The sequence below is a fragment of the Heterodontus francisci genome, chromosome 8 (genome assembly GCF_036365525.1).
Source record: "Heterodontus francisci isolate sHetFra1 chromosome 8, sHetFra1.hap1, whole genome shotgun sequence".
NCBI lineage: Eukaryota > Metazoa > Chordata > Chondrichthyes > Heterodontiformes > Heterodontidae > Heterodontus > Heterodontus francisci.
The window spans coordinates 120,101,670-120,245,848 of NC_090378.1; the positions used below are offsets into that span (position 1 = coordinate 120,101,670).

Sequence of the window (144,179 nt, forward strand, 5' to 3'; positions counted from 1 at the left end):
CAGATGGAAATGCCCTGGGACAGAACACAATGTCCAGATGGAGCTGTCCTGGGACAGAACACAATGTCCAGATGGAGCTGCCCTGGGACAGAACACAATGTCAAGATGAAGCTGCCCTGGGGGAGAACACAATGTCCAGATGGAAATGCCCTGGGACAGAACACAATGTCCAGATGGAGCTGTCCTGGGACAGAACACAATGTCCAGATGGAGCTGTCCTGGGACAGAACACAATGTCCAGATGGAGCTGTCCTGGGACAGAACACAATGTCCAGATGGAGCTGCCCTGGGACAGAACACAATGTCCAGATGGAGCTGCCCTGGGGGAGAACAAAATGTCCAGATGGAGCTGCCCTGGGGGAGAACACAATGTCCAGATGGAGCTGCCCTGGGACAGAACACAATGTCCAGATGGAGCTGCACTGGGGGAGAACACAATGTCAAGATGAAGCTGCCCTGGGGGAGAACACAACGTCCAGATGGAGCTGCCCTGGGACGGAACACAATGTCCAGATGGAGCTGCCCTGGGGGTGAACACAATGTCCAGATGGAGCTGCTATGGGACAGAACACAATGTCCAGATGGAGCTGCCCTCGGACAGAACACAATGTCCAGATGGAGCTGCCCTGGGGGAGAACACAATGTCCAGATGGAGCTGCCCTGGGACAGAACACAATGTCCAGATGGAGCTGCACTGGGGGAGAACACAACGTCCAGATGGAGCTGCCCTGGGACGGAACACAATGTCCAGATGGAGCTGCTATGGGACAGAACACAATGTCCAGATGGAGCTGCCCTCGGACAGAACACAATGTCCAGATGGAGCTGCCCTGGGACAGAACACAATGTCCAGATGGAGCTGCCCTGGGGGTGAACACAATGTCCAGATGGAGCTGCCCTGGGGGTGAACACAATGTCCAGATGGAGCTGCCCTGGGACGGAACACAATGTCCAGATGGAGCTGTCCTGGGGGAGAACACAATGTCCAAATGGAGCTGCCCTGGGGAAGAACACAATGTCCAGATGGAGCTGTCCTGGGGAAGAACACAATGTCCAGTTGGAGCTGCCCTGGGGGTGAACACAATGTCCAGATGGAGCTGCCCTGGGGGTGAACACAATGTCCAGATGGAGCTGCCCTGGGGGTGAACACAATGTCCAGATGGAGCTGCCCTGGGACGGAACACAATGTCCAGATGGAGCTGTCCTGGGGGAGAACACAATGTCCAAATGGAGCTGCCCTGGGGAAGAACACAATGTCCAGATGGAGCTGTCCTGGGGAAGAACACAATGTCCAGATGGAGCTGCCCTGGGGGAGAACACAATGTCCAGATGGAGCTGCCCTGGGGGTGAACACAATGTCCAGATGGAGCTGCCATGGGGGTGAACACAATGTCCAGATGGAGCTGCCCTGGGACAGAACACAATGTCCAGATGGAGCTGCCCTGGGACGGAACACAATGTCCAGATGGAGCTGTCCTGGGGGAGAACACAATGTCCAGATGGAGCTGCCCTGGGGAAGAACACAATGTCCAGATGGAGCTGCCCTGGGGAAGAACACAATGTCCAGTTGGAGCTGCCCTGGGGGTGAACAGAATGTCCAGATGGAGCTGCCCTGGGGGTGAACACAATGTCCAGATGGAGCTGCCCTGGGACGGAACACAATGTCCAGATGGAGCTGCCCTGGGACAGAACACAATGTCCAGATGGAGCTGCCCTGGGGGTGAACACAATGTCCAGATGGAGCTGCCCTGGGGAAGAACACAATGTCCAGATGGAGCTGCCCTGGGACAGAACACAATGTCCAGATGGAGCTGCCCTGGGGGTGAACACAATGTCCAGATGGAGCTGCCCTGGGGGTGAACACAATGTCCAGATGGAGCTGCCCTGGGGAAGAACACAATGTCCAGATGGAGCTGCCCTGGGGGAGAACACAATGTCCAGATGGAGCTGCCCTGGGACGGAACACAATGTCCAGATGGACCCGGCCCAGTGGCAGGTGTACAAAGAGAAGAAGGGCGCGCTGAGGGACCTGCAGCTCGTAGAGTCCGAGGCGTGTACATGAGGTCGTGGATCCAGATACTGGAAGATTTGGACCACGCATGACCCTTCTTCTACTCGCTGGAAAAATGGCAGGGCGTCATTAAGCAGCTCGTTGAGCTGCTGTCTGATGACGGATCTTCCATCACGAATCCGGAGGGAATGGGCCTCCTGGTCCGCACCTATTACAGTGTGTTATTCTCTCCGGATCCATCCAACGACGATGCAAGCAGAGTTTTGTGGGAGGACCTGCCGCAGGTCAGCCCGGACGGTGCCAAAGGATTGGAGACCCCTCTCACGTTGGTGCCCTGCACCAGCTCGCGAAGGGCAACTCCCTGGGGCTGGATGGGCTGACCGTGGAGTTCCTCAGGATGTTCTGGGACATCCTGGGGGACGATTATGCATGGGTTCTGGGGGACGATTACGTGTGGGTGTTGGTGGAAATGCAGGCGACCGGCGAGATGCCCCTCTCGTGGTGCAGGTCGGTCATCGTCCTGCTGCTGAAGAGGCGCAATCTCCACTTGCTTAAAGTCCGGTCTCCGTCCTCAGTACCAGCCTGGGCTCTGTGCTGGCCCACATGATCCACCCCGACCAGTTCTACAATATTCCGGGCCGGTCCATCCAGGACAACATCCTCCTCGTCCGAGACCTGATCCAGCTTTTCCAGAGGATTGCTCTGTTGATCGCCTTTCTCTCCCTTGATCAGGAGAAGGCGTTCGACAGGGTGGATCAAGAATACCTTTTCAGGACTCTGCACGCATTCAGATTTGGGCCGCATTTTGTGGCCCGGGTACGACTTTTATACGTCGCTGCAGAGTGTCTAGTCAAAGTTAACTGGTCCTTGACGGCGCCCCTTCGCTTTGGGAGAGGAGTGCGCCAGGGATGCCTCATTTCCAGCCAATTGTACACCATCTGTGTGGAGCCATTCCTTTGCTTGCTTCACAGGAGGTTGAAGGGCTGGCCATGCGGGTTGTCCTCTTGGCTTACGCCGATGACGTGCTCCTCACGATCATAGGTCCCATTGACTTGCGGAGGATGCGTGACTGCCGGCAGACCTTTCCCACGTCCTCCCCAAGGATCAGTTGGGAGAAATATTCCAGATTCCTGGTGGGTCAGTGGCAGGTCGACTCACTGCCGGAGGAGTTGACACCTTTTGCGTGGAGCACCATGCACCTCCTCTATCTGGGACTCCAACTTAGCCCCGCTGAGGAAGCCTGGCCGGCAAAGTGGCAGGAATTGGAGGCGAAAGTCACCAGTTGGCTGGGGCGCTGGACAGGACTGCTCCGAGTGCTTTCCGACAGGGGCCGTGCGCTGGTCATAAACCAACTGGTGGCCTTGATGCTGTGGTATGGTTGGCCATTTTGGCTCCGCCCCCTGCATTTGCCACCAAGATCCAGAAGAAGCTTGTCGATTTCTTCTGGGGCAAGAGGAAACACTGGGTCTCTGCTGCGGTCCTGAGTCTCCCAATTGAGGAGGGCGGCCAGTCGCTGGCGTGCTTCCGGACCCAGGCTGTGAAGCTCCACCTTCAAACCCTGTACGCGGAGCTGCCTCCCAGATGGGGTGTGCTGCCAAGGGCACTGCCTTCAAGACAACACGCAGCTCCCAGTGGAGAACGTTAGCTGTGCCTCTCTGAGGGAGTTGCCTGTCTTTTACCGGGATCTATTCAGAGTCTGGAACATGGTCGCCTCCAGTCAGCGCGTTCCCTCGTTGGCGGAGGAGAACGCCTCGGCTGTCCTGGTGGCCAGCTCCGGCGACGGACCAATGGGTGAAGGAATAGCTGAAGCCTCTGGGACACCCCTCATTGCAGGTTGCGAGGGGACACGGGAGAGCGAAGCGTTCCCAGCAGAACTGAGCCCCATTCGGCGGAACTGCTCATCGGACCCAGGCCCCAAAACCATCCTCGGGAGCCGGTCGCGCACAAACCAAGCCGCTTCTTGGAAATGCCCTCTGTGCCATTCCAATCGGCATGGAGGTGTTTCCTGTACAGGCTATTCCTGCACACTCTCTACTTCCTTGCCCTCGTCAGCGGGCCGGACACGGCCTGGCAGTCCGTGTTGACATCTGGCAGCGAGGGGAAACCACAGTGGGGGTCTCTCTAAGCAGGAGTCTTCCCCATTTACATTGGGGACCTGGGGTGGAGGGTGCTGCACAGGGCAGTCCCATGCACTAGTCTTTTAAGTAGGTTCACGGACCCCCAGGCCGCCTGTAATTTCTGCAGCCTGGACAAGTTTGTGTTCCATGTTTATATGGAATGTGCGAGGTTGCTGCCCCTCTTTGAGTATTTGAAGGGGCTGCTCCTCAAGTTTTGGCTGCACTTCAGTCCCACGCTCCTGATCTTTGGCCACCCGGGGCGGAGGGGCGTGGCCGGGGGAAGGATTTCCTCATCGGTCTGCTCCTGGGCCTGGCCAAGGTGGCAATTCACAGGTCCAGGCTGCGGACCGTCAGGGGGTCCATCCGCCCTGATTGCCTGCTCCTCTTCCCAGGTTATGTTCTCGCCTGGGTGTCCCTGCAGAAGGAGCATGCGGTGTCCGCGGGTTCGATCGAGGCCTTCTGCGACCCGTGGTCACCGCAGGGGCTGGAGTGCATCATCAATGCTGAGAATGGCATTTTAATCAGATTTCTGTTCTATTTATCTGTTTTTAATAAAGTTATTTTATAAAATGCATTTTAAAGGGGACCTGAGGAATAAAGGCCCCCTCAGCAAAATAAAAGGGGCCTGGGGTATAAAGGCTTCCTTCCAAATAAACAAGATGCACTGCAGCAACGCACCAAGTCTCCTTAGACAGAACCTTCCAAACCCACGACCTCTACCACCAAGAAGGACAAGGGCAGCAAATACATGGGAACAGCACCACCTGTAATTTCCCCTCCAATCCACACACCATCCTGACCTGGAAGTATATCGCTGTTCCTTCACTGTCACTGGGTCAAAATCCTGGAACTCCCTTCCTAACAGCTCTGTGGGTTCACCTACACCACACGGACTGCAGCAGTTCAAGAAGGCAGCTCACCACCACCTTCTCACGGGCAATTAGGGATGGGCAATAAATGCTGGCCTGGCCAGCGGCACCCACATCCCAAGAAAGAATTTTAAAAATGTAGATCAAAGCAGATTCCAACAACAGGCCCGAGGGGCTGAATGGCCTCCTTCAGTGTTGTGTGATTCTCGGATTCGATGGTAAAAGCTGATGACATTAATGGAAAGTAGTGACAGAAAAATTACAACATCGATCAGGTAAATATTCCTGACTCAGAGGGGAATATGTTTGGAATAATAAGGAAAACAAGGAAACAGAGGGAAAACCGTTGGAATTATTCAGATTACAGTTTGGAGCCATGATGAGAGAGATAAAGTAGCCAAGGGAAAGCTTCACTGGGAGAGTTCAGGTATCAGAGGTTCGGGCTCTCCACAGGTAATGACCCCCTCGCTCTCAAAATCATCATCATCACCATCTCCTCAAAAAATCCACACTCAACCAATGTGTCCTTGTAAACTACCCCATCACTAATCTCCCTTTCCTCTCCAAAGTGTGAATGTATTTTTGCCTCATTACTCTGTGCCCATTTTCCCCAGACTTCCCTCTTTAAATCTCTCCAATCAGGTGGATAGGGCTGGAATTTCATATCGGGGGCAGGAAATGGACGTCGGGACTGTTTCCGGGTCCCAAACCCGTCCCTGGGGGGGAAACAGAAATGAGTTCCGGGTTTCACAGTGGTGACCAGTTAATTAATGCAGGAACGGGGGTTTTGGGGGCAGCTCAAGTGTGAGTCCAATTTAAACTCACCACGGCAGCCATTCCTGTGGCCGCTGTTTGAGTGCTCATACTGCAGAGTGGGAGAACACAGAGCACTTGATTTACATAATGGTCCAGCAAAGCCAGAGGCCTGGCTGCCTTCCCGCTGGTCACATGGCCACCCAATTGTCCGTGGCAGCCTCGCCCCCTGTTCTTCTGCCCTCACGATGCCAAGAGGGTGACGATCCTCTCCACTGCCCAATCACTCACAGCCCACTCCAGCCCAATGGAGAGTGATGTCCTCAGGACTTAGTGAGGTTTAGCCGAGTTTAGGATGAGATATGTGAGACTGAGACTGCAGGCTGTTAAACACAAAGGCTTCTTCTTTATTCTGTTTTATTTCCACTTTCCCTTTGCTAGCCTGTGTGTTCTACAGTGGCTTCAAGTTAACAAAATGTACAATGCAATTTCAAAACACTGCAACACGACATTCCTCCCCTTCTCAGTAAGTGAGAGATGTTGTATGTGTCAATGGTTTGTTTCCAAAAATGTAAAGTATAAACTTACACATAAATAGTTCACTTCGTTATTTAGTCACCGATGTATGATGGGCATTTTCTCTCACAAGTAGGATATTGTCTGACATCAGGTGAAGTCTCATTTAACTCATGTTCTTCATCGGAGGTGTCGATGCTGAAATTGGATTCAATGTTTACGAGAGGTGTTTTCAGTGTTTGAAGAATGACACGTTTCTTGTGATAATTTGTGAATCGTGCTCAGCAGTGATCATTGATCCTTTTGTGTTGGTCACAACAAATGGTTGGATGTTATAAGGGGTTGTTTGTTTTCCAACATGACCATCACGTTTCACAAGTACTTTATCTCCTGGCTTTAATGGTGTAGCTCGAAGTTTCATGTTTCGTTCTGCATTTACCTTCAATCTATCCTTCTGATCTCGATCGTGTTGGTGTATATGTTGATCATTATCTCCGTAGGGTAATTGAGGAAGACGTGTGCACAGAGGATGTGTAAAGATGAGAGTGACTGGAGGTTTTCCAGTTGTTGAGTTTGGAGTCACTCTGTAATTATGATGAAAGTGATATAAATCTTGCTCCCATGACTTGTTCACAGCTGTAGCTGTACGTATCACTATTTTCAAGGTTCACATAAATGTCTCGACTTCTTCATTAGCTCTTGGCCAATGGGGTGTGATTTCCCTATGAGTGAACACTAGGTAGTTTGTGAATTTACTGAACTCATTGCTGTTGAATGGGGGTTCATTGTCACTTCTTACTGTTTGAGGGATTCCAAACAAGGTAAAGATCTGGTCAAGCTTTGGAATCACTGCTTTTGTTGGAGTTGACTTAACTAATTCCACGATTGGGAATCTGCTGTAGTCGTCAGTGACAACAAGCAGGTGTTCACCTGTGGGTAAATCTGTGAAATCAACACTGACACAATCCCTGGTCCTGGAGGTAGTTCAGACATCACGAGAGGATCATGAAGATTTGACATTGTGGGTAGTTGACATGGTAAACACTGATTGATTTTATCTCTACCATGCAGTTCATTCCTGGAAGCCAAACCATTTGCCTAAGGAGTTGTTTGCTATTGACTATTCCCTGGTGTCCTTTATTAACAACACATTCTCTTAATGAGTGTGGAATGACCATACAGTTGTTGTGTAATATGAGATCAGATGTCGTTGTAACAGTGAGCTCATTTCGAACATTGGTGTGAAGATCTTGTAGTGTGTCAGAATTAATCTGTAGACATTTCTCGATCACGTCTTTCCAGTTTCGTGATTTGATAGCAGGGATGTCCAACCTTTTCGTGTCAGGGGCCAGATTACAATTTTTACCCTCCAGTAGGGGGCCAGTGAGAACATTTCGGATGATAAAGGCATTAAAAATGTATCCTTGTATGAAAACTATAACAAATGTGCATTTTTATGAAGAAGCTTTAAATGAGAAGTAATTTATTGACTTACTTTCTCATTACTATGTTGAACATTGATTTAGTGACCTACCTGACATTGTTTTTGCTTGCATTAATACTCAATCTCTGCCCACACACTTGACGTAGCGATGCAGTGTATTCCAGAATGATGTCCATGTGTCAGAGAGATATTGATCTTTCTTCCTCTCTCCTCTTGCTCTCTGTATCTCTCTGTCTCTCTTTCCCCCCTCCATCTCTCTCTCCCCCTCTCAGTCCCACCCTCTCCCCTACCTCTGTCTCCCCACTCTCTCTATCAGTCTCCCTCTGTCTGTCCCACTATCCCCTCTCTCTGTCTCTCTCTCTCCCTCTCTCGCTGCCCCTTCTTTCTCTTACTCCCTGCTCTCTTTCTCTGTTTGTCTCTCACTCCCTCCTCCTCACTGCCTGCTCCCCAGTCCCTGATCCCTGCTCCCCACCCTCCACTTCCCACTCTCCACTGCCCACTCTCCACTGCCCACTCTCCTCTCCCCACTACCCACACTCCACTCCCCACTCCACGCTCTCCACTCCCCACTGTCCGTTCTCCAATCCCCACTCCACGCTCCACTCCACGCTTTCCACTCCCCGCTCTCCAATCCCGGCTCCCCTGTCTCTGCTGCCCATTCCCCATCTGTTCATTCTCCATCAATGTGGATTCCAGAGACAGGATGTGAATGACACTCTCCCGCTGGGCACAGCCACGTTGTGTGGGTCGGGGATCCTCACAAAAATAGAGCTGCCCACCGAAGTGCTTTGCAGGGCTGAAGTCTGGCCCATGGGCCGTATGCTGGAGAACCATATTCTAATTCTTCACCTCCAAGTGTCAAAGTGAGGCCTTTTTCCTTGTGACGTCTGTGATAGTGAAACGTGCCATTGCATCTTCAAAACGTAGCAGCCACACCTACAGACAGTACTGGGTAACACACTCAAACTCAGAGACACACACCTACAGACAGTACTGGGTAACACACTCACACTCAGAGACACACACCTACAGACAGGACTTGGTAACACACCCAAACTCAGAGACACACACCTACAGACAGTACTGGGTAACACACTCAAACTCAGAGACACACACCTACAGACAGTACTGGGTAACACACTCAATCTCAGAGACACACACCTACAGACAGTACTGGGTAACACACTCAATCTCAGAGACACACACCTACGGACAGTACTGGGTAACACACTCAAACTCAGAGACACACACCTACAGACAGTACTGGGTAACACACTCAAACTCAGAGACACACACCTACAGACAGTACTGGGTAACACACTCAAACTCAGAGACACACACCTACAGACAGTACTGGGTAACACACTCAAACTCAGAGACACACACCTACAGACAGTATTGGGTAACACACTCAAAATCAGAGACACCCACCTACAGACAGTACTGGGTAACACACTCAAACTCAGAGACACACACCTACAGACAGTACTGGGTAACACACTCAAACTCAGAGACACACACCTACAGACAGTACTGGGTAACATACTCAAACTCAGAGACACACACCTACAGACAGTACTGGGTAACACACTCAAACTCAGAGATACACACCTACAGACAGTACTGGGTAACACACTCAAACTCAGAGACACACACCTACAGACAGTACTGGGTAACACACTCAAACTCAGAGACACACAGCTACAGACAGTACTGGGTAACACACTCAAACTCAGAGATACACACCTACAGACAGTACTGGGTAACACACTCAAACTCAGAGACACACACCTACAGACAGTACTGGGTAACATACTCAAACTCAGAGACACACACCTACAGACAGTACTGGGTAACACACTCAAACTCAGAGATACACACCTACAGGCAGTACTGGGTAACACACTCAAACTCAGAGATACACACCTACAGACAGTACTGGGTAACACACTCAAACTCAGAGACACACACCTACAGACAGTACTGGGTAACACACTCAAACTCAGAGACACACACCTACAGACAGTACTGGGTAACACACTCAAACTCAGAGATACACACCTACAGACAGTACTGGGTAACACACTCAAACTCAGAGATACACACCTACAGACAGTACTGGGTAACACACTCAAACTCAGAGACACACACCTACAGACAGTACTGGGTAACACACTCAAACTCAGAGACACACACCTACAGACAGTACTGGGTAACAGACTCAAACTCAGAGACACACACCTACAGACAGTACTGGGTAACACACTCAAACTCAGAGACACACACCTACAGACAGTGCTGGGTAACACACTCACACTCAGAGACACACACCTACAGACAGTACTGGGTAACACACTCAAACTCAGAGACACACACCTACAGACAGTACTGGGTAACACACTCACACTCAGAGACACACACCTACAGACAGTACTGGGTAACACACTCACACTCAGAGACACACACCTACAGACAGTACAGGGTAACACACTCACACTCAGAGACACACACCTACAGACAGTACTGGGTAACACACTCAAACTCAGAGACACACACCTACAGACAGTACTGGGTAACACACCCACACTCAGAGATACACACCTCCAGACAGAACTGGGTAGCACACCCACACTCAGAGATACACACCTACCGACAGAACTGGGTAACTCACCCACAATCAGAGATACACACCTGCAGACAGTACTGGGTAACACACTCAAACTCAGAGACACACACCTACAGACAGTACTGGGTAACACACTCAAACTCAGAGACACACACCTACAGACAGTACTGGGTAACAGACCCATACTCAGAGACACACACCTGCAGACAGTACTGTTTAACACACCCACACTCAGAGACACACACCTGCAGACAGTACTGGGTAAGACACATACTCAGAGACACGCACCTACAGACAGTACTGGGTAACACACCCACACTCAGAGACACACACCTGCAGACAGTACTGGGTAAGACACATACTCAGAGACACGCACCTACAGACAGTACTGGGTAACACACCTTCACTCAGAGACACAAACCTACAGACAGTACTGGGTAACACACCCACACTCAGAGACACACACCTGCAGACAGTACTGGGTAAGACACACAGTCAGAGACACACACCTACAGACAGTACTGGGTAACAGACCCATACTCAGAGGAACCCACCAAATGACTGCACTGTGTAATACACACATACTTAGACGTACACACCTACTGAGAGTACTGGATAGCTATGAAGAGAGACTGGATAGGCTAGGGTTCTTTTCCTTCGAGCAGAGAAGGCTGATGGATGACCTGATTGAGGTATATAAAATTATGAGGTGCATTGATAGGATAGATAGGAAGAAACCTTTTGCCTTAGTGGAGGGGTCAATAACCAGTGTGCATAGATTGAAGCTAAGAGGCAGGAGGCTTAGAGGAAAAGAATTTTCACCCAGAGGGTGGTGCGAATCTGGAACGCACTGCCTGAAGACTTGGTAGAGGCAGGAACCCTCACAACATTTAAGATGTATTTAGATGAGCACTTGAAATGCCATAGCATACAAGGCTACGGGCCAAGTGCCAGAAAATGTGATTAGAATAAATCGGTGCTTGATGGTTGGCAAAGACACGATGGGCTGAAGGGCCTGGTTCTGTGCTGTATAACTCTATGATTCTATAACACACCCACACTCAGAATCACACACCTACAGACAGTACTGGGTAACCCACACACACTCAGAGACACAAACCTACAGACAGGACAGGGTAACCCACACACACTCAGACACACACACCTACAGACAGGACAGGGTAACCCACACACACTCAGACACGCACACTTACAGACAGTATAGGGTAACCCACACACACTCAGACACACACACCTACAGACAGTACTGGGTGACCCACACACACTCAGACACACACATCTACAGACAGTACAGGGTAACCCACACACACTCAGATACACACACCTACAGACAGTACAGGGTAACCCACACACACTCAGACACACATACCTACAGACAGTACTGGGTAACCCACACACACTCAGACACACACACTGACATACAGTCCTGGGTAACCCACACACACTCAGACACACACACCTCCAGACAATACAGGGTAACCCACACACACTCAGACACACACACCTACAGACAGTACAGGGTAACCCACACACACTCAGACACACACACCTACAGACAGTACAGGGTAACCCACACACACACAGACACACACACCTACAGACAGTACTGTGTAACCCACACACACTCAGACACACACACCGACATACAGTACTGGGTAACCCACACACACTCAGACACACACACCTCCAGACAATACAGGGTAACCCACAAACACTCAGACACACACACCTACAGACAGTACAGGGTAACCCACACACACTCAGACACACACACCTACAGACAGTACAGGGTAACCCACACACACACAGACACACACACCTACAGACAGTACTGTGTAACCCACACACACTCAGACACACACACCGACAGACAGTACAGGGTAACCCACACACACACAGACACACACACCTACAGACAGTACTGTGTAACCCACACACACTCAGACACACACAGCAACATACAGTACTGGGTAACCCACACATACTCAGACACACACACCTACAGACAGTACAGGGTAACCCACACACACTCAGACACACACACCTACAGACAGTACAGGGTAACCCACACACACGCAGACACACACACCTACAGACAGTATTGGGTAACCCACACACACTCCGAAACACACACCTACAGGATGTAAATGTGTTGGAATCAGTTCAGAGAAGGTTTATTAGACTAATACTTGGAATGTGCAGGTTTTCCTCTGAGGAAAGGTTGGACAGGTTAGGTTTATATCCACTGGAGTTTAGAAGAGTAAGAGGTGACTTGATGGAGACATATAAGATTCCTGAGGGGTTTTGACAGGGTGGATGTGGAAAGGTTGTTTCTTCTTGTTGAAGAAACTAGAACTTGGGGTCACTATTTAAAAATAAGGTGTCACCCATTTAATACAGAGTTGAGAATTCTTTTATTTCCAAGGGTCGTGACTCTTTGGAACTCTCTTTCTCAAAAGGCGATGGAAGCAGAGTCTATAAATATTTTTAAGGCAGAGGTGGATAGATTCTTGATAAGCAAGGGGGTGAAAGGTTATCATGGGTAGGAGGGAATGTGGTGTTGAGATTACAATCAGATCAGCCATGATCTTATTGAATGGTGGAGCAGGTTCGAGGGGCCGAGTGGCCTACTCCTGCTCCTAATTCATATGTTTGTATTTATGTTTGTAATCAAATCTTATGCTAATGTGCTATTGATTGAGAGTTCAACCAGCCAATCATTAGAATCACTTGCTGAAATACAGCCAATCAACTGACAGGAATGTGGGACATTTCCAAAGTACTCCCGAGACATTTACTGAATATTCTTAATGTTTATTACCTTTTACAGATTTACATTTACAGTAAAAAGACTTGAATAAACAGCTCAGTGAGAGGAAGCTGGAGAAATTCACAGGGAGAATGAAGGTTTATTAAAACAGTTGTGGAGACTTTCTCAATAACATGAGAATCCTGTCGCTTTAAACAGAGACTAAACTTTAAATTGTAACTGCAGGGTGAGCAGGAAGGAGGTCTGGTTTACTGAAGCAGCGACTTCTGAGGTTCACATTATTTTAGCTCAGCTGACAGTCTTCAGCATCTTAGAGAGGTTTTACTTGGCATCACGAGTCTACATTGTCCAATCAAACACTCCCAGGGCAGGTACAGTACGGGTTAGATACAGAGTAAAGCCCCCTCTACACTGTCCCAATTTAGTGCCTTAACCCCTGATCCTCAGAGGTGTCTCAGACCCAGTCACGAGAAGGAAGAGAGTTGAAATTCCGTGCTGACAATGACCTTTATCCTCCCAGCTCACCCCTGTTATATTTAAAGTTGTGTCTCCTCTGCGGACTGTCTCTAACATTCTACACACATTCTGATCTGCTCACACTCTTACTGAGGGGAGAGGACAGGGTCTCGTGGGTGAGGGCACAGGAGAAGCGGGCGTTGGACTCCCAGTCAGAGCCAGAGAGGGTCAGCAGGCTGCTGACACTGTAGGTGCTGTCCGAAGCTCGCAGGTAATTGCTGGTCTGAACTCCGGCCGAAATGGCTGCACCGTCCTTCTTCCACTCCACCCCCACTTCATCGGGATAGAAGTGATCGGCAAGGCACACCAGGGTGGCAGTGCCCTTGGCCTTGACCTCCTCCGGCGAGGGGGGCATCAGGGTCAGTGTGGGTTGAGACTTCTCTCGGCCTGAAAGAGAAGAGAAAAACTGTTAATCACTGCATGTTTGTGTATTTCTGTGTTCTATTTGTATATTTTTTGCTCTCTGTATATATTTGTGTGTTTTATGTATATATTTGTGTCTTTTGTCGGTATATTTGTGTGTCCTCTGTATATATTTGTGTGTTTTATGTATTTATTTGTGTGTTCTGTCTGTACATTTGTGTATTCTCTGTGTATATTTGTGTGTTCTATGTGTATATTTATGTGTATGTTTCTGTGGGTGTTTCTGTGTTTGGATATGTCACATCAGATAACAGACAGCTGAGTTAATGAACTACGGCTGGTGTTGAATCGTTAGAAATGAGCACCATCACTTCTTAATTTGCCTCGCTTGCTAGGTTTAGTCTAAAATACAAAGACAGTGGATGGTTTGATGTTCAACTGGTTAAATTGTGTTCGACTGCTCTTGGAAGTATGATATGGTAGTTTTTTTTATTCATTCATGGGATGTGGGCGTCGCTGGCCAGGCCAGCATTTATTGCCCATCACTAATAGCCCTTGAGAAGGTGGTGGTGAGCTGCCTTCTTGAACTGCTGCAGTCCATGTGGGGTAGGTACACCCACAGTGCTGTTAGGCAGGGAGTTCCAGGATTTTGACCCAGTGACAGTGAAGGAACGGCGATATAGTTCCAAGTCAGGATGGTGTGTGGCTTGGAGGAGAACTTGCAGGTGGTGGTGTTCCCATGCAACTGCTGGCCTTTCCTCCTAGGTGGCCAGCCTTTGACCTGCTCTTGTAGCCACAGTATTTACAGGGCTACTGCAGTTCAGGTTCTGGTCAATGGTAACCCTCAGGATGTTGATAGTGGGGGATTCAGCGATCGTAATGCCATTGAATGTCAAGGGGAGATGGTTAGATTCTTTCTTATTTGAGATAGTCATTGCCTTTCACTTGTGTGACGCGAATGTTACTTGTTACTTATCAGCCCAAGCGTGGACAGTGTCCAGGTTTTGCTGCATTTCTAGATAGTCTGTTTCCGTTTCTGTGGATTCGCGAATGGTGCTGAAGGTTGTGCAATCATCAGCGAACATCCGCTCTTCTGACCTTATGGTGGAGGGAAGGTCATTGATGAAGCAACTGAAGATGGTTGGGCCTAGGACACTATGCTGAGGAACTCCTGCAGTGACGTCCTGGAGCTGAGATGATTGACCTCCAACAACCACAGCTATCTTCCTTTGTGCTAGGTATGACTCCAAACAGTCGAGAGATTTCCCCCTGATTCACACTGACTCTAGTTTTGCTCGGGCTCCTTGATTCCAGACTCAAATGCTGCCTTGATGACAGTTATTACTGAAATGAGTCTGAAAGAAGGGCAGGAATGGCAGCTCAATATTCCTGATACTGAGTTTCCCAACGGGATAGAGAGGGAGAGAAAAAAGGAGAAGGGTTTCACAATATTAGTCAAAAGAAAAAATCGCAGCTGTGAGGAGGGATGATATTCAAGCAGGATCATCGAATGAGGACATCTGAATGAACGTAGGAACAAAAAAGGGGCAATCACATTGCTGCACTATATATAGACCAGGGGTCGGTAACCTTTATTACCTGAAGAGACTGTTTTCAAAAATATTACCTAAAATAAAAACTACTGGCAGTGTCAAGACCAAAATTCAGCATTTCTAAACCAAATACCTTCTAAATTGCCAAGTGTCTCTGGTAGAATGCACACTTTGTATATATAATAAATAAAATACATGTATTGAATTTATGTATCAATAGAAAAAAAGTCAAAATCAGAATAGGTTTCACTCTGAATTATTGCATTTTTTTGACTTGTTTTTGTATAATTTTGTCAGTAAAGTCAAAATTTTAAAAAAAAATTTAAATTCAGATGTGCAGAATTAAGACAATTTTTTCAGCTATTGATTCTCGTAATAAAAAAGAAGTTTCTAATAGCAGAATAATTTATCATCTCAGTGATATTAGAAACAATAATGGTCACAAACATAAAAGCTGTTCCTCCAATGGAAGCTGTACCACTCAAACAAGTTCATTTAGACAATGATGATGCTTTTCATTTAAATAATCATTTGAAACTATAAAGTACAACATAATGATTAGCCTTTTATCCCCACAATAAAAACACAGTTTACTTTCCTTGACTGAATTTTTTCGGCCTTTTTCATGTTAATGTGATCCAACTGGAAAAGGTTGGCAGCTGTAAATGAGCTGTTAAAGAGTCACATGTGGCTCCGGAGCCGCAGGTTCCAGACTCCTGCTATAGACCCTCAAACAGTCAGAGGGAGAGAGAAGAGCAAATGTGTCGGCAAATTACTGAAAAGTGCAGAAACAACAGGCCAGTAATAGGAGGGGATTTCAACTTTCCAAATATTAACTGGGATAAATTCAGTATAAAAGGTACAGAGGGCGCAGAATTCCTAAAATACATTCGGGAGAACTTTTCTCATCAGTGGAAAGACCAACAAGAGAAGATACAGTTCTGGACTTAGTTTTCAGGAATGAATCTGGGCAGGTGGAAGGGGATCAATGTGAGAGTGTTTTAGTGGCAGTGATTATAATTCAGTTAGATTTAGAGCAGTTATAGAAAAGGATAAAGATGGACCAAGAGTAAATGTTTTAAACTGGGGAAAGGCCAATTTTACTAAGCTGAGATGTGATTTGTCAGAATTAGACTGGAAACAGCTACTTGAAGGTAAATCAGTGTCAGAGCAGTGGGAGGCATTCAAGGAGGAGATAGTGAGGGCTCAGAACAAACATGTTCCCACAAAGAAAAAGGGTGAGACTCCCAAATCTCCATTTACCGCAGATGGCAAAGAGCATACACAGTAGGATAAGGTACAAAAGGGAAACTTATATCGGATACTGAGATCTTGATACTGCAGAAAACCTGGAGAAGTGTAGAGAGTTCAGGGGTGAAATTGAAAAGGAAATTAGGGAAACAAAGAGAGGACATGAAAAAATATTAGCTAGTAAAATCAAGGAAAACCCAAAGATGTTTAATAAATACATAAAGAGCCGGAGAGTCACTAAGAAAAGAGCGGGGTAAATTGGAGTCCAAAAACCTAACCTGTGTGTGGAGGCGGAGGATGTGGACATGTTTCTGAATGAATACTTTGTGCCTTTTTTCACAGAGAGTGACAAAGCAGACATTGTCGTGAAGGAGGAGGAGTGTGAAATCTTGGATGGGATAAACTTAGTGAGGGAGGAAATATTAAGGTGTTTCACATCCTTGAAAATGGATAAATCACCAGGCCCAGGTGAAATGTATCCCAGGCTGCAAAGGAAGCAATGGGAGAAATAGCGGAGGCTCTGATCCTCATTTTCCAATTCTCTCTGGTTAAAGGCATGGTGCCTGAGGACTGGAGGACTGCTAATGTTGTACTGTTGTTTAAAAAGGAAAGAATGGATGGACCAAGTAATTACAGATCAGTCAGCATAACCTCGGCAGTGGGAAAATTATTGGAAAAAGTTCTGAGAGACAGTAAAAACCATCATTTAGAGAAACACGGGATTAATTCAGGACAGTCAGCATGGATTTGTTAAGGGAAGTTTGTGTCTGACTAACGATTACATTTCATGAGGAGGTTACAAGGAGTGTCAAAGTGGGCGTCATGTTTGAAAGAGTCTACATGGATTTTAGCAAGGCCTTTGATAAGATCCCACATGGCAGACTGGTCAGAAAATTAAAAGCCCATGGGATCCAAGGAAAAGTGGGAAATTGGATCAAAAATTGAGTCAGTGACAGGAAGCAAAGTTTTATTGTCGGTGGGTGTTTTTGTGAGTGGAAAGCTGTTTTCAGTGGGGTTCTGCAGGGCTCAGTACTGGGTCCACTGCTGATTATAGTGTCTTTCAATGATTTAGATTTAAATGGAAGGGGTATTAAGAAGTTTGTAGATGATACAAAAATAGGCCTTGCGGTTGATAATGAGGAACAAGGCTGCAGACTGCAGGAAGATATCAATGGACTGGTCAGGTGGGCAGAAAAATAGCAAATGGAATTCAGTCCAGAGAAATGTGAGGTAATGCATTTGGGGAGGACAAACGAGGCAAAGGAATATCCAATAAATGGGATGATACTGAGAAGTGTAGAGGAACTGAGGGACCTTGGAGTTCATGTCCACAGATCCCTGAAGGTAGCAGGACAGCTAGATAAGGTGGTTAAGAAGGCTTACGGGATGCTTGCCCTTATTCGCTGAGGCCTGGAGTATAAGGTTAAGGAGGTTATGCCAGAACTGTAGAAAACACTAGTTAGACCACAGCTAGAAAACTGTGTACAGTTCTGGTCACCACATTACAGGAAGGATGTGATCAAACAAGAGGGGGTACAGAGGAGATTTACGAGGATGTTACCAGGAATGGAGAATTTTACCTATGAGGAAAGATAGGATCGGCTGGGATTGTTATCTCTGGAACAGAGGAGACTGAGGGGAGATTTAATTGAGGTGTATAAAATTATGAGGGGCCTAGATAGAGTGGATAGGAAGGACCTACTTCCCGCAGCAGAGAGGTCAATAACCCAGCGGCATAGATTTAAATTAATTGGTGGAAGGATGAGAGGTGAATTGAGGAGTAATTTTTTCACCCAGAGGGTGTTGGGGGTCTGGAATTCACTGCCTGAAAGGGTGGTAGAGGCAGAAACTCTCATCACATTGAAAAAACACTTGGATATGCACTTGAGGTGCCGAAACCTACAGGGATATGGGAATAAGAGCTGGAAAGTGGAATTAGGTTTGTTAACTCATTTTCAGCTGGCATGGAAACCATGGGCCGAATGGCCTCATCTGCATTGTAAATCTTTCTATGTTTCTCTGTTTAAACGTCTCGAATGAAGGTTTGTCACCAATTCAGCACTGAAATGGTTAATAGTAAGAGTGTTTAAAGACTCAGTGTCCCTTTAAGACACTGTTAACCTGACAGGAAGCTCGAACTGTAGATCAGTCTATCTGGAGGAAACAGGCTCAGTGTTAACAAATCTCAGATCACACACACATCCGGAGAACTTTCTCCGAGAACACTGGAGCAGACTTGTATCAACACATGTCAGAAAGGATTCATGTTGGGTGTCGGTGTGGAAGGTTTTCGATTTCATTTAAAACCTTCTTGTCCAACACTGGGGTGAGGTCAAGGGTGAGGTTATAATCAGTCTCAGTGTACTGGGGTCAGGCAGGGTCACTGCTCCAAATGATCCCATGACCCCTGGAAGGTGAGAGTGTGCGCGAGGGTCAGGATCAGGAGCCTCCAAACTCAAAGAAAGACTTGCATTTCTATAGTGCCTGTCACCACCTCAGGATGTCCCAAAGTGTTTTATGGCCAATTGTGCACAGCAAGATCCCAGACAGCTGAGTGATAATGAGCAGATAATCTGATTTTCAGTGCTGTTGGTTGAGTGATAAACATTGTCCAGAACACCGAGGAGAACTCCCCTGCTCTTCTAATAGCGCAGTGGGATCCTTTACATTCAACTGAGAGGGCAGACGTCAGTTTGTCTCAACTGAAAGACAGCACCTCTGACAATGCAGCACTCCCTCAATACTGCACTGCAGTGTCAGCCTGGATTATGTGCTCCAGTCTCTGGAGTGGGACCTGAAGCCACGACATTCTGACTCAGAGGTGAGAGTGTTACCCACTGAGGCAACACTAACACCTCACAGTCGAATAGCCTGCCATTCTCAACCTCCCGGCTCACACTTGGAGGAATGAGGCCACTTGGGGAGGGTGGAGCTGTGCCCCAGCCAGAGATAGTGCCTTCAGGAGAGAGATGGAGAGCAGATTGTGGGAGACCTGTAGTCTAGAGGGGTGACATTTAACCAGTCGATGGCAGGTGCTGAGCCCTTTCCCCGTAAGTATTATGTAAGTCGATGGGGAAAGTGGGAGGGGCACTAGAGTAACACCTTTGTTGCTGCTGAAACTCTTGCTATCTGCTCGGACATGTCTAATAAACACACAGACAAATCAGACAAACATTAGTCAGTTTTCTGTGGATTTTCTGCTGGGTTCAGCTTTAATTAACTGGGGTATTGTGGGAGCTCCCGGTTAATAAAAAGAGAAGAAAGACTTGTATTTATATCGAGTATTTCACACCTCAGGACCTCCCAAAGTCATTTACAGACAATGAAGGACTTGTTTAAAGAGCAGTCACTGTTGGAATGTAGGAAATGTGGCAGACAATTTGTGCACAGCAAGATCCCACAAACAGCAATGAGGTAAATGAACATTTTTAGTGACGTCGGTTCAGAGATAAATATCAGTGTCATGCAGGCCCCCACCTGCCAAGAATGAGGCACATTAATTTCGCCATATGAACACTGCTTTTTAATCTGTTGCTGGAGTAAAGAAAGAACTTGTTTTTAAAAAACAGCACCACGCCCTTGACTGGAAAGACATTGGCATAATAACAGACAGTACTTGGAAGGGACAAAAGACCATTTCCTGACAAATTCAATCCACAATGGACTTTTGATTACCAGACATTGAGGGTGGAGGAGCTCCCATTCCAGCTTGACTGCTAAGATGGCCGACTACACCATCGGACATGGTCAGACCAGTTTAGTCACATGACTAACTGGCTGTTGTAGTTTTTTGAATTTGAACTTGCCACAGAGAATTTGAACTCAGAAAGCTGTTTGCTCCTGGACTGAAAAGACTTTTCAAGGCTGGCTTGCCACTGTCTCTCTCCCGTCGGCTTTCATCTCTCTCACCAGCTTCAGAAATCATTGAAGACATATGAACCGCAAGAGGGAAAAGTCTCCCACAGTGAACAAAGTTTAAGAAGAATACTGGGCCCCAATGAAAAGCAAGATCTACCGACAAGCAAGGACTACAGTGAGCTCGAAGCACAGTAACAAAAACTCTCTTCAGAGATTGCCTCAAACCTCTGCACTTTATTTTTCTTCTGCTCTTTTCTGTCTCTATTTGCATGTGTGTATCGCATATGCATGCTAGCATGGGGCATGGCGTGTATCCGTACGCGTTAACTGAATTAGAGTTTTAGTTTAAGTTTTAATAAATTTCACCTTTCTTCTTTAAACCTAAGAAAACCTGTTTGTGCTCATTTCTTTGCCTCACAATTGGAAAGCGGTGAACAAGGATTCACCGAGAAGGAGCTCAAAACACAGTGTGTTTCAAATTAAATCTTGTTACAGTAAGACCAGGTGAAGGCTGTGAAAGACCCCGAGAGACTTTCATCACCTGGTCAGAACAATCGACCTGAACTCGACCCAAAGACAAAGCAACTGAGAGTTTCCCCAAAACCCTGGAACACTGAAGCCACTGGATTGGGAGCCCTGCTGTCACTGTTTGTCATCAGAACTTTGACAAGAGATAAGCAGGGAGTGGACAGAACAGAGTTAAAGCTGGGGAAGGGGGGACCTTGGTGTCTCACTGTGCTGGTGCTGAGATCAGTTATATCAGAGACTGTGACAGAGACCCAGAGCTCACACTGAGACTGGCAGGAATCTAGTGAGGGATTTCACTCCATGGAGCAGGAATGTGACCACAGTCTGCAAACGTCCAGATCTCCTCTACACACTCGGTAAATGTTGGTTACTTATATCTTGCTGGTTAAAGGGGGAATGTAACTAAAGAAATACAGCTGGGCACCCTGTTATACACAGTGCTCTTCAATGAACCATTTCATTGACTGCAGCTCCTTTCTAGCACCTTCCACTATTCAGCATTTGTGTTTTAGAATGTTTCAGTATTTAAAGGATTAATAACGGAGGATTGAGGTTTACTTACTCAGTCTGAGCTTGGTTCCTTTACCGAACGTTAACCATACTGACAGCTTCCAGTGCAGGGGCTGTACAATATCCTCTGCTCTCTGTTTCACTCACTCACTCTCACCCTCTCTCTGTCTTTCACTGTCACTGTGTCTTTCTCTCTGTCACTCTTTGCCTGTGTGTATGTGTGTCTCTGTCTCTCACACTCTCTCTATATATATCTATTTGTCTCTGTCTCTATGTGTGCTTCTGTCTGTCTCTGTCTGTGTGTGTCGTTCACAGAGTGTTGCACTCTGTCTCTGCTACTTTGGGTTTCTCTCACATTCTGTCTCTCTCTCATTGTTTTCTCTCACTCTGTCTCTTTCACTCTCTCATTATGTCCCTCTCTCTCACTCCCTGTTACTCTGTCTCTGTCACACGCTCTCTCTCTCTCACACTCTCTCTCAATCTGTCTCTCTCTTTCTCTCACTCACTGTCTCTCTTTCTCACTCTCTCTCACTCTCTCTCTCTTTCTCACTCTCACTATCTCATTCAGTCTCACTCTGTCTCTATTTTTCTCCCTCTCGCTGTCTTTCTCTTTCTCTCTCTCTCACTCTCACACTTTGTCTCTCTTTCTCACTCTGTCTCTCTTTTTCTCCCTCTCACTCTCTCTCTCTTTCTCTCTCTCTCACTTTCTCTCTCTCTGTCTCTCACAGACTGGGATGAATTCTCCCGGTGCCATGGAGACGGGGATCTCATTTGGAGGTTGGGCAGGACTGGGAAAAATACGACGAGCCGTGTCAACATGGCTCCCTGACACATTCCCGCCTCCGGGTTACTTTCCCATGGGTGTACTGGGAACCGGTCATCTGCTGGCTCCATGGAGATGGGCAGACAATTAGAGCAATGAAGTTCACATTTAGGGGCCATTTTTGAGCCGGTGCTGGTATTTTACCAACGTCGGAGCGGCCTCCCCACCCCCGAGTGTGGAGGCCGCCAGTTCAATGGAGGAGCCCTCCCGGCAGCAGGCCAGGGGACCATCGGAGACGGAGACTCTATGTCCCAATGACAGAGCTACAGGGATGAAAAGCTGCAGTCCCGCCTGTGAATAATCCTGTGGAGGAGTTTCCTAACCCTAACCCTCTTCAACCTGATGGCCCAACTGGCTTCAGCCCTTTGTATTTTACTATTCCTCTGCAGGCAGCCGAGGGCATCTCCATGTTGAGGGGCCCTCACTCTCGCCTGCCTGTTTCAGCAGGGCCCACCTCTCCCGGTGGAGCTGCCAGCCTGACATCACTGTGGGCCCTCTGATTGGGCCTGCAGGCTCGGGAGCCTGACCGCCATCATTAATAGGACAGTGAGTGTGGAGGTGACCAATTAGGAGGCTGCCTCCCAGAAAGTTGCTCCGGCGAGTGCTGATGACATGGGCAGGCTCGGGACCCTCATACAGGCCAGACGTCAGAGTCCCAATGTCCACTGGGCCAACCAGCCATCTCTCTCTCTCACGCTGTCCCTCTTGTGCTCTTTCCCTCTGTCTATCGCAGTATCTCCCTCTCTCTCTCTCTCTCCCTCTCTCTATCTCACTCTCTTTCTCTCACTCTTTCTCTCTCTCTATCTGTCTCTCTCTAGCACTTTCTCTCTCTCTATCTCTCTCTCTCTCTCTCACTGTCTCTCTTTATCTCACTCTCTCCCCCAATATCTCTCTTTCTGTCATTCTCTCTCTCCCACTGTCTCTGTTTCTCTCTCTCTCCTACTGTCTCTGCTTCACTCTCTCTCTCTGTTTGAATTCCATGCCGCCGTGCTTGGGAAAGTTGGGAATTCTACTTGTCGATGATAAATCTTCCAGCTGCTCTTCCCACCACATCAGATGGAAAAACCTGGAGCCACTCAATTCCTGGAAAATGAAAATCTCCCAGCAAACCGAGCTCACCTGCCTGTGCCCTGGAAAAAAGGGGAGGGGTGTTTCTGTAAATGTGATGTTTCTGTTGCTGACTCTGCTCTTCCTCATGGACCATTTGAAAACAGTGAGTTTCAGAGTCGGTGGATCATGTCTACATGGAGTGGGAGAGGTTGTGGCCCCTGTTCCATTATTTGAAGGGGCTGCTCCTCATCCTCTGGTTCTAATTCAGGCCCACACTCCTGATCTTTGGCCACCCAGTGCAGAGGAGACTGGGCAGGTTGGAGGCCCCTCCTCGTGGGTCTGCTCCTGGGCCTGGCCAAGGTGTCCATCCACAGGCCCGAGTTGGATGGGACCTGTGGGGGTGGTGGCACTGGCTGACAGTCTCTCTACCACAGCTTTGTCCCCACCCGGGTGGCCCTGGAGAAGGAGCAGGGGGTGTCTGCTGGGTCACTTGAGGCCTTCAGGCTGCAGTGGGCACCACAGGGACAGGAGTGTGTAGTGGATAGTGAAAATAACATCAGGCTTTAATTTGTTCAGTTTGCTTTCTATTTATGATTTCAGTTTTATTCATTTCGACACTTTTCTAAATTGGATTTTGATTGGTGAAAATTGTGTCAAGCAGATAGTCCAATCAGATGAGAAGAAACCTGTTTCCATAGTAACTGACCTGGGGTGTCTGACCAGGGGTGGGGGGTCAATAATAATGATCAATAATTAGTCTGTGCTCATGAAGCGACTCCACCAGAACCCAGAGAGAATCGAATGAAGCAAAATGTCAAATCTCCAGAGCTGTGAGATTCTCACTGATGAAGACAGCAGCTCCTCGTCCTCTCTAAACTCCTCCATCCTTTCCCAATTCCTCACACCGTTCAGGGGAATGTTTCTGTCAACACTCTCATCGACACATGTGGCAGCACTGCACAAAACAGGAAATATTTCCCAGATATATAAGACAGGAGATTGAAGCAACTGTTTTAATACACCGTCTGCTTATTAGATAATAAATATAACTGTGGGATGTGTCAGTACAGGAGGTGGGACTGTGTGTCCATTATTATATATTATATATAACTGTGGGATGTGTCAGTGCGGGTGGTGGGACTGTTTGTCCATTATTATATATTATATATAACTGTGGGATGTGTCAGTGCAGGAGGTGGGACTGTGTGTCCATTATTATATACTATATATAACTGTGGGATGTGTCAGTACAGGAGGTGGGACTGTGTGTCCATTATTATATATTATATATAACTGTGGGATGTGTCAGTGCGGGTGGTGGGACTGTTTGTCCATTATTATATATTATATATAACTGTGGGATGTGTCAGTGCAGGAGGTGGGACTGTGTGTCCATTATTATATACTATATATAACTGTGGGATGTGTCAGTACAGGAGGTGGGACTGTGTGTCCATTATTATATATTATATATGACTGTGGGATGTGTCAATACAGGAGGTGGGACTGTGTGTCCATTATTATATATTATATATAACTGTGGGATGTGTCAGTACAGGAGGTGGGACTGTGTGTCCATTATTATATAATAAATATAACTGTGGGATGTGTCAGTACAGGAGGCGGGACTGTGTGTCCATTATTATATATTATATATAACTGTGGGATGTGTCAGTACAGGAGGTGGGACTGTGTGCCCATTATTATATATTATATATAACTGTGGGATGTGTCAGTACAGGAGTTGGGACTGTGTGTCCATTATTATATAATAAATATAACTGTGGGATGTGTCAGTGCGGGAGGTGGGACTGTGTGTCCATTATTATATATTATATATAACTGTGGGATGTGTCAGTGCGGGAGGTGGGACTGTGTGTCCATTATTATACATTATCGAAAACTGTGGGATGTGTCAGTGCGAGAGGTGGGACTGTGCGTCCCTTATTATATATTATATATAACAGTGGAACGTGTCAGTCGAGGAGGTGGGACTGTGCGTCCCTTATTATATATTATATCTCACTGTGGAACGTGTCAGTCGAGGAGGTGGGACTGTGCGTCCCTTATTATATATTATATATAACTGTGGAACGTGTCAGTCGAGGAGGTGGGACTGTGTGTCCATTATTATATATTATATATAACTGTGGGATGTGTCAGTGCGGGAGGTGGGACTGTGTGTCCATTATTATATATTATATATAACTGTGGAACGTGTCAGTCGAGGAGGTGGGACTGTGCGTCCATTATTATATATTATATATAACTGTGGGATGTGTCAGTGCGGGAGGTGGGACTGTGTGTCCATTATTATATATTATATATAACTGTGGAACGTGTCAGTCGAGGAGGTGGGACTGTGTGTCCATTATTATATATTATATATAACTGTGGGACGTGTCAGTGCGGGAGGTGGGACTGTGTGTCCATTATTATATATTATATATAACTGTGGGATGTGTCAGTGCGGGAGGTGGGACTGTGTGTCCATTATTATATATTATCTATAACTGTGGGATGTGTCAGTGCGGGAGGTGGGACTGTGTGTCCATTATTATATATTATATATAACTGTGGGTTGTGTCAGTACAGGAGGTGGGACTGTGTGTCCATTATTATATATTATATATAACTGTGGAACGTGTCAGTCGAGGAGGTGGGACTGTTCGTCCCTTATTATATACAATATATAACTGTGGGATGTTTCAGTGCGGGAGGTGGGACTGTGTTTCCATTATTATATATTATACATAACTGTGGGATGTGTCATAATGGGAGGTGGGACTGTGTTTCCAATATTATATATTATATATAACTGTGGAACGTGTCAGTCGAGGAGGTGGGACTGTGCGTCCATTATTATATATTATATATAACTGTGGGATGTGTCAGTGCGGGAGGTGGGACTGTGTGTCCATTACTATATATTATATATAACTGTGGAACGTGTCAGTCGAGGAGGTGGGACTGTGCGTCCATTATTATATATTATATATAACTGTGGGATGTGTCAGTGCGGGAGGTGGGACTGTGTGTCCATTACTATATATTATATATAACTGTGGAACGTGTAGATCAAGGAGGTGGGACTGTGGGTCCATTATTATATATTATATATAACTGTGGAACGTGTCAGTCGAGGATGTGGGACTGTGCGTCCAATATTATATATTATATATAACTGTGGGATGTGTCAGTGCGGGAGGTGGGACTGTGTATCCATTATTATATATCGCATATAAATGTGGGATGTGTCAGTGCGGGAGGTGGGACTGTGTGTCCATGAACATATATTATATATAACTGTGGGATGTGTCAGTACAGGACGTGGGACTGTGAGCCCATTATTATATATTCTAGATAACAGTGGGATCTGTCAGGACAGGAGGTGGGGCTGTGTGTCCAATATTATATATTATATATAACTGTCGGATGTGTCAGTACAGGAGGTGGGACTGTGTGTCCATTATTATATATTATATATAACTGTGGGATGTGTTAGTGCAGGAGGTGGGATTGTGTGTCCATTATGATATATTATATATAAATGTGGAATGTGTCAGTGCAGGAGGTGGGACTGTATGTCCATTATTATATATTATATATAACTGTCGGATGTGTCAGTACAGGAGGTGGGACTGTGTGTACATTATTATATATAATATATAACTGAGGGATGTGTCAGGACAGGAGGTGGGACTGTGTGTCCATTATTATATATTATATATAACTGTGGGATGTGTCAGTACAGGAGGTGGGACTGTGTGTCGATTATAATATATTATATACAACTGTGGGATGTGTCAGTACAGGAGGTGGGACTGTGTGTCGATTATAATACATTATGTACAACTGTGGGATGTGTCAGTGCAGGAGGTGGGACTGTGTGTCGATTATTATATATTATATATAACTGTGGGATGTGTCAGTGCGGGAGGTGGGACTGTGTGTCCAATATGATACATAATATATAACTGAGGGATGTGTCAGTACAGGAGGTGGGACTGTGTGTCCATTATAATATATTATATATAACTGTGGGATGTGTCAGTGCGGGAGGTGGGACTGTGTGTCCAATATTATATATTATATATAACTGTGGGATGTGTCAGTACAGGAGGTGGGACTGTGTGTCCATTATTATATATTATATATAACTGTGGGATGTGTCAGTGCGGGAGGTGGGACTGTGTGTCCAATATTACATATTATATATAACTGTGGGATGTGTCAGTGCGGGAGGTGGGACTTTGTGTCCATTATTATATATAATATATAACTGTGGGTTGTGTCAGTACAGGAGGTGGGACTGTGTGTCCATTATTATATATTATATATAACTGTGGGATGTGTCAGTACAGGAGGTGGGACTGTTGTCCATTATTATATTTTTATATATAACTGTGGGATGTGTCAGTACAGGAGCTGGGACTGTGTGTCCATTATTATATATTATACATAACTGTGGGATGTGTCAGTACAGGAGGTGGGACTGTTGTCCATTATTATATTTTTATATATAACTGTGGGATGTGTCAGTACAGGAGGTGGGACTGTTGTCCATTATTATATTTTTATATATAACTGTGGGATGTGTCAGTCCAGGAGGTGGGACTGTGCGTCCATTATTATATTTTGTATATAACAGTGGGATGTTTCAGTGCAGGAGGTGGGACTGTGTGTCCATTATTATATAATATATATAACTGTCGGTTGTGTCAGTACAGGAGGTGGGAATGTGTGTTTATTATTACATATTATATGTAACTGTGGGATGTGTCAGGACAGGAGATGTGACTGTGTGTCCATTATTATATATTATATATAACTGTGGGATGTGTCAGTACAGGAGGTGGGACTGTGTGTCCATTATTGTGTATGATATATAACTGTGAGATGTGTCAGTACAGAAGGTGGGACTGTGTGTCCATTATTATATATTATATATAATTGTGGGATATGTCAGTACAGGAGGTGGGACTGTGTGTCCATTATTGTAGATTATATATAACTGTGAGATGTTTCAGTACAGGAGGTGGGACTCTGTGTCCATTATTATATATTATATATAACTGTGGGATGTGTCAGTACAGGAGGTGGGACTGTGTGTCCATTATAAGATTATATATAACTGTGGGATGTGTCAGTGCAGGAGGTGCGACTCTGTGTCCATTCTTATATATTATATATAACTGTGGGATTTGTCAGTATAGGAGGTGGGACTGTGTGTCCATTATTGTATATTATATATAACTGTGGGATATGTCAGTACAGGAGGTGGGATTGTGTGTCCATAATTATATATTATATATAACTGTGGGATATGTCAGTGCAGGAGGTGGGACTGTGTGTCCATAATTATATATTATATATAACTGTGTGACGTGTCAGTACAGGAGGTGGGATTGTGTATCCATTATTATATATTATATATAACTGTGGGATATGTCAGTGCAGGAGGTGGGACTGTGTGTCCATAATTATATATTATATATAACTGTGGGATATGTCAGTAAACGAGGTGGGACTGTGTGTCCATTATTATATATTATATATAACTGTGGGATATGTCAGTAAACGAGGTGGGACTGTGTGTCCATTATTATATATTATATATAACTGTGGGATGTGTCAGTACAGGAGGTGGGACTGTGTGTCGATTATAATATATTATATACAACTGTGGGATGTGTCAGTACAGGAGGTGGGACTGTGTGTCGATTATAATATATTATATACAACTGTGGGATGTGTCAGTACAGGAGGTGGGACTGTGTGTCGATTATTATATATTATATATAACTGTGGGATGTGTCAGTGCGGGAGGTGGGACTGTGTGTCGATTATAATATATTATATACAACTGTGGGATGTGTCAGTACAGGAGGTGGGACTGTGTGTCGATTATTATATATTATATATAACTGTGGGATGTGTCAGTGCGGGAGGTGGGACTGTGTGTCCATTATTATATATTATATATAACTGTGGGATGTGTCAGTGCAGGAGGTGGGACTGTGTGTCGATTATTATATATTATATATAACTGTGGGATGTGTCAGTGCAGGAGGTGGGACTGTGTGTCGATTATTATATATTATATATAACTGTGGGATGTGTCAGTGCAGGAGGTGGGACTGTGTGTCGAGTATTATATATTATATATAACTGTGGGATGTGTCAGTGCAGGAGGTGGGACTGTGTGTCCAATATGATACATAATATATAACTGAGGGATGTGTCAGTACAGGAGGTGGGACTGTGTGTCCATTATAATATATTATATATAACTGTGGGATGTGTCAGTGCGGGAGGTGGGACTGTGTGTCCAATATTATATATTATATATAACTGTGGGATGTGTCAGTACAGGAGGTGGGACTGTGTGTCCATTATTATATATTATATATAACTGTGGGATGTGTCAGTGCGGGAGGTGGGACTGTGTGTCCAATATTACATATTATATATAACTGTGGGATGTGTCAGTGCAGGAGGTGGGACTGTGTGTCGATTATTATATATTATATATAACTGTGGGATATGTCAGTAAACGAGGTGGGACTGTGTGTCCATTATTATATATTATATATAACTGTGGGATGTGTCAGTACAGGAGGTGGGACTGTGTGTCGATTATAATATATTATATACAACTGTGGGATGTGTCAGTACAGGAGGTGGGACTGTGTGTCGATTATAATACATTATGTACAACTGTGGGATGTGTCAGTGCAGGAGGTGGGACTGTGTGTCGATTATTATATATTATATATAACTGTGGGATGTGTCAGTGCGGGAGGTGGGACTGTGTGTCCATTATTATATATTATATATAACTGTGGGATGTGTCAGTGCAGGAGGTGGGACTGTGTGTCGATTATTATATATTATATATAACTGTGGGATGTGTCAGTGCAGGAGGTGGGACTGTGTGTCGAGTATTATATATTATATATAACTGTGGGATGTGTCAGTGCAGGAGGTGGGACTGTGTGTCCAATATGATACATAATATATAACTGAGGGATGTGTCAGTACAGGAGGTGGGACTGTGTGTCCATTATAATATATTATATATAACTGTGGGATGTGTCAGTGCAGGAGGTGGGACTGTGTGTCGATTATTATATATTATATATAACTGTGGGATGTGTCAGTGCAGGAGGTGGGACTGTGTGTCGAGTATTATATATTATATATAACTGTGGGATGTGTCAGTGCAGGAGGTGGGACTGTGTGTCCAATATGATACATAATATATAACTGAGGGATGTGTCAGTACAGGAGGTGGGACTGTGTGTCCATTATAATATATTATATATAACTGTGGGATGTGTCAGTACAGGAGGTGGGACTGTGTGTCCATTATTATATATTATATATAACTGTGGGATGTGTCAGTGCGGGAGGTGGGACTGTGTGTCCAATATTATATATTATATATAACTGTGGGATGTGTCAGTACAGGAGGTGGGACTGTGTGTCCATTATTATATATTATATATAACTGTGGGATGTGTCAGTGCGGGAGGTGGGACTGTGTGTCCAATATTACATATTATATATAACTGTGGGATGTGTCAGTGCAGGAGGTGGGACTGTGTGTCGATTATTATATATTATATATAACTGTGAGATGTGTCAGTGCAGGAGGTGGGACTGTGTGTCGATTATTATATATTATATATAACTGTGGGATGTGTCAGTGCAGGAGGTGGGACTGTGTGTCGATTATTATATATTATATATAACTGTGGGATGTGTCAGTGCAGGAGGTGGGACTGTGTGTCCAATATGATACATAATATATAACTGAGGGATGTGTCAGTACAGGAGGTGGGACTGTGTGTCCATTATAATACATTATGTACAACTGTGGGATGTGTCAGTGCAGGAGGTGGGACTGTGTGTCCAATATTATATATTATATATAACTGTGGGATGTGTCAGTGCGGGAGGTGGGACTGTGTGTCCAATATTATATATTATATATAACTGTGGGATGTGTCAGTACAGGAGGTGGGACTGTGTGTCCATTATTATATATTATATATAACTGTGGGATGTGTCAGTGCGGGAGGTGGGACTGTGTGTCCAATATTACATATTATATATAACTGTGGGATGTGTCAGTGCGGGAGGTGGGACTTTGTGTCCATTATTATATATAATATATAACTGTGGGTTGTGTCAGTACAGGAGGTGGGACTGTGTGTCCATTATTATATATTATATATAACTGTGGGATGTGTCAGTACAGGAGGTGGGACTGTTGTCCATTATTATATTTTTATATATAACTGTGGGATGTGTCAGTACAGGAGCTGGGACTGTGTGTCCATTATTATATATTATACATAACTGTGGGATGTGTCAGTACAGGAGGTGGGACTGTTGTCCATTATTATATTTTTATATATAACTGTGGGATGTGTCAGTACAGGAGGTGGGACTGTTGTCCATTATTATATTTTTATATATAACTGTGGGATGTGTCAGTCCAGGAGGTGGGACTGTGCGTCCATTATTATATTTTGTATATAACAGTGGGATGTTTCAGTGCAGGAGGTGGGACTGTGTGTCCATTATTATATAATATATATAACTGTCGGTTGTGTCAGTACAGGAGGTGGGAATGTGTGTTTATTATTACATATTATATGTAACTGTGGGATGTGTCAGGACAGGAGATGTGACTGTGTGTCCATTATTATATATTATATATAACTGTGGGATGTGTCAGTACAGGAGGTGGGACTGTGTGTCCATTATTGTGTATGATATATAACTGTGAGATGTGTCAGTACAGAAGGTGGGACTGTGTGTCCATTATTATATATTATATATAATTGTGGGATATGTCAGTACAGGAGGTGGGACTGTGTGTCCATTATTGTAGATTATATATAACTGTGAGATGTTTCAGTACAGGAGGTGGGACTCTGTGTCCATTATTATATATTATATATAACTGTGGGATGTGTCAGTACAGGAGGTGGGACTGTGTGTCCATTCTTATATATTATATATAACTGTGGGATTTGTCAGTATAGGAGGTGGGACTGTGTGTCCATTATTGTATATTATATATAACTGTGGGATATGTCAGTACAGGAGGTGGGATTGTGTGTCCATAATTATATATTATATATAACTGTGGGATATGTCAGTGCAGGAGGTGGGACTGTGTGTCCATAATTATATATTATATATAACTGTGTGACGTGTCAGTACAGGAGGTGGGATTGTGTATCCATTATTATATATTATATATAACTGTGGGATATGTCAGTGCAGGAGGTGGGACTGTGTGTCCATAATTATATATTATATATAACTGTGGGATATGTCAGTAAACGAGGTGGGACTGTGTGTCCATTATTATATATTATATATAACTGTGGGATATGTCAGTAAACGAGGTGGGACTGTGTGTCCATTATTATATATTATATATAACTGTGGGATGTGTCAGTACAGGAGGTGGGACTGTGTGTCGATTATAATATATTATATACAACTGTGGGATGTGTCAGTACAGGAGGTGGGACTGTGTGTCGATTATAATATATTATATACAACTGTGGGATGTGTCAGTACAGGAGGTGGGACTGTGTGTCGATTATTATATATTATATATAACTGTGGGATGTGTCAGTGCGGGAGGTGGGACTGTGTGTCGATTATAATATATTATATACAACTGTGGGATGTGTCAGTACAGGAGGTGGGACTGTGTGTCGATTATTATATATTATATATAACTGTGGGATGTGTCAGTGCGGGAGGTGGGACTGTGTGTCCATTATTATATATTATATATAACTGTGGGATGTGTCAGTGCAGGAGGTGGGACTGTGTGTCGATTATTATATATTATATATAACTGTGGGATGTGTCAGTGCAGGAGGTGGGACTGTGTGTCGATTATTATATATTATATATAACTGTGGGATGTGTCAGTGCAGGAGGTGGGACTGTGTGTCGAGTATTATATATTATATATAACTGTGGGATGTGTCAGTGCAGGAGGTGGGACTGTGTGTCCAATATGATACATAATATATAACTGAGGGATGTGTCAGTACAGGAGGTGGGACTGTGTGTCCATTATAATATATTATATATAACTGTGGGATGTGTCAGTGCGGGAGGTGGGACTGTGTGTCCATTATTATATATTATATATAACTGTGGGATGTGTCAGTACAGGAGGTGGGACTGTGTGTCCATTATTATATATTATATATAACTGTGGGATGTGTCAGTGCGGGAGGTGGGACTGTGTGTCCAATATTACATATTATATATAACTGTGGGATGTGTCAGTGCAGGAGGTGGGACTGTGTGTCGATTATTATATATTATATATAACTGTGGGATATGTCAGTAAACGAGGTGGGACTGTGTGTCCATTATTATATATTATATATAACTGTGGGATGTGTCAGTACAGGAGGTGGGACTGTGTGTCGATTATAATATATTATATACAACTGTGGGATGTGTCAGTACAGGAGGTGGGACTGTGTGTCGATTATAATACATTATGTACAACTGTGGGATGTGTCAGTGCAGGAGGTGGGACTGTGTGTCGATTATTATATATTATATATAACTGTGGGATGTGTCAGTGCGGGAGGTGGGACTGTGTGTCCATTATTATATATTATATATAACTGTGGGATGTGTCAGTGCAGGAGGTGGGACTGTGTGTCGATTATTATATATTATATATAACTGTGGGATGTGTCAGTGCAGGAGGTGGGACTGTGTGTCGATTATTATATATTATATATAACTGTGGGATGTGTCAGTGCAGGAGGTGGGACTGTGTGTCGAGTATTATATATTATATATAACTGTGGGATGTGTCAGTGCAGGAGGTGGGACTGTGTGTCCAATATGATACATAATATATAACTGAGGGATGTGTCAGTACAGGAGGTGGGACTGTGTGTCCATTATAATATATTATATATAACTGTGGGATGTGTCAGTGCGGGAGGTGGGACTGTGTGTCCAATATTATATATTATATATAACTGTGGGATGTGTCAGTACAGGAGGTGGGACTGTGTGTCCATTATTATATATTATATATAACTGTGGGATGTGTCAGTGCGGGAGGTGGGACTGTGTGTCCAATATTACATATTATATATAACTGTGGGATGTGTCAGTGCAGGAGGTGGGACTGTGTGTCCATTATTATATATTATATATAACTGTGAGATGTGTCAGTGCAGGAGGTGGGACTGTGTGTCGATTATTATATATTATATATAACTGTGGGATGTGTCAGTGCAGGAGGTGGGACTGTGTGTCCATTATTATATATTATATATAACTGTGGGATGTGTCAGTGCAGGAGGTGGGACTGTGTGTCCATTATAATACATTATGTACAACTGTGGGATGTGTCAGTGCAGGAGGTGGGACTGTGTGTCCATTATTATATATTATATATAACTGTGGGATGTGTCAGTGCAGGAGGTGGGACTGTGTGTCGATTATTATATATTATATATAACTGTGGGATGTGTCAGTGCAGGAGGTGGGACTGTGTGTCCAATATGATACATAATATATAACTGAGGGATGTGTCAGTACAGGAGGTGGGACTGTGTGTCCATTATAATATATTATATATAACTGTGGGATGTGTCAGTGCGGGAGGTGGGACTGTGTGTCCAATATTATATATTATATATAACTGTGGGATGTGTCAGTACAGGAGGTGGGACTGTGTGTCCATTATTATATATTATATATAACTGTGGGATGTGTCAGTGCGGGAGGTGGGACTGTGTGTCCAATATTACATATTATATATAACTGTGGGATGTGTCAGTGCGGGAGGTGGGACTTTGTGTCCATTATTATATATAATATATAACTGTGGGTTGTGTCAGTACAGGAGGTGGGACTGTGTGTCCATTATTATATATTATATATAACTGTGGGATGTGTCAGTACAGGAGGTGGGACTGTTGTCCATTATTATATTTTTATATATAACTGTGGGATGTGTCAGTACAGGAGCTGGGACTGTGTGTCCATTATTATATATTATATATAACTGTGGGATGTGTCAGTACAGGAGGTGGGACTGTTGTCCATTATTATATTTTTATATATAACTGTGGGATGTGTCAGTACAGGAGGTGGGACTGTTGTCCATTATTATATTTTTATATATAACTGTGGGATGTGTCAGTACAGGAGGTGGGACTGTGCGTCCATTATTATAATTTGTATATAACAGTGGGATGTTTCAGTGCAGGAGGTGGGACTGTGTGTCCATTATTATATAATATATATAACTGTCGGTTGTGTCAGTACAGGAGGTGGGACTGTGTGTCCATTATTATATATTATATATAACTGTGGGACGTGTCAGTACAGGAGGTGGGACTGTGTGTCCATTATTGTGTATGATATATAACTGTGAGATGTGTCAGTACAGAAGGTGGGACTGTGTGTCCATTATTATATATTATATATAATTGTGGGATATGTCAGTACAGGAGGTGGGACTGTGTGTCCATTATTGTAGATTATATATAACTGTGAGATGTTTCAGTACAGGAGGTGGGACTCTGTGTCCATTATTATATATTATATATAACTGTGGGATGTGTCAGTACAGGAGGTGGGACTGTGTGTCCATTATAAGATTATATATAACTGTGGGATGTGTCAGTACAGGAGGTGCGACTCTGTGTCCATTCTTATATATTATATATAACTGTGGGATTTGTCAGTATAGGAGGTGGGACTGTGTGTCCATTATTGTATATTATATATAACTGTGGGATATGTCAGTACAGGAGGTGGGACTGTGTGTCCATAATTATATATTATATATAACTGTGGGATATGTCAGTGCAGGAGGTGGGACTGTGTGTCCATAATTATATATTATATATAACTGTGGGATATGTCAGTGCAGGAGGTGGGACTGTGTGTCCATAATTATATATTATATATAACTGTGGGATATGTCAGTACAGGAGGTGGGACTGTGTGTCCATAATTATATATTATATATAACTGTGGGATATGTCAGTGCAGGAGGTGGGACTGTGTGTCCATAATTATATATTATATATAACTGTGTGACGTGTCAGTACAGGAGGTGGGACTGTGTATCCATTATTATATATTATATATAACTGTGGGATATGTCAGTGCAGGAGGTGGGACTGTGTGTCCATAATTATATATTATATATAACTGTGGGACGTGACAGTACAGGAGGTGGGACTGTGTATCCATTATTATATATTATATATAACTGTGGGATATGTCAGTATAGGAGGTGGGACTGTGTGTCCATTATTATATATAACTGAGGGATGTTTCAGTACAGGAGGTGGGACTGTGTGTCCATTATTATATATTATATAAAACTGTGGGATGTATCAGTGCGGGAGGTGGGACTGTGTGTCCAATATGATATATTATATATAACTGTGGGATGTGTCAGTGCAGGAGGTGGGACTGTGTGTCCATTATTATACATTATATATAACTGTGGGATGTGTCAGTACAGGAGGTGGGACTGTGTGTCCATTATTATATATTATATATAACTGTGGGATGTGTCAGTGCGGGAGGTGGGACTGTGTGTCCATTATTATATATTATATATAACTGTGGGACGTGTCAGTACAGGAGGTGGGACTGTGTGTCCATTATTATATATTATATAAAACTGTGGGATGTGTCAGTACAGGAGGTGGGACTGTGTGTCCATTATTATATATTATTTATAACTGTGGGACGTGTCAGTACAGGAGGTGGGACTGTGTGTCCATTATTATATATTATATATAACTGTGGGATGTGTCAGTGCGGGAGGTGGGACTGTGTGTCCATTATTATATATTATCTATAACTGTGGGATGTGTCAGTGCGGGAGGTGGGACTGTGTATCCCCTTTTATATATTATATATAACTGTGGAACGTGTCAGTCGAGGAGGTGGGACTGTTCGTCCCTTATTATATATTATATATAACTGTGGAACGTGTCAGTCGAGGAGGTGGGACTGTGTGTTCATTATTATATATTATCTATAACTGTGGGATGTGTCAGTGCGGGAGGTGGGCTGTGAGTCCATTATTATATATTATATATAAATGTGGAACATGTCAGTCGGGTAGGTGGGACTGTGTGTCCTTTATTGTATATTATATATAACTGTGGGATGTGTCAGTACAGGACGTGGGACTGTGAGCCCATTATTATATATTATATATAACTGTGGGATGTGTCAGGACTGGAGGTGGGACTGTGTGTCCATTATTATATATTATATATAACTGTGGGATGTGTCAGGACTGGAGGTGGGACTGTGTGTCCATTATTATATACTATATATAACTGTGGGATGTGTCAGTGCGGGAGGTGGGACTGTGTGTCCATTATTATATATTATATATAACTGTGGGATGTGTCAGTGCAGGTGGTGGGACAGTGTGTCCATTATTATATACTATATATAACTGTGGGATGTTTCAGTGCGGGAGGTGGGACTGTGTTTCCATTATTATATATTATACATAACTGTGGGATGTGTAATAATGGGAGGTGGGACTGTGTTTCCAATATTATATATTATATATAACTGTGGAACGTGTCAGTCGAGGAGGTGGGACTGTGCGTCCATTATTGTATATTATATATCACTGTGGGATGTGTCAGTGCGGGAGGTGGGACTGTGTGTCCATTATTATATATTATATATTACTGTGGAACGTGCCAGTCGAGGAGGTGGGACTGTGCGTCCATTATTATATATTATATATAACTGTGGGATGTGTCAGTGCGGGAGGTGGGACTGTGTGTCCATTACTATATATTATATATAACTGTGGAACGTGTCAGTCGAGGAGGTGGGACTGTGCGTCCATTATTATATATTATATATAACTGTGGGATGTGTCAGTGCGGGAGGTGGGACTGTGTGTCCATTACTATATATTATATATAACTGTGGAACGTGTAGATCAAGGAGGTGGGACTGTGTGTCCATTATTATATATTATATATAACTGTGGAACGTATCAGTCGAGGAGGTGGGACTGTGCGTCCAATATTATATATTATATATAACTGTGGGATGTGTCAGTGCGGGAGGTGGGACTGTGTGTCCATTATTATATATCGCATATAAATGTGGGATGTGTCAGTGCGGGAGGTGGGACTGTGTGTCCTTTATTGTATATTATATATAACTGTGGGATGTGTCAGTACAGGACGTGGGACTGTGAGCCCATTATTATATATTCTAGATAACAGTGGGATCTGTCAGGACAGGAGGTGGGGCTGTGTGTCCAATATTATATATTATATATAACTGTGGGATGTGTCAGTACAGGAGGTGGGACTGTGTGTCCATTATTATGTCTTCTATATAACTGTGGGATGTGTCAGTACAGGAGGTGGGACTGTGGGTCCATTATTATATATTATATATAACTGTGGGATGTGTCAGTACAGGAGGTGGGACTGTGTGTCCATTATTATATATTATATATAACTGTGGGATGTGTCAGTGCGGGAGGTGGGACTGTGTGTCCATGAACATATATTATATATAACTGTGGGATGTGTCAGTACAGGACGTGGGACTGTGAGCCCATTATTATATATTCTAGATAACAGTGGGATCTGTCAGGACAGGAGGTGGGGCTGTGTGTCCAATATTATATATTATATATAACTGTCGGATGTGTCAGTACAGGAGGTGGGACTGTGTGTCCATTATTATATATTATATATAACTGTGGGATGTGTCAGTGCAGGAGGTGGGATTGTGTGTCCATTATGATATATTATATATAAATGTGGAATGTGTCAGTGCAGGAGGTGGGACTGTGTGTCCATTATTATATATTATATATAACTGTGGGATGTGTCAGTGCAGGAGGTGGGACTGTGTGTCCATTATTATATATTATATATAAATGTGGGATGTGTCAGTGCAGGAGGTGGGACTGTGTGTCCATTATTATTATTATATATAACTGTGGGATGTGTCAGTACAGGAGGTGGTACTGTGTGTCGATTATAATATATTATATACAACTGTGGGATGTGTCAGTACAGGAGGTGGGACTGTGTGTCGATTATAATACATTATGTACAACTGTGGGATGTGTCAGTGCAGGAGGTGGGACTGTGTGTCCAATATGATACATAATATATAACTGAGGGATGTGTCAGTACAGGAGGTGGGACTGTGTGTCCATTATAATATATTATATATAACTGTGGGATGTGTCAGTGCGGGAGGTGGGACTGTGTGTCCAATATGATACATAATATATAACTGAGGGATGTGTCAGTACAGGAGGTGGGACTGTGTGTCCATTATAATATATTATATATAACTGTGGGATGTGTCAGTGCGGGAGGTGGGACTGTGTGTCAAATATTATATATTATAAATAACTGTGGGATGTGTCAGTACAGGAGGTGGGACTGTGTGTCCATTATTATATATTATATATAACTGTGGGATGTGTCAGTGCGGGAGGTGGGACTGTGTGTCCAATATTACATATTATATATAACTGTGGGATGTGTCAGTGCGGGAGGTGGGACTTTGTGTCCATTATTATATATAATATATAACTGTGGGTTGTGTCAGTACAGGAGGTGGGACTGTGTGTCCATTATTATATATTATATATAACTGTGGGATGTGTCAGTGCGGGAGGTGGGACTGTTGTCCATTATTATATATTATATATAACTGTGGGATGTGTCAGTACAGGAGCTGGGACTGTTGTCCATTATTATATTTTATATATAAAGCTGTGGAACGTGTCAGTGCAGGAGGTGGGACTGTGCGTCCATTATTATATTTTGTATATAACAGTGAGATGTGTCAGTGCAGGAGGTGGGACTGTGTGTCCATTATTATATAATATATATAACTGTCGGTTGTGTCAGTACAGGAGGTGGGAATGTGTGTTTATTATTACATATTATATATAACTGTGGGACGTGTCAGTGCAGGAGGTGGGACTGTGTATCCATTATAATATTATATATAACTGTGGGATGTGTCAGTACAGGAGGTGGGACTGTGTGTCCATTATTGTATATGATATATAACTGTGAGATGTGTCAGTACAGAAGGTGGGACTGTGTGTCCATTATTATATATTATATATAATTGTGGGATATGTCAGTACAGGAGGTGGGCCTGTGTGTCCATTATTACATATTATATATAATTGTGGGATATGTCAGTACAGGAGGTGGGACTGTGTGTCCATTATTGTATATGATATATAACTGTGAGATGTGTCAGTACTGAAGGTGGGACTGTGTGTCCATTATTATATATTATATATAACTGTGGGATGTGTCAGTACAGGAGGTGGGACTGTGTGTCCATTATTATATATTATATATAATTGTGGGATATGTCAGTACAGGAGGTGGGACTGTGTGTCCATTATTGTAGATTATATATAACTGTGAGATGTTTCAGTACAGGAGGTGGGACTCTGTGTCCATTATTATATATTATATATAACTGTGGGATGTGTCAGTACAGGAGGTGGGACTGTGTGTCCATTATAAGATTATATATAACTGTGGGATGTGTCAGTACAGGAGGTGCGACTCTGTGTCCATTCTTATATATTATATATAACTGTGGGATTTTTCAGTATAGGAGGTGGGACTGTGTGTCCATTATTGTATATTATATATAACTGTGGGATATGTCAGTGCAGGAGGTGGGACTGTGTGTCCATAATTATATATTATATATAACTGTGTGACGTGTCAGTACAGGAGGTGGGACTGTGTATCCATTATTATATATTATATATAACTGTGGGATATGTCAGTGCAGGAGGTGGGACTGTGTGTCCATAATTATATATTATATATAACTGTGGGACGTGACAGTACAGGAGGTGGGACTGTGTATCCATTATTATATATTATATATAACTGTGGGATATGTCAGTATAGGAGGTGGGACTGTGTGTCCATTATTATATATAACTGAGGGATGTTTCAGTACAGGAGGTGGGACTGTGTGTCCATTATTATATATTATATATAACTGTGGGATGTGTCAGTGCGGGAGGTGGGACTGTGTGTCCAATATGATATATTATATATAACAGTGGGATGTGTCAGTGCAGGAGGTGGGACTGTGTGTCCATTATTATATATTATATATAACTGTGGGATGTGTCAGTACAGTAGGTGGGACTGTGAGTCAATTATTATATATCATATATAACTGTGGAATATGTCAGTTTGGGAGGTGGGACCTTGTGTCCATTATTGTATATGATATATAACTGTGAGAAGTGTCAGTACAGGAGGTGGGACTGTGTGTCCATTATTATATATTATATATAACTGTGGAATATGTCAGTATCGGAGGTGGGACTGTGTGTCCATTATTGTATATGATATATAACTGTGAGATGTGTCAGTGCAGGAGGCGGGACTGTGTGTCCATTATTATATATTATATATAACTGTGGGATGTGTCAGTATCGGAGGTGGGACTGTGTGTCCATTATTGTATATGATATATAACTGTGAGATGTGTCAGTACAGGAGGTGGGACTGTGGGCCAATTATTATATATTATATATAACTGTGGGATGTGTCAGTATCGGAGGTGGGACTGTGTGTCCATTATTGTATATGATATATAACTGTGAGATGTGTCAGTACAGGAGGTGGGACTGTGTGTCCATTATTATGTATTATATATAATTGTGGGATATGTCAGTACAGGAGGTGGGACTGTGTGTCCATTATTGTAGATTATATATGACTGTGAGATGTGTCAGTACAGGAGGTGGGACTCTGTGTCCATTATTATATATTATATATAACTGTGGGATGTGTCAGTACAGGAGGTGGGACTGTGTGTCCATTATAAGATGATATATAACTGTGGGATTTGTCAGTATAGGAGGTGGGACTGTGTGTCCATTATTATATATGATATATAACTGTGTGATGTGTCAGTACAGGAGGTTGGACTGTGTGTCCATTATTATATATTATATATAACTGTGTGATGTGTCAGTACAGGAGGTGGGACTGTGTGCCCATGATTATATATTATATATAACTGTGGAACGTGTCAGTCGAGGAGGTGGGACTGTGTGTCCATTAATATTTATTATAGAGAACAGTGGGATGTGTCAGTGCAGGAGGTGGGGCTGTGTGTCCATTATTATATGTTATATATAACTGTGGGTTGTGTCAGTAGAGGAGGTGGGACTGTGAGTCCATTATTATATATTATATATAACTGTGGGATGTGTCAGTGCGGGAGCTGGGACTATGTGTCCAATATTATATATTATGTATAACTGTGGGATGTGTCAGTGCAGGAGGTGGGACTGTTGTCCATTATTATATATTATATATAACTGTGGGATGTGTCAGTGCAGGAGGTGGGACTGTGTGTCCAATATTATATATTATATATAACTGTGGGATGTGTCAGTACAGGAGCTGGGACTGTGTGTCCATTATTATATATTATGTATAACTGTGGGATGTGTCAGTGCAGGAGGTGGTACTGTTGTCCATTATTATATATTATATATAACTGTGGGATGTGTCAGTGCAGGAGGTATGACTGTGTGTCCAATATTATATATTATGTATAACTGTGGGATGTGTCAGTGCAGGAGCTGGGACTGTGTGTCCATCATTATATTTTATATATAAAGCTGTGGAACGTGTCAGTGCAGGAGTTGGAACCATGTGTCCATTATTATATATTATATATAACTGTGGGACGTGTCAGTACAGGAGGTGGGACTGTGTGTCCATTATTATATATTATATATAACTGTGGGATGTTTCAGTACAGGAGGTGGGACTGTGTGTCCATTATTATATATTATATATAACTGAGGGATGTTTCAGTACAGGAGGTGGGACTGTGTGTCCATTATTATATATTATATATGACTGAGGGATGTTTCAGTACAGGAGGTGGGACTGTGTGTCCATTATTATATATTATATATAACTGTGGGATGTGTCAGTACAGGAGGTGCGACTGTGTGTCCATTATTATGTATGATATATAACTGTGGGATGTGGCAGTACAGGAGCTGGGACTGTGTGTCCATTATTATGTATTATATATAATTGTGGAATGTGTCAGTACAGGAGGTGGGACTGTGTGTCCAATATTATATATTATATATAACTGTGGGATGTGTCAGTACAGGAGCTGGGACTGTGTGTCCATTATTATATATTATGTATAACTGTGGGATGTGTCAGTACAGGAGCTGGGACTGTGTGTCCATTATTATATATTATGTATAACTGTGGGATGTGTCAGTACAGGAGGTGGGACTGTGTGTACATTATTATATATTATATATAACTGTGGGATGTGTCAGTGCAGGAGCTGGGACTGTTGTCCATTATTATATATTATATATAACTGTGGGATGTGTCAGTGCAGGAGGTGGGACTGTGTGTCCATTATTATATATTATATATAACTGAGGGATGTTTCAGTACAGGAGGTGCGACTGTGTGTCCATTATTATGTATGATATATAACTGTGGGATGTGGCAGTACAGGAGCTGGGACTGTGTGTCCATTATTATATATTATGTATAACTGTGGGATGTGTCAGTACAGGAGGTGGGACTGTGTGTACATTATTATATATTATATATAACTGTGGGATGTGTCAGTACAGTAGGTGGGACTGTGAGTCAATTATTATATATTATATATAACTGTGGGATGTGTCAGTGCGGGAGGTGGGACTGTGTGTCCATTATTATATATTATATATAACTGTGGGATGTGTCAGTGCAGGAGCTGGGACTGTTGTCCATTATTATATATTATATATAACTGTGGGATGTGTCAGTGCAGGAGGTGGGACTGTGTGTCCAATATTATATATTATATATAACTGTGGGATGTGTCAGTACAGGAGCTGGGACTGTGTGTCCATTATTATATATTATGTATAACTGTGGGATGTGTCAGTGCAGGAGGTGGGACTGTTGTCCATTATTATATATTATATATAACTGTGGGATGTGTCAGTGCAGGAGGTGGGACTGTGTGTCCAATATTATATATTATGTATAACTGTGGGATGTGTCAGTGCAGGAGCTGGGACTGTGTGTCCATTATTATATTTTATATATAAAGCTGTGGAACGTGTCAGTGCAGGAGTTGGAACCATGTGTCCTTTATTATATATTATATATAACTGTGGGATGTGTCAGTGCAGGAGGTGGGACTGTGTATCCATTATTATATATTATATATAACTGAGGGATGTTTCAGTACAGGAGGTGGGACTGTGTGTCCATTATTATATATTATATATAACTGTGGGATGTGTAAGTGCAGGAGGTGCGACTGTGTGTCCATTATTATGTATTATATATAACTGTGGGATGTGTCAGTACAGGAGCTGGGACTGTGTGTCCATTATTATGTATTATATATAATTGTGGGATGTGTCAGTACAGTAGGTGGGACTGTGAGTCAATTATTATATATTATATATAACTGTGGGATGTGTCAGTGCGGGAGGTGGGACTGTGTGTCCATTATTATATATTATGTATAACTGTGGGATGTGTCAGTACAGGAGGTGGGACTGTGTGTACATTATTATATATTATACATAACTGTGGGATGTGTCAGTACAGTAGGTGGGACTGTGAGTCAATTATTATATATTATATATAACTGTGGGATGATTCAGTGCGGGAGGTGGGACTGTGTGTCCATTATTATATATTATATATAACTGAGGGATGTTTCAGTACAGGAGGTGGGACTGTGTGTCCATTATTATATATTATATATAACTGTGGGATTTGTCAGTATAGGAGGTGGGACTGTCTGTCCATTATTATATATTATATATAACTGTGTGATGTGTCAGTACAGGAGGTGGGACTGCGTGTCCATATTTATATATTATATATAAGTGTGGGACGTGTCAGTGCAGGAGGTGGGACTGTGTATCCATTATTATATATTATATATTACTGAGGGATGTTTCAGTACAGGAGGTGGGACTGTGTGTCCATTATTATATATTATATATAACTGTGGGATGTGTCAGTGCAGGAGGTGCGACTGTGTGTCCATTAATATATATTACATATAACTGTGGGATGTGTCAGTACAGGAGCTGGGACTGTGTGTTCATTATTATAGATTATATATAACTGTGGGATGTGTCAGTACAGGAGGTGGGACTGTGTGTCCATTATTAAATATTATATATAACTGTGGGATGTGTCAGTACAGTAGGTGGGACTGTGAGTCAATTATGATATATTATATATAACTGTGGGATGTGTCAGTGCGGGAGGTGGGACTCTGTGTCCATTATTATATGTTATATATAACTGTGGGATGTGTCAGTACAGGAGGTGGGACTGTGTGTCCATTATAAGATTATATATAACTGTGGGATGTGTCAGTACAGGAGGTGGGACTGTGTGCCCATTATTATATATTAAATATAACTGTGGGATTTGTCAGTATAGGAGGTGGGACTGTGTGTCCTTTATTGTTTATTATATATAAATGTGAGATGTGTCAGTACAGGAGGACCGACTGTGTGTCCATTATTATATATTATATATAACTGTGGGATTTGTCAGTATAGGATGTGGGACTGTGTGTCCTTTATTGTATATTATATATAACTGTGAGATGTGTCAGTACAGGAGGATTGACTGTGTGTCCATTATTATATATTATATATAACTTTGGGATTTGTCAGTATAGGAGGTGGGACTGTGTGTCCATTATTATATATTATATATAACTGTGTGATGTGTCAGTACAGGAGGTGGGACTGTGTGCCCATTATTATATATTATATATAACTGTGTGATGTGTCAGTACAGGAGGTTGGACTGTGTGTCCATTATTATATATTATATATAACTGTGTGATGTGTCAGTACAGGAGGTGGGACTGTGTGCCCATGATTATATATTATATATAACTGTGGAACGTGTCAGTCGAGGAGGTGGGACTGTGTGTCCATTAATATTTATTATCGAGAACAGTGGGATGTGTCAGTACAGGAGGTGGGGCTGTGTGTCCATTATTATATGTTATATATAACTGTGGGATGTGTCAGTAGAGGAGGTGGGACTGTGTGTCCATTATTATATATTATATATAACTGTGGGATGTGTCAGTGCGGGAGGTGGGACTTTGTGTCCAATATTATATATTATGTATAACTGTGGGATGTGTCAGTGCAGGAGGTGGGACTGTTGTCCATTATTATATATTATATATAACTGTGGGATGTGTCAGTGCAGGAGGTGGGACTGTGTGTCCAATATTATATATTATATATAACTGTGGGATGTGTCAGTACAGGAGCTGGGACTGTGTGTCCATTATTATATATTATGTATAACTGTGGGATGTGTCAGTGCAGGAGGTGGGACTGTTGTCCATTATTATATATTATATATAACTGTGGAACATGTCAGTCGAGGAGCTGGGACTGTGTGTCCATTATTATGTATTATATATAATTGTGGGATGTGTCAGTACAGTAGGTGGGACTGTGAGTCAATTATTATATATTATATATAACTGTGGGATGTGTCAGTGCGGGAGGTGGGACTGTGTGTCCATTATTATATATTATGTATAACTGTGGGATGTGTCAGTACAAGAGGTGGGACTGTGAGTACATTATTATATATTATATATAACTGTGGGATGTGTCAGTACAGTAGGTGGGACTGTGAGTCAATTATTATATATTATATATAACTGTGGGATGTGTCAGTGCGGGAGGTGGGACTGTGTGTCCATTATTATATATTATATATAACTGTGGGATGTGTCAGTGCAGGAGCTGGGACTGTGTGTTCATTATTATAGATTATATATAACTGTAGGATTTGTCAGTGCAGGAGGTGGGACTGTGTCTCCATTATTATAAATTATATAAAGCTGTGGAACGTGTCAGTTGAGGAGGTGGGACTGTGCGTACATTATTATATATTATATATAACTGTGGAACATGTCAGTCGAGAAGGTGGGACTGTGCGTCCATTATTATATATTATATATAACTGTGGAACATGTCAGTCGAGGAGGTGGGACTGTGTGTCCCATATTACATATTGTATATAACTGTGGGATGTGTCAGTGCAGGTGGTGGGACCGTGTGTCCATTATTATATGCTATATATAACTGTGGGATGTGTCAGTGCAGGAGGTGGGGCTGTGTGCCCAATATTATATATTATATATAACTGTGGGATGTGTCAGTTAAGGAGGTGGGTCTGTGTGTCCCATATTACATATTATATATAACTGCGGGATGTGTCAGTGCAGGTGGTGGGACCGTGTCTCCATTATTAAATGCTATATATAACTGTGGGATGTGTCAGTGCAGGAGGTGGGGCTGTGTGTCCAATATTATATATTATATATTATTGTGGGATGTGTCAGTGCAGGAGGTGGGAATGTGTGTCCATTATTATATTTTATATATAAAGGTGTGGAACGTGTCATTGCAGGAGGTGGGACTGTTGTCCATTATTATATATTATATATAACTGTGGGATGTGTCAGTGCAGGAGGTGGGACTGTTGTCCATTATAATATATTATATATAACTGTGGGATGTGTCAGTGCAGGAGGTGGGATTGTTGTCCATTATAATATATTATATATAACTGTGGGATGTGTCAGTACAGGAGGTGGGACAGTGTGTCCATTATTATATTATTTATAACTGTGGGATGTGTCAGTACAGGAGGTGGGACTGTGTGTCCATTATTATATATTATATATAACTGTGGAATATGTCAGTATCGGAGGAGGGACCTTGTGTCCATTATTGTATCTGACAAATAACTGTGAGATATGTCAGTACAGGAGGTGGGACTGTGTGTCCATTATTATATATTCTATATAACTGTCGAATATGTCAGTATCGGAGGTGGGACTGTGTGTCCATTATTGTATATGATATATAACTGTGAGATGTGTCAGTACAGGAGGTGGGACTGTGTGGCCATTATTATATATTACATAGAACTGTGGGAGGTGTCAGTACAGGAGGTGGGGCTGTGTGTCCAATATTATATATTATATATAACTGTGGGATGTGTCAGTTAAGGAGGTGGGTCTGTGTGTCCAATATTATATATTATATATAACTGTGGGATGTGTCAGTGCAGGAGGTGGGGCTGTGTGTCCAATATTATATATTATATATAACTGTGGGATGTGTCAGTTAAGGAGGTGGGTCTGTGTGTCCCATATTATATATTATATATAACTGTGGGATGTGTCAGTGCAGGAGGTGGGGCTGTGTGTCCAATATTATATATTATATATTATTGTGGGATGTGTCAGTGCAGGAGGTGGGAATGTGTGTCCATTATTATATTTTATATATAAAGGTGTGGAACGTGTCATTGCAGGAGGTGGGACTGTTGTCCATTATTATATATTATATATAACTGTGGGATGTGTCAGTACAGTAGGTGGGACTGTGAGTCAATTATTATATATTATATATAACTGTGGGATGTGTCAGTGCGGGAGGTGGGACTGTGTGTCCATTATTATATATTATGTATAACTGTGGGATGTGTCAGTACAAGAGGTGGGACTGTGAGTACATTATTATATATTATATATAACTGTGGGATGTGTCAGTACAGTAGGTGGGACTGTGAGTCAATTATTATATATTATATATAACTGTGGGATGTGTCAGTGCGGGAGGTGGGACTGTGTGTCCATTATTATATATTATATATAACTGTGGGATGTGTCAGTGCAGGAGCTGGGACTGTGTGTTCATTATTATAGATTATATATAACTGTAGGATTTGTCAGTGCAGGAGGTGGGACTGTGTCTCCATTATTATAAATTATATAAAGCTGTGGAACGTGTCAGTTGAGGAGGTGGGACTGTGCGTACATTATTATATATTATATATAACTGTGGAACATGTCAGTCGAGAAGGTGGGACTGTGCGTCCATTATTATATATTATATATAACTGTGGAACATGTCAGTCGAGGAGGTGGGACTGTGTGTCCCATATTACATATTGTATATAACTGTGGGATGTGTCAGTGCAGGTGGTGGGACCGTGTGTCCATTATTATATGCTATATATAACTGTGGGATGTGTCAGTGCAGGAGGTGGGGCTGTGTGCCCAATATTATATATTATATATAACTGTGGGATGTGTCAGTTAAGGAGGTGGGTCTGTGTGTCCCATATTACATATTATATATAACTGCGGGATGTGTCAGTGCAGGTGGTGGGACCGTGTCTCCATTATTAAATGCTATATATAACTGTGGGATGTGTCAGTGCAGGAGGTGGGGCTGTGTGTCCAATATTATATATTATATATTATTGTGGGATGTGTCAGTGCAGGAGGTGGGAATGTGTGTCCATTATTATATTTTATATATAAAGGTGTGGAACGTGTCATTGCAGGAGGTGGTACTGTTGTCCATTATTATATATTATATATAACTGTGGGATGTGTCAGTGCAGGAGGTGGGACTGTTGTCCATTATAATATATTATATATAACTGTGGGATGTGTCAGTGCAGGAGGTGGGATTGTTGTCCATTATAATATATTATATATAACTGTGGGATGTGTCAGTACAGGAGGTGGGACAGTGTGTCCATTATTATATTATTTATAACTGTGGGATGTGTCAGTACAGGAGGTGGGACTGTGTGTCCATTATTATATATTATATATAACTGTGGAATATGTCAGTATCGGAGGAGGGACCTTGTGTCCATTATTGTATCTGACAAATAACTGTGAGATATGTCAGTACAGGAGGTGGGACTGTGTGTCCATTATTATATATTCTATATAACTGTCGAATATGTCAGTATCGGAGGTGGGACTGTGTGTCCATTATTGTATATGATATATAACTGTGAGATGTGTCAGTACAGGAGGTGGGACTGTGTGGCCATTATTATATATTACATAGAACTGTGGGAGGTGTCAGTACAGGAGGTGGGGCTGTGTGTCCAATATTATATATTATATATAACTGTGGGATGTGTCAGTTAAGGAGGTGGGTCTGTGTGTCCAATATTATATATTATATATAACTGTGGGATGTGTCAGTGCAGGAGGTGGGGCTGTGTGTCCAATATTATATATTATATATAACTGTGGGATGTGTCAGTTAAGGAGGTGGGTCTGTGTGTCCCATATTATATATTATATATAACTGTGGGATGTGTCAGTGCAGGAGGTGGGGCTGTGTGTCCAATATTATATATTATATATTATTGTGGGATGTGTCAGTGCAGGAGGTGGGAATGTGTGTCCATTATTATATTTTATATATAAAGGTGTGGAACGTGTCATTGCAGGAGGTGGGACTGTTGTCCATTATTATATATTATATATAACTGTGGGATGTGTCAGTGCAGGAGGTGGGACTGTTGTCCATTATAATATATTATATATAACTGTGGGATGTGTCAGTACAGGAGGTGGGACTGTGTGTCCATTATTATATTATTTATAACTGTGGGATGTGTCAGTACAGGAGGTGGGACTGTGTTTCCATTATTATATTTTATATATAAAGCTGTGGAATGTGTCAGTGCAGGAGGTGGGACTGTTGTCCATTATAATATATTATATATAACTGTGGGATGTGTCAGTGCAGGAGGTGGGACTGTTGTCCATTATAATATATTATATATAACTGTGGGATGTGTCAGTACAGGAGGTGGGACTGTGTGTCCATTATTATATTATTTATAACTGTGGGATGTGTCAGTACAGGAGGTGGGACTGTGTGTCCATTATTATATATTATATATAACTGTGGAATATGTCAGTATCGGAGGAGGGACCTTGTGTCCATTATTGTATCTGACAAATAACTGTGAGATATGTCAGTACAGGAGGTGGGACTGTGTGTCCATTATTATATATTCTATATAACTGTCGAATATGTCAGTATCGGAGGTGGGACTGTGTGTCCATTATTGTATATGATATATAACTGTGAGATGTGTCAGTACAGGAGGTGGGACTGTGTGGCCATTATTATATATTATATAGAACTGTGGGATGTGTCAGTACAGGAGGTGGGGCTGTGTGTCCAATATTATATATTATATATAACTGTGGGATGTGTCAGTTAAGGAGGTGGGTCTGTGTGTCCAATATTATATATTATATATAACTGTGGGATGTGTCAGTGCAGGAGGTGGGGCTGTGTGTCCAATATTATATATTATATATAACTGTGGGATGTGTCAGTTAAGGAGGTGGGTCTGTGTGTCCCATATTATATATTATATATAACTGTGGGATGTGTCAGTGCAGGAGGTGGGGCTGTGTGTCCAATATTATATATTATATATTATTGTGGGATGTGTCAGTGCAGGAGGTGGGAATGTGTGTCCATTATTATATTTTATATATAAAGGTGTGGAACGTGTCATTGCAGGAGGTGGGACTGTTGTCCATTATTATATATTATATATAACTGTGGGATGTGTCAGTGCAGGAGGTGGGACTGTTGTCCATTATAATATATTATATATAACTGTGGGATGTGTCAGTACAGGAGGTGGGACTGTGTGTCCATTATTATATTATTTATAACTGTGGGATGTGTCAGTACAGGAGGTGGGACTGTGTTTCCATTATTATATTTTATATATAAAGCTGTGGAATGTGTCAGTGCAGGAGGTGGGACTGTTGTCCATTATAATATATTATATATAACTGTGGGATGTGTCAGTGCAGGAGGTGGGACTGTTGTCCATTATAATATATTATATATAACTGTGGGATGTGTCAGTACAGGAGGTGGGACTGTGTGTCCATTATTATATTATTTATAACTGTGGGATGTGTCAGTACAGGAGGTGGGACTGTGTGTCCATTATTATATATTATATATAACTGTGGAATATGTCAGTATCGGAGGAGGGACCTTGTGTCCATTATTGTATATGACAAATAACTGTGAGATATGTCAGTACAGGAGGTGGGACTGTGTGTCCATTATTATATATTCTATATAACTGTCGAATATGTCAGTATCGGAGGTGGGACTGTGTGTCCATTATTGTATATGATATATAACTGTGAGATGTGTCAGTACAGGAGGTGGGACTGTGTGGCCATTATTATATATTATATAGAACTGTGGGATGTGTCAGTACAGGAGGTGGGACTGTTGTCCATTATTATATATTATATATAATTGTGGGATGTGTCAGTGCAGGAGGTGGCAATGTGTGTCCATTATTATATATTATATACAACTGTGGGATGTGTCAGTGCGGGAGGTGGGACTGTTGTCCATTATTATATATTATATATAACTGTGGGATGTGTCAGTGCAGGAGCTGGGACTGTGTGTTCATTATTATAGATTATATATAACTGTAGGATTTGTCAGTGCGGGAGGTGGGACTGTGTCTCCATTATTATAAATTATATAAAGCTGTGGAACGTGTCAGTTGAGGAGTTGGGACTGTGCGTACATTATTATATATTATATATAACTGTGGAACATGTCAGTCGAGGAGCTGGGACTGTGTGTCCATTATTATGTATTATATATAATTGTGGGATGTGTCAGTACAGTAGGTGGGACTGTGAGTCAATTATTATATATTATATATAACTGTGGGATGTGTCAGTGCGGGAGGTGGGACTGTGTGTCCATTATTATATATTATGTATAACTGTGGGATGTGTCAGTACAGGAGGTGGGACTGTGTGTACATTATTATATATTATATATAACTGTGGGATGTGTCAGTACAGTAGGTGGGACTGTGAGTCAATTATTATATATTATATATAACTGTGGGATGTGTCAGTGCGGGAGGTGGGACTGTGTGTCCATTATTATATATTATATATAACAGTGGGATGTGTCAGTGCAGGAGCTGGGACTGTGTGTTCATTATTATAGATTATATATAACTGTAGGATTTGTCAGTGCAGGAGGTGGGACTGTGTCTCCATTATTATAAATTATATAAAGCTGTGGAACGTGTCAGTTGAGGAGGTGGGACTGTGCGTACATTATTATATATTATATATAACTGTGGAACATGTCAGTCGAGGAGGTGGGACTGTGCGTCCATTATTATATATTATATATAACTGTGGAACATGTCAGTCGAGGAGGTGGGACTGTGTGTCCCATATTACATATTATATATAACTGTGGGATGAGTCAGTGCAGGTGGTGGGACCGTGTGTCCATTATTATATGCTATATATAACTGTGGGATGTGTCAGTGCAGGAGGTGGGGCTGTGTGTCCAATATTATATATTATATATAACTGTGGGATGTGTCAGTTAAGGAGGTGGGACTGTGTGTCCATTATTATATATTATATATAACTGTGGGATGTGTCAGTACAGGAGGTGGGACTGTGAGTCCATTATTATATAATATATATAACTGTGGGATGTGTCAGTACAGGAGGTGGGGCTGTGTGTCCATTATTATATATTATATATAACTGTGGGATGTGTCAGTACAGGAGGTGGGGCTGTGTGTCCATTATTATATATTATATATAACTGTGGGATGTGTCAGTACAGGAGGTGGGACTGTGAGTCCATTATTATATATTATATATAACTGTGGGATGTGTCAGTGCAGGAGGTGGGGCTGTGTGTCCAATATTATATATTATATATTATTGTGGGATGTGTCAGTGCAGGAGGTGGGAATGTGTGTCCATTATTATATTTTATATATAAAGGTGTGGAACGTGTCATTGCAGGAGGTGGGACTGTTGTCCATTATTATATATTATATATAACTGTGGGATGTGTCAGTACAGGAGGTGGGACTGTGTGTCCATTATTATATTATTTATAACTGTGGGATGTGTCAGTACAGGAGGTGGGACTGTGTGTTCATTATTATTTATTCTATATAACTGTGGAATATGTCAGTATCGGAGGTGGGACTGTGTCTCCATTATTGTATATGATATATCACTGTGAGATGTGTCAGTACAGGAGGTGGGACTGTGTGGCCATTATTATATATTATATAGAACTGTGGGATGTGTCAGTACAGGTGGTGGGACTGTTGTCCATTATTATATATTATATACAACTGTGGGATGTGTCAGTGCGGGAGGTGGGACTGTTGTCCATTATTATATATTATATATAACTGTGGGACGTGTCAGTACAGGAGGTGGGACTGTGTATCCATTATTATATATTATATATAACTGAGGGATGTTTCAGTACAGGAGGTGGGACTGTGTGTCCATTATTATATATTATATATAACTGTGGGATTTGTCAGTATAGGAGGTGGGACTGCATGTCCATATTTACATATTTTATATCAGTTTGGGACGTGTCAGTACAGGAGGTGGGACTGTGTATCCATTATTATATATTATATATTACTGAGGGATGTTTCAGTGCAGGAGGTGGGACTGTGTGTCCATTATTATATATTATATATAACTGTGGGATGTGTCAGTGCAGGAGGTGCGACTGTGTTTCCATTAATATATATTACATATAACTGTGGGATGTGTCAGTACAGGAGCTGGGACTGTGTGTTCATTATTATAGATTATATATAACTGTTGGATGTGTCAGTACAGGAGGTGGGACTGTGTGTCCATTATTATATATTATATATAACTGTGGGATGTGTCAGTACAGTAGGTGGGACTGTGAGTCAATTATTATATATTATATATAACTGTGGGATTTGTCAGTATAGGAGGTGGGACTGTGTGTCCTTTATTGTTTATTATATATAACTGTGAGATGTGTCAGCACAGGAGGACCGACTGTGTGTCCATTATTATATATTATATATAACTGTGGGATATGTCAGTGCAGGAGGTGGGACTGTGTGTCCATTATTATATATTATATATAACTGTGTAATGTGTCAGTACAGGAGGTGGGACTGCGTGCCCATTATTATATATTATATATAACTGTGGAACGTGTCAGTCGAGGGGGTGGGACTGTGTGTCCATTAATATATATTATATATAACTGTGGGATGTGTCAGTGCAGGTGGTGGGACCGTGTGTCCATTATTATATGTTATATATAACTGTGGGATGTGTCAGTACAGGAGCTGGGACTGTGTGTTCATTATTATAGATTATATATAACTGTGGGATGTGTCAGTACAGGAGCTGGGACTGTGTGTCCAATATTATATATTATATGTAATTGTGGGATGTGTCAGTGCGGGAGGTGGGACCATGTGTCCATTATTATCTACTATATATAAGTGTGGGGTGTGTCAGTGCGGGAGGTGGGACTTTGTGTCCATTATTATATATAATATATAACTGTGGGTTGTGTCAGTAGCGGAGGTGGGACTGTGAGTCCATTATTATATATTATATATAACTGTGGGATGTGTCAGTGCGGGAGGTGGGACTGTGTGTCCAATATTATATATTATGTATAACTGTGGGATGTGTCAGTGCAGGAGGTGGGACTGTGTGTCCATTATTATATATTATATATAATTGTGGGATGTGTCATTGCAGGAGGTGGCAATGTGTGTCCATTATTATATATTATATACAACTGTGGGATGTGTCAGTGCGGGAGGTGGGACTGTTGTCCATTATTATATATTATATATAACTGTGGGACGTGTCAGTACAGGAGGTGGGACTGTGTATCCATTATAATATATTATATATAACTGAGGGATGTTTCAGTACAGGAGGTGGGACTGTGTGTCCATTATTATATATTATATATAACTGTGGGATGTGTCAGTGCAGGAGGTGCGACTGTGTGTCCATTATTATATATTACATATAACTGTGGGATGTGTCAGTACAGGAGCTGGGACTGTGTGTTCATTATTATAGATTATATATAACTGTGGGATGTGTCAGTACAGGAGCTGGGACTGTGTGTTCATTATTATAGATTATATATAACTGTGGGATGTGTCAGTACAGGAGGTGGGACTGTGTGTCCATTATTATATATTATATATAACTGTGGGATGTGTCAGTACAGTAGGTGGGACTGTGAGTCAATTATTATATATTATATATAATTGTGGGATGTGTCAGTGCAGGAGGTGGCAATGTGTGTCCATTATTATATATTATATACAACTGTGGGATGTGTCAGTGCGGGAGGTGGGACTGTTGTCCATTATTATATATTATATATAACTGTGGGATGTTTCAGTACAGGAGGTGGGACTGTGTGTCCATTATTATATATTATATATAACTGTGGGATTTGTCAGTATAGGAGGTGGGACTGTCTGTCCATTATTATATATTATATATAACTGTGTGATGTGTCAGTACAGGAGGTGGGACTGCGTGTCCATACTTACATATTATATATAAGTGTGGGACGTGTCAGTCCAGGAGGTGGGACAGTGTATCCATTATTATATATTATATATTACTGAGGGATTTGTCAGTACAGGAGGTGGGACTGTGTGTCCATTATTATATATTATATATAACTGTGGGATGTGTCAGTGCAGGAGGTGCAACTGTGTTTCCATTAATATATATTACATATAACTGTGGGATGTGTCAGTGCAGGAGCTGGGACTGTGTGTTCATTATTATAGGTTATATATAACTGTGGGATGTGTCAGTACAGGAGGTGGGACTGTGTGTCCATTATTATATATTATATATAACTGTGGGATGTGTCAGTACAGTAGGTGGGACTGTGAGTCAATTATTATATATTATATATAACTGTGGGATGTGTCAGTGCGGGAGGTGGGACTCTGTGTCCATTATTATATGTTATATATAACTGTGGGATGTGTCAGTACAGGAGGTGGGACTGTGTGTCCATTATAAGATTATATATAACTGTGGGATGTGTCAGTACAGGAGGTGGGACTGTGTGCCCATTATTATATATTATCTATAACTGTGGGATTTGTCAGCATAGGAGGTGGGACTGTGTGTCCTTTATTGTTTATTATATAAAACTGTGAGATGTGTCAGTACAGGAGGACCGACTGTGTGTCCATCATTATATATTATATATAACTGTGGGATATGTCAGTGCAGGAGGTGGGACTGTGTGTCCATTATTATATATTATATATAACTGTGGGATATGTCAGTGCAGGAGGTGGGACTGTGTGTCCATTATTATATATTATATATAACTGTGTAATGTGTCAGTACAGGAGGTGGGACTGCGTGCCCATTATTATATATTATATATAACTGTGGAACGTGTCAGTCGAGGAGGTGGGACTGTGTGTCCATTAATATATATTATATATAACTGTGGGATGTGTCAGTGCAGGTGGTGGGACCGTGTGTCCATTATTATATGTTATATATAACTGTGGGATGTGTCAGTACAGGAGCTGGGACTGTGTGTTCATTATTATAGATTATATATAACTGTGGGATGTGTCAGTACAGGAGCTGGGACTGTGTGTCCAATATTATATATTATATGTAACTGTGGGATGTGTCAGTGCGGGAGGTGGGACCATGTGTCCATTATTATCTATTATATATAAGTGTGGGGTGTGTCAGTGCGGGAGGTGGGACTTTGTGTCCATTATTATATATAATATATAACTGTGGGTTGTGTCAGTAGCGGAGGTGGGACTGTGAGTCCATTATTATATATTATATATAACTGTGGGATGTGTCAGTGCGGGAGGTGGGACTGTGTGTCCAATATTATATATTATGTATAACTGTGGGATGTGTCAGTGCAGGAGGTGGGACTGTGTGTCCATTATTATATATTATATATAATTGTGGGATGTGTCAGTGCAGGAGGTGGCAATGTGTGTCCATTATTATATATTATATACAACTGTGGGATGTGTCAGTGCGGGAGGTGGGACTGTTGTCCATTATTATATATTATATATAACTGTGGGACGTGTCAGTACAGGAGGTGGGACTGTGTATCCATTATTATATATTATTTATAACTGAGGGATGTTTCAGTACAGGAGATGGGACTGTGTGTACATTATTATATATTATATATAACTGTGGGATTTGTCAGTATAGGAGGTGGGACTGTCTGTCCATTATTATATATTATTTATAAGTGTGTGATGTGTCAGTACAGGAGGTGGGACTGCGTGTCCATATTTATATATTATATATAAGTGTGGGACGTGTCAGTACAGGAGGTGGGACTGTGTATCCATTATTATATATTATATATAACTGAGGGATGTTTCAGTACAGGAGGTGGGACTGTGTGTCCATTATTATATATTATATATAACTGTGGGATGTGTCAGTGCAGGAGGTGCGACTGTGTTTCCATTAATATATATTACATATAACTGTGGGATGTGTCGGTACAGGAGCTGGGACTGTGTGTTCATTATTATAGGTTATCTATAACTGTGGGATGTGTCAGTACAGGAGGTGGGACGGTGTGTCCATTATTATATATTATATATAACTGTGGGATGTGTCAGTACAGTAGGTGGGACTGTGAGTCAATTATTATATATTATATATAACTGTGGGATGTGTCAGTGCGGGAGGTGGGACTCTGTGTCCATTATTATATGTTATATATAACTGTGGGATGTGTCAGTACAGGAGGTGGGACTGTGTGTCCATTATAAGATTATATATAACTGTGGGATGTGTCAGTACAGGAGGTGGGACTGTGTGCCCATTATTATATATTATATAGAACTGTGGGATTTGTCAGCATAGGAGGTGGGACTGTGTGTCCTTTATTGTTTATTATATAAAACTGTGAGATGTGTCAGTACAGGAGGACCGACTGTGTGTCCATCATTATATGTTATATATAACTGTGGGATATGTCAGTGCAGGAGGTGGGACTGTGTGTCCATTATTATATAGTATATATAACTGTGGGATATGTCAGTGCAGGAGGTGGGACTGTGTGTCCATTATTATATATTATATATAACTGTGTAATGTGTCAGTACAGGAGGTGGGACTGCGTGCCCATTATTATATATTATATATAACTGTGGAACGTGTCAGTCGAGGAGGTGGGACTGTGTGTCCATTAATATATATTATATATAACTGTGGGATGTGTCAGTGCAGGTGGTGGGACCGTGTGTCCATTATTATATGTTATATATAACTGTGGGATGTGTCAGTACAGGAGCTGGGACTGTGTGTCCAATATTATATATTATATATAACTGTGGGATGTGTCAGTGCGGGAGGTGGGACCATGTGTCCATTATTATCTATTATATATAAGTGTGGGGTGTGTCAGTGCGGGAGGTGGGACTTTGTGTCCATTATTATATATAATATATAACTGTGCGTTGTGTCAGTAGCGGAGGTGGGACTGTGAGTCCATTATTATATATTATATATAACTGTGGGATGTGTCAGTGCGGGAGGTGGGACTGTGTGTCCAATATTATATATTATGTATAACTGTGGGATGTGTCAGTGCAGGAGGTGGGACTGTGTGTCCATTATTATATATTATATATAATTGTGGGATGTGTCAGTGCAGGAGGTGGCAATGTGTGTCCATTATTATATATTATATACAACTGTGGGATGTGTCAGTGCGGGAGGTGGGACTGTTGTCCATTATTATATATTATATATAACTGTGGGACGTGTCAGTACAGGAGGTGGGACTGTGTATCCATTATTATATATTATTTATAACTGAGGGATGTTTCAGTACAGGAGGTGGGACTGTGTGTACATTATTATATATTATATATAACTGTGGGATTTGTCAGTATAGGAGGTGGGACTGTCTGTCCATTATTATATATTATATATAACTGTGGGATGTGTCAGTACAGGAGGTGGGACTGTGAGTCCATTATTTTTTATTATATATATCTGTGGGACGTGTCAGTACAGGAGGTGGGACTGTGTATCCATTATTATATATTATATATAACTGAGGGATGTTTCAGTACAGGAGGTGGGACTGTGTGTCCATTATTATATATTATATATAACTGTGGGATGTGTCAGTGCAGGAGGTGCGACTGTGTGTCCATTATTATATATTACATATAACTGTGGGATGTGTCAGTACAGGAGCTGGGATTGTGTGTTCATTATTATAGATTATATATAACTGTGGGATGTGTCAGTACAGGAGGTGGGACTGTGTGTCCATTATTATATATTATATATAACTGTGGGATGTGTCAGTACAGTAGGTGGGACTGTGAGTCAATTATTATATATTATATATAACTGTGGGATGTGTCAGTGCGGGAGGTGGGACTGTTGTCCATTATTATATATTATATATAATTGTGGGATGTGTCAGTGCAGGAGGTGGCAATGTGTGTCCATTATTATATATTATATACAACTGTGGGATGTGTCAGTGCGGGAGGTGGGACTGTTGTCCATTATTATTTATTATATATAACTGTGGGACGTGTCAGTACAGGAGGTGGGACTGTGTATCCATTATTATATATTATATATAACTGAGGGATGTTTCAGTACAGGAGGTGGGACTGTGTGTCCATTATTATATATTATATATAACTGTGGGATTTGTCAGTATAGGAGGTGGGACTGTCTGTCCATTATTATATATTATATATAACTGTGTGATGTGTCAGTACAGGAGGTGGGACTGCGTGTCCATATTTACATATTATATATAAGTGTGGGACGTGTCAGTACAGGAGGTGGGACTGTGTATCCATTATTATATATTATATATAACTGTGGGATGTGTCAGTGCAGGAGGTGCGACTGTGTTTCCATTAATATATATTACATATAACTGTGGGATGTGTCAGTACAGGAGCTGGGACTGTGTGTTCATTATTATAGATTATATATAACTGTGGGATGTGTCAGTGCAGGAGGTGCGACTGTGTTTCCATTAATATATATTACCTATAACTGTGGGATGTGTCAGTACAGGAGCTGGGACTGTGTGTTCATTATTATAGATTATATATAACTGTGGGATGTGTCAGTACAGGAGGTGGGACTGTGTGTCCATTATAAGATTATATATAACTGTGGGATGTGTCAGGACAGTAGGTGGGACTGTGAGTCAATTATTATATATTATATATAACTGTGGGATGTGTCAGTACGGGAGGTGGGACTCTGTGTCCATTATTATATGTTATATATAACTGTGGGATGTGTCAGTACAGGAGGTGGGACTGTGTGTCCATTATAAGATTATATATAACTGTGGGATGTGTCAGGACAGGAGGTGGGACTGTGTGCCCATTATTATATATTATATATAACTGTGGGATTTGTCAGTATAGGAGGTGGGACTGTGTGTCCTTTATTGTTTATTATATATAACTGTGGGATTTGTCAGTATAGGAGGTGGGACTGTGTGTCCTTTATTGTTTATTATATATAACTGTGAGATGTGTCAGTCCAGGAGGACCGACTGTGTGTCCATTATTATATATTATATATAACTGTGGGATATGTCAGTGCAGGAGGTGGGACTGTGTGTCCATTATTATATATTATATATAACTGTGTAATGTGTCAGTACAGGAGGTGGAACTGCGTGCCCATTATTATATATTATATATAACTGTGGGGTGTGTCAGTGCAGGAGGTGGGACTGTGTGCCCATTATTATATATTATATATAACTGTGGGATTTGTCAGTATAGGAGGTGGGACTGTGTGTCCTTTATTGTTTATTATATATAACTGTGAGATGTGTCAGTCCAGGAGGACCGACTGTGTGTCCATTATTATATATTATATATAACTGTGGGATATGTCAGTGCAGGAGGTGGGACTGTGTGTCCATTATTATATATTATATATAACTGTGGGATGTGTCAGTACAGGAGGTGGGACTGTGTGCCCATTATTATATATTATATATAACTGTGGGATATGTCAGTGCAGGAGGTGAGACGGTGTGTCCATTATTATATATTATATATAACTGTGGGATGTGTCAGTACAGGAGGTGGGACTGTGTGCCCATTATTATATATTATATATAACTGTGGGATTTGTCAGTATAGGAGGTGGGACTGTGTGTCCTTTATTGTTTATTATATATAACTGTGAGATGTGTCAGTCCAGGAGGACCGACTGTGTGTCCATTATTATATATTATATATAACTGTGGGATATGTCAGTGCAGGAGGTGGGACTGTGTGTCCATTATTATATATTATATATAACTGTGTAATGTGTCAGTACAGGAGGTGGGACTGCGTGTCCATTATTATATATTATATATAACTGTGGGATATGTCAGTGCAGGAGGTGGGACTGTGTGTCCATTATTATATATTATATATAACTGTGTAATGTGTCAGTACAGGAGGTGGGACTGTGTGTCCATTATTATATATTATATATAACTGTGGGCTGTGTCAGTACAGGAGGTGGGACTGTGTGCCCATTATTATATATTATATATAACTGTGGGGTGTGTCAGTACAGGAGGTGGGAATGTGTATCCATTATTATATATTATTTCTTACTGTGGGATGTGTCAGTACAGGAAGTGGGAATGTGTATCCATTATTATATATTATATATAACTGTGGGATGTGTCAGTACAGGAGGTGGGAATGTGTATCCATTATTATATATTATATATAACTGTGGGATGTGTCAGTACAGGAGGTGGGACTGTGTGTCCATTATTGTATATTTTATATAACTGTGAGATGTGTCAGTACAGGAGCTGGTACTGTGTGTCCATTATTATATATTATATATAACTGTGGGCTATGTCAGTGCAGGAGGTGGGACTGTGTTTCCATTATTATATATTATATATAACTGTGGGCTATGTCAGTAGCGGAGGTGGGACTGTGAGTCCATTATTATATATTATATATAACTGTGGGACGTGTCAGTACAGGAGGTGGGACTGTGTATCCATTATTATATATTATATATAACTGTGGGACGTGTCAGTACAGGAGGTGGGACTGTGTATCCATTATTATATATTATATATAACTGTGGGATGTGTCAGTGCAGGAGGTGCGACTGTGTGTCCATTAATATATATTACATATAACTGTGGGATGTGTCAGTGCAGGAGGTGGGACTGTGTGTCCATTATTATATATTACATATAACTGTGGGATGTGTCAGTACAGGAGCTGGGATTGTGTGTTCATTATTATATATTACATATAACTGTGGGATGTGTCAGTACAGGAGGTGGGACTGTGTGTCCATTATTATATATTACATATAACTGTGGGATGTGTCAGTACAGGAGCTGGGATTGTGTGTTCATTATTATAGATTATATATAACTGTGGGATGTGTCAGTACAGGAGGTGGGACTGTGTGTCCATTATTATATATTATATATAACTGTGGGATGTGTCAGTACAGTCGGTGGGACTGTGAGTCAATTATTATATATTAATTATAACTGTGGGATGTGTCAGTGCAGGAGGTGGGACTGTGTGTCCATTATTATATATTATATATAATTGTGGGATGTGTCAGTGCAGGAGGTGGCAATGTGTGTCCATTATTATATATTATATACAACTGTGGGATGTGTCAGTGCGGGAGGTGGGACTGTTGTCCATTATTATATATTATATATAACTGTGGGATGTTTCAGTACAGGAGGTGGGACTGTGTATCCATTATTATATATTATATATAACTGAGGGATGTTTCAGTACAGGAGGTGGGACTGTGTGTACATTATTATATATTATATATAACTGTGGGATTTGTCAGTATAGGAGGTGGGACTGTCTGTCCATTATTATATATTATATATAACTGTGTGATGTGTCAGTACAGGAGGTGGGACTGCGTGTCCATATTTATATATTATATATAAGTGTGGGACGTGTCAGTACAGGAGGTGGGACTGTGTATCCATTATTATATATTATATATAACTGAGGGATGTTTCAGTACGGAGGTGGGACTGTGTGTCCATTATTATATATTATATATAACTGTGGGATGTGTCAGTGCAGGAGGTGCGACTGTGTGTCCATTATTATATATTACATATAACTGTGGGATGTGTCAGTACAGGAGCGTGGACTGTGTGTTCATTATTATAGATTATATATAACTGTGGGATGTGTCAGTACAGGAGGTGGGACTGTGTGTCCATTATTATATATTATATATAACTGTGGGATGTGTCAGTACAGTAGGTGGGACTGTGAGTCAATTATTATATATTATATATAACTGTGGGATGTGTCAGTGCGGGAGGTGGGACTCTGTGTCCATTATTATATGTTATATATAACTGTGGGATGTGTCAGTACAGGAGGTGGGACTGTGTGCCCATTATTATATATTATATATAACTGTGGGATTTGTCAGTATAGGAGGTGGGACTGTGTGTCCTTTATTGTTTATGATATATAACTGTGAGATGTGTCAGTACAGGAGGACCGACTGTGTGTCCATTATTATATATTATATATAACTGTGGGATATGTCAGTGCAGGAGGTGGGACTGTGTGTCCATTAATATATATTATATATAACAGTGGGATGTGTCAGTGCAGGTGGTGGGACCGTGTGTCCATTATTATATGTTATATATAACTGTGGGATGTGTCAGTAGAGGAGGTGGGACTGTGTGTCCATTATTATATATTATATATAACTGTGGGATGTGTCAGTGCGGGAGGTGGGACTGTATGTCCAATATTATATATTATATGTAACTGTGGGATGTGTCAGTGCGGGAGGTGGGACCATGTGTCCATTATTATCTATTATATATAAGTGTGGGGTGTGTCAGTGCGGGAGGTGGGACTTTGTGTCCATTATTATATATAATATATAACTGTGGGTTGTGTCAGTAGCGGAGGTGGGACTGTGAGTCCATTATTATATATTATATATAACTGTGGGATGTGTCAGTGCGGGAGGTGGGACTGTGTGTCCAATATTATATATTATGTATAACTGTGGGATGTGTCAGTGCAGGAGGTGGGACTGTGTGTCCATTATTGTATATTATATATAATTGTGGGATGTGTCAGTGCAGGAGGTGGCAATGTGTGTCCATTATTATATATTATATACAACTGTGGGATGTGTCAGTGCGGGAGGTGGGACTGTTGTCCATTATTATATATTATATATAACTGTGGGACGTGTCAGTACAGGAGGTGGGACTGTGTATCCATTATTATATATTATATATAACTGAGGGATGTTTCAGTACAGGAGGTGGGACTGTGTGTCCATTATTATATATTATATATAACTGTGGGATTTGTCAGTATAGGAGGTGGGACTGTCTGTCCATTATTATATATTATATATAACTGTGTGATGTGTCAGTACAGGAGGTGGGACTGCGTGTCCATATTTATATATTATATATAAGTGTGGGACGTGTCAGTACAGGAGGTGGGACTGTGTATCCATTATTATATATTATATATAACTGTGGGATATGTCAGTACAGTAGGTGGGACTGTGAGTCCATTATTATATATTATATATAACTGTGAGATGTGTCAGTACAGGAGGTGGGACTGTGTGTCCATTATTATTTATTATATATAACTGTCCCGCCACAGTCTGCCTGCTTCAATGGGTGCTTGGAGCTCAGGGTCATTGCCCGAAAGGTGGACTGATACACCGCACCAAACAACATGAAAAAAGGAAAGAAGGTACCAGCCCTTCGCTTTGCAAGCTGGAACGTCAGAACTATGTGTCCTGGCCTGTCGGAAGACCTTACACAAATCAACGATTCTCGGAAGACCGCCATCATTAACAACGAGCTCAGTAGACTCAATGTGGACATTGCAGCACTTCAGGAGACTCGCCTCCCCGCGAGTGGCTCTCTAGCAGAGCAAGACTACACCTTCTTCTGGCAGGGCAGGGATCCTGAAGAACCAAGACAACATGGAGTGGGCTTCGCCATCAGAAACTCCTTGCTCAGCATGATAGAGCCTCCCTCAAATGGCTCGGAACGCATACTGTCCATCCGACTGCTCACCACCTCTGGTCCAGTACACCTACTCAGCATCTATGCTCCAACACTCTGTTCCGCACCTGAAGCTAAAGACCAGTTCTATGAACAACTCCATAACATCATTAGCAGCATCCCCAACACCGAACACCTATTCCTGCTGGGGGACTTTAATGCCAGGGTTGGGGCCGACCATGACTCATGGCCCTCCTGCCTTGGGCGCTATGGCGTTGGAAGGATGAATGAGAACGGGCAGAGACTGCTTGAGTTGTGTACCTATCATAACCTCTGCATCACCAACTCGTTCTTTCACACTAAACCCTGTCACCAGGTTTCATGGAGGCACCCAAGATCACGTCGTTGGCACCAGCTAGACCTCATTGTCACAAGGCGAGCCGCCTTAAACAGTGTTCAAATCACACGCAGCTTCCACAGTGCGGACTGCGACACCGACCACTCCCTGGTGTGCAGCAAGGTTAGACTCAGACCAAAGAAGTTGCATCATTCCAAGCAGAAGGGCCACCCGCGCATCAACACAAGCAGAATTTCTCACCCACAGCTGTTACAAAAATTTCTAAATTCACTTGTAACAGCCCTTCAAAACACTCCCACAGGGGATGCTGAGACCAAGTGGGCCCACATCAGAGACGCCATCTATGAGTCAGCTTTGACCACCTACGGCAAAAGTGCGAAGAGAAATGCAGACTGGTTTCAATCTCATAATGAAGAGCTGGAACCTGTCATAGCCGCTAAGCGCATTGCACTTTTGAACTACAAGAAAGCCCCCAGCGATTTAACATCCGCAGCACTTAAAGCAGCCAGAAGTACTGCACAAAGAACAGCTAGGCGTTGCGCAAACGACTACTGGCAACACCTATGCAGTCATATTCAGCTGGCCTCAGACACCGGAAACATCAGAGGAATGTATGATGGCATGAAGAGAGCTCTTGGGCCAACCATCAAGAAGATCACCCCCCTCAAATCTAAATCGGGGGACATAATCACTGACCAACGCAAACAGATGGACCGCTGGGTTGAGCACTACCTAGAACTGTACTCCAGGGAGAATGCTGTCACTGAGACTGCCCTCAATGCAGCCCAGCCTCTACCAGTCATGGATGAGCTGGACATACAGCCAACCAAATCGGAACTCAGTGATGCCATTGATTCCCTAGCCAGCGGAAAAGCCCCTGGGAAGGACAGCATTACCCCTGAAATAATCAAGAGTGCCAAGCCTGCTATACTCTCAGCACTACATGAACTGCTATGCCTGTGCTGGGACGAGGGAGCAGTACCCCAGGACATGCGCGATGCCAACATCATCACCCTCTATAAAAACAAAGGTGACCGCGGTGACTGCAACAACTACCGTGGAATCTCCCTGCTCAGCATAGTGGGGAAAGTCTTTGCTCGAGTCGCTCTGAACAGGCTCCAGAAGCTGGCCGAGCGCGTCTACCCTGAGGCACAGTGTGGCTTTCGTGCAGAGAGATCGACTATTGACATGCTGTTCTCCCTTCGTCAGATACAGGAGAAATGCCGTGAACAACAGATGCCCCTCTACATTGCTTTCACTGATCTCACCAAAGCCTTTGACCTCGTCAGCAGACGTGGTCTCTTCAGACTACTAGAAAAGATCGGATGTCCACCAAAGCTACTAAGTATCATCACCTCATTCCATGACAATATGAAAGGCACAATTCAACATGGTGGCTCCTCATCAGAGCCCTTTCCTATCCTGAGTGGTGTGAAACAGGGCTGTGTTCTCGCACCCACACTTTTTGGGATTTTCTTCTCCCTGCTGCTTTCACATGCGTTCAAATCCTCTGAAGAAGGAATTTTCCTCCACACAAGATCAGGGGGCAGGTTGTTCAACCTTGCCCGTCTAAGAGCGAAGTCCAAAGTACGGAAAGTCCTCATCAGAGAACTCCTCTTTGCTGACGATGCTGCTTTAACATCTCACACTGAAGAATGCCTGCAGAGTCTCATCGACAGGTTTGCGTCTGCCTGCAATGAATTTGGCCTAACCATCAGCCTCAAGAAAACGAACATCATGGGGCAGGATGTCAGAAATGCTCCATCCATCAATATTGGCGACCACGCTCTGGAAGTGGTTCAAGAGTTCACCTACCTAGGCTCAACTATCACCAGTAACCTGTCTCTAGATGCAGAAATCAACAAGCGCATGGGTAAGGCTTCCACTGCTATGTTCAGACTGGCCAAGAGAGTGTGGGAAAATGGCGCACTGACACGGAACACAAAAGTCCGAGTGTATCAGGCCTGTGTCCTCAGTACCTTGCTCTACGGCAGCGAGGCCTGGACAACGTATGCCAGCCAAGAGCGACGTCTCAATTCATTCCATCTTCGCTGCCTTCGGAGAATACTTGGCATCAGGTGGCAGGACTATATCTCCAACACAGAAGTCCTTGAAGCGGCCAACATCCCCAGCTTATACACACTACTGAGTCAGCGGCGCTTGAGGTGGCTTGGCCATGTGAGCCGCATGGAAGATGGCAGGATCCCCAAAGACACATTGTACAGCGAGCTCGCCACTGGTATCAGACCCACCGGCCGTCCATGTCTCCGTTATAAAGACGTCTGCAAACGCGACATGAAATCGTGTGACATTGATCACAAGTCGTGGGAGTCAGTTGCCAGCATTCGCCAGAGCTGGCGGGCAGCCATAAAGACAGGGCTAAATTGTGGCGAGTCGAAGAGACTTAGTAGTTGGCAGGAAAAAAGACAGAGGCGCAAGGGGAGAGCCAACTGTGCAACAGCCCCAACAAACAAATTTCTCTGCAGCACCTGTGGAAGAGCCTGTCACTCCAGAATTGGCCTTTATAGCCACTCCAGGCGCTGCTTCACAAACCACTGACCACCTCCAGGCGCGTATCCATTGTCTCTCGAGATAAGGAGGCCCAAAAGATATAACTGTGGGATTTGTCAGGATAGCAGGAGGGACTGTGTGTCCATTATTGTATATTATATATAGCTGTGGGATGTGTCAGTACAGGAGGATCGACTGTGTGTCCATTATTATATATTATATATAACTGTGGGATATGTCAGTACAGGAGGTGGGAATGTGTGTCCATTATTATATATTATATATAACTGTGGGATCTGTCAGTACAGGAGGTGAGACTGTGTGTCCATTATTAAATATTATATATAACTGTGGGATTTGTCAGGATAGCAGGAGGGACTGTGTGTCCATTATTGTATATTATATATAGCTGTGGGATGTGTCAGTACAGGAGGATCGACTGTGTGTCCATTATTATATATTATATATAACTGTGGGATATGTCAGTGCAGGAGGTGGGAATGTGTGTCCATTATTATATATTATATATAACTGTGGGATCTGTCAGTACAGGAGGTGAGACTGTGTGTCCATTATTATATATTATATATAACTGCGGGACGTGTCAGTGCAGGAGGTGGGACTGTGTATCCATTATTATATATTATAAATAACTGTGGAATGTGTCAGTACAGGAGGTGGGACTGTGTGTGCATTATTATATATTATATATAACTGCGGGACGTGTCAGTGCAGGAGGTGAGTCTGTGTATCCATTATTATATATTATTTATAACTGTGGGATATGTCAGTATAGGAGGTGGGACTGTGTGTCCATTATTATATATTATATATAACTGTGTGATGTGTCAGTACAGGAGGTGGGACTGCGTGTCCATACTTATATATTATATATAAGTGTGGGACGTGTCAGTACAGGAGGTGGGACTGTGTATCCATTATTATATATTATATATAACTGTGGGATATGTCAGTACAGTAGGTGGGACTGTGTGTCCATTATTATATATTATATATAACTGTGAGATGTGTCAGTACAGGAGGTGGGACTGTGTGTCCATTATTATTTATTATATATAACTGTGGGATATGTCAGTACAGGAGGTGGGAATGTGTGTCCATTATTATATATTATATATAACTGTGGGATTTGTCAGGATAGCAGGCGGGACTGGGTGTCCATTATTATATATTATATATAGCTGTGGGATGTGTCAGTACAGGAGGATCGACTGTGTGTCCATTATTATATATTATATATAACTGTGGGATATGTCAGTACAGGAGGTGGGACTGTGTGTCCATTATTATATATTATATATAACTGTGGGATATGTCAGTACAGGAGGTGAGACTGTGTGTCCATTATTATATATTATATATAACTGCGGGACGTGTCAGTGCAGGAGGTGGGACTGTGTATCCATTATTATATATTATAAATAACTGTGGGATGTGTCAGTACAGGAGGTGGGACTGTGTGTCCATTATTATATATTATATATAACTGCGGGACGTGTCAGTGCAGGAGGTGGGACTGTGTATCCATTATTATATATTATAAATAACTGTGGGATGTGTCAGTGCAGGAGGTGGGACTGTGTATCCATTATTATATATTATATATAACTGTGGGATATGTCAGTACAGGAGGTGGGACTGTGTGTCCATTATTATATATTATATATAACTGTGGGATGTGTCAGTGCAGGAGGTGGGACTGTGTATCCATTATTATATATTATATATAACTGTGGGATATGTCAGTATAGGAGGTGGGACTGTGTGCCCATTATTATATATTATATACAACTGAGGGATGTTTCAGTACAGGTGGGACTGTGTGTCCATTATTATATATTATATATAACTGTGGGATATGTCAGTACAGGAGGTGGGAATGTGTATCCATTATTATATATTATTTATAACTGTGGGATATGTCAGTATAGGAGGTGGGACTGTGTGTCCATTATTATATATTATATATAACTGTGGGACATGTCAGTACAGGAGGTGGGACTGTGTGTCCATTATTATATATTATATATAACTGTGGGATGTTTCAGTACAGGTGGGACTGTGTGTCCATTATTATATATTATATTTAACTGTGGGATGTGTCAGTGCAGGAGGTGTGACTGTGTGTCCATTATTATATATTATATTTAACTGTGGGATGTGTCAGTGCAGGAGGTGTGACTGTGTGTCCATTATTATATATTATAAATAACTGTGGGATGTGTCAGTACAGGAGGTGGGACTGTGTGTCCATTATTATATATTATATTTAACTGTGGGATGTGTCAGTGCAGGAGGTGTGACTGTGTGTCCATTATTATATATTATAAATAACTGTGGGATGTGTCAGTACAGGAGGTGGGACTGTGTGTCCATTATTATATATTATATATAACTGTGGGACGTGTCAGTACAGGAGGTGGGACTGTGTGTCCATTATTATATATTATATATAACTGTGGGATATGTCAGTATAGGAGGTGGGACTGTGTGTCCATTATGATATATTATATATAACTGTGGGATATGTCAGTATAGGAGGTGGGACTGTGTGTCCATTATTATATATTATAAATAACTGAGGGATGTTTCAGTACAGGTGGGACTGTGTGTCCATTATTATATATTATATTTAACTGTGGGATATGTCAGTATAGGAGGTGGGACTGTGTGTCCATTATTATATATTATAAATAACTGAGGGATGTTTCAGTACAGGTGGGACTGTGTGTCCATTATTATATATTATATTTAACTGTGGGATATGTCAGTATAGGAGGTGGGACTGTGTGTCCATTATTATATATTATAAATAACTGAGGGATGTTTCAGTACAGGTGGGACTGTGTGTCCATTATTATATATTATATTTAACTTTGGGACGTGTCAGTACAGGAGGTGGGACTGTGTGTCCATTATTGTATATTATATTTAACTGTGGGATATGTCAGTATAGGAGGTGGGACTGTGTGTCCATTATGATATATTATATATAAATGAGGGATGTTTCAGTACAGGTGGGACTGTGTGTCCATTATTATATATTATCTCTAACTGTGGGATGTGTCAGTACAGGATGTGAGACTGTGTGTCCATTATTGTATATTATATATAACTGTGAGATGTGTCATTACAGGAGGTGGGACTGTGTGTCCGTTATTATATATTTTATATAACTGTGGGATGTGTCAGTACAGTAGGTGGGACTGTTTGTCCATTATTATATATTATTTTTTACTGTGGGATGTGTCAGTACAGGTGGTGGGACTGTGTGCCCATTATTATATATTTTATATAACTGTGGGATGTGTCAGTACAGGAGGTGGGACAGTGTGTCCATTATTATATATTATTTGTTACTGTGGTTTGTGTCAGGACAGGAGGTCGGAATGTGTGTCCATTATTGTATATTATATATAACTGTGAGATGTTTCAATACAGGAGGATCGACTGTGTGTCCATTATTATATATTATATATAACTGTGGGATATGTCAGTACAGGAGGTGGGATTGTGTGTCCATTATTACATATTATATATAACTGTGGGAAGTGTCAGTGCAGGAGGTGGGACTGTGTTTCCATTATTATATATTATATATAACTGTGGGATATGTCAGTATAGGAGGTGGGACTGTGTGACGATTATTATATATTATATATAACTGAGGGATGTTTCAGGACAGGAGGTGGGACTGTGTGTCCATTATTATATATTATATATAACTGTGGGATGTGTCAGTGCGGGATGTGGGACTGTGTGTCCAATATTATATATTATATATAACTGTCGCATGTGACAGTGCGGGAGGTGGGACCGTGTGTCCATTATTATATATTATATATAACTGTGGGTTGTGTCAGTAGAGGAGGTGGGACTGTGTGTCCAATATTATATATTATATATAACTGTGGGATATGTCAGTGCAGGAGGTGGGGATGTGTGTCCAATATTATATATTATATATAATTGTGGGATGTGTCAGTGCAGGAGGTGGGAATGTGTGTCCATTATTATATATTATATACAACTGTGGGATGTGTCAGTTCGGGAGGTGGGACTGTTGTCCCTTATTATATATTATATATAACCGTGGGATGTGTCAGTATAGGAGGTGGGACTGTGTGTCCATTATTATATTTTATATATAAAGCTGTGGAACGTGTCAGTGCAGGAGGTGGGACCGTGTGTCCATTATTATATATTCTTTATAACTGTGGAACGTGTCAGTCGAGGAGGTGGGACTGTGCGTCTTTTATTATATATTGTATATAACAGTGGGATGTGTCAGTGCAGGAGGTGGGACTGTGTGTCCATTATTATATGTTATATATAACTGTGGGATGTGTCAGTGCGGGAGGTGGGACTGTGTGTCCAATATTATATATTACATATAACTGTGGGAAGTGTCAGTGCGGGAGGTGGGACTGTGAGTCAATTATTATATATTATATATAACTGTGGGATGTGTCAGTGCGGGAGGTGGGACTGTGTGTCCAATATTATATATTATATATAACTGTGGGATGTGTCAGTGCAGGAGGTGGGGCTGTGTGTCCAATATTATATATTATCTATAATTGTGGGATGTGTCAGTGCAGGAGGTGGGAATGTGTGTCCATTATTATATAATCTATACAACTGTGGGATGTGTCAGTGCGGGAGGTGGGACTGTTGTCCCTTATTATATATTATATATAACTGTGGGATGTGTCAGTACAGGAGGTGGGACTATGTGTCCATTATTATATTTTATATATAAAGCTGTGGAAGGTGTCAGAGCAGGAGGTGGGACCGTGTTTCCATTATTATATATTATATATAACTGTGGGAAGTGTCAGTGCAGGAGGTGGGACTGTGTTTCCATTATTATATATTATATATAACTGTGGGATATGTCAGTATAGGAGGTGGGACTGTGTGACGATTATTATATATTATATATAACTGAGGGATGTTTCAGGACAGGAGGTGGGACTCTGTGTCCATTATTATATATTATATATAACTGTGGGATGTGTCAGTGCGGGAGGTGGGACTGTGTGTCCAATATTATATATTATATATAACTGTCGCATGTGACAGTGCGGGAGGTGGGACCGTGTGTCCATTATTATATATTATATATAACTGTGGGTTGTGTCAGTAGAGGAGGTGGGACTGTGTGTCCAATATTATATATTATATATAACTGTTGGATATGTTAGTGCAGGAGGTGGGAATGTGTGTCCATTATTATATATTATGTACAACTGTGGGATGTGTCAGTGCGGGAGGTGGGACTGTTGTCCCTTATTATATATTATATATAACCGTGGGATGTGTCAGTACAGGAGGTGGGACTGTGTGTCCATTATTATATTTTATATATAAAGCTGTGGAACGTGTCAGTGCAGGAGGTGGGACCGTGTGTCCATTATTATATATTCTTTATAACTGTGGAACGTGTCAGTCGAGGAGGTGGGACTGTGCGTCTTTTATTATATATTGTATATAACAGTGGGATGTATCAGTGCAGGAGGTGGGACTGTGTGTCTATTATTATATGTTATATATAACTGTGGGATGTGTCAGTGCGGGAGGTGGGACTGTGTGTCCAATATTATATATTATATATAACTGTGGGAAGTGTCAGTGCGGGAGGTGGGACTGTGAGTCAATTATTATATATTATATATAACTGTGGGATGTGTCAGTGCGGGAGGTGGGACTGTGTGTCCAATATTATATATTATATATAACTGTGGGATGTGTCAGTGCAGGAGGTGGGGCTGTGTGTCCAATATTATATATTATATATAATTGTGGGATGTGTCAGTGCAGGAGGTGGGAATGTGTGTCCATTATTATATATTATATACAACTGTGTGATGTGTCAGTGCGGGAGAAGGGACTGTTGTCCCTTATTATATATTATATATAACTGTGGGATGTGTCAGTACAGGAGGTGGGACTCTGTGTCCATTATTATATTTTATATATAAAGCTGTGGAAGGTGTCAGAGCAGGAGGTGGGACCGTGTTTCCATTATTATATATTATATATAACTGTGGAAAGTGTCGGTCGAGAAGGTGGGACTGTGCGTCCATTATTATATATTATATATAACTGTGGGATGTGTCAATACAGGAGGTGGGACTGTGTGTCCATTATTATATATTATTTTTTACTGTGGGATGTGTCAGTACAGGAAGTGGGAATGCGTATCCATTATTATATATTATATATAACTGTGGGACGTGTCAGTACAGGAAGTGGGAATGTGTATCCATTATTATATGTTATATATAACTGTGGGATGTGTCAGTACAGGAAGTGGGAATGTGTATCCATTATTACATATAATATATAACTGTGGGACGTGTCAGTACAGGAGGTGGGAATGTGTATCCATGATTATATATTATATATAACTGTGGGACGTGTCAGTACAGGAAGTGGGAATGTGTATCCATTATTACATATTATATATAACTGTGGGACGTGTCAGTACAGGAGGTGGGAATGTGTATCCATTATTACAGATTATATATAACTGTGGGACGTGTCAGTACAGGAAGTGGCAATGTGTATCCATTATTACATATTATATATATCTGTGGGACGTGTCAGTACAGGAGGTGGGACTGTGTATGCATTATTATATATTATTTTTTACTGTGGGACGTGTCAGTACAGGAAGAGAGACTGTGTTTCCATTATTATATATTATTTATAACTGTGGGATGTGTCAGTACAGGAGGTGGGAATGTGTATCCATGATTATATATTATATATAACTGTGGGATGTGTCAGTGCAGGAGGTGGGACTGTGTATGCATTATTATATATTATTTTTTACTGTGGGACGTGTCAGTACAGGAAGAGGGACTGTGTTTCCATTATTATATATTATTTATAACTGTGGGATGTGTCAGTACAGGAGGTGGGAATGTGTGTCCATTATTATATATTATATATAACTGTGGGGTGTGTCAGTGCAGGAGGTGGGACTGTGTATGCATTATTATATATTATTTTTTACTGTGGGACGTGTCAGTACAGGAAGAGGGACTGTGTTTCCATTATTATATATTATTTATAACTGTGGGATGTGTCAGTACAGGAGGTGGGAATGTGTATCCATTATTATATATTATTTCTTACTGTGGGATGTGTCAGTGCAGGAGTTGGGACTGTGTGTTCATTATTATATATTATATATAACTGTGGGATGTGTCAGTACAGGAAGTGGGAATGCGTATCCATTATTATATATTATATATAACTGTGGGATGTGTCAGTACAGGAGGTGGGAATGTGTATCCATTATTATATATTATATATAACTGCGGGATGTGTCAGTACAGGAGGTGGGAATGTGTATCCATTATTATATATTATATATAACTGTGGGATGTGTCAGGACAGGAGGTGGGACTGTGTGTCCATTATTGTATATTTTATATAACTGTGAGATGTGTCAGTACAGGAGCTGGGACTGTGTGTCCATTATTATATATTATATATAACTGTGGGCTATGTCAGTGCAGGAGGTGGGACTGTGTTTCCATTATGATATATTATATATAACTGTGGGTTGTGTCAGAACAAAGGTGGGTCTGTGTGTCCATTATTGTATATTTTATATAACTGTGAGATGAGTCAGTACAGGAGGTGGGACTGTGTGTCCATTATTATATATTATATATAATTGTGGGTCGTGTCAGTACAGGATGTGGGAATGTGTATCCATTATTATATATTATATATATCTGTGGGATGTGTCAGTGCAGGAGGTGGGACAGTGTGTCCATTATTATATATTATTTTTTACTGTGGGATGTTTCAGTACAGGAGGTGGGAATGTGTATGTATTATTATATGTTATATATAACTGTGGGATGTGTCAGTGCAGGAGGGGTGACTGTGTGTCCATTATTATATATTATATATAACTGTGGGACGTGTCAGTACAGGAAGTGGGACTGTGTGTCCATTATTATATATTATTTATAACTGTGGGATGTGTCAGTGCAGGAGGTGGGACTGTGTGTCCATTATTATATATTATATATAACTGTGGGATGTGTCAGTGCAGGAGGTGGGACTGTGTGTTCATTATTATATATTATATATAACTGTGGGATGTGTCAGTACAGGAAGTGGGAATGCGTATCCATTATTATATATTATATATAACTGTGGGACGTGTCAGGACAGGAAGTGGGAATGTGTATCCATTCATATATATTATATATAACTGTGGGACGTGTCAGTACAGGAGGTGGGACTGTGTGTCAATTATTATATATTATTTCTTACTGTGGGATGTGTCAGTGCAGGAGGTGGGACTGTGTATCCATTATTATATATTATATATAACTGTGGGATGTACCAGTGCAGGAGGTGGGACTGTGTGTCCATTATTATATATTATTTTTTACTGTGGGACGTGTCAGTCCACGAGGTGGGAATGTGTATCCATTATTATATATTATCTCTAACTGTGGGATGTGTCAGTACAGGATGTGAGACTGTGTGTCCATTATTGTATATTATATATAACTGTGAGATGTGTCATTACAGGAGGTGGGACTGTGTGTCCGTTATTATATATTTTATATAACTGTGGGATGTGTCAGTACAGTAGGTGGGACTGTTTGTCCATTATTATATATTATTTTTTACTGTGGGATGTGTCAGTACAGGTGGTGGGACTGTGTGCCCATTATTATATATTTTATATAACTGTGGGATGTGTCAGTACAGGAGGTGGGACAGTGTGTCCATTATTATATATTATTTGTTACTGTGGTTTGTGTCAGGACAGGAGGTCGGAATGTGTGTCCATTATTGTATATTATATATAACTGTGAGATGTTTCAATACAGGAGGATCGACTGTGTGTCCATTATTATATATTATATATAACTGTGGGATATGTCAGTACAGGAGGTGGGATTGTGTGTCCATTATTACATATTATATATAACTGTGGGAAGTGTCAGTGCAGGAGGTGGGACTGTGTTTCCATTATTATATATTATATATAACTGTGGGATATGTCAGTATAGGAGGTGGGACTGTGTGACGATTATTATATATTATATATAACTGAGGGATGTTTCAGGACAGGAGGTGGGACTGTGTGTCCATTATTATATATTATATATAACTGTGGGATGTGTCAGTGCGGGATGTGGGACTGTGTGTCCAATATTATATATTATATATAACTGTCGCATGTGACAGTGCGGGAGGTGGGACCGTGTGTCCATTATTATATATTATATATAACTGTGGGTTGTGTCAGTAGAGGAGGTGGGACTGTGTGTCCAATATTATATATTATATATAACTGTGGGATATGTCAGTGCAGGAGGTGGGGATGTGTGTCCAATATTATATATTATATATAATTGTGGGATGTGTCAGTGCAGGAGGTGGGAATGTGTGTCCATTATTATATATTATATACAACTGTGGGATGTGTCAGTTCGGGAGGTGGGACTGTTGTCCCTTATTATATATTATATATAACCGTGGGATGTGTCAGTATAGGAGGTGGGACTGTGTGTCCATTATTATATTTTATATATAAAGCTGTGGAACGTGTCAGTGCAGGAGGTGGGACCGTGTGTCCATTATTATATATTCTTTATAACTGTGGAACGTGTCAGTCGAGGAGGTGGGACTGTGCGTCTTTTATTATATATTGTATATAACAGTGGGATGTGTCAGTGCAGGAGGTGGGACTGTGTGTCCATTATTATATGTTATATATAACTGTGGGATGTGTCAGTGCGGGAGGTGGGACTGTGTGTCCAATATTATATATTACATATAACTGTGGGAAGTGTCAGTGCGGGAGGTGGGACTGTGAGTCAATTATTATATATTATATATAACTGTGGGATGTGTCAGTGCGGGAGGTGGGACTGTGTGTCCAATATTATATATTATATATAACTGTGGGATGTGTCAGTGCAGGAGGTGGGGCTGTGTGTCCAATATTATATATTATCTATAATTGTGGGATGTGTCAGTGCAGGAGGTGGGAATGTGTGTCCATTATTATATAATCTATACAACTGTGGGATGTGTCAGTGCGGGAGGTGGGACTGTTGTCCCTTATTATATATTATATATAACTGTGGGATGTGTCAGTACAGGAGGTGGGACTATGTGTCCATTATTATATTTTATATATAAAGCTGTGGAAGGTGTCAGAGCAGGAGGTGGGACCGTGTTTCCATTATTATATATTATATATAACTGTGGGAAGTGTCAGTGCAGGAGGTGGGACTGTGTTTCCATTATTATATATTATATATAACTGTGGGATATGTCAGTATAGGAGGTGGGACTGTGTGACGATTATTATATATTATATATAACTGAGGGATGTTTCAGGACAGGAGGTGGGACTCTGTGTCCATTATTATATATTATATATAACTGTGGGATGTGTCAGTGCGGGAGGTGGGACTGTGTGTCCAATATTATATATTATATATAACTGTCGCATGTGACAGTGCGGGAGGTGGGACCGTGTGTCCATTATTATATATTATATATAACTGTGGGTTGTGTCAGTAGAGGAGGTGGGACTGTGTGTCCAATATTATATATTATATATAACTGTTGGATATGTTAGTGCAGGAGGTGGGAATGTGTGTCCATTATTATATATTATGTACAACTGTGGGATGTGTCAGTGCGGGAGGTGGGACTGTTGTCCCTTATTATATATTATATATAACCGTGGGATGTGTCAGTACAGGAGGTGGGACTGTGTGTCCATTATTATATTTTATATATAAAGCTGTGGAACGTGTCAGTGCAGGAGGTGGGACCGTGTGTCCATTATTATATATTCTTTATAACTGTGGAACGTGTCAGTCGAGGAGGTGGGACTGTGCGTCTTTTATTATATATTGTATATAACAGTGGGATGTATCAGTGCAGGAGGTGGGACTGTGTGTCTATTATTATATGTTATATATAACTGTGGGATGTGTCAGTGCGGGAGGTGGGACTGTGTGTCCAATATTATATATTATATATAACTGTGGGAAGTGTCAGTGCGGGAGGTGGGACTGTGAGTCAATTATTATATATTATATATAACTGTGGGATGTGTCAGTGCGGGAGGTGGGACTGTGTGTCCAATATTATATATTATATATAACTGTGGGATGTGTCAGTGCAGGAGGTGGGGCTGTGTGTCCAATATTATATATTATATATAATTGTGGGATGTGTCAGTGCAGGAGGTGGGAATGTGTGTCCATTATTATATATTATATACAACTGTGTGATGTGTCAGTGCGGGAGAAGGGACTGTTGTCCCTTATTATATATTATATATAACTGTGGGATGTGTCAGTACAGGAGGTGGGACTCTGTGTCCATTATTATATTTTATATATAAAGCTGTGGAAGGTGTCAGAGCAGGAGGTGGGACCGTGTTTCCATTATTATATATTATATATAACTGTGGAAAGTGTCGGTCGAGAAGGTGGGACTGTGCGTCCATTATTATATATTATATATAACTGTGGGATGTGTCAATACAGGAGGTGGGACTGTGTGTCCATTATTATATATTATTTTTTACTGTGGGATGTGTCAGTACAGGAAGTGGGAATGCGTATCCATTATTATATATTATATATAACTGTGGGACGTGTCAGTACAGGAAGTGGGAATGTGTATCCATTATTATATGTTATATATAACTGTGGGATGTGTCAGTACAGGAAGTGGGAATGTGTATCCATTATTACATATAATATATAACTGTGGGACGTGTCAGTACAGGAGGTGGGAATGTGTATCCATGATTATATATTATATATAACTGTGGGACGTGTCAGTACAGGAAGTGGGAATGTGTATCCATTATTACATATTATATATAACTGTGGGACGTGTCAGTACAGGAGGTGGGAATGTGTATCCATTATTACAGATTATATATAACTGTGGGACGTGTCAGTACAGGAAGTGGCAATGTGTATCCATTATTACATATTATATATATCTGTGGGACGTGTCAGTACAGGAGGTGGGACTGTGTATGCATTATTATATATTATTTTTTACTGTGGGACGTGTCAGTACAGGAAGAGAGACTGTGTTTCCATTATTATATATTATTTATAACTGTGGGATGTGTCAGTACAGGAGGTGGGAATGTGTATCCATGATTATATATTATATATAACTGTGGGATGTGTCAGTGCAGGAGGTGGGACTGTGTATGCATTATTATATATTATTTTTTACTGTGGGACGTGTCAGTACAGGAAGAGGGACTGTGTTTCCATTATTATATATTATTTATAACTGTGGGATGTGTCAGTACAGGAGGTGGGAATGTGTGTCCATTATTATATATTATATATAACTGTGGGGTGTGTCAGTGCAGGAGGTGGGACTGTGTATGCATTATTATATATTATTTTTTACTGTGGGACGTGTCAGTACAGGAAGAGGGACTGTGTTTCCATTATTATATATTATTTATAACTGTGGGATGTGTCAGTACAGGAGGTGGGAATGTGTATCCATTATTATATATTATTTCTTACTGTGGGATGTGTCAGTGCAGGAGTTGGGACTGTGTGTTCATTATTATATATTATATATAACTGTGGGATGTGTCAGTACAGGAAGTGGGAATGCGTATCCATTATTATATATTATATATAACTGTGGGATGTGTCAGTACAGGAGGTGGGAATGTGTATCCATTATTATATATTATATATAACTGCGGGATGTGTCAGTACAGGAGGTGGGAATGTGTATCCATTATTATATATTATATATAACTGTGGGATGTGTCAGGACAGGAGGTGGGACTGTGTGTCCATTATTGTATATTTTATATAACTGTGAGATGTGTCAGTACAGGAGCTGGGACTGTGTGTCCATTATTATATATTATATATAACTGTGGGCTATGTCAGTGCAGGAGGTGGGACTGTGTTTCCATTATGATATATTATATATAACTGTGGGTTGTGTCAGAACAAAGGTGGGTCTGTGTGTCCATTATTGTATATTTTATATAACTGTGAGATGAGTCAGTACAGGAGGTGGGACTGTGTGTCCATTATTATATATTATATATAATTGTGGGTCGTGTCAGTACAGGATGTGGGAATGTGTATCCATTATTATATATTATATATATCTGTGGGATGTGTCAGTGCAGGAGGTGGGACAGTGTGTCCATTATTATATATTATTTTTTACTGTGGGATGTTTCAGTACAGGAGGTGGGAATGTGTATGTATTATTATATGTTATATATAACTGTGGGATGTGTCAGTGCAGGAGGGGTGACTGTGTGTCCATTATTATATATTATATATAACTGTGGGACGTGTCAGTACAGGAAGTGGGACTGTGTGTCCATTATTATATATTATTTATAACTGTGGGATGTGTCAGTGCAGGAGGTGGGACTGTGTGTCCATTATTATATATTATATATAACTGTGGGATGTGTCAGTGCAGGAGGTGGGACTGTGTGTTCATTATTATATATTATATATAACTGTGGGATGTGTCAGTACAGGAAGTGGGAATGCGTATCCATTATTATATATTATATATAACTGTGGGACGTGTCAGGACAGGAAGTGGGAATGTGTATCCATTCATATATATTATATATAACTGTGGGACGTGTCAGTACAGGAGGTGGGACTGTGTGTCAATTATTATATATTATTTCTTACTGTGGGATGTGTCAGTGCAGGAGGTGGGACTGTGTATCCATTATTATATATTATATATAACTGTGGGATGTACCAGTGCAGGAGGTGGGACTGTGTGTCCATTATTATATATTATTTTTTACTGTGGGACGTGTCAGTCCACGAGGTGGGAATGTGTATCCATTATTATATATTATATATAACTGTGGGATGTGTCAGTGCAGGAGGTGGGACTGTGTGTCCATTATTATATATTATATATAACTGTGGGATGTGTCAGTGCAGGAGGTGGGACTGTGTGTCCATTATTATATATTATTTTTTACTGTGGGATGTTTCAGTACAGGAGGTGGGAATGTGTATCCATTATTATATATTATGTATAACTGTGGGATGTGTCAGTACAGGAGGTGGGACTGTGTGTCCATTATTGTATATTTTATATAACTGTGGGATGTGTCAGTACAGGAGGTGGGACTGTGTGTCCATTATTATATATTATATATAACTGTGGGATGTGTCAGTGCAGGAGGTGGGACTGTGTATCCATTATTATATATTATATATAACTGTGGGACGTGTCAGTACAGGAATTGGGAATGTGTATCCATTATTATATATGATATATAAGTGTGGGACGTGTCAGTACAGGAAGTGGGAATGTGTGTCCATTATTATATATTATTCTTTACTGAGGGATGTGTCAGTACAGGAGGTGGGACTGTGTATCCATTATTATATTTTATATATTACTGTGGGATGTGTCAGTGCAGGAGGTGGGAATGTGTATCCATTATTATATATTATATATAACTGTGGGATGTGTCAGTGCAGGAGGTGGGACTGTGTATCCATTATTATATATTATATATAACTGTGGGATGTACCAGTGCAGGAGGTGGGACTGTGTGTCCATTATTATATATTATTTTTTACTGTGGGACGTGTCAGTCCACGAGGTGGGAATGTGTATCCATTATTATATATTATATATAACTGTGGGATGTGTCAGTACAGGAGGTGGGACTGTGTGTCCATTATTATATATTATATATAACTGTGGGATGTGTCAGTGCAGGAGGTGGGACTGTGTATCCATTATTATATATTATATATAACTGTGGGACGTGTCAGTACAGGAATTGGGAATGTGTATCCATTATTATATATGATATATAAGTGTGGGACGTGTCAGTACAGGAAGTGGGACTGTGTATCCATTATTATATATTATATATAACTGTGGGATGTACCAGTGCAGGAGGTGGGACTGTGTGTCCATTATTATATATTATTTTTTACTGTGGGACGTGTCAGTCCACGAGGTGGGAATGTGTATCCATTATTATATATTATATATAACTGTGGGATGTGTCAGTGCAGGAGGTGGGACTGTGTGTCCATTATTATATATTAAAAATAACTGTGGGATGTGTCAGTGCAGGAGGTGGGACTGTGTGTCCATTATTATATATTATATATAACTGTGGGATGTTTCAGTACAGGAGGTGGGAATGTGTATCCATTATTATATATTATGTATAACTGTGGGATGTGTCAGTACAGGAGGTGGGACTGTGTGTCCATTATTGTATATTTTATGTAACTGTGGGATGTGTCAGTACAGGAGGTGGGACTGTGTGTCCATTATTATATATTATATATAACTGTGGGACGTGTCAGTACAGGAAGTGGAACTGTGTGTCCATTATTATATATTATATATAACTGTGGGATGTGTCAGTGAAGGAGGTGGGAATGTGTGCCCATTATTATATATTATATATAACTGTGGGATGTGTCAGTACAGGAGGTGGGACTGTGTGTCCATTATTGTATATTTTATATAACTGTGAGATGTGTCAGTACAGGAGGTGGGACTGTGTTTCCATTATTATATATTATATATAACTGTGGGATGTGTCAGTACAGGAGGTGGGACTGTGTGTCCATTATTGTATATTTTATATAACTGTGAGATGTGTCAGTACAGGAGGTGGGACTGTGTGTCCATTATTATATATTATATAAAACTGTGGGTTGTGTCAGTGCAGGAGGTGGGACTGTGTTTCCATTATGATATATTATATATAACTGTGGGACGTGTCAGGACAGGAGGTGGGACTGTGTGTCAATTATTATATATTATTTTTTACTGTGGGATGTTTCAGTACAGGAGGTGGGAATGTGTATCCATTATTATATATTATATATAACTGTGGGATGTGTCAGTGCAAGAGGAGGGACTGTGTGTCCATTATTATATATTATTTTTCACTGTGGGATGTTTCAGTACAGGAGGTGGGAATGTGTATCCATTATTATTTATTATATATAACTGTGGGATGTGTCAGTGCAGGAAGTGGGAATATGTATCCATTATTAGATATTATATATAACTGTGGGAAGTGTCAGTACAGGAGGTGGGACTGTGGGTCCATTCTTGTATATTTTATATAACTGTGAGATGTGTCACGACAGGAGGTGGGAATGTGTGCCCATTATTATATATTATATATAACTGTGGGATGTGTCAGTACAGGAGGTGGGACTGTGTGTCCATTATTATATATTATATATAACTGTGGGACGTGTCAGTACAGGAAGAGGAACTGTGTGTCCATTATTATATATTATATATAACTGTGGGATGTGTCAGTGAAGGAGGTGGGAATGTGTGCCCATTATTATATATTATATATAACTGTGGGATGTGTCAGTACAGGAGGTGGGACTGTGTGTCCATTATTGTATATTTTATATAACTGTGAGATGTGTCAGTACAGGAGGTGGGACTGTGTTTCCATTATGATATATTATATATAACTGTGGGTTGTGTCAGTACAGGAGGTGGGACTGTGTGTCCATTATTGTATATTATATATAACTGTGGGACGTGTCAGTACAGGAAGTGGGAATGTGTGTCCATTGTTATATATTATTTTACACTGTGGGATGTTTCAGTTCAGGAGGTGGGAATGTGTATCCATTATTATATATTATATATAACTGTGGGATGTGTCAGTGCAGGAAGTGGGAATATGTATCCATTATTACATATTATATATAACTGTGGGACGTGTCAGTGCAGGAAGTAGGAATGTGTATCCATTATTATATATTATATATAACTGTGGGATATGTCAGTGCAGGAGGTGGGACTGTGTATCCATTATTATATATTATATATAACTGTGGGACGTGTCAGTACAGGAATTGGGAATGTGTATCCATTATTATATATTATATATAAGTGTGGGACGTGTCAGTACAGGAAGTGGGAATGTGTGTCCATTATTATATATTATTCTTTACTGAGGGATGTGTCAGTACAGGAGGTGGGACTGTGTATCCATTATTATATTTTATATATTACTGTGGGATGTGTCAGTGCAGGAGGTGGGAATGTGTATCCATTATTATATATTATATATAACTGTGGGATGTGTCAGTGCAGGAGGTGGGACTGTGTATCCATTATTATATATTATATATAACTGTGGGATGTACCAGTGCAGGAGGTGGGACTGTGTGTCCATTATTATATATTATTTTTTACTGTGGGACGTGTCAGTCCACGAGGTGGGAATGTGTATCCATTATTATATATTATATATAACTGTGGGATGTGTCAGTGCAGGAGGTGGGACTGTGTGTCCATTATTATATATTATATATAACTGTGGGATGTGTCAGTACAGGAGGTGGGACTGTGTGTCCATTCTTGTATATTTTATATAACTGTGAGATGTGTCACTACAGGAGGTGGGACTGTGTGTCCATTATTATATATTATGTATAACTGTGGGACGTGTCAGTACAGGAGGTGGGACTGTGTGTCCATTATTGTATATTTTATATAACTGTGAGATGTGTGAGTACAGGAGGTGGGACTGTGTGTCCATTATTATATATTATATATAACTGTGGGATGTGTCAGTACAGGAAGTGGGAATGTGTATCCATTATTATATATTATATATAACTGTGGGACGTGTCAGTACAGGAAGTGGGAATGTGTGTCCATTATTACATATTATATATAACTGTGGGATGTGTCAGTGCAGGAGGTGGGAATGTGTATCCATTATTATATTTTATATATAACTGTGGGATGTGTCAGTACAGGAGGTGGGACTGTGTGTCCATTATTATATATTATTTTTTACTGTGGGACGTGTCAGTACAGGAGGTGGGATTGTGTATCCATTATTATATATTATTTTTTACTGTGGGACGTGTCAGTACAGGAGGTGGGACTGTGTATCCATTATTATATATTATTTTTTACTGTGGGACGTGTCAGTCCAGGAAGTGGGAATGTGTATCCATTATTATATATTATTTTTTACTGTGGGACGTGTCAGTACAGGAGGTGGGATTGTGTATCCATTATTATATATTATTTTTTACTGTGGGACGTGTCAGTACAGGAGGTGGGATTGTGTATCCATTATTATATATTATTTTTTACTGTGGGACGTGTCAGTACAGGAGGTGGGACTGTGTATCCATTATTATATATTATTTTTTACTGTGGGATGTGTCAGTACAGGAGGTGGGACTGTGTGTCCATTATTATATATTATATATAACTGTGGGATGTGTCAGTCCAGGAGGTGAGACTGTGTGTCCATTATTATATATTATATATATCTGTGGGACATGTCAGTACAGGAGGTGGGACTGTGTGTCCATTATTATATATTATATATAACTGTGGGATGTGTCAGTGCAGGAGGTGGGAATGTGTGTCCATTATAATATATTATTTTTTACTGTGGGATGTGTCAGTGCAGGAGGTGGGACTGTGCGTCCATTATTATATATTATTTTTAACTGAGGGATGTGTCAGTGCAGGAGGTGGGACTGTGTGTTCATTATTATTTATTATATATAACTGTGGGATGTGTCAGTACAGGAGGTGGGACTGTGTATCCATTATTATATATTATATATAACTGTGGGATGTGTCAGTGCAGGAGGTGGGAATGTGTGTCCATTATAATATATTATTTTTTACTGTGGGATGAGTCGGTGCAGGAGGTGGGATTGTGTATCCATTATTATATATTATTTTTAACTGAGGGATGTGTCAGTACAGGAGGTGGGAATGTGTATCCATTATTATATATTATATATAACTGTGGGATGTGTCGGTGCAGGAGGTGGGATTGTGTATCCATTATTATATATTATTTTTAACTGAGGGATGTGTCAGTACAGGAGGTGGGAATGTGTATCCATTATTATATATTATATATAACTGTGGGATGTGTCAGTACAGGAGGTGGGACTGTGTGTCCATTATTGTATATTTTATATAACTGTGAGATGTGTCAGTACAGGAGGTGGGACTGTGTATCCATTATTATATATTATATATAACTGTGGGATGTGTCAGTACAGGAGGTGGGACTGTGTGTCCATTATTATATATTATATATAACTGTGGGATGTGTCAGTGCAGGAGGTGGGAATGTGTGTCCATTATAATATATTATTTTTTACTGTGGGATGTGTCGGTGCAGGAGGTGGGACTGTGTATCCATTATTATATATTATTTTTTACTGTGGGACGTGTCAGTCCAGGAGGTGGGACTGTGTGTCCATTATTATATATTATATATAACTGTGGGATGTGTCAGTGCAGGAGGTGGGAATGTGTGTCCATTATAATATATTATTTTTTACTGTGGGATGTGTCGGTGCAGGAGGTGGGATTGTGTATCCATTATTATATATTATTTTTAACTGAGGGATGTGTCAGTACAGGAGGTGGGAATGTGTATCCATTATTATATATTATTTTTTACTGTGCGACGTGTCTGTACAGGAGGTGGGACTGTGTGTCCATTATTATATTTTATATATAACTGTGGGATGTACCAGTGCAGGAGGTGGGACTGTGTGTCCATTATTATATATTATATATAACTGTGGGATGTGTCAGTACAGGAGGTGGGAATGTGTATCCATTATTATATATTATTTTTTACTGTGCGACGTGTCTGTACAGGAGGTGGGACTGTGTGTCCATTATTATATTTTATATATTACTGTGGGATGTGTCAGTGCAGGAGGTGGGACTGTGTATCCATTATTATATATTATATATAACTGTGGGATGTACCAGTGCAGGAGGTGGGACTGTGTGTCCATTATTATATATTATTTTTTACTGTGGGACGTGTCAGTCCACGAGGTGGGAATGTGTATCCATTATTATATATTATATATAACTGTGGGATGTGTCAGTGCAGGAGGTGGGACTGTGTGTCCATTATAATATATTATTTTTTACTGTGGGATGTGTCGGTGCAGGAGGTGGGACTGTGTATCCATTATTATATATTATTTTTAACTGTGGGATGTGTCAGTACAGGAGGTGGGACTGTGTATCCATTATTATATATTATTTTTAACTGTGGGATGTGTCAGTACAGGAGGTGGGACTGTGTATCCATTATTATATATTATTTTTTACTGTGGGATGTGTCGGTGCAGGAGGTGGGAATGTGTATCCATTATTATATATTATATATAACTGTGGGATGTGTCGGTGCAGGAGGTGGGAATGTGTATCCATTATTATATATTATATATAACTGTGGGATGTGTCAGTACAGGAGGTGGGACTGTGTATCCATTATTATATATTATTTTTAACTGAGGGATGTGTCAGTGCAGGAGGTGGGACTGTGTATCCATTATTATATATTATTTTTAACTGTGGGATGTGTCAGTACAGGAGGTGGGAATGTGTATCCATTATTATATATTATATATAACTGTGGGATGTGTCGGTGCAGGAGGTGGGAATGTGTATCCATTATTATATATTATATATAACTGTGGGATGTGTCAGTACAGGAGGTGGGAATGTGTATCCATTATTATATATTATTTTTTACTGTGCGACGTGTCTGTACAGGAGGTGGGACTGTGTGTCCATTATTATATATTATATATAACTGTGGGATGTGTCGGTGCAGGAGGTGGGAATGTGTATCCATTATTATATATTATATATAACTGTGGGATGTGTCAGTACAGGAGGTGGGAATGTGTATCCATTATTATATATTATATATAACTGTGGGATGTGTCAGTGCAGGAGGTGGGACTGTGTATCCATTATTATATATTATATATAACTGTGGGATGTACCAGTGCAGGAGGTGGGACTGTGTGTCCATTATTATATATTATTTTTTACTGTGGGACGTGTCAGTCCACGAGGTGGGAATGTGTATCCATTATTATATATTATATATAACTGTGGGATGTGTCAGTGCAGGAGGTGGGAATGTGTGCCCATTATTATATATTATATATAACTGTGGGATGCGTCAGTACAGGAGGTGGGACTGTGGGTCCATTCTTGTATATTTTATATAACTGTGAGATGTGTCACGACAGGAGGTGGGACTGTGTGTCCATTATTATATATTATGTATAACTGTGGGATGTGTCAGTACAGGAGGTGGGACTGTGTGTGCATTATTGTTTCTTTTGGGCCTCCTTATCTCGAGAGACAATGGATACGCGCCTGGAGGTGGTCAGTGGTTTGTGAAGCAGCGCCTGGAGTGGCTATAAAGGCCAATTCTGGAGTGACAGGCTCTTCCACAGGTGCTGCAGAGAAATTTGTTTGTTGGGGCTGTTGCACAGTTGGCTCTCCCCTTGCGCCTCTGTCTTTTTTCCTGCCAACTACTAAGTCTCTTCGACTCGCCACAATTTAGCCCTGTCTTTATGGCTGCCCGCCAGCTCTGGCGAATGCTAGCAACTGACTCCCACGACTTGTGATCAATGTCACACGATTTCATGTCGCGTTTGCAGACGTCTTTATAACGGAGACATGGACGGCCGGTGGGTCTGATACCAGTGGCGAGCTCGCTGTACAATGTCCATTATTGTATATTTTATATAACTGTGGGATGTGTCAGTACAGGAGGTGGGACTGTGTGTCCATTATTATATATTATATATAACTGTGGGACGTGTCAGTACAGGAAGTGGAACTGTGTGTCCATTATTATATATTATATATAACTGTGGGATGTGTCAGTACAGGAGGTGGGACTGTGTGTCCATTATTGTATATTTTATATAACTGTGAGATGTGTCAGTACAGGAGGTGGGACTGTGTGTCCATTATTATATATTATATAAAACTGTGGGTTGTGTCAGTGCAGGAGGTGGGACTGTGTTTCCATTATGATATATTATATATAACTGTGGGTTGTGTCAGTACAGGAGGTGGGACTGTGTGTCCATTATTATATATTTTATATAACTGTGAGAGGTGTCAGTACAGGAGGTGGGACTGTGTGTCCATTATTATATATTATATAAAACTGTGGGTTGTGTCAGTTCAGGAGGTGGGACTGTGTTTCCATTATGGTATATTATATATAACTGTGGGTTGTGTCAGTACAGGAGGTGGGACTGTGTGTCCATTATTGTATAGTATATATAACTGTGGGACGTGTCAGTACAGGAAGTGGGAATGTGTGTCCATTGTTATATATTATTTTACACTGTGGGATGTTTCAGTTCAGGAGGTGGGAATGTGTATCCATTATTATATATTATATATAACTGTGGGATGTGTCAGTGCAGGAAGTGGGAATGTGTATCCATTATTACATATTATATATAACTGTGGGACGTGTCAGTGCAGGAAGTAGGAATGTGTATCCATTATTATATATTATATATAACTGTGGGATGTGTCAGTGCAGGAGGTGGGACTGTGTATCCATTATTATATATTATATATAACTGTGGGACGTGTCAGTACAGGAATTGGGAATGTGTATCCATTATTATATATTATATATAAGTGTGGGACGTGTCAGTACAGGAAGTGGGAATGTGTGTCCATTATTATATATTATTCTTTACTGAGGGATGTGTCAGTACAGGAGGTGGGACTGTGTATCCATTATCATATTTTATATATTACTGTGGGATGTGTCAGTGCAGGAGGTGGGAATGTGTATCCATTATTATATATTATATATAACTGTGGGACGTGTCAGTGCAGGAGGTGGGACTGTGTATCCATTATTATATATTATATATAACTGTGGGATGTACCAGTGCAGGAGGTGGGACTGTGTGTCCATTATTATATATTATTTTTTACTGTGGGACGTTTCAGTCCACGAGGTGGGAATGTGTATCCATTATTATATATTATATATAACTGTGGGATGTGTCAGTGCAGGAGGTGGGACTGTGTATCCATTATTATATATTATATATACCTGTGGGATGTACCAGTGCAGGAGGTGGGACTGTGTGTCCATTATTATATATTATTTTTTACTGTGGGACGTTTCAGTCCACGAGGTGGGAATGTGTATCCATTATTATATATTATATATAACTGTGGGATGTGTCAGTACAGGAGGTGGGACTGTGTGTCCATTATTATATATTATATATAACTGTGGGATGTGTCAGTGCAGGAGGTGGGAATGTGTGTCCATTATTATATATTATATATAACTGTGAGATGTGTCAGTACAGGAGGTGGGACTGTGTGTCCATTATTATATATTATATATAACTGTGAGATGTGTCAGTACAGGCGGTGGGACTGTGTGTCCATTATTATATATTATATATAACTGTGAGATGTGTCAGTACAGGCGGTGGGACTGTGTGTCCATTATTATATATTATATATAACTGTGGGATGTGTCAGTGCAGGAGGTGGGAATGTGTGCCCATTATTATATATTATATATAACTGTGGGATGTGTCAGTACAGGAGGTGGGACTGTGTGTCCATTATTATATATTATATATAACTGTGAGATGTGTCAGTACAGGCGGTGGGACTGTGTGTCCATTATTATATATTATATATAACTGTGGGATGTGTCAGTGCAGGAGGTGGGAATGTGTGTCCATTATTATATATTATATATAACTGTGGGACGTGTCAGTACAGGAGGTGGGACCGTGTGTCCATTATTATATATTATATATAACTGTGGAACGTTTCAGTACAGGAGGTGGGACTGTGAGTCCATTATTTTTTATTATATATATCTGTGGGATGTGTCAGTACAGGTGGTGGGACTGTGTGCCCATTATTATATATTATATATAACTGTGGGATGTGTCAGTGCAGGAGGTGGGACTGTGTGTCCATTATTATATATTATATGTAACTGTGGGACATGTCAGTACAGGAGGTGGGACTGTGTGTCCATTATTATATATTATATATAACTGTGGGATGTGTCAGTCCACGAGGTGGGAATGTGTATCCATTATTATATATTATATATAACTGTGGGATGTGTCAGTACAGGAGGTGGGACTGTGTGTCCATTATTATATATTATATATAACTGTGGGATGTGTCAGTGCAGGAGGTGGGACTGTGTGTCCATTATTATATATTATATATAACTGTGGGATGTGTCAGTACAGGAGGTGGGACTGTGTGTCCATTCTTGTATATTTTATATAACTGTGAGATGTGTCACTACAGCAGGTGGGACTGTGTGTCCATTATTATATATTATGTATAACTGTGGGACGTGTCAGTACAGGAGGTGGGACTGTGTGTCCATTATTGTATATTTTATATAACTGTGAGATGTGTGAGTACAGGAGGTGGGACTGTGTGTCCATTATTATATATTATATATAACTGTGGGACGTGTCAGTACAGGAAGTGGAACTGTGTGTCCATTATTATATATTATATATAACTGTGGGATGTGTCAGTACAGGAGGTGGGACTGTGTGTCCATTATTGTATATTTTATATAACTGTGAGATGTGTCAGTACAGGAGGTGGGACTGTGTGTCCATTATTATATATTATATAAAACTGTGGGTTGTGTCAGTGCAGGAGGTGGGACTGTGTTTCCATTATGATATATTATATATAACTGTGGGTTGTGTCAGTACAGGAGGTGGGACTGTGTGTCCATTATTATATATTTTATATAACTGTGAGATGTGTCAGTACAGGAGGTGGGACTGTGTGTCCATTATTATATATTATATAAAACTGTGGGTTGTGTCAGTTCAGGAGGTGGGACTGTGTTTCCTTTATGATATATTATATATAACTGTGGGTTGTGTCAGTACAGGAGGTGGGACTGTGTGTCCATTATTGTATATTATATATAACTGTGGGACGTGTCAGTACAGGAAGTGGGAATGTGCGTCCATTGTTATATATTATTTTACACTGTGGGATGTTTCAGTTCAGGAGGTGGGAATGTGTATCCATTATTATATATTATATATAACTGTGGGACGTGTCAGTACAGGAAGTGGGAATGTGTATCCATTATTACATATTATATATAACTGTGGGACGTGTCAGTGCAGGAAGTGGGAATGTGTATCCATTATTATATATTATATATAACTGTGGGATGTGTCAGTGCAGGAGGTGGGACTGTGTGTCCATTATTATATATTATATATAACTGTGGGATGTGTCAGTGCAGGAGGTGGGACTGTGTATCCATTATTATATATTATATATAACTGTGGGACGTGTCAGTACAGGAAGTGGGAATGTGTGTCCATTATTATATATTATTCTTTACTGAGGGATGTGTCAGTACAGGAGGTGGGACTGTGTATCCATTATTATATTTTATATATTACTGTGGGATGTGTCGGTACAGGAGGTGGGACTGTGTATCCATTATTATATTTTATATATTACTGTGGGATGTGTCGGTGCAGGAGGTGGGACTGTGTGTCCATTATTATATATTATATATAACTGTGGGATGTGTCAGTACAGGAGGTGGGACTGTGTGTGCATTATTGTTTCTTTTGGGCCTCCTTATCTCGAGAGACAATGGATACGCGCCTGGAGGTGGTCAGTGGTTTGTGAAGCAGCGCCTGGAGTGGCTATAAAGGCCAATTCTGGAGTGACAGGCTCTTCCACAGGTGCTGCAGAGAAATTTGTTTGTTGGGGCTGTTGCACAGTTGGCTCTCCCCTTGCGCCTCTGTCTTTTTTCCTGCCAACTACTAAGTCTCTTCGACTCGCCACAATTTAGCCCTGTCTTTATGGCTGCCCGCCAGCTCTGGCGAATGCTAGCAACTGACTCCCACGACTTGTGATCAATGTCACACGATTTCATGTCGCGTTTGCAGACGTCTTTATAACGGAGACATGGACGGCCGGTGGGTCTGATACCAGTGGCGAGCTCGCTGTACAATGTCCATTATTGTATATTTTATATAACTGTGGGATGTGTCAGTACAGGAGGTGGGACTGTGTGTCCATTATTATATATTATATATAACTGTGGGACGTGTCAGTACAGGAAGTGGAACTGTGTGTCCATTATTATATATTATATATAACTGTGGGATGTGTCAGTACAGGAGGTGGGACTGTGTGTCCATTATTGTATATTTTATATAACTGTGAGATGTGTCAGTACAGGAGGTGGGACTGTGTGTCCATTATTATATATTATATAAAACTGTGGGTTGTGTCAGTGCAGGAGGTGGGACTGTGTTTCCATTATGATATATTATATATAACTGTGGGTTGTGTCAGTACAGGAGGTGGGACTGTGTGTCCATTATTATATATTTTATATAACTGTGAGAGGTGTCAGTACAGGAGGTGGGACTGTGTGTCCATTATTATATATTATATAAAACTGTGGGTTGTGTCAGTTCAGGAGGTGGGACTGTGTTTCCATTATGGTATATTATATATAACTGTGGGTTGTGTCAGTACAGGAGGTGGGACTGTGTGTCCATTATTGTATAGTATATATAACTGTGGGACGTGTCAGTACAGGAAGTGGGAATGTGTGTCCATTGTTATATATTATTTTACACTGTGGGATGTTTCAGTTCAGGAGGTGGGAATGTGTATCCATTATTATATATTATATATAACTGTGGGATGTGTCAGTGCAGGAAGTGGGAATGTGTATCCATTATTACATATTATATATAACTGTGGGACGTGTCAGTGCAGGAAGTAGGAATGTGTATCCATTATTATATATTATATATAACTGTGGGATGTGTCAGTGCAGGAGGTGGGACTGTGTATCCATTATTATATATTATATATAACTGTGGGACGTGTCAGTACAGGAATTGGGAATGTGTATCCATTATTATATATTATATATAAGTGTGGGACGTGTCAGTACAGGAGGTGGGAATGTGTGTCCATTATTATATATTATACATAACTGTGGGATGTGTCAGTACAGGAAGTGGGAATGTGTGTCCATTATTATATATTATTCTTTACTGAGGGATGTGTCAGTACAGGAGGTGGGACTGTGTATCCATTATCATATTTTATATATTACTGTGGGATGTGTCAGTGCAGGAGGTGGGAATGTGTATCCATTATTATATATTATATATAACTGTGGGACGTGTCAGTGCAGGAGATGGGACTGTGTATCCATTATTATATATTATATATAACTGTGGGATGTACCAGTGCAGGAGGTGGGACTGTGTGTCCATTATTATATATTATTTTTTACTGTGGGACGTTTCAGTCCACGAGGTGGGAATGTGTATCCATTATTATATATTATATATAACTGTGGGATGTGTCAGTGCAGGAGGTGGGACTGTGTATCCATTATTATATATTATATATAACTGTGGGATGTACCAGTGCAGGAGGTGGGACTGTGTGTCCATTATTATATATTATTTTTTACTGTGGGACGTTTCAGTCCACGAGGTGGGAATGTGTATCCATTATTATATATTATATATAACTGTGGGATGTGTCAGTACAGGAGGTGGGACTGTGTGTCCATTATTATATATTATATATAACTGTGGGATGTGTCAGTGCAGGAGGTGGGAATGTGTGTCCATTATTATATATTATATATAACTGTGAGATGTGTCAGTACAGGAGGTGGGACTGTGTGTCCATTATTATATATTATATATAACTGTGAGATGTGTCAGTACAGGCGGTGGGACTGTGTGTCCATTATTATATATTATATATAACTGTGAGATGTGTCAGTACAGGCGGTGGGACTGTGTGTCCATTATTATATATTATATATAACTGTGGGATGTGTCAGTGCAGGAGGTGGGAATGTGTGCCCATTATTATATATTATATATAACTGTGGGATGTGTCAGTACAGGAGGTGGGACTGTGTGTCCATTATTATATATTATATATAACTGTGAGATGTGTCAGTACAGGCGGTGGGACTGTGTGTCCATTATTATATATTATATATAACTGTGGGATGTGTCAGTGCAGGAGGTGGGAATGTGTGTCCATTATTATATATTATATATAACTGTGGGACGTGTCAGTACAGGAGGTGGGACCGTGTGTCCATTATTATATATTATATATAACTGTGGAACGTTTCAGTACAGGAGGTGGGACTGTGAGTCCATTATTTTTTATTATATATATCTGTGGGATGTGTCAGTACAGGTGGTGGGACTGTGTGCCCATTATTATATATTATATATAACTGTGGGATGTGTCAGTGCAGGAGGTGGGACTGTGTGTCCATTATTATATATTATATGTAACTGTGGGACATGTCAGTACAGGAGGTGGGACTGTGTGTCCATTATTATATATTATATATAACTGTGGGATGTGTCAGTCCACGAGGTGGGAATGTGTATCCATTATTATATATTATATATAACTGTGGGATGTGTCAGTACAGGAGGTGGGACTGTGTGTCCATTATTATATATTATATATAACTGTGGGATGTGTCAGTGCAGGAGGTGGGACTGTGTGTCCATTATTATATATTATATATAACTGTGGGATGTGTCAGTACAGGAGGTGGGACTGTGTGTCCATTCTTGTATATTTTATATAACTGTGAGATGTGTCACTACAGCAGGTGGGACTGTGTGTCCATTATTATATATTATGTATAACTGTGGGACGTGTCAGTACAGGAGGTGGGACTGTGTGTCCATTATTGTATATTTTATATAACTGTGAGATGTGTGAGTACAGGAGGTGGGACTGTGTGTCCATTATTATATATTATATATAACTGTGGGACGTGTCAGTACAGGAAGTGGAACTGTGTGTCCATTATTATATATTATATATAACTGTGGGATGTGTCAGTACAGGAGGTGGGACTGTGTGTCCATTATTGTATATTTTATATAACTGTGAGATGTGTCAGTACAGGAGGTGGGACTGTGTGTCCATTATTATATATTATATAAAACTGTGGGTTGTGTCAGTGCAGGAGGTGGGACTGTGTTTCCATTATGATATATTATATATAACTGTGGGTTGTGTCAGTACAGGAGGTGGGACTGTGTGTCCATTATTATATATTTTATATAACTGTGAGATGTGTCAGTACAGGAGGTGGGACTGTGTGTCCATTATTATATATTATATAAAACTGTGGGTTGTGTCAGTTCAGGAGGTGGGACTGTGTTTCCTTTATGATATATTATATATAACTGTGGGTTGTGTCAGTACAGGAGGTGGGACTGTGTCCATTATTGTATATTATATATAACTGTGGGACGTGTCAGTACAGGAAGTGGGAATGTGCGTCCATTGTTATATATTATTTTACACTGTGGGATGTTTCAGTTCAGGAGGTGGGAATGTGTATCCATTATTATATATTATATATAACTGTGGGACGTGTCAGTACAGGAAGTGGGAATGTGTATCCATTATTACATATTATATATAACTGTGGGACGTGTCAGTGCAGGAAGTGGGAATGTGTATCCATTATTATATATTATATATAACTGTGGGATGTGTCAGTGCAGGAGGTGGGACTGTGTGTCCATTATTATATATTATATATAACTGTGGGATGTGTCAGTGCAGGAGGTGGGACTGTGTATCCATTATTATATATTATATATAACTGTGGGACGTGTCAGTACAGGAAGTGGGAATGTGTGTCCATTATTATATATTATTCTTTACTGAGGGATGTGTCAGTACAGGAGGTGGGACTGTGTATCCATTATTATATTTTATATATTACTGTGGGATGTGTCGGTACAGGAGGTGGGACTGTGTATCCATTATTATATTTTATATATTACTGTGGGATGTGTCGGTGCAGGAGGTGGGACTGTGTATCCATTATTATATATTATTCTTTACTGAGGGATGTGTCAGTACAGGAGGTGGGACTGTGTATCCATTATTATATTTTATATATTACTGTGGGATGTGTCGGTGCAGGAGGTGGGACTGTGTATCCATTATTATATATTATATATAACTGTGGGATGTGTCAGTACAGGACGTGGGACTCTGTGTCCATTATTGTATATTTTATATAACTGTGAGATGTGTCAGTACAGGACGTGGGACTCTGTGTCCATTATTATATATTATATATAACTGTGGGATGTGTCAGTGCAGGAGGTGGGACTGTGTGTCCATTATTATATATTATATATAACTGTGGGATGTGTCGGTGCAGGAGGTGGGAATGTGTGCCCATTATTATATATTATATATAACTGTGGGATGTGTCAGTACAGGAGGTGGGTCAGTGTGTCCATTATTATATATTATATATAACTGTGTGATGTGTCAGTACAGGACGTGGGACTCTGTGTCCATTATTGTATATTTTATATAACTGTGAGATGTGTCAGTACAGGACGTGGGACTCTGTGTCCATTATTATATATTATATATAACTGTGGGATGTGTCAGTGCAGGAGGTGGGACTGTGTGTCCATTATTATATATTATATATAACTGTGGGATGTGTCAGTACAGGACGTGGGACTCTGTGTCCATTATTGTATATTTTATATAACTGTGAGATGTGTCAGTACAGGACGTGGGACTCTGTGTCCATTATTATATATTATATATAACTGTGGGATGTGTCAGTGCAGGAGGTGGGACTGTGTGTCCATTATTATATATTATATATAACTGTGGGATGTGTCGGTGCAGGAGGTGGGAATGTGTGCCCATTATTATATATTATATATAACTGTGGGATGTGTCAGTACAGGAGGTGGGTCAGTGTGTCCATTATTATATATTATATATAACTGTGTGATGTGTCAGTACAGGACGTGGGACTCTGTGTCCATTATTGTATATTTTATATAACTGTGAGATGTGTCAGTACAGGAGGTGGGACTGTGTGTCCATTATTATATATTATATAAAACTGTGGGTTGTGTCAGTGCAGGAGGTGGGACTGTGTTTCCATTATGATATATTATATATAACTGTGGGCTGTGTCAGTACAGGAGGTGGGACTGAGTGTCCATTATTATATATTTTATATAACTGTGAGATGTGTCAGTACAGGAGGTGGGACTGTGTGTCCATTATGATATATTATATAAAACTGTGGGTTGTGTCAGTTCAGGAGGTGGGACTGTGTTTCCATTATGATATATTATATATAACTGTGGGTTGTGTCAGTACAGGAGGTGGGACTGTGTGTCCATTATTATATATTATTTATAACTGTGGGACGTGTCAGTACAGGAAGTGGGAATGTGTGTCCATTGTTATATATTATTTTTTACTGTGGGATGTTTCAGTACAGGAGGTGGGAATGTGTATCCATTATTATATATTAAATGTAACTGTGGGACGTGTCAGTACAGGAAGTGGGAATGTGTATCCATTATTACATATTATATATAACTGTGGGACGTGTCAGTGCAGGAAGTGGGACAGTGTATCCATTATTATATATTATATATAACTGTGGGACATGTCAGTACAGGAATTGGGAATGTGTATCCATTATAATATATTATATATAAGTGTGGGACGTGTCAGTACAGGAGGTGGGAATGTGTATCCATTATTATATATTATATATTACTGTGGGACGTGTCGGTGCAGGAGGTGGGACTGTGTATCCATTATTATATATTATATATAACTGTGGGATGTGTCAGTGCAGGAGGTGGGACTGTGTGTCCATTATTATATATTATATATAACTGTGGGATGTGTCAGTGCAGGAGGTGGGACTGTGTATCCATTATTATTTATTAGATATAACTGTGGGACATGTCAGTACAGGAATTGGGAATGTGTATCCATTATAATATATTATATATAAGTGTGGGACGTGTCAGTACAGGAGGTGGGAATGTGTATCCATTATTATATATTATATATAACTGTGGGATGTGTCAGTGCAGGAGGTGGGAATGTGTATCCATTATTATATATTATATATAACTGTGGGATGTGTCAGTACAGGAGGAGGGACTGTGTGTCCATTATTGTATATTTTATATAACTGTGAGATGTGTCAGTGCAGGAGGAGGGACTGTGTGTCCATTATTGTATATTTTATATAACTGTGAGATGTGTCAGTACAGGAGGTGGGAATGTGTATCCATTATTATATATTATATATAACTGTGGGATGTGTCAGTGCAGGCGGTGGGACTGTGTGTCCATTATTATATATTATATATAACTGTGGGATGTGTCAGTGCAGGAGGTGGGACTGTGTATCCATTATTATATATTATTTTTTACTGTGGGATGTGTCAGTACAGGAGGTGGGAATGTGTATCCATTATTATATATTATATATAACTGTGGGATGTGTCGGTGCAGGAGGTGGGACTGTGTGTCCATTATTATATGTTATATATAAATGTGGGACGTGTCAGTACAGGAGGTGGGACTGTGTGTCCAATATTATATATTATATATAACTGTGGGATGTGTCAGTGCAGGAGGTGGGACTGTGTGTCCATTATTATATGTTATATATAAATGTGGGACGTGTCAGTACAGGAGGTGGGACTGTGTGTCCAATATTATATATTATATATAACTGTGGGATGTGTCAGTGCAGGAGGCGTGACTGTGTGTCCATTATTATATATTATATATAACTGTGGGATGTGTCAGTACAGGAGGTGGGACTGTGTGTCCATTATTATATATTATATATAACTGTGGGATGTGTCAGTACAGGAGGTGGGACTGTGTGTCCATTATTATATATTTCTATAACTGTGGGATGTGTCAGTACAGGAGGTGGGACTGTGTGTATTGAGGTTTTTGTACGGCTCTGTCTCACTGTGTAGAGGGTAGCTGCTATATTGCTGACAGTAATAATCTGCGACATCCTCATTCTGTACATTACTGATTGTCAGAGTGAATTTGGTGTTCTGTTGACTGCCGGTGAATCGTTCGGATGTTCCTGTGTATCGATCCGTTGCCTCATTGATCAGGAGAGTGGGTTTCTGACCGTCTCGCTGCTGATACCAAGCTACATCATCGCTAACGGACTGGCTGGCCGTACAGGTGATCGTTGCGGTCTGTCCCAGTGTCACTGACAGTGCCGGTGGAGACTGGGTCATGATGATGGTGTCTCCACTGATACCTGAGGGGTAATAGAGAAACAGAGTGAAGTAAGAACTGTCACAGAAAGACCCTGTAAAATGAGATATTATTTGAGACAGTGACCGTTCCTCTTGTTTCAGCATTTTCACTCCTATCACAAGTCAGTCGAATTGGACTGAAATAAACAGCAGGAAAATATTAAACGTGGAAGGAGAGAGATTTGTACCTGCGACGCAGAATGCCAGAGGCCAGATCAGCTGGATGGGTGAAATCATGGTGCCTGCTCCTGTCTCTGTGCCTGGTTACTGATAAACTCTCCCTTCACTGGGCTCTGCTTTATAAAGCTGCAGCCTGTGAGAGTCTGACTGCCTGTTTCTCAGTATGTAAATGGTATCACCCAGAGAAAGGCACGTCAGCAACTCTCACTTCCTCTTCTCTCTCCCTCTTCCCCCCTCTCTCACTCTACCTCTCCCCCCTCTCTTCCTCACTCTCCCTCTCCTCCTTCTCTTCCACTTCCTCTGTCTCCCTCTCTCACTATCCCTCTCCCTCACTCACTCTCTTTCTCTCCCCTTCTCTCTATCCTTGTCTCTGTTTTGCTCTTTTGTGCTCTTTCTTTGTCATCCTCTCTTTCTGCCTCTCTCTCTCTGTTACTCTGTCTCACTGGCCTGGATTTTAAGGCTCCCTCGACATTGTGATCCCTGGTGGGAGATCCTGAAGTTGGCTCCGGATGAGGCCACCACGGACCTTGACGCCGGCAGAGCCACTCCCGATCCTCCCGGTGACGGGGAGGCTCTGTGCCGACCACTCGGCCGCTGGGCGACAGGACCACAATTTAAATATTTAAATTAATAATACTAATGAATTTAAATCTACTCACCCGTGATCTTGAGGGTCCGTCACAGTGTCGCACCTTCAGAACCCTGTCTGGGGAAACAAGGCACCACACTGGTGGGGAGGTGGGAGCAGGTCAGTTTCTCAGTGCAGGAGTTGGGGGGGAAACAGGGTCAAATAAACAGCAGGATGGAGGGGATGGTGGGAATTTTCTGTCATTTTCTGAACTCGCTGACGAGCTCATAGAACCCATCACATTGTTTCTCCTCTCTCTGTCTGTCTCTCTCTCTCTCTCTGTCTCTCTCTCTCTGTCTGTCTCTGTCTCTCTCTCTCTGTCTCTCTCTCTGTCTCTCTGTCTCTGTCTGTCTCTCTCTCTCTCTCTGTCTCTCTCTCTCTGTCTGTCTCTGTCTCTCTCTCTCTGTCTCTCTCTCTGTCTCTCTCTCTCTCTCTGTCTCTCTCTCTCTGTCTGTCTCTGTCTCTCTCTCTCTGTCTCTCTCTCTGTCTCTCATTCTCTCTCTCACCCTCTTTTTCTATCTCCCTCTCCCTCTCTCTGTCTCAGGATTCGAGCCTCTGGGCTGAATTTTACCAGCCCCTCCACTCGCGGGTCACAGCGCTGGGGCAGTTAAAATTATGTGGGGAGTCGCCCGCCTCGACCCCCCGTGTTGTGGAGAAGGGCTCGCCGCATATTACCAGTGGCGAGGGGACATTGGTGCCACCGCCCACTGCCACTGGTGGCGGGACCTTCATCTCCATATTAAAATGAACCTTAATTCCGAGGCGGGAACCTGGTGGGGAGTGGGGAGGAATAAAACTTTCAGGGCGGGAGGGGTGGGGGAGCGGGGGAGCGGGGAAAACAATTTTGATTGGATGTGGGGATGGTGGGAAGAGGTTGAAGGGTAAAGATTGAAGGTTGGGGTGAAAGTTCAGGTATTTGAAAAAGCCAGTTGTTGATCATTTCGGGCAATGAAATGACCATTGGGGAGTTGGGGAAGGGCTTCCATCACAAAGATTTTTATTTAATAAAATTTTACAATAATACACCTTTATTTAAATGAGCCCCTATGTGTAATATCGCGGGGGCTCCGGGACGACACATCTGCACAGTCTCCATCCCGACAACACTCATAAAATTCATCCTTGGATTTCTATCACCCTGTTCGTCCACCTCTCTGTATCTCTCTCAGTTATACTTTCACCCTCCTCTCTCTCATTGCATATCTGTCTTTCACATTCTTCTCATCTCGCTCTCCCTGTTTTGCTCTTCTCCCTGTCGCTCTGTCTCTTTCTCATTCTCTCTCATTTCTGGTCTCTCTCTCCCATTGCGTTTCTCTCTCCCTCTTTCCCTGTCTCTATCTCTCTGTCTTTGTTCCTCTGCCTACTCATCTCTCTCTCCCACCCTCCATTGTTCTGTAATTCTGTAACTGATCTCTATAACAGGAGTTATTACTGGAGACTGGAACACTTTGAGGCCTGGTGCAGCAGTTAAATGTCTCCCCCTCTCTCTTTCTCTCACTCTGTCTCACAGCCTCCACCTCTCTCTCTTTCCCACAGTCTCCCAGGTGGAGCACAGTTAAATGAAGGGTAAAACTCCCTCTGTTCTGCCCCACCAATGGATGTTAATTCTTGACCCCAGAAACATGCCTTCTCCTGGAGTAAGGCCCCATTCCCCACAGTGACCATGCTTTGGCCTCTCTCAGTAAGACTGGCAGATTATTGTTAAATTTAGGACAGTTCTGTGCTGTTGGCCTATTCTCAATGGGACTGGTTTGGACAGAAAGCTCATTTCGTGAAGGCCCAGCAGAGAGAGGAGATCCTCACCCCATCAGTGTGAGCTGGAGGGACAGGACAGGGTCTGACCCACTGCCCCATCCTGTCAGCTCATAACATGTTCAAATCCCTTCCCCTCTCCATCCCCTTCCATGGTCAGGCTCCGGGTCATGGAGTTTTACTGGGATGAGGGGTCGACAATCACACATTTACAACATAAAGGAGCTTTGCTTCACATCAACCATGGTGACCATGTTCCACTGGACCTCCAATAGGGACCAGTAAACATGGGCCTCCTTCCCACTGGACCCTCCAATCGGGACCAATAAACATGGGCCTCCTTCCCACTGGACCCTTCAATAGGGACCAGTAAACATGGGCCTCCTTCCCACTGGACCCTTCAATAGGGACCAGTAAACATGGGCCTCCTTCCTGCTGGGCATCCAATAGGGACCAGTAAACATGGGCCTCCTTCCCACTGGACCCTTCAATAGGGACCAGTAAACATGGGCCTCCTTCCTGCTGGGCATCCAATAGGGACCAGTAAACATGGGCCTGCTTCCCACTGGGCCTCCAATAGGGACCAGCAAACATGGGCCTCCTTCCCACTGGACCCTCCAATAGGGACCAGTAAACATGGGCCTCCTTCCCACTGGGCATCCAATAGGGACCAGTAAACATGGGCCTCCTTCCCACTGGGCCTCCAATAGGGACCAGTAAACATGGGCTTCCATCCCACTGGGCATCCAATAGGGACCAGCAAACATGGGCTTCCATCCCACTGGACCCTCCAATCGGGACCAATAAACATGGGCCTCCTTCCCACTGCACCCTTCAATAGGGACCAGTAAACATGGGCCTCCTTCCCACTGGACCCTCCAATCGGGACCAATAAACATGGGCCTCCTTCCCACTGCACCCTTCAATAGGGACCAGTAAACATGGGCTTCCATCCCACTGGGCATCCAATAGGGACCAGCAAACATGGGCTTCCAACCCACTGGGCCTCCAGTAGGGATCAGTAAATATGGGCCTCCTTCCCACTGGCCCTCCAGTAGGGACCAGTAAACAATGGCCTCCTTCCCACTGGGGCTAAAGTAGTTGAGCTTCAAACCCCACATCCTCTCCATCATGTGAGCCTCTTATTTCTATCCCCACAACATTGCCTGTCTCTACACTCCATCAGCCCCTTGACCACACAAACCCTTATCCCTGCTCATCTTGTCTCCAAACTTGATTATTCCCATGTCTGCTGCCGGCTTCTTTCATCCACTCTCCATAAACCCCGACTTGTCTGAAATGCAGTGGTCAGTACACTGTCTGACACCAAGTGCCGTTCCAACACGACCCCTGACCTCACTGACCTACTACCCTGACCTCACTGACCTCTGTTTCCCTCCTCCCTACCCTCTGCCTCCTGCTGCAGACTCACATTCCCTCCCTCACTCTTCCATCTTCTAACTCGCCTCTCCTGCCCATCGCTGCTTCCTTCATCCCACCATTGACAGCAGAGCCTTCAGATGCCTCGGCCCTGCTCTCTGAACTCCCGCCATTAATCCCTCCCCCTCTCCAGGTCTCTCTCTGCTCCATCAAACTCCATCCTTTCACCCAAGACTTTGATCACTCTTCCGAAAGACTCCTCACCCCCTACCCCGTTCCTCTTACTGTGGCTCTGTGAAGCATCTTGTGATGTTTTGTACTTTAAAGGTGCTATATAAATGCAAGTTGTGTGTGGATTTCCGGTGGGGACAGAATTGGACACAGTTGTGATGGCCCCTGCAGTCAAATATCCTGCTAACAGGGTCCAGGTTTACACATGTAGGCTGGGATTTAGTTGAGGTCCCGATGTCGGGATCCGTGACGGGGGATGGTGGCGGGGACGCCGGAAGATCATTCTGACAGCGGCCGGACACGGAGTCCGACGCCAGGAGTGTCGGACCCGATCTTCCTGGTGGTGACGTGGCTCCGGGGCGGTCCCTCCGCTGCTGGGTGACGGGATCCGACTTTACATATTTAAATTAAGTAAATGAATAAATTTAAATAAAATCAACAGCAATCTTCCCGGCTGCCCGCGATCTTCCGAGCGGCGGCCGGCACTCACACCTTCACTTCCCCGTCCAGGGAAAACTAGCACCACCGAGGTGGGGATGGGGGGAGACTTAGGATCTTTAGTGCAGTGAGAGGGGGTTCAGGGTCCAATCAGCATTAATAGTGCAGGGGAGGGTGGGAAGGGGTGACCTCTGAACTTTGATCAGTTTGGGGGGAAGGTCAAGTCTTGCAGGTAAGTGTTTTGTTGGGGGAGAGGAGGACAACCATTACATTTAATTGTTATTGGGGGGAAGGGGCGAGAGTTTATTTTGCAGTTCATTGGGTGGGGAGGGGTTAGGGCGTTAAAAATGTAAATGTAGCAGCAGGACTGGCTGTCCTTTCAAAATGGCACCAGCGCCTGTGTAAAGGCAGCTGATGCTGTTGCCAGCGTGGCAGAGCACCCCCTCTCCATGTGATTGAGGGGGCAGCACGACCATCGTTTTATGTTGGGCCACCGTGCGGTCGATCGTGGTAGCATGGCGGCACGGGGACCACATGTGTGACCACCATATTGTTCACCCACAGAATGGGGAAGTGGGTGAGGTAGGAATGTGCTGTCGGGGCCCATGGAACTGTTACCCCAGCATGAAGTGTCCCTCAGGAGGGGAGAGGGAATGTTCCGAGTCCTGAGCTCCATTACCCACACCAGGCATTTTGTCTTCCAATGAATGAATGAGATGCCAATTTCGAGTCCGGGTTAGGGACAGTCTCGTACTGTGGGTCCAGGTCTACAAGAGGGAATTGGAGATAGACCTGAAAAGGAAAGATTTGCTGGGTTATGGGGCTGGAGAGGGGCAGTGGGAGTAATTGGGTAGCTCACAGGCACGATGGGCTGAATGGCCTCCTTCTGTGCTGTAAGATTCTAGGTGGTGTGTGCGGTTCACAGTTTTCTCCCGTGTCATTAACAAACGTCCAGCTGCTCCGAGCTCCTTCTTTCACTTCCTCTGTTAGTTAAGTTTCAATCTTCCGATCTGAGTCTTTGCAGTTATTTTTTACATTGGGGATTTCTGCTGTGGTCGGAGTCTCTAATAATAACCGTCCAATCAAAGAAAATAACAGCAGCTAAGACCAGTCAGCACTGAGGACCCAGTCTCACTGGGGAACACATTGGGAAGATCAAAGCCATTGTCTTCAGTTCCTGGTACAAACTCCATCCCTCTCCCTGAACACTGTCTGCTGCCGAACCAGACTCTTTACAACCTTAGCCTCATCTTTGACCCTGATCTGACCCCAAATCCTCCACATCTCAATGATTATCCACTTCCCCCTCTGTAACATTGCCCATCTCTGCCCCTCCCTCACTCCTTCCGCTACTGAAACTCTTCTTCATGTCTTTGTCACCTCTAACTTTACTATTCCAGTGTTCTCCTGACCAGACTGCCATCCTCCACTCTCTGTATTCTTCAGCTCATCCGAAGCTCTGCTCTCTATATCCTGTTCCAAACCAAGTCCTGTTCACCATCACCCCCGTCCATGCTGACCTACATTGGGCTTCCATCCCCCAACACCATCACATTTCAATGTAAAATTCTACTCTCTGGATTGAAATCCCTCCGTAGTCTTGACCCACCCCCGTATCTAGAACCTCCTTTAACCTTGGTCTCCTTGAAACACTTCACCCTCCTTAAAACCCACATCTTTAACCAAGCATTTGGTCACCCCTCCTAATCTCTCTGTATCACTTGTGTCTGTTTTCCTGATGTCATGTGAGGTGGCGTGCGATGTTTCTCTACATTAAAGAGGTGACTTGTTGCTGATATATATCGATGATTTGGTCTTGGACAGAGGGAGCACGATCATTGGAATGTGCTGATTACACAGAAGGAGAGGTTTGACAAACAGGGAGGAGACCAGACAAAGACTTGGGGAGAGGGATCAGGGAAGGGACAGATCGGAGACTGACACAATTCAATGTCGAGGGGTTTGAGATGATGGGTTTTGGAAGGAAAAGGAGTGAAAAGCTGATGAAGGAAGTGTAGAAGCAGAGAGATCTCGGGTTCAATTACATCATTCCTTGAAAGTGGAAATGCAGATCGATAAACCCTTGAATTAAAACAATCAACAGCGTTTGGAAACTAAAAACTACAGATAGTAGAAATCTGAAATCAAAACCAAGAATTCACTAAACATTCAGCAGCCTCTCGGGGATTAAACTTCAGGTTTTTATTCAAATTGTATTCAATAAACATGTGAATCTGAGGAGAATACAGGACTATGGGGATAGAGCAGGGTAGTGGGATTGGGAATATAGGAACAGGAGGAGGCTGTTCAGCCCATCGAGCCTGTTCTATCCTTCAGTTTGATCAGCTGATCTGTATCTGATCTCCATCTCCCTGCCTTGGTTGCATAACCCACAATACCCCGACCCAACAAAATCTATCAAGCTCATTGTTAAATATTTAAATTGATCTTCAGCCTCAACAGCTTTATGAGGGAGAGAGTTCCCGATTTCCACTCACCTTTATGTGAAGAAATGCCTCCTGACATCACCCCGAGCTCTAATATTAAGATTATGTCCCCTTGTTCTCGACTCCCCCACCAGAGGAAACAGTTTCTCTCCATCTCTCTGAATCATTTTAATCCTTTATTCATCTTAAATACCTCAATGAGATCACCCCTAAATTCTCTAAACTCAAGGGAATACAAGCCTAGTCTATACAGTCTGTCCTGATAATTTAACCCTTTCAGTCCCGGTATCATTCTGGTGAATCTGTGCTGCACCCCCTCCAAGGCCAATCTCTTCTTCCTGAGGTGCGGGGCCCAGAACTGAACACAGTTACTCCAGATGTAGTTAAACCAGAGCTTTATACAACTGGAGTAAAACCCCTTTGTATTCCAGTCCCCTTGATGGAAAGACCAACATTCCATTAGCCTTATTCAATATGTTTTGTACCTGTCACTAGATTTTAATGCTTTCTGTACTTGGACCCCTAAATCTCTCTGTTCCTCCACAGTTCCCAGCTTCTCACCATTTAGAAATTACTTTGATTTATCTTCCTCAGGTCCAAACTGGATGACCTCACACTGTCCACATTGAACTCCATCTGCCATTGTCTTCGGTCCCCGTCACAAACTCCATTCCCGAGCCACTGATTCCATCCCTCTCCCAGGGACTGTCTGAGACTGAACCAGGCAGTTCACAGCCATGGTGTTGTATTTGACCCTGAGATGTGTTACTGACCACATAAACCACATCATCATTAAAACCACCTATTTCCACCTCCGTAACCTCGCCCGAGTCCTTCCTGCCTCAGCTCATCTACTGCTGAAACACTCATCCATGCCTTTGTTACCTCTAGACTTGACTATTCCAATGTTCTCCTGTTCGCATCACAGTTACCATCCTCTGTAAACTAGAGCTGATCCAAAACTCTGCTGCCCATGTCTGAACCCAGACCATGTCACATTCCCCCATCACTGTGATCACTGACCGACATTGGCTCCTGTTCCAGCAACACCTCGATGTTGCCTCATCTTGCCTCACATTATCCCTACTCTCTGTCTCCTACCTCCTAACCAATTCCTTACCCATGTCAAAAGGTTTCCTCACATTCCATATGCTTCGATTTTGCGAACAGTCTCTTGTGTGGAACCTTCTCAAATGCCTTCTGGAAATCCATATAAATAACATCCATAGACATTCCCTTATCTACCACATTAGTGACCTCTTCAAAAAATACAACTCGATTAGTTAAACATGTTTCACCCTTTTTAAATCCGTGCTGACTCTCTCTGATCAGTTTATATTTGTCAGTCATTCTGTCCCTAATAACAGATTCAAATAACTTCCCCACAACAGATATTAAACTGAGATGTTAGTCGTGAATTACTCGAGCAAACAGCTGGAAGAGAGACGAGGGGCTGAACGGCCTCCTCCTGTGCTGCAGAATTATACTGCTTTTTGGCTGAAACATGTGGATTGGAACAGGAGGTGTGCTGGAGTTTAAACAATGAGTTAAATATGGAGGTAGTGTCATTAGTGGGTAATGCACAGTCTACATTGTGTCCAGGACCCTCTCTAAAAGATGTCTTTCTCTTTTTCCTTTTTCAGGTCCAGGGCTGTAATTAAGGAGCTGAAAGAATATTTAGTGAAGAAGTTTCCGGACTGTGCGGTGTGTGTGAAGGTGTTCGGCAGTGACTGATGATTACAGCTCCTTGTTCAGGCAGCTCCGCCCTCACCACTGATCAAGCCATGTAACCTCCTGTCACACTGAGTGAAATTACAATCGATATCATAGTGTCAGTCACAGAAAACAACAGCATCACAGTCTGAGTCACTGGGACAGACATCACTGCCTCACATCAAAGAACAGACCCCTTATCCCCTCTCACCATGTTCATAAACCATACAGTAGAGAAAATATACTGACAAACACCACCTTATATTAAACACTCACACCCATAGAACACCTTCAGAGGTAGAAGACAGGATAGAGATTGAGAGAGAAAGAGAAGGAGTGAGATGGAGAGAGAGAAAGAGAGTGAGATGGAGAGAGAGAGAGAGGGAGTGAGAGGGAGTGAGATGGAGAGAGAGAGACAGAGACTCTGTGTCAGCTCCTGTACATGGAAGAGTGAAGAAGTCTTATTGCAGTTGGATCGGACCTTGCTGAGACCACACCTGGTGAACTGTGGACAGTTTTGGTCTCTTTACCAAAGGAAGGATATTCTGGCCTTAGAAGGAGAGCAGCAAAGATTCACCAGACTGATTCCTGGGATGAGGAGATTGTCCTATGAGGAGAGATTGAGTAGACTGGGATATTATTCCCTGAAATGTAGAAGAATGAGAGGTGATCTGATTGAAAGATATACAATTTTTAATGTGATTGACAGGGTAGATACTGGGAGGATGTTTTCCCCTGGCTGGGGAATCTAGAACTAGGGGTCACAGTCTCAGAATAAGGGGTCGGCCATTTCGGATTGAGATCAGGAGAAAGTTCTTCACTCAAGGGGTTGTGAATCTTTGGAATTCTGTTTCCCAGAGAGCAGTGGATGCTCAGTCATTGAAGACAGGAGTCTATAGATCCGGAGTGCGCCTGTTCCTGTCCAATTTCTAATACAATGGTGGAATTACACTCGAAGCCTTGCTGCATGTAAAGGATCAGCCATGGCTCAGTGTTTGCAGTAACGTTTATACTCATCAGTCTCCAGACAGAGCGCAATTCATCCAGTGCAGTCTCCAGCCGGGGCTCCATTCATCCAGTGCAGTCTCCAGCCAGGGCTCCATTCATCCAGTGCAGTCTCCAGCCAGAGCACAATTCATCCAGTGCAGTCTCCAGCCGGGGCTCCATTCATCCAGTGCAGTCTCCAGTCAGGGCTCCATTCATCCAGTGCCGTCTCCAGCCAGGGCTCCATTCATCCAGTGCAGTCTCCAGTCACGGCTCCATTCATCCAGTGCAGTCTCCAGTCAGGGCTCCGTTCATCCAGTGCCGTCTCCAGCCAGGGCTCCATTCATCCAGTGCAGTCTCCAGCCAGGGCTCCATTCATCCAGTGCCGTCTCCAGCCAGGGCTCCATTCATCCAGTTCAGTCTTCAGCCAGGGCTCCATTCATCCAGTGCAGTCTGCAGCCAGGGCTCCATTCATCCAGTGCAGTCTCCAGCCAGCCCTCATTCATCCAGTTCAGTCTTCAGCCAGGGCTCCATTCATCCAGTGAGTCTGCAGCCAGGGCTCCATTCATCCCGTGCAGTCTCCAGCCAGCCCGCCATTCATCCAGTGCAGTCTCCAGCCAGGGCTCCATTCATCCAGTTCAGTCTTCAGCCAGGGCTCAATTCATCCAGTGCAGTCTCCATCCGGGGCTCCATTCATCCAGTGCAGTCTCCAGCCAGGGCTCCATTCATCCAGTGCAGTCTGCAGCCAGAGCACAATTCATCCAGTGCAGTCTCCAGCCGGGGCTCAATTCATCCAGTGCAGTCTCCAGTCAGGGCTCCGTTCATTCAGTGCCGTCTCCAGCCAGGGCTCCATTCATCCAGTGCAGTCTCCAGTCAGGGCTCCATTCATCCAGTGCAATCTCCAGTCAGGGCTCCGTTCATCCAGTGCCGTCTCCAGCCAGGGGTCCATTCATCCAGTGCAGTCTCCAGTCAGGGCTCCGTTCATCCAGTGCCGTCTCCAGTCAGGGCTCCATTCATCCAGTTTTGTCTTCAGCCAGGGCTCCATTCATCCAGTGCAGTCTCCGGTCAAGGCTCCATTCATCCAGTGCAGTCTCTAGCCATGGCTCCATTCATCCAGTGCAGTCTCCAGTCAGGGCACCGTTCATCCAGTGCCGTCTCCAGTCAGGGCTCCATTCATCCAGTGCAGTCTTGAGCCAGGGCTCCATTCGTCCAGTGCAGTCTCCAGCCAGGGCTCCATTCATCCAGTGCAGTCTCCAGCCAGTGCTCCATTCATCCAGTGCCGTCTCCAGCCAAAGCTCCATTCATTCAGTGCAGTCTCTAGCCAGGGCTCCATTCATGCAGTGCAGTCTCCAGCCAGGGTTCAATTCATCCAGTGCAGTCTCCAGTCAGGGCTCCATTCATCCAGTGCCGTCTCCAGCCAGGTCTCCATTCATCCAGTGCCGTCTCCAGCCAGGGCTCCATTCATCCAGTGCCGTCTGCAGCCAGGGCTCCATTCATCCAGTGCAGGCTCCAGCCAGCCCTACACAAATCCAGTGCAGTCTCCAGCCAGGGCTCCGTTCATCCAGTGCCGTTTCCAGCCATGGCGCCATTCATCCAGTGTAGTCTTCAGCCAGGGCTCCATTCATCCAGTGCAGTCTCCAGCCAGGGCTCCATTCATCCAGTTAAGTCTTCAGCCAGGGCTCCATTCATCCAGTGCGGTCTCAAGCCAGGGCTCCATTCATCCAGTTCAGTCTTCAGCCAGGGCTCCATTCATCCAGTGCCGTCTCAAGTCAGGGCTCCATTCATCCAGTTCAGTCTTCAGCGAGGGCTCCATTCATCCAGTGCAGTCTCAAGCCAGGGCTCCATTCATCCAGTGCAGTCTCCGGTCAAGGCTCCATTCATCCAGAGCAGTCTCCAGTCAGGGCAACATTCATCCAGTGCCGTCTCGTGTCAGGGCTCCATTCATCCACACTCAGTCTTTAGCCAGGGCTCGATTCATCCAGTGCCGTCTCCAGTCAGGGCTCCATTCATCCAGTGCAGTCTCCAGCCAAGGCTCCATTCATCCAGTGCAGTCTCCGGTCAAGGCTCCATTCATCCAGTGCAGTCTCCAGCCAGGGCTCCATTCATCCAGTGCAGTCTCCAGTCAGGGCTCCGTTCATGCAGTGCCGTCTCCAGTCAGGGCTCCATTCATCCAGTTCAGTCTCCAGCCAGGGCTCCATTCATCCAGTGCAGACTCCGGTCAAGGCTCCATTCATCCAGTGCAGTCTCCAGCCAGGGCACCATTCATCCAGTGCAGTCTCCAGTCAGGGCTCCGTTCGTCCAGTGCTGTCTCCAGTGCGGGCTCCATTCATCCAGTTCAGTCTTCAGCCAGGGCTCGATTCATCCAGTGACATCACAAGTCAGGGCTCCATTCATCCAGTGCAGTCTCTAGCCAGGGCTCCATTCATGCAGTGCAGTCTCCAGCCAGGGCTCAATTCATCGAGTGCAGTCTCCAGTCAGGGCTCCATTCATCCAGTGCAGTCTCCAGCCAGGGCTCCATTCATCCAGTGCAGTCTCCAGTCAGGGCTCCGTTCATCCAGTGCCGTCTCCAGTCAGGGCTCCATACATCCAGTGCAGTCTCGAGCCAGGGCTCCATTCGTCCAGTGCAGTCTAAAGCCAGGGCTCCATTCATCCAGTGCAGTCTCCAGCCGGGGCTCCATTCATCCAGTGCCGTCTCCAGCCAAGGCTCCATTCATTCAGTGCAGTCTCTAGCCAGGGCTCCATTCATGCAGTGCAGTCTCCAGCCAGGGCTCAATTCATCCAGTGCAGTCTCCAGTCAGGGCTCCATTCATCCAGTGCAGACTCCAGCCAGGAATCCATTCATCCAGTGCAGTCTCCAGTCAGGGCTCCGTTCATCCAGTGCCGTCTTAAGCCAGGGCTCCATTCATCCAGTGCAGTCTCCAGCCAGGTCTCCATTCATCCAGTGCAGTCTCCAGCCAGGGCTCCATTCATCCAGTTCAGTCTTCAGCCAGGGCTCCATTCATACAGTGCAGTCTGCAGCCAGGGCTCCATTCATCCAGTGCAGTCTCCAGCCAGCCCTCCATTCATCCAGATCAGTCTTCAGCCAGGGCTCCATTCATCCAGTGCAGTCTGCAGCCAGGGCTCCATTCATCCAGTGCAGTCTCCAGCCAGCCCGCCATTCATCCAGTGCAGTCTCCAGCCAGGACTCCATTCATCCAGTTCAGTCTTCAGCCAGGGCTCCATTCATCCAGTGCAGTCTCCAGCCGGGGCTCCATTCATCCAGTGCAGTCTCCAGTCAGGGCTCCGTTCATTCAGTGCCGTCTCCAGCCAGGGCTCCATTCATCCAGTGCAGTCTCCAGTCAGGGCTCCATTCATCCAGTGCAATCTCCAGTCAGGGCTCCGTTCATCCAGTGCCGTCTCCAGCCAGGGCTCCATTCATCCACTGCAGTCTCCAGTCAGGGCTCCGTTCATCCAGTGCCGTCTCCAGTCAGGGCTCCATTCATCCAGTTTTGTCTTCAGCCAGGGCTTTTTCATCCAGTGCAGTCTCCGGTCAAGGCTCCATTCATCCAGTGCAGTCTCTAGCCATGGCTCCATTCATCCAGTGCAGTCTCCAGTCAGGGCTCCGTTCATCCAGTGCCGCCTCCAGTCAGGGCTCCATTCATCCAGTGCAGCCTCGAGCCAGGGCTCCATTCGTCCAGTGCAGTCTCCAGCCAGGGCTCCATTCATCCAGTGCAGTCTCCAGCCAGGGCTCCATTCATCCAGTGCCGTCTCCAGCCAAGGCTCCATTCATTCAGTGCAGTCTCTAGCCATGGTCCATTCATGCAGTGCAGGTCCAGCCAGGGCTCATTTCATCCAGTGCAGTCTCCAGTCAGGGCTCCATTCATCCAGTGCAGTCTGCAGCCAGGTCTCCATTCATCCAGTGCCGTCTGCTGCCAGGGCTCCATTCATCCAGTGCAGTCTCCAGCCAGCCCTCCACTCATCCAGTGCAGTCTCCAGCAACGGCTCCGTTCATCCAGTGCCGTTTCCAGCAATGGCTCCATTCATCCAGTGAAGTCTTCAGCCAGGACTCCATTCATCCAGTGCAGTCTCCAGTCAGGGCTCCGTTCATCCAGTGCCATCTCCAGTCCGGGCTCCATTCATCCAGTTCAGTCTCCAGCCAGGGCTCCATTCATCCAGTGCAGTCTCCGGTCAAGGCTCCATTCATCCAGTGCAGTCTCCAGCCAGGGCACCATTCATCCAGTGCAGTCTCCAGTCAGGGCTCCGTTCGTCCAGTGCCGTCTCCAGTCCGGGCTCCATTCATCCAGTTCAGTCTTCAGCCAGGGCTCGATTCATCCAGTGCCATCACAAGTCAGGGCTCCATTCATCCAGTGCATTCTCTAGCCAGGGCTCCATTCATGCAGTGCAGTCTCCAGCCAGGGCTCAATTCATCGAGTGCAGTCTCCAGTCAGGGCTCCATTCATCCAGTGCAGTCTCCAGCCAGGGCTCCATTCATCCAGTGCAGTCTCCAGTCAGGGCTCCGTTCATCCAGTGCCGTCTCCAGTCAGGGCTCCATTCATCCAATGCAGTCTCAAGCCAGGGCTCCATTCGTCCAGTGCAGTCTCCAGCCAGGGCTCCATTCATCCAGTGCAGTCTCCAGCCAGGGCTCCATTCATCCAGTGCCGTCTCCAGCCAAGGCTCCATTCATTCAGTGCAGTATCTAGCCAGGGCTCCATTCATGCAGTGCAGTCTCCAGCCAGGGCTCAATTCATCCAGTGCAGTCTCCAGTCAGGGCTCCATTCATCCAATGCAGTCTCCAGCCAGGTCTCCATTCATCGAGTGCCGTCTCCAGCCAGGGCTCCATTCATCCAGTGCTGTCTTCAGCCAGGGCTCCATTCATCCAGTGCCGTCTGCAGCCAGGGCTCCATTGATCCAGTGCAGTCTCCAGCCAGCCCTCCACTCATCCAGTGCCGTCTCCAGCCATGGCTCCATTCATCCAGTTAAGTCTTCAGCCAGGGCTCCATTCATCCAGTGCGGTCTCAAGACAGGGCTCCATTCATCCAGTTCAGTCTTCAGCCAGGGCTCGATTCATCCAGTGCCGTCTCACGTCAGGGCTCCATACATCCAGTGCAGTCTCCAGCCAGGGCAACATTCATCCAGTGCCGTCTCGTGTCAGGGCTCCATTCATCCACTTCAGTCTTCAGCCAGGGCTCCATTCATCCAGTGCAGTCTCCAGCCAAGGCTCCATTCATCCAGTGCAGTCTCCGGTCAAGACTCCATTCATCCAGTGCAGTCTCCAGCCAGGGCTCCATTCATCCAGTGCAGTCTCCAGTCAGGGCTCCGTTCATCCAGTGCCGTCTCCAGTCAGGGCTCCATTCATCCAGTTCAGTCTCCAGCCAGGGCTCCATTCATCCAGTGCAGTCTCCGGTCAAGGCTCCATTCATCCAGTGCAGTCTCCAGCCAGGGCACCATTCATCCAGGGCAGTCTCCAGTCAGGGCTCCGTTCGTCCAGTGCCGTCTCCAGTGCGGCCTCCATTCATCCAGTTCAGTCTTCAGCCAGGGCTCGATTCATCCAGTGCCATCACAAGTCAGGGCTCCATTCATCCAGTGCAGTCTCTAGCCAGGGCTCCATTCATGCAGTGCAGTATGCAGCCAGGGCTCAATTCCTCGAGTGCAGTCTCCAGTCAGGGCTCCATTGATCCAGTGCAGTCTCCAGCCAGGGCTCCATTCATCCAGTGCCGTCTTCAGCCAGGGCTCCATTCATCCAGTGACGTCTGCAGCCAGGGCTCCATTCATCCAGTGCAGTCTCCAGCCAGCCCTCCATTCATCCAGTGAAGTCTCCAGCCAGGGCTCCGTCTATCCAGTGCCGTCTCCAGCCATGGCTCCATTTATCCAGTGCAGTCTTCAGCCAGGGCGCCATTCATCCAGTGCGGTCTCCAGCCAGGGCTCCATTCATCCAGTTCAGTCTTCAGCCAGGGCTCCATTCATCCAGTGCAGTCTCCAGCCTGGGCTCCATTCATCCAGTTCAGTCTTCAGCCAGGGCTAGATTCATCCAGTGCCGTCTCCAGTCAGGGCTCCATTCATCCAGTTCAGTCTTCAGCGAGGCCTCCATTCATCCAGTGCATTCTCCGGTCAAGGCTCCATTCATCCAGTGCAGTCTCCAGTCAGGGCTCCGTTCATCCAGTGCCATCTCGTGTCAGGGCTACATTCATCCAGTTCACTCTTCAGCCAGGGCTTGATTAATCCAGTGCCTTCCCCAGTCAGGGCTCCATTCATCCAGTGCAGTCTCTAGCCATGGCTCCATTCATCCAGTGCAGTCTCCAGTCAGGGCTCCGTTCATCCAGTGCCGTCTCCAGTCAGGGCTCCATTCATCCAGTGCTGTTTAGAGCCAGGGCTCCATTCATCCAGTGCAGTCTCCAGCCAGCCCTCCATTCATCCAGTGCAGTCTCCAGCCAGGGCTCCGTCTCTCCAGTGCCATCTCCAGCCATGGCTCCATTCATCCAGTGCAGTCTTCAGCCAGGGCGCCATTCATCCAGTGCAGTATCCAGCCAGGGCTCCATTCATCCAGTTCAGTCTTCAGCCAGGTCTCCATTCATCCAGTGCAGTCTCCAGCCAGGGCTCCATTCATCCAGTTCAGTCTTCAGCCAGGGCTCCATTCATCCAGTGCCGTCTCCAGTCAGGTCTCCATTCATCCAGTTCAGTCTTCAGCGAGGGCTCCATTCATCCAGTGCAGTCTCCAGCCAGCCCTCCATTCATCCAGTGAAGTCTTCAGCCAGGGCTCCATTCATCCAGTACAGTCTCCAGCCAGCCCTCCATTCATCCAGTGAAGTCTCCAGCCAGGGCTCCGTCTATCCAGTGCCGTCTCCAGCCATGGCTCCATTTATCCAGTGCAGTCTTCAGCCAGGGCGCCATTCATCCAGTGCGGTCTCCAGCCAGGGCTCCATTCATCCAGTTCAGTCTTCAGCCAGGGCTCCATTCATCCAGTGCAGTCTCCAGCCTGGGCTCCATTCATCCAGTTCAGTCTTCAGCCAGGGCTCGATTCATCCAGTGCCATCTCCAGTCAGGGCTCCATTCATCCAGTTCAGTCTTCAGCGAGGCCTCCATTCATCCAGTGCATTCTCCAGCCAGGGCTCCATTCATCCAGTGCAGTCTCCGGTCAAGGCTCCATTCATCCAGTGCAGTCTCCAGTCAGGGCTCCGTTCATCCAGTGCCATCTCGTGTCAGGGCTACATTCATCCAGTTCACTCTTCAGCCAGGGCTCGATTCATCCAGTGCCTTCTCCAGTCAGGGCTCCATTCATCCAGTGCAGTCTCTAGCCATGGCTCCATTCATCTAGTGCAGTCTCCAGTCAGGGCCCCGTTCATCCAGTGCCGTCTCCAGTCAGGGCTCCATTCATCCAGTGCTGTTTAGAGCCAGGACTCCATTCATCCAGTGCAGTCTCTAGCCAGGGCACCATTCATCCAGTGCCGTCTTCAGCCAGGGCTCCATTCATCCAGTGCCGTCTGCAGCCAGGGCTCCATTCATCCACTGCAGTCTCCAGCCAGCCCTCCATTCATCCAGTGAAGTCTTCAGCCAGGGCTCCATTCATCCAGTACAGTCTCCAGCCAGCCCTCCATTCATCCAGTGAAGTCTCCAGCCAGGGCTCCGTCTATCCAGTGCCGTCTCCAGCCATGGCTCCATTTATCCAGTGCAGTCTTCAGCCAGGGCGCCATTCATCCAGTGCGGTCTCCAGCCAGGGCTCCATTCATCCAGTTCAGTCTTCAGCCAGGGCTCCATTCATCCAGTGCAGTCTCCAGCCTGGGCTCCATTCATCCAGTTCAGTCTTCAGCCAGGGCTCGATTCATCCAGTGCCATCTCCAGTCAGGGCTCCATTCATCCAGTTCAGTCTTCAGCGAGGCCTCCATTCATCCAGTGCATTCTCCAGCCAGGGCTCCATTCATCCAGTGCAGTCTCCGGTCAAGGCTCCATTCATCCAGTGCAGTCTCCAGTCAGGGCTCCGTTCATCCAGTGCCATCTCGTGTCAGGGCTACATTCATCCAGTTCACTCTTCAGCCAGGGCTCGATTCATCCAGTGCCTTCTCCAGTCAGGGCTCCATTCATCCAGTGCAGTCTCTAGCCATGGCTCCATTCATCTAGTGCAGTCTCCAGTCAGGGCCCCGTTCATCCAGTGCCGTCTCCAGTCAGGGCTCCATTCATCCAGTGCTGTTTAGAGCCAGGACTCCATTCATCCAGTGCAGTCTCTAGCCAGGGCACCATTCATCCAGTGCCGTCTTCAGCCAGGGCTCCATTCATCCAGTGCCGTCTGCAGCCAGGGCTCCATTCATCCAGTGCAGTCTCCAGCCAGCCCTCCATTCATCCAGTGCAGTCTCCAGCCAGGGCTCCGTCTATCCAGTGCCGTCTCCAGCCATGGCTCCATTCATCCAGTGCAGTCTTCAGCCAGGGCGCCATTCATCCAGTGCAGTATCCAGCCAGGGCTCCATTCATCCAGTTCAGTCTTCAGCCAGGTCTCCATTCATCCAGTGCAGTCTCCAGCCAGGGCTCCATTCATCCAGTTCAGTCTTCAGCCAGTGCTCCATTCATCCTGTGCCGTCTACAGTCAGGGCTCCATTCATCCAGTTCAGTCTTCAGCGAGAGCTCCATTCATCCAGTGCAGTCTCCAGCCAGGGCTCCATTCATCCAGTGCAGTCTCCTGTCAAGGCTCCATTCATCCAGTGCAATCTCCAGTCAGGACTCCGTTCATCCAGTGCCGTCTCGTGTCAGGGCTCCATTCATCCAGTTCAGTCTTCAGCCAGGGCTCGATTCATCCAGTGCCATCTCCAGTCAGGGCTCCATTCATCCAGTTCAGTCTTCAGCCAGGGCTCCATTCATCCAGTGCCGTCTCCAGCCAAGGCTCCATTCATTCAGTGCAGTCTCTAGCCAGGGCTCCATTCATCCAGTGCAGTCTCCAGCCAGGGCTCCATTCATCCATTGCAGTCTCCAGTCAGGGCTCCATTCATCCGGTGCAGTCTCCAGCCAGGGCTCCATTTATCCAGTGCAGTCTCCAGCCAGAGCTCCATTCATCCGGTGCAGTCTCCAGCCAGGGCTCCATTCATCCAGTGCCATCTCCAGCCAAGGCTCCATTCATCCAATGAAGTCTCTAGCCAGGGCTCCATTCATCCAGTGCAGTCTCCAGCCAGGGCTGCATTCATCCAGTGCAGTCTCCAGCCAGGGCTGCATTCATCCAGTGCAGTCTCCGGTCAAGGCTCCATTCATCCAGTGCCCTCTCCAGTCAGGGCAACATTCATCCAGTGCCGTCTCGTGTCAGGGCTCCATTCATCCACTTCAGTCTTCAGCCAGTGCTCGATTCATCCAGTGCCGTCTCCAGTCAGGGCTCCATTCATCCAGTGCAGTCTCCAGCCAAGGCTCCATTCATCCAGTGCAGTCTCCGGTCAAGGCTCCATTCATCCAGTGCAGTCTCCAGCCAGGGCTCCATTCATCCAGTGCAGTCTCCAGTCAGGGCTCTGTTCATCCAGTGCCGTCTCCAGTCAGGGCTTCATTCATCCAGTTCAGTCTCCAGCCAGGGCTCCATTCATCCAGTGCAGTCTCCGGTCAAGGCTCCATTCATCCAGTGCAGTCTCCAGCCAGGGCACCATTCATCCAGGGCAGTCTCCAGTCAGGGCTCCGTTCGTCCAGTGCCGTCTCCAGTGCGGGCTCCATTCATCCAGTTCAGTCTTCAGCCAGGGCTCGATTCATCCAGTGCCGTCACAAGTCAGGGCTCCATTCATCCAGTGCAGTCTCTAGCCAGGGCTCCATTCATGCAGTGCAGTACCCAGCCTGGGCTCAATTCATCGAGTGCAGTCTCCAGTCAGGGCTCCATTCATCCAGTGCCGTCTTCAGCCAGGGCTCCATTCATCCAGTGACGTCTGCAGCCAGGGCTCCATTCATCCAGTGCAGTCTCCAGCCAGCCTTCCATTCATCCAGTGAAGTCTCCAGCCAGGGCTCCGTCTATCCAGTGCCGTCTCCAGCCATGGCTCCATTTATCCAGTGCAGTCTTCAGCCAGGGTGCCATTCATCCAGTGCGGTCTCCAGCCAGTGCTCCATTCATCCAGTTCAGTCTTCAGCCAGGGCTCCATTCATCCAGTGCAGTCTCCAGCCTGGGCTCCATTCATCCAGTTCAGTCTTCAGCCAGGGCTCCATTCATCCAGTTCAGTCTTCAGCGAGGCCTCCAGTCATCCAGTGCATTCTCCAGCCAGGGCTCCATTCATCCAGTGCAGTCTCCGGTCAAGGCTCCATTCATCCAGTGCAGTCTCCAGTCAGGGCTCCATCCATCCAGTGCCATCTCGTGTCAGGGGTACATTCATCCAGTTCACTCTTCAGCCAGGGCTCGATTCATCCAGTGCCTTCTCCAGTCAGGGCTCCATTCATCCAGTGCAGTCTCTAGCCATGGCTCCATTCATCCAGTGCAGTCTCCAGTCAGGGCTCTGTTCATCCAGTGCCGTCTCCAGTCAGGGCTTCATTCATCCAGTTCAGTCTCCAGCCAGGGCTCCATTCATCCAGTGCAGTCTCCGGTCAAGGCTCCATTCATCCAGTGCAGTCTCCAGCCAGGGCTCCATTCATCCAGGGCAGTCTCCAGTCAGGGCTCCGTTTGTCCAGTGCCGTCTCCAGTGCGGGCTCCATTCATCCAGTTCAGTCTTCAGCCAGGGCTCGATTCATCCAGTGCCGTCACAAGTCAGGGCTCCATTCATCCAGTGCAGTCTCTAGCCAGGGCTCCATTCATGCAGTGCAGTACCCAGCCAGGGCTCAATTCATCGAGTGCAGTCTCCAGTCAGGGCTCCATTCATCCAGTGCAGTCTCCAGCCAGGGCTCCATTCATCCAGTGCCGTCTTCAGCCAGGGCTCCATTCATCCAGTGACGTCTGCAGCCAGGGCTCCATTCATCCAGTGCAGTCTCCAGCCAGCCTTCCATTCATCCAGTGAAGTCTCCAGCCAGGGCTCCGTCTATCCAGTGCCGTCTCCAGCCATGGCTCCATTTATCCAGTGCAGTCTTCAGCCAGGGCGCCATTCATCCAGTGCGGTCTCCAGCCAGGGCTCCATTCATCCAGTTCAGTCTTCAGCCAGGGCTCCATTGATCCAGTGCAGTCTCCAGCCTGGGCTCCATTCATCCAGTTCAGTCTTCAGCCAGGGCTCCATTCATCCAGTTCAGTCTTCAGCGAGGCCTCCAGTCATCCAGTGCATTCTCCAGCCAGGGCTCCATTCATCCAGTGCAGTCTCCGGTCAAGGCTCCATTCATCCAGTGCAGTCTCCAGCCAGGGCTCCATTCATCCAGTGCAGTCTCCAGTCAGGGCTCTGTTCATCCAGTGCCGTCTCCAGTCAGGGCTTCATTCATCCAGTTCAGTCTCCAGCCAGGGCTCCATTCATCCAGTGCAGTCTCCGGTCAAGGCTCCATTCATCCAGTGCAGTCTCCAGCCAGGGCACCATTCATCCAGGGCAGTCTCCAGTCAGGGCTCCGTTCGTCCAGTGCCGTCTCCAGTGCGGGCTCCATTCATCCAGTTCAGTCTTCAGCCAGGGCTCGATTCATCCAGTGCCGTCACAAGTCAGGGCTCCATTCATCCAGTGCAGTCTCTAGCCAGGGCTCCATTCATGCAGTGCAGTACCCAGCCAGGGCTCAATTCATCGAGTGCAGTCTCCAGTCAGGGCTCCATTCATCCAGTGCCGTCTTCAGCCAGGGCTCCATTCATCCAGTGACGTCTGCAGCCAGGGCTCCATTCATCCAGTGCAGTCTCCAGCCAGCCTTCCATTCATCCAGTGAAGTCTCCAGCCAGGGCTCCGTCTATCCAGTGCCGTCTCCAGCCATGGCTCCATTTATCCAGTGCAGTCTTCAGCCAGGGTGCCATTCATCCAGTGCGGTCTCCAGCCAGTGCTCCATTCATCCAGTTCAGTCTTCAGCCAGGGCTCCATTCATCCAGTGCAGTCTCCAGCCTGGGCTCCATTCATCCAGTTCAGTCTTCAGCCAGGGCTCCATTCATCCAGTTCAGTCTTCAGCGAGGCCTCCAGTCATCCAGTGCATTCTCCAGCCAGGGCTCCATTCATCAAGTGCAGTCTCCGGTCAAGGCTCCATTCATCCAGTGCAGTCTCCAGTCAGGGCTCCATCCATCCAGTGCCATCTCGTGTCAGGGGTACATTCATCCAGTTCACTCTTCAGCCAGGGCTCGATTCATCCAGTGCCTTCTCCAGTCAGGGCTCCATTCATCCAGTGCAGTCTCTAGCCATGGCTCCATTCATCCAGTGCAGTCTCCAGTCAGGGCTCTGTTCATCCAGTGCCGTCTCCAGTCAGGGCTTCATTCATCCAGTTCAGTCTCCAGCCAGGGCTCCATTCATCCAGTGCAGTCTCCGGTCAAGGCTCCATTCATCCAGTGCAGTCTCCAGCCAGGGCACCATTCATCCAGGGCAGTCTCCAGTCAGGGCTCCGTTTGTCCAGTGCCGTCTCCAGTGCGGGCTCCATTCATCCAGTTCAGTCTTCAGCCAGGGCTCGATTCATCCGATGCCGTCACAAGTCAGGGCTCCATTCATCCAGTGCAGTCTCTAGCCAGGGCTCCATTCATGCAGTGCAGTACCCAGCCAGGGCTCAATTCATCGAGTGCAGTCTCCAGTCAGGGCTCCATTCATCCAGTGCAGTCTCCAGCCAGGGCTCCATTCATCCAGTGCCGTCTTCAGCCAGGGCTCCATTCATCCAGTGACGTCTGCAGCCAGGGCTCCATTCATCCAGTGCAGTCTCCAGCCAGCCTTCCATTCATCCAGTGAAGTCTCCAGCCAGGGCTCCGTCTATCCAGTGCCGTCTCCAGCCATGGCTCCATTTATCCAGTGCAGTCTTCAGCCAGGGCGCCATTCATCCAGTGCGGTCTCCAGCCAGGGCTCCATTCATCCAGTTCAGTCTTCAGCCAGGGCTCCATTCATCCAGTGCAGTCTCCAGCCTGGGCTCCATTCATCCAGTTCAGTCTTCAGCCAGGGCTCCATTCATCCAGTTCAGTCTTCAGCGAGGCCTCCAGTCATCCAGTGCATTCTCCAGCCAGGGCTCCATTCATCCAGTGCAGTCTCCGGTCAAGGCTCCATTCATCCAGTGCAGTCTCCAGTCAGGGCTCCATCCATCCAGTGCCATCTCGTGTCAGGGGTACATTCATCCAGTTCACTCTTCAGCCAGGGCTCGATTCATCCAGTGCCTTCTCCAGTCAGGGCTCCATTCATCCAGTGCAGTCTCTAGCCATGGCTCCATTCATCCAGTGCAGTCTCCAGTCAGGGCTCCGTTCATCCATTGCCGTCTCCAGTCAGGGCTCCATTCATCCAGTGCTGTTTAGAGCCAGGGCTCCATTCATCCAGTGCAATCTCTAGCCAGGGCACCATTCATCCAGTGCCGTCTTCAGCCAGGGCTCCATTCATCCAGTGCCGTCTTCAGCCAGGGCTCCATTCATCCAGTGCAGTCTCCAGCCAGCCCTCCATTCATCCAGTGCAGTCTTCAGCCAGGGCGCCATTCATCCAGTGCAGTATCCAGCCAGGGCTCCATTCATCCAGTTCAGTCTTCAGCCAGGTCTCCATTCATCCAGTGCAGTCTCCAGCCAGGGCTCCATTCATCCAGTTCAGTCTTCAGCCAGGGCTCCATTCATCCAGTGCCGTCTCCAGTCAGGGCTCCATTCATCCAGTTCAGTCTTCAGCGAGGGCTCCATTCATCCAGTGCAGTCTCCAGCCAGGGCTCCATTCATCCAGTGCAGTCTCCGGTCAAGGCTCCATTCATCCAGTGCAATCTCCAGTCAGGACTCCGTTCATCCAGTGCCGTCTCGTGTCAGGGCTCCATTCATCCAGTTCAGTCTTCAGCCAGGGCTCGATTCATCCAGTGCCGTCTCCAGTCAGGGCTCCATTCATCCAGTTCAGTCTTCAGCCAGGGCTCCATTCATCCAGTGCCGTCTCCAGCCAAGGCTCCATTCATTCAGTGCAGTCTCTAGCCAGGGCTCCATTCATCCAGTGCAGTCTCCAGCCAGGGCTCCATTCATCCATTGCAGTCTCCAGTCAGGGCTCCATTCATCCAGTGCAGTCTCCAGCCAGGGCTCCATTTATCCAGTGCAGTCTCCAGCCAGAGCTCCATTCATCCAGTGCAGTCTCCAGTCAGGGCTCCATTCATCCAGTGCCATCTCCAGCCAAGGCTCCATTCATCCAGTGCAGTCTCCAGCCATGGCTCCATTCATCCAATGAAGTCTCTAGCCAGGGCTCCATTCATCCAGTGCAGTCTCCAGCCAGGGCTCCATTCATCCAGTGCAGTCTCTAGCCAGGGCTCCATTCATCCAGTGCAGTCTCCAGCCAGGGCTCCATTCATCCAGTTCAGTCTTCAGCCAGGGCTCGATTCATCCAGTGCGGTCTCCAGTCAGGGCTCCATTCATCCAGTTCAGTCTTCAGCGAGGGCACCATTCATCCAGTGCAGTCTCCAGCCAGGGCTCCATTCATCCAGTGCAGTCTCCGGTCAAGGCTCCATTCATCCAGTGCAGTCTCCAGTCAGGGCTCCGTTCATCCAGTGCCGTCTCGTGTCAGGGCTCCATTCATCCTGTTCAGTCTTCAGCCAGGGCTCGATTCATCCAGTGCCGTCTCCAGCCAGGGCTCCATTCATCCAGTGCCGTCTTCAGCCAAGGCTCCATTCATCCAGTGCAGTCTCCAGCCAGGGCTCCGTTCATCCATCATATCAGTAAAAAGTACAAGGTGAAAACCATCAAAATGTAATAGTGGAGTCTGTCCTCAGGATGGGGGAGCAGGGAGCTCCATGGATTGGTGCTGCGACATCCTCTTTTCTCTCAGATGGACACCTCCCTGACCTCCATCCCTCCCTCTATCTGACCTTCATCCCTCTCTCTATCTGATCTCCATCCCTCCCTCTATCTGACCTCCATCCCTCCCTCTATCTGATCTCCATCCCTCCCTCTATCTGACCTCCATCCCTCCCTCTATCTGATCTCCATCCCTCTCTCTATCTGAGCTCCATTCCTCCCTCTATCTGATCTCCATCCCTCCCTCTATCTGATCTCCATCCCTCCCTCTATCTGATCTCCATCCCTCCCTCCAGAGCTTTCTGCAAATAAACACTGAATGGATGAAAGATACAATAAAAGAATTATGAAGATGATTTTCAGAGATGTGTCATTATTATAGTTAAAAAGGTCTCCTTCTCAGTGAAGTTATATCCTGCTGAGTAATATATACAGACAGGCTGTGCTAAAGTTGGACAATGTTGAGATGTAGATTTTATATTTTGCCAAAAAGCAGAATTGAGTAAACAAGATGTGAACAAGATGATTAGAAAATGTTTACAGACACTGATGACAGGTACATCACACTTCACAATCCAGTCTGTGTACTCAGGTATATCACACTTGACAATACGGACTGTGTACTCAGAGACATCACCGTTCACAATCCAATCTGTGTACTCAGGTATATCACACTTCACAATCCAGTCTGTGTACTCAGGTACATCACACTTCACAATCCAGTCTGTGTACTCAGGTACATCACACTTCACAATCCAGTCTGTTTACTCAGGTACATCACACTTCACAATCCAGTCTGTGTACTCAGGGACATCACACTTCACAGTCCAGTCTCTGTACTCAGATACCTCACACTTCACAATCCAGTCTGTGTACTCGGGTACATCACACTTCACAATCCAGTCTCTGTACTCAGATACATCACACTTCACAATCCAGTCTGTGTATTCTGATACATCTCACTTCACAATCCAGTTTGTGTACTCAGGTACATCACACTTCACAATCCAGTCTGTTTACTCAGGGACATCACACTTCACAATCCAGTCTGTGTACTCAGGTACATCACTCTTCACAATCCAGTCTGTGTCCTCAGGTACATCACACTTCACAATCCAGTCTGTGTACTCAGATACATCGCACTTCACAATCCAGTCTGCGTACTCAGATACATCACACTTCACAATCCAGTCTGTGTACTCAGATACATCACACTTCACAATCCAGTCTGTGTACTCAGATACCTCATACTGCACAATCCAGTCTGTGTACTCGGGTACATCACACTTCGCAATCCAGTCTGTGTACTCAGATACATCACACTTCACAATCCAGTCTGTGTACTCAGGTACATCACTCTTCACAATCCAGTCTGTGTACTCAGATACATCACACTTCACAATCCAGTCTGTGTACTCAGATACATCACACTTCACAATCCAGTCTGTGTACTCAGATACCTCACACTGCACAATCCAGTCTGTGTACTCGGGTACATCACACTTCACAATCCAGTCTGTGTACTCAGATACATCACACTTCACAATCCAGTCTGTGTATTCTGATGCATCTCACTTCACAATCCAGTTTGTGTACTCAGGGACATCAGACTTCACAATCCAGTCTGTTTACTCAGGGACATCACACTTCACAATCCAGTCTGTGTACTCAGGTACATCACACTTCACAATCCAGTCTGTGTACTCAGGTACATCACACTTCACAATCCAGTCTGTGTACTCAGGTACATCACACTTCACAATCCAGTCTGTGTACTCAGGGACATCACACTTCACAATCCGGTCTGTGTACTCAGGTACATCACACTTCATAATCCAGTCTGTGTACTCAGGTACATCACACTTCACAATCCAGTCTGTGTACTCAGATACATCACACTTCACAATCCAGTATGTGTACTCAGGTACATCACAATTCACAATCCATTCTGTGTACTCAGGTACATCACACTTCACAATGCAATCTGTGTACTCAGGTATATCACACTTCACAATCCAGACTGTGTAATCAGGTACATCACACTTCGCAATCCAGTCCGTGTACACAGGTACATCACACTTCACAATCCAGTCTGTGTACTCAGGTACATCACACTTCACAATCCTGTCTGTGTACTCAGGTACATCACACTTCACAATCCAGTCTGTGTACACAGGTACATCACACTTCACAATCCAGTCTGTGTACTCAGGTACATCACACTTCACAATCCGTTCTGTGTACTCAGATACATCACTCTTCACAATCCGGTCTGTGTACTCAGGTACATCACTCTTCACAATCCGGTCTGTGTACTCAGGTACATCACACTTCAGAATCCGGTCTGTGTACTCAGGTACATCACACTTCACAATCCAGTCTGTGTACTCAGGAACATCACAATCCACAATCCTGTCTGTGTACTCAGGTACATCACACTTCACAATCCGGTCTGAGTACTCAGGTATATCAAACTTCACAATCCGGTGTGTGCACATTGGTACATCACACTTCACAATCCGGTCTGTGTACTCAGGTACATCACACTTCATAATCCAGTCTGTGTACTCAGGTACATCACACTTCACAATCCAGTCTGTGTACTCAGATACATCACACTTCACAATCCAGTATGTGTACTCAGGTACATCACAATTCACAATCCATTCTGTGTACTCAGGTACATCACACTTCACAATGCAGTCTGTGTACTCAGGTATATCACACTTCACAATCCAGACTGTGTAATCAGGTACATCACACTTCGCAATCCAGTCCGTGTACACAGGTACATCACACTTCACAATCCAGTCTGTGTACTCAGGTACATCACACTTCACAATCCTGTCTGTGCACTCAGGAACATCACACTTCACAATCCAGTCTGTGTACACAGGTACATCACACTTCACAATCCAGTCTGTGTACTCAGGTACATCACACTTCACAATCCGTTCTGTGTACTCAGATACATCACTCTTCACAATCCGGTCTGTGTACTCAGGTACATCACTCTTCACAATCCGGTCTGTGTACTCAGGTACATCACACTTCACAATCCGGTCTGTGTACTCAGGTACATCACACTTCAAAATCCAGTCTGTGTACTCAGGAACATCATAATCCACAATCCTGTCTGTGTACTCAGGTACATCACACTTCACAATCCGGTCAGAGTACTCAGGTATATCAAACTTCACAATCCGGTGTGTGCACATAGGTACATCACACTTCACAATCCGGTCTGTGTACTCAGGTACATCACACTTCAGAATCCAGTCTGTGGACTCAGGTACATCACACTTCACAATCCGTTCTGTGTACTCAGGTACATCACCCTTCACAATCCAATGTGTGTAGTCAGGTACATCACACTTAGCAATCCAGTCCGTGTACTCAGGTACATCACACTTCACTATCCAGACTGTGTACTCAGGTACATCACACTTCACAATCCATTCTGTCTACTCAGGTACATCACACTTCGCAATCCAGTCCTTGTACTCAGGTACATCACACTTCACAATCCGGTCTGTGTACTCAGGTACATCACACTTCACAGTCCAGTCTGTGTACTCAGGTACATCACACTTCGCAATCCAGTCCGTGTACTCAGGTACATCACACTTCACAATCCAGACTGCGTAGACAGATACATCACCCTTCACAATCCAATGTGTGTAGTCAGGTACATCACACTTCGCAATCCAGTCCGTGTACTCAGGTACATCACACTTCACAATCCGGTCTGTGTACTCAGGTACATCACACTTCACAATCCAGACTGTGTACTCAGGTACATCACACTTCACAATCCATTCTGTGTACTCAGGTACATCACACTTCGCAATCCAGTCCGTGTACTCAGGTACATCACACTTCACAATCCGGTCTGTGTACTCAGGTACATCACACTTCACAGTCCAGTCTGTGTACTCAGGTACATCACACTTCGCAATCCAGTCCGTGTTCTCAGATACATCACACTTCACAATCCAGTCTGTGTACTCAGATACATCACACTTCACAATCCAGTCTGTGTACTCAGATACATCACACTTCACAATCCAGTCTGTGTACTCAGATACCTCACACTGCACAATTCAGTCTGTGTACTCGGGTACATCACACTTCACAATCCAGTCTGTGTACTCAGATACATCACACTTCACAATCCAGTCTGTGTGCACAGGTACATCACTCTTCACAATCCAGTCAGTGTACTCAGGTACATCACACTTCACAATCCAGTCTGTGTACTCAGATACATCACACTTCACAATCCAGTCAGTGTCCTCAGATACATCACACTTCACAATCCAGTCTGTGTACTCAGATACCTCACACTGCACAATCCAGTCTGTGTACTCAGGTACATCACACTTCACAATCCAGTCTGTGCACTCAGATACATCACACTTCACAATCCAGTCTGTGTATTCTGATACATCTCACTTCACAATCCAGTTTGTGTACTCAGGGACATCAGACTTCACAATCCAGTCTGTGTACTCAGGTACATCACACTTCACAATCCAGTCTGTGTTCTCAGGTTCATCACACTTCACAATCCAGTCTGTGTACTCAGGTACATCACACTTCACAATCCAGTCTGTGTACTCAGGGACATCACACTTCACAATCCGGTCTGTGTACTCAGGAACATCACACTTCAGAATCCAGTCTGTGTACTCAGGTACATCACACTTCACAATCCAGTCTGTGTACTCAGGTACATCACAATTCACAATCCATTCTGTGTACTCAGGTACATCACACTTCACAATGCAATCTGTGTACTCAGGTATATAACACTTCACAATCCAGACTGTGTACTCAGGTACATCACACTTCGCAATCCAGTCCGTGTACACAGGTACATCACACTTCACAATCCAGTCTGTGTACTCAGGTACATCACACTTCACAATCCAGTCTGTGTACTCAGGAACATCACACTTCACAATCCAGTCTGTGTACACAGGTACATCACACTTCACAATCCAGTCTGTGTACTCAGGTACATCACACTTCACAATCCGTTCTGTGTACTCAGGTACATCACAATTCACAGTCCAGTCTGTGTACTCAGGTGCATCACACTTCACAATGCATTCTGTGTACTCAGGTACATCACACTTCACAATCCGGTCTGTGTACTCAGATACATCACACTTCACAATCCAGTCTGTGTACTCAGGTACTTCACACTTCACAATCCAGTCTGTGTACTCAGGTACATCACACTTCACAATCCAGTCTGTGTACTCAGGTACATCACACTTCACAATCCAGTCTGTGTACTCAGGAACATCACACTTCACAATCCAGACTGTGTACTCAGGTACATCACACTTCACAATCCAGACTTTGTACTCAGGTACATCACACTTCACAATCCATTCTGTGTACTCAGGTACATCACACTTCGCAATCCAGTCCGTGCACTCAGGTACATCACACGTCACAATCCGGTCTGTGTACTCAGGTACATCACACTTCACAGTCCAGTCTGTGTACTCAGGTACATCACACTTCACAATCCAGTCCGTGTTCTCAGGTACATCACACTTCACAATCCAGTCTGTGTCTTCAGGTACATCAAACTTCACAATCCATTCTGTGTACTCAGGTACATCACACTTCACAATCCAGTCCGTGTTCTCAGGTACATCACACTTCGCAATCCAGTCCGTGTATTCAGGTACATCACACTTCACAATCCGTTCTGTGTACTCAGGTACATCACACTTCACAATCCAGTCTGTGTACTCAGGTACATCACACTTCACAATCCAGTCCGTGTTCTCAGGTACATCACACTTCGCAATCCAGTCTGTGTACTCAGGTACATCACACTTCACAATCCCGTCTGTGTGCTCAGGTACATCACACTTCACAATCCAGTCTGTGTACTCAGGTACATCACACTTCACAATCCAGTCTCTGCACTCAGGTACATCACACTTCACAATCCACTCTGTGTACTCAGGTACATCACACTTCACAATCCAGTCCATGTTCTCAGGTACATCACACTTCACAATCCAGTCTGTGTACTCAGGTACATCACACTTCACAATCCAGTCTGTGTTCTCAGGTACATCACACTTCACAATCCAGTCTGTGTACTCAGGTACATCACACTTCACAATCCAGTCTGTGTACTCAGGGACATCACACTTCACAATCCGGTCTGTGTACTCAGGTACATCACACTTCACAATCCATTCTGTGTACTCAGGTACATCACACTTCACAATCCGGTCTGTGTACTCAGATACATCACACTTCACAATCCAGTCTGTGTACTCAGGTACTTCACACTTCACAATCCAGTCTGTGTACTCAGGTATATCACACTTCACAATCCAGTCTGTGTACTCAGGTACATCACACTTCACAATACAGTCTGTGTACTCAGGAACATCACACTTCACAATCCAGACTGTGTACTCAGGTACATCACACTTCACAATCCAGACTGTGTACTCAGGTACATCACACTTCACAATCCATTCTGTGTACTCAGGTACATCACACTTCGCAATCCAGTCCGTGTACTCAGGTACATCACACGTCACAATACGGTCTGTGTACTCAAGTACATCACACTTCACAGTCCAGTCTGTGTACTCAGGTACATCACACTTCACAGTCCAGTCCGTGTCCTCAGGTACATCACACTTCACAATCCAGTCTGTGTCTTCAGGTACATCACACTTCACAATCCACTCTGTGTACTCAGGTACATCACACTTCACAATCCAGACTGTGTACTCAGGTACATCACACTTCACAATCCATTCTGTGTACTCAGGTACATCACACTTCGCAATCCAGTCCGTGTACTCAGGTACATCACACGTCACAATCTGGTCTGTGTACTCAGGTACATCACACTTCACAGTCCAGTCTGTGTACTCAGGTACATCACACTTCACAATCCAGTCCGTATTCTCAGGTACATCACACTTCACAATCCAGTCTGTGTACTCAGATACATCACACTTCACAATCCAGTCTGTGTATTCTGATACATCTCACTTCACAATCCAGTTTGTGTACTCAGGGACATCAGACTTCACAATCCAGTCTGTGTACTCAGGTACATCACACTTCACAATCCAGTCTGTGTTCTCAGGTACATCACACTTCACAATCCAGTCTGTGTACTCAGGTACATCACACTTCACAATCCAGTCTGTGTACTCAGGAACATCACACTTCACAATCCTGTCTGTGTACACAGGTACATCACACTTCACAATCCAGTCTGTGTACTCAGGTACATCACACTTCACAATCCGTTCTGTGTACTCAGGTACATCACAATTCACAGTCCAGTCTGTGTACTCAGGTGCATCACACTTCACAATCCATTCTGTGTACTCAGGTACATCACACTTCACAATCCGGTCTGTGTACTCAGATACATCACATTTCACAATCCAGTCTGTGTACTCAGGTACTTCACACTTCACAATCCAGTCTGTGTACTCAGGTACATCACACTTCACAATCCAGTCTGTGTACTCAGGAACATCACACTTCACAATCCAGACTGTGTACTCAGGTACATCACACTTCACAATCCAGACTGTGTACTCAGGTACATCACACTTCAAAATCCATTCTGTGTAATCAGGTACATCACACTTCGCAATCCAGTCCGTGTACTCAGGTACATCACACGTCACAATCCGGTCTGTGTACTCAGGTACATCACACTTCACAGTCCAGTCTGTGTACTCAGGTACATCACACTTCACAATCCAGTCCGTGTTCTCAGGTACATCACACTTCACAATCCAGTCTGTGTCTTCAGGTACATCACACTTCACAATCCATTCTGTGTACTCAGGTACATCACACTTCACAATCCAGTCCGTGTTCTCAGGTACATCACACTTCGCAATCCAGTCCGTGTATTCAGGTACATCACACTTCACAATCCATTCTGTGTACTCAGGTACATCACACTTCACAATCCAGTCTGTGTACTCAGGTACATCACACTTCACAATCCAGTCTGTGTTCTCAGGTACATCACACTTCGCAATCCAGTCTGTGTAATCAGGTACATCACACTTCACAATCCCGTCTGTGTGCTCAGGTACATAACACTTCACAATCCAGTCTGTGTACTCAGGTACATCACACTTCACAATCCAGACTGTGTACTCAGGTACATCACACTTCACAATCCATTCTGTGTACTCAGGTACATCACACTTCGCAATCCAGTCCGTGTACTCAGGTACATCACACTTCACAATCCGGTCTGTGTACTCAGGTACATCACACTTCACAGTCCAGTCTGTGTACTCAGGTACATCACACTTCGCAATCCAGTCCGTGTTCTCAGATACATCACACTTCACAATCCAGTCTGTGTACTCAGATACATCACACTTCACAATCCAGTCTGTGTACTCAGATACATCACACTTCACAATCCAGTCTGTGTACTCAGATACCTCACACTGCACAATTCAGTCTGTGTACTCGGGTACATCACACTTCACAATCCAGTCTGTGTACTCAGATACATCACACTTCACAATCCAGTCTGTGCACTCAGGTACATCACTCTTCACAATCCAGTCAGTGTACTCAGGTACATCACACTTCACAATCCAGTCTGTGTACTCAGATACATCACACTTCACAATCCAGTCAGTGTCCTCAGATACATCACACTTCACAATCCAGTCTGTGTACTCAGATACCTCACACTGCACAATCCAGTCTGTGTACTCGGGTACATCACACTTCACAATCCAGTCTGTGTACTCAGATACATCACACTTCACAATCCAGTCTGTGTATTCTGATACATCTCACTTCACAATCCAGTTTGTGTACTCAGGGACATCAGACTTCACAATCCAGTCTGTGTACTCAGGTACATCACACTTCACAATCCAGTCCATGTTCTCAGGTACATCACACTTCACAATCCAGTCTGTGTACTCAGGTACATCACACTTCACAATCCAGTCTGTGTTCTCAGGTACATCACACTTTACAATCCAGTCTGTGTGCTCAGGTACATCACACTTCACAATCCAGTCTGTGTACTCAGGGACATCACACTTCACAATCCGGTCTGTGTACTCAGGTACATCACACTTCACAATCCATTCTGTGTACTCAGGAACATCACACTTCACAATCCGGTCTGTGGACTCAGATACATCACACTTCACAATCCAGTCTGTGCACTCAGGTACTTCACACTTCACAATCCAGTCTGTGTACTCAGGTACATCACACTTCACAATCCAGTCTGTGTACTCAGGTACATCACACTTCACAATCCAGTCTGTGTACTCAGGAACATCACACTTCACAATCCAGACTGTGTACTCAGGTACATCACACTTCACAATCCAGACTGTGTACTCAGGTACATCACACTTCACAATCCAGACTGTGTACTCAGGTACATCACACTTCACAATCCATTCTGTGTACTCAGGTACATCACACTTCGCAATCCAGTCCGTGTACTCAGGTACATCACACGTCACAATCCGGTCTGTGTACTCAGGTACATCACACTTCACAGTCCAGTCTGTGTACTCAGGTACATCACACTTCACAATCCAGTCCGTGTTCTCAGGTACATCACACTTCACAATCCAGTCTGTGTACTCAGATACATCACACTTCACAATCCAGTTTGTGTACTCAGGGACATCAGACTTCACAATCCAGTCTGTGTACTCAGGTACATCACACTTCACAATCCAGTCTGTGTTCTCAGGTACATCACACTTCACAATCCAGTCTGTGTACTCAGGTACATCACACTTCACAATCCAGTCTGTGTACTCAGGGACATCACACTTCACAATCCGGTCTGTGTACTCAGGTACATCACACTTCAGAATCCAGTCTGTGTACTCAGGTACATCACACTTCACAATCCAGTCTGTGTACTCAGGTACATCACAATTCACAATCCATTCTGTGTACTCAGGTACATCACACTTCACAATGCAATCTGTGTACTCAGGTATATAACACTTCACAATCCAGACTGTGTACTCAGGTACATCACACTTCGCAATCCAGTCCGTGTACACAGGTACATCACACTTCACAATCCAGTCTGTGTACTCAGGTACATCACACTTCACAATCCAGTCTGTGTACTCAGGAACATCACACTTCACAATCCTGTCTGTGTACACAGGTACATCACACTTCACAATCCAGTCTGTGTACTCAGGTACATCACACTTCACAATCCGTTCTGTGTACTCAGGTATATCACAATTCACAGTCCAGTCTGTGTACTCAGGTGCATCACACTTCACAATCCATTCTGTGTACTCAGGTACATCACCCTTCACAATCCGGTCTGTGTACTCAGATACATCACACTTCACAATCCAGTCTGTGTACTCAGGTACATCACACTTCACAATCCAGTCTGTGTACTCAGGTACATCACACTTCACAATCCAGTCTGTGTACTCAGGAACATCACACTTCACAATCCAGACTGTGTACTCAGGTACATCACACTTCACAATCCAGACTGTGTACTCAGGTACATCACACTTCAAAATCCATTCTGTGTACTCAGGTACATCACACTTCGCAATCCAGTCCGTGTACTCAGGTACATCACACGTCACAATCCGGTCTGTGTACTCAGGTACATCACACTTCACAGTCCAGTCTGTGTACTCAGGTACATCACACTTCACAATCCAGTCCGTGTTCTCAGGTACATCACACTTCACAATCCAGTCTGTGTCTTCAGGTACATCACACTTCACAATCCATTCTGTGTACTCAGGTACATCACACTTCACAATCCAGTCCGTGTTCTCAGGTACATCACACTTCGCAATCCAGTCCGTGTATTCAGGTACATCACACTTCACAATCCATTCTGTGTACTCAGGTACATCACACTTCACAATCCAGTCTGTGTACTCAGGTACATCACACTTCACAATCCAGTCCGTGTTCTCAGGTACATCACACTTCGCAATCCAGTCTGTGTACTCAGGTACATCACACTTCACAATCCCGTCTGTGTGCTCAGGTACATCACACTTCACAATCCAGTCTGTGTACTCAGGTACATCACACTTCACAATCCAGTCTCTGCACTCAGGTACATCACACTTCACAATCCACTCTGTGTACTCAGGTACATCACACTTCACAATCCAGTCCATGTTCTCAGGTACATCACACTTCACAATCCAGTCTGTGTACTCAGGTATATCGCACTTCACAATCCAGTCTGTGTACTCAGGTATATCACACTTCACAATCCGGTCTGTGTACTCAGGTACATCACACTTCACAATCCATTCTGTGTACTCAGGTACATCACACTTCACAATCCAGTCCGTGTACTCAGGTACATCACACTTCACAATCCAGTCTGTGTACTCAGGTACATGACACTTCACAATCCAGTCTGTGTACTCAGGTACATCACACTTCACAATCCAGTCTCTGTACTCAGGTACATCACAGTTCACAATCCATTCTGTGTACTCAGGTACATCACACTTCACAACCCAGTCCGTCTTCTCAGGTATATCACACTTCACAATCCACTCTTTGTCCTCAGGTACATCACACTTCACAATCCAGTCCGTGTACTCAGGTACATCACACTTCACAATCCAGTCTGTGTACTCAGGGACATCACACTTCACCATCCGGTCTGTGTACTCAGGTACATCACACTTCACAATCCAGTCTGTGTACTCAGGTACATCACACTTCACAATTCAGTCTGTGTACTCAGGTACATCACACTTCACAATCCAGTCTGTGTACTCAGGTACATCACAATTCACAATCCATTCTGTGTACTCAGGTACATCACACTTCACAATGCAATCTGTGTACTCAGGAACATCACACTTCACAATCCAGTCTGTGTACACAGGTACATCACACTTGACAATCCACTCTGTGTACTCAGGTACATCACACTTCACAATTTGTTCTGTGTACTCAGGTACATCACAATTCACAGTCCAGTCTGTGTACTCAGGTGCATCACACTTCACAATCCATTCTGTGTACTCAGGTACATCACTCTTCACAATCCGGTCTGTGTACTCAGGTACATCACACTTCACAATCCGGCCTGTGTACTCAGGTACATCACACCTCACAATCCAGTCTGTGTACTCAGGAACATCACAATTCACAATCCTGTCTGTGTACTCAGGTACATCACACTTCACAATCCGGTCTGAGTACTCAGGTATATCAAACTTCACAATCCGGTCCGTGTACTCAGAACATCACAATTCACAATCCAGTCTGTGCACTCAGGTACATCACACTTCACAATCCGGTCTGAGTACTCAGGTATATCAAACTTCACAATCCGGTCTGTGTACTCAGAACATCACAATTCACAATCCAGTCTGTGTACTCAGATACATCACACTTCGCAATCCAGTCTGTGTTCTCAGATACATCACCCTTCACAATCCAATCTGTGTACTCAGGTACATCACACTTCACAATCCAGTCTATGTACTCACGTACATCACACTTCACAATCCAGTCTGTGCACTCAGGAACATCACACTTCACAATCCAGTCTGTGTACTCAGGTACATCACACTTCACAATCCAGTCTGTGTACTCAGGTATATAACACTTCACAAACCAGACTGTGTACTCATGTACATCACACTTCACAATCCGGTCTGTGTAATCAGGTACATCACACTTCACAATCCAGTCTGTGTACACAGGTACATCACACTTCACAATCCAGTCTGTGTAATCAGGAACATCACACTTCACAATCCAGTCTGTGTACACAGATACATCACCCTTCACAATCCAATCTGTGTACTCGTGTACATCACACTTCACAATCCGGTCTGTGTACTCAGGTACATCACACTTCACAATCCAGACTGTGTGCTCAGGTACATCACACTTCGCAATCCTGTCCGTGTACTCAGGTACATCACACGTCACAATCCGGTCTGTATACTCAGGTACATCACACTTCACAGTCCAGTCTGTGTACTCATGTACATCACACTTCACAATCCAGTCCGTGTTCTCAGGTACATCACACTTCGCAATCCAGTCCGTGTATTCAGGTACATCACACTTCACAATCCAGTCTGTGTACTCAGGAAAATCACACTTCACAATCCAGTCTGTGTACTCAGGAAAATCACACTTCACAATCCAGTCTGTGTACTCAGGTACATCACACTTCGCAATCCCGTCTGTGTACCCAGGTACATCACACTTCACAATCCAGTCTGTGTACTCAGGTACATCACACTTCACAATCCAGTCTCTGTACTCAAGTACATCACACTTCACAATCCATTCTGTGTACTCAGGTACATCACACTTCACAATCCAGTCTGTGTAGTCTGGTACATCACACTTCACAATCCACTCTGTGTACTCAGGAACATCACACTTCACAATCCAGTCCGTGTTCTCAGGTACATCACACTTCACAATCCAGTCTGTGTACTCAGGTATATCACACTTCACAATCCAGTCTGTGTACTCCGATACATCACACTTCACAATTCAGTCTGTGTACTCAGGTACATCACACTTCACAATCCGGTCTGTGTACTCAGGTACATCACACTTCACAATCCATTCTGTGTACTCAGGAACATCACACTTCACAATCCAGTCTGTGCACTCAGGTACATCACAATTCACAATCCATTCTGTGTACTCAGGTACATCACACTTCACAATGCAATCTGTGTACTCAGGTATATAACACTTCACAATCCATTCTGTGTACTCAGGTACATCACACTTCACAATGCAATCTGTGTACTCAGGAACATCACACTTCACAATCCAGTCTGTGTACACAGGTACATCACACTTGACAATCCACTCTGTGTACTCAGGTACATCACACTTGACAATCCAGTCTGTGTACACAGGGACATCACACTTGACAATCCATTCTGTGTACTCAGGTACATCACACTTCACAATCCAGTCTGTGTACTCAGGTACATCACAATTCACAATCCATTCTGTGTACTCAGGTACATCACACTTCACAATGCAATCTGTGTACTCAGGAACATCACACTTCACAATCCAGTCTGTGTACACAGGTACATCACACTTGACAATCCACTCTGTGTACTCAGGTACATCACACTTGACAATCCACTCTGTGTACTCAGGTACATCACACTTCACAATCCGTTCTGTGTACTCAGGTACATCACAATTCACAGTCCAGTCTGTGTACTCAGGTGCATCACACTTCACAATCCATTCTGTGTTCTCAGGTACATCACACTTCGCAATCCAGTCTGTGTACTCAGGTACATCACACTTCAAAATCCCGTCTGTGTGCTCAGGTACATCACACTTCACAATCCAGTCTGTGTACTCAGGTACATCACACTTCACAATCCAGTCTCTGCACTCAGGTACATCACACTTCACAATCCACTCTGTGTACTCAGGTACATCACACTTCACAATCCAGTCCATGTTCTCAGGTACATCACACTTCACAATCCAGTCTGTGTACTCAGGTATATCACACTTCACAATCCAGTCTGTGTACTCAGGTGTATCACACTTCACAATCCGGTCTGTGTACTCAGGTACATCACACTTCACAATCCATTCTGTGTACTCAGGTACATCACACTTCACCATCCAGTCCATGTACTCAGGTACATCACACTTCACAATCCAGTCTGTGTACTCAGGTACATGACACTTCACAATCCAGTCTGTGTACTCAGGTACATCACACTTCACAATCCAGTCTCTGTAATCAGGTACATCACACTTCACAATCCATTCTGTGTACTCAGGTACATCACACTTCACAACCCAGTCCGTGTTCTCAGGTATATCACACTTCACAATCCACTCTTTGTCCTCAGGTACATCACACTTCACAATCCAGTCCGTGTACTCAGGTACATCACACTTCACAATCCAGTCTGTGTACTCAGGGACATCACACTTCACCATCCGGTCTGTGTACTCAGGTACATCACACTTCACAATCCAGTCTGTGTACTCAGGTACATCACACTTCACAATTCAGTCTGTGTACTCAGGTACATCACACTTCACAATCCAGTCTGTGTACTCAGGTACATCACAATTCACAATCCATTCTGTGTACTCAGGTACATCACACTTCACAATGCAATCTGTGTACTCAGGAACATCACACTTCACAATCCAGTCTGTGTACACAGGTACATCACACTTGACAATCCACTCTGTGTACTCAGGTACATCACACTTCACAATTTGTTCTGTGTACTCAGGTACATCACAATTCACAGTCCAGTCTGTGTACTCAGGTGCATCACACTTCACAATCCATTCTGTGTACTCAGGTACATCACTCTTCACAATCCGGTCTGTGTACTCAGGTACATCACACTTCACAATCCGGCCTGTGTACTCAGGTACATCACACCTCACAATCCAGTCTGTGTACTCAGGAACATCACAATTCACAATCCTGTCTGTGTACTCAGGTACATCACACTTCACAATCCGGTCTGAGTTCTCAGGTATATCAAACTTCACAATCCGGTCCGTGTACTCAGAACATCACAATTCACAATCCAGTCTGTGCACTCAGGTACATCACACTTCACAATCCGGTCTGAGTGCTCAGGTATATCAAACTTCACAATCCGGTCTGTGTACTCAGAACATCACAATTCACAATCCAGTCTGTGTACTCAGATACATCACACTTCGCAATCCAGTCTGTGTTCTCAGATACATCACCCTTCACAATCCAATCTGTGTACTCAGGTACATCACACTTCACAATCCAGTCTATGTACTCACGTACATCACACTTCACAATCCAGTCTGTGCACTCAGGAACATCACACTTCACAATCCAGTCTGTGTACTCAGGTACATCACACTTCACAATCCAGTCTGTGTACTCAGGTATATAACACTTCACAAACCAGACTGTGTACTCATGTACATCACACTTCACAATCCGGTCTGTGTAATCAGGTACATCACACTTCACAATCCAGTCTGTGTACATAGGTACATCACACTTCACAATCCAGTCTGTGTAATCAGGAACATCACACTTCACAATCCAGTCTGTGTACACAGATACATCACCCTTCACAATCCAATCTGTGTACTCGTGTACATCACACTTCACAATCCGGTCTGTGTACTCAGGTACATCACACTTCACAATCCAGACTGTGTGCTCAGGTACATCACACTTCGCAATCCTGTCCGTGTACTCAGGTACATCACACGTCACAATCCGGTCTGTATACTCAGGTACATCACACTTCACAGTCCAGTCTGTGTACTCATGTACATCACACTTCACAATCCAGTCCGTGTTCTCAGGTACATCACACTTCGCAATCCAGTCCGTGTATTCAGGTACATCACACTTCACAATCCAGTCTGTGTACTCAGGAAAATCACACTTCACAATCCAGTCTGTGTACTCAGGAAAATCACACTTCACAATCCAGTCTGTGTACTCAGGTACATCACACTTCGCAATCCCGTCTGTGTACTCAGGTACATCACACTTCACAATCCAGTCTGTGTACTCAGGTACATCACACTTCACAATCCAGTCTCTGTACTCAAGTACATCACACTTCACAATCCATTCTGTGTACTCAGGTACATCACACTTCACAATCCAGTCTGTGTAGTCAGGTACATCACACTTCACAATCCACTCTGTGTACTCAGGAACATCACACTTCACAATCCAGTCCGTGTTCTCAGGTACATCACACTTCACAATCCAGTCTGTGTACTCAGGTATATCACACTTCACAATCCAGTCTGTGTACTCCGATACATCACACTTCACAATTCAGTCTGTGTACTCAGGTACATCACACTTCACAATCCGGTCTGTGTACTCAGGTACATCACACTTCACAATCCATTCTGTGTACTCAGGAACATCACACTTCACAATCCAGTCTGTGTACTCAGGTACATCACAATTCACAATCCATTCTGTGTACTCAGGTACATCACACTTCACAATGCAATCTGTGTACTCAGGAACATCACACTTCACAATCCAGTCTGTGTACACAGGGACATCACACTTGGCAATCCATTCTGTGTACTCAGGTACATCACACTTCACAATCCAGTCTGT

The 144,179-nt window shown here is 43.6% G+C and overlaps 1 long non-coding RNA gene and 1 gene segment (V, D, J or C); one reads left to right on the plus strand and one right to left on the minus strand.

The window, feature by feature from the left end:
- Positions 1–13,150: 13,150 nt before the first annotated feature.
- On the minus strand, positions 13,151–102,811 carry LOC137373113 (Ig kappa chain V region Mem5-like). The segment is given in 4 exon segments: positions 13,151–14,030; positions 21,759–21,797; positions 102,210–102,515; positions 102,702–102,811. Coding segments are annotated over 4 exon segments (723 nt in total).
- Positions 21,388–111,273, plus strand: LOC137373114 (uncharacterized). The gene is made up of 2 exons (XR_010975587.1): positions 21,388–21,552; positions 111,213–111,273. It is a non-coding gene; the product is annotated as an uncharacterized lncRNA (long non-coding RNA).
- Positions 111,274–144,179: the final 32,906 nt, after the last annotated feature.